Genomic DNA, 144,179 nt, shown 5'->3' with positions numbered 1-144,179 from the left:
AACTGTAGATGATGTGAGACCTGTCTTTGTTGTGTACTTAATATATGTGTACAAACGAGATTGCAAACAAAACTTACTTCTCCTGTTTGGTCTTTTATCTGTGTAACCTGTAATCATGGGAAACAGTATCTTTGCAAATTGCTGCAGACACGTCACTGATCTAATCTTCCAGACACACAGCTTTAATTCGTCTGAGAGGGCCCCTCTCTTACCCAAATCTCCCATTAGTTGCACTGCACCTCCTGATGTCTCCCTCCCTGTTCAAATGAAGTTAGATGTCTCGGAAGCTTGCAAATGCATGCCTCTGTATCCGGACATTATTCTCAGCAATGCATCGAATGAAAGTCTGCAGAAATGGCCAGAATATGTTCAAGGCTTACCCAAGGAGAAGGGCAGCGAAGAAACGATGAAGGCCTCTGAAAACAGCTGCTCGAAATTCAGTGTTGCTGTTGCTAGCTTAATAAAGCAGGCAGAGGCATCTTCTGCTCTGGCCGTCCTTCCTGTCGACCTTGAGAAAGGATCAGCTACACAGTTAAATTATTCTCAGTCACTTGAGGCCTGCCAGAATTGCGGGAAACTTGAGGCCAATGGCCTAGACTCTAAATCGTGCAACCAGGAAGAGCCTGTTGTTCCAGCTGACAAAAGAGCTGCAGCCCACAGAATGCCTGTTGTTGATTGGCAGCAAAACCAAGACCTCTCTAAAAGGGGAAAAGCCTCCAATTTGGAACCATCGTTAGCCGCTCCAGGTGTCCAATTAAAACACAGAACTAACGTTTCTAACTTGGGGAGCTGTGAAACGGTTGAAATGCCTGAATCTAATCTCTCTGGAAAGGCAGAGAAAAGCCAGAATATCCAAGAGACAGTCTTGTCTGTTGTTACAGATGAGAATACACATATGATCCAGGATAAAAGCACTTGTTACTTACCGACCAATCCTGCAATTGGCCTAGATGATGGGTTAAACCTTGATCCTGATCTTGAAGTGAGCACACTGCCATCAAAGCAGAAGAAGAGGAGGAGGAAAAGGAAGCTTTGTTTTTTAGGTGCTTGGGGAGTGACTTTTTATTCTTCCGGGTGTGGGTGTGTTTTTATATATAATATATATATATATATATATAAAATGTCCTTATGAGGGGAGAGGTATGCTGGGAAGAAGTAAAGTTCCATTCAGACTCTGTATTCACTCCCTTAACGATCTCAGAACTTTTTTTCCTTTTGGGCTGAAATATCCCATGTTTGCTCTGTCACAAGGTGACTTTATTTATTTTATTTATTTATTTATTAAGTTTGCACAAAAGCTTTTTCCTTTTTCCATTTTATGAAAGCAAACTTTCCTCAGGCACAGAACTCAATCACTGCAATCTAAACGTCTGACTTCACAAGTGACTAGGGCTCAGTAAGGAATAGTTGCGGTATGAAATTGCAAGGTTGTGATCTTTTAAAGAGATGTTATGTGTTCAGTGGGTCTCTTTCCTACGTGCAGCTCTATGGTAACGTGCAAAAATTGCAGGTTTGTGTAGAACTATACTTAGACACAAGATATTTTAGGGTGGCTAATTTTTAAAATCCAAGTGTGCATTTGCACTTGTGCAACCAACTGGGGTTATTTTTTGCATCCAGCTCCCTCCCCTGGCTCTTTACAAGAGTAAGCTATTGCAGTGTTACATTTATGCATTTATACACAGATTAGGAACTGCACAAGAAACACTAACGGTCTGCATATAGAACCAGTTGGTCCTATTTATTTTATATATTGAGGCACGATGCGTACTTATGGGCAGTATGGATGAGTGAATATGAAAATTTTGTTCCGCATGTGTAAATATAACATGAAGTTTACAAGCTAACTTTTAATTTCTTCTTTTGCAGAGAGGTAGCATGATCTGATGACTAAAGCCTAGTAAGAGAATGGAACCCTAACCGTGGGCCAATGTCGCTCTCAGGGTGAAGTTCCGTGGTTAAGGCGGGGAAGAGAATAAACACTTCTGTGGCCATTTTCCCCCTTTATTTTTATTTTTCAAGGTCTAGAATGTTCAAAGTGGTGGGTGGTAGGATGTTGTCTTTGAGGTTGTGAAAGATACCTGCTAAATATGGTCTTCCATGTGATTCTGCCAACTATATGTGGCTATCGCCTGTGCATACATAGTGTCATAAGGTGTGTGGTTAGACCAGAGTGTGTGCAAACTTCTGCATGAAGAATTAAGGTATTTAGTCTGATATTCCTTTTATTTTTAGGCAAATCCAGCCCCAGTTTATGCAACTCCCGATATGATTCTGCTGTTCAAAGGCCAGAGCTGGATTACAAGGGGCTCTTCACATTATTGCACTGAAGGCAGGCCTGGGGAAGGGAGGGATCAGAAGTACAGCTCTGTAAGTCTTTGGCTCCGTTTCCCTCTGGATGGGCAGGGTTATCTGGGCCATTGTGGATGAAACGGCCTCTAAGCAGCTCTGCACTTGCTCTGTAGAATGGGGCAGGATCCTGCTCCTCCTCCTCCATCTTCCCTGTGCTTAAACTGGGAGCTGTGCAAAGGATTAGCCCCTAGGTCCGGGCAACATGGCAAAAGAGTCACAGCTGGTACTGTTGGATAGCTGCACAGTTTAGTTCTCTTTCAGTAGATCCCGTCTGGTAGGTAAAATAAGTGAGTGAGGTCAGTGAAGGCAAGCAAGGTAGCTTAGTGGAGGGTTCTGGTGTGATGTCATAAAACACACAGGAGCCGAGCTACTTGGAACTCCGTGCGGGATCGGATTTGCGTTTCAGGTTGGTACTGTCCACAGGAGGCAGTATCCGTAGCAATAAACCAGAGTGATATGTTGCAGGAGCACTCGTGTGTGAGCCGTTACAATGCCAGTCTTTAGAACTAACGTGTTTATTTAAAACTCGGGCCAGCTGTGATCAGCTTGTTGCTGAATTCTACTGAAAAGGTGCTTAGGAGTTTAGCAGACATGCTGGCCTCTGTTCTTAGTGGAAATGCTTTGGAGAACAGGTTTATGTTCCCCCCTGCTCACACCCCCCCTTCCCCCCCCCATTTTGCTTCTTTCTGAAAACTGAAAAGGAGTACTTGTGGCACCTTAGAGACTAACCAATTTATTTGAGCATAAGCTTTTGTGAGCTACAGCTCACTTCATCGGATGCATACTGTGGAAACCGCAGAAGACATTATATACACAGAGACCATAAAACAATACCTCCTCCCACCCCACTCTCCTGCTGGTAATAGCTTATCCAAAGCGACCACTCTCTTTACAATGTGTATGATAATCAAGTTGGGCCATTTCCAGCACAAATCCAGGTTTTCTCACACACACCCCCACACACACACACACAAACTCACTCTCCTGCTGGCAATAGCTCATCCAAACTGACCACTCTCCTTACAATGTGCATGATAATCAAGGTGGGCCATTTCCAGCATAAATCCAAGTTTAACCAGAACGTTGTGGGGGGGTTAGGAAAAAACAAGGGGAAATAGGCTACCTTGCATAATGACTTAGCCACTCCCAGTCTCTATTTAAGCCTAAATTAATAGTATCCAATTTGCAAATGAATTCCAATTCAGCAGTTTCTCGCTGGAGTCTGGATTTGAAGTTTTTTTTGTTGTAAGATAGCGACCTTCATGTCTGTAATTGCGTGACCAGAGAGATTGAAGTGTTCTCCAACTGGTTTATGAATGTTATAATTCTTGACATCTGATTTGTGTCCATTTATTCTTTTACGTAGAGACTGTCCAGTTTGACCAATGTACATGGCAGAGGGGCATTGCTGGCACATGATGGCATATTGTCTTAAATCTAAATATTAGTCACTTAAACCTGGGATCAAAGTGATAATCCTGTCAGGCTTCTGTTTCCACCCAGATTATTGGAAGCAGAGTATAAAATTCCTGGGGTCAAAGATTCTGCTCTTCTCTGCCCCTGTGAATCTGCAATAGCCACATTTTCTGCTCCATTACTGCTGCTCCATGGTGTTGCACTGCTGTAAATATGAAATTTTTGGTCCTGAATCCTATCTTGGATTCAGCTAGGAAGATGGTGGGAATGCTTTTAGCATGCTGGGGTTCTTATTTGTTTTTATCATTGTGCCAAGTGTGCATTTCCAGTTTGCAGACATGCTTAAAAGCAAGACAAGTGTTTGGAGTTTGGACACCTATTTCAGACTGTGAAGACATGTTTGTACCCTCAGAATGAACCTGCAATCACAGTGGTGGTGACAGGTTCATGCTTAAGATGAGTAAGGACAAAGTAGGTTTTTGATTCCTTCATCTTTAACAGTCTGCTGATAGTGTTGCTAAATGCAGGTAAGGGGATACTAAAAACCTTACTTTATTTTGACAGTGTCGCCTATTTCTTAAGTTTGGGATGTAACTTGTTAGCAGGTTAATTTGGGACTGCATTTATACTGCTGTGTCTTAGGCCTGAGGATGAAATCTGCAGTAAAGTGTTTCTATTAAAAGGCATCATTGTTGTCTCTTGAAGTAACAGAATAACTTCAGCTCAGTGGTTTTCAACCTTTTTTCATTTGTGGATCCCTAAAAAATTTCAAATGGAGGTGCGGACCCCTTTGGCAATCTTAGACAGAGTCTGTGAACCTCCAAGGGTCTGTGGATCATAGATTGAAAACCACTGACTTAGCTATTGGATACTTCCCTGGCTTGTTTGAACATTATGGATGTAAATTTCTGATGTTCCATTACCTCTCTTTCTTACAGGAAGTAGATTCAAATTCAGATATGAAAATGGCACCTTGGCAGGGACCTTGATCTAATTGTTTTTGAGAGGTGCCTACATCATGTGCGGGTTCAGTACAAATAGAGATAATCACAATATGGTGTCTTGTCTCGATATTTTTTTGGTCTGTCCATGTGAGTAGATAGAAACTAATTCTTCTACTTAAACTGTTACATCAGGTGTGATGTAATTTGATCAAGCACTACAGGGTTCTCTATTCCCTCTAAAGAGTTGGTTTTCACCATAATATTTTGGTTTGCTTGTTTTTTCAACATAGTGATCAGCAGAACCTGAACACAGGTGAAGATTGTGATGTGAACCAATGGCCCAGAATATTTAGTTACTGCTGAAGTGTCTGCCCAAAGAAAACGTGGTTCAGTCACTTTAGTAGAGCCTGTGAGGATGGGCTTTGACCCAGAGGATTCTTACTGTAAGTGTGTATTGTCACTTTAAATAATAGTTTTAACCTCCAGGTTCTTCTAACAGTTGTGACCACAAAGCAGTTTGGTTAGAGGTTTAATGTAGAAGTAGAATGAATGTCCATATTTCTGTTTATAGTGATAAGATCAGGATAAGAAAGGAGGGGCTTCTGGCCTAAGGCTTCTGAAAAGAACACAACCCGTTCTCAGTTGTGATTCAGTAAATTACCCTACCGTATTTTTAAAATATTTTGTGTTGCACTTTCTTGTACAGAGTAGGGGCTCAGTTTTACAAACACATTCATTTGTAAATTAAAACCTAAAAAACACAGGAGAGATGCCCAGAAATGTTTTGTAATTTGAAGAAATGAGTAACTTTACTCATGTGATATATCCATTGCTAGAATAGCACAACACACTGGTTCCAGGTTTGGACTGAGAGTAATAAAATAAAACTGCATTGCCTCTAAGAAAAAAGCCTAGCTTTTCTTTCTTTTTTTTAAATCACTTTCTTACTAACCATCTTAAATTTTATTGAAGGTGCACTTGTAAAATTTATTTTCCTTTCCCTCTTTGTGCTGTTTGATTACCTCAGGCATTTCTCTGTGGGAAAACGCTGGCATAGCTGGCGTTGTTTCTGTGTGTCATTTCCCTTTCTATCTGCTTCTACAGAGCAGCCATGAAAGTTGGTGACTCCTTTTAAAAGTGGGTAGGCGAAACTTCCATGCAAAGCTCTTCTAGGCTTTGTGAGTCACTGTAGAGGATGCGATGCTTACCCTGAGGAGACACCCCTGCAGCGCTCCAAGTTGCGGTTGCAAAGAAAGAGACTGCTTGTGTGGAAACGGCAATGTCCTGAAAACCCTTCCTGATTTGTAAAACCGTCTTTCTTTTCCCGAAGGCGACCTAAACTATTGGGTTAATCTACTGCTCTCTTTTGGTGCAGGATTAATTTCTTGCTCCTCAACGTGAGACCATGCTGGCTAGAGCTGGATCATGTGGTGCAAGTAAGCCTTAAACTGCCACCTCTTTGCTGCCCCTCCCTGTCCCATAGCTTTACCAATTCGTATCCTTTCGTGATGGCCAGTGGATTGCATATATATATTGCACCATATTGCATGATGGCAGCTCCTTGATGTGGCGAGGTCTTCTAGGAAGCAGTCCACCAAAACGGTGCTCACACAATTATTTTGTAACTTTTATAGCCCTGGAAAGTCATAAACAGAAGCTGAATTATTTAGAAATTTAGAATTTATTTAATAGAAATAGCCCTGAATTTATGTAGGAAAGCTCATATGCAGCCTCTCCTTTGATTGGGTAGATGGAGTTAATAGCACTTATCTATGACCAGTTGGTGTTGCTCAGTTCACACTTGGAGCCGGGGTAGTCCTGGCTTGCAGCATTTTTTAGCCCATGATGCCTCAGCAAAAAAAAAAAACCACCACACACTAGCAGGAAAATGAGTGGCATGCCTGTCTCTAGAACTGCCCACCTCTGAGCAAGTCAGTTAATTTCCCCTTGCTTTTTAGGAAACTTCACTTACTTGCTGGGAACTTAGAAGTGTTTCCAGATGACGTGTTTCCTGCCTCTGTAGCTATAGAAAAAGGTAGTAATCTTGGAGAATGTCAATTGGCCATGTTCCTCTCTACAGGCTATGATGCCGGAATGGCTGTTGTGTCCAAACTAGGTATCTCTGGTGGGTCTGTTTGGGTGGGATACCTCCTCAGTGAGGCTAATGGGAGATAGACACGCCTGTGCAGAGCAGCAAATGTTGGCTTGATTATAGCATCAGTGGGATCCTGGTGTGAGGCCTGCTGTACTAAGCCCATACGGTTTGCCAGGGCTGCAGGCAAGAGTTTCAGGGTGGCTGCTGGGTGGAAGAGCATAAAGACTGGCCTTTGCGGGTCTGGTGACACCAAGTGAAAGCTCCCCTAAGTCTAAAATGGCTTGTTGTACATGGGGCCTGCTGTAGCACCCTTGGGGCTAAACCCTGTCTCCCCACCTACACGTCCGCTAGAGTACAACAAGGGAGAACTTCCCCCTCCGATTGCAGGATCCAGCCTTGTCCTAGGCTCCAGAAGTCAGGTTATGTGGGAGGGGAGGGATAGTGCTGTCATCGACGCTAGTAACCCAAGAGGTAGCATTTCAGGGGCATCCTGTGGCCTCATCCCCCTGTGCACCAGGTTGTCTGAAGGGAGCTCTGCTCTATAGGTGTAACAAGGAGTGCCTCTCCCCAGGCTCTGGGGATGTGCATTTCAAAGACCCAGCTTCTCGGGTCACTGTTGCTCGGGCAGTGTGTCCGTTCCTCTTTCCCAGGATGGCTTGGGCATGTCAGAATCCTAGTGGAGCCTTTAGTCAGCTCTGCTCGTAGGTTTCTGTCAAAGCACAGCATGTGTGGGAGACACATGTAGAGGGATACTAAACATTAGCATCTGGGCAGTCACTGCCGATGGCACCAGAGGCTGTTAAAACAGCTCTGCTGTTTACCCCGTCCCATTGGATAGGGAGAAATTGTTTCCTGTCCCATTTCTTGCACCTGCTCCCTGTTGTAATTTGGCCTTGACAGTCATCTGCAGGTAGGAGGCCAATAAATTAGGAGTGATCTTAATCTGAAGCCATAATACCAGAATAATAATCCGATGGGAGAGAACGCTTAGCGCTTTGCTGGCATTAATTACTTAAGTCTCGTGGCCCCTACAAGAGGCAGGCAAGTAAATATGTTTATCCCCATTTTCCAGATGGTAAAAGTGAGAGACTGAGTGGTTACTTGACCATCTTGGGGCTGCAGAAGGAGCTGATGCTTTGCGGCTAGGGTGGCTGATGCTCACTGATGTATATTGAAGCGTCACAATGCTTGGTTTCACCTGAATCATCTACAACAATGAAGTGGCATGTTAAAGGAGTTTAGGCAAATGCTATGAAATACCCAGAAGTGCAGCTGGGGATGAGACAGTAACTGCCTAGAAGCAGTAGAAATGTAAAAAACCTATCGAGTAAGAGGATGATAATTTCATTTCACAGCAGTTTTTGAGGTTTTGACATTTGTTTTAGTTCTGTATTGGAACAAAGAAAAAAACCTTTTTAAACCGCCCCTCCCCCCGCCCCCTCCCCCGCCTCCCAAAAGAAAGTATCTTTCGATGTGGGAAGGGGGCTGTCTCCTGGTAAGGAGGGCACCAGAACAGGAGTTTTTCACCCCAGATCACTCTGAATCAGGCAGAGCGGGGACTTGTACCTGGGTCTCCCGCATCCCCGGTCATTGTGCTTAACCACCAGGCTACAAGGTGACACTGTCTCTCCTTAAACCATCCTGATGAAAACTTCACTGAGACTGATGTGCCGCTGGCAAAAGCTTTCAGCTTTTAGGAAACAGCATATTTTAATTAAATAAAATTTTGTGTAGCTCTTTTATTAGATCATCCAGGCCAGCCCCTTCCTTCATGACCAGTACAGTAATAGTCTCTCTACCGCACATTCCCCAGTGTTCTGCCCAGTCTCATTTAAATTATTGAGCTGTAGGGATTTCACATGACTCTCTAGGAGCATTATGGATTTTGAACAGATCACTGCTGTTATCACGCTGCCAATGGCCAGTTGTCCTTGAGTAAGAATCTGTCTGTGTCCAGGCAGCCGCACCAGGGTGGGCATGGAGGAACTGCAAAAAAACCAAGTTATTTCGTTTTGCATGTGTCAGGTGAAGTGGTATTCTTCACGCAAAGTCTCTCCCATTGTACTGCAAGACATCTGCAAAGTAATTTTAAAATGTAAAGAGTTATGTGACGCACACAGGGGCGTGGGAGCTGTTTGTGTTTCTGTGAAGTAGCTTGGGTCCCACGTGACATGTGGGTTAGGAATGCAACTGCCCTCTTTTAGCTGAACAGGAGAGCAAGGGAAGGTATTTAAGAACCCACGTAACTTGTTGGTGCACAGGTTACAGCTGCCCTTGGGCTGCAAAGCACCACACACCCATCTTTTCATCAAGAAGGTTCTTAAAATTGAACTGAATTTTTCTAGGCTGAGCCATTCTCCCTGTTTCTCTTTTTTTTTTCCCCCCTACCTCTTCCCTGCTGATTCGGCTCTCTTTGGGAGATGTGTACCCCTTGGGCAAGGGAAAGGGTGTTATGTATGCAAGTGGTAAGGTATGGCACACCTATTTCTATTAAACATTAATTGTATGGGGGCGGGGGGAATCTAATGACTTGGGCTTTTTTTAAACCACAGATTGTTGAAATGGAGGGCCCCAGCTTTTGGTAGCCTGGTATGTTAAGCATCCTGAGGCGACTGGCTTTATTGTTTTGGGGCCTTGCTAAATCTTTCTTTCCCCTCTCCCGCATTGTGACTAGAACACCCATCTGGCATGGCTCTAATGAACGGTGACGGCTCTTACGAGCACCTCAAGGAGGAGAGCAGGCAGAATGGCCACGAGGAGGCTGACCCAGGGGATGATGCGAACGACCAGGAAGTTATCGTCATACAGGACACCGGCTTCACTGTCAAGATCTACGCTCCGGGGATAGAACCCTTTTCCCTACAGGTGAGCGTCTGTTGAGGAGATGCAGCAATGGCAGCTGGTTTAGAACTAATTGAGGTGAGAGTGGGGGAGAACAAGGCGGTTATAAGGGCAAGACCCGGACTGGAAAAGGGGCTTGTGCCCAGATTGGCTGACCCTTGCTGGCTTGCGTGTTAATCATTTATGCCGGCATATAGTATGACACTTGCAAAGCTAATCAAACACTAACTAATTAATCCTCTCAACGCATCTGTGTGAGGGAGGAAGGTAGGTCCGGCATTATCCCGAGAGGTGAGGGGAGCGGGAAGAAGAGAGATGTTAAATCACTTGCTCCAGGTGTTGGGGGAAGGCGGGAAAGCAGTGTCAGGGCTGGGGTTAGAACTCTGTTTCCGTGAGATCTCCCTATTTCGGAATACACTGCATGGCAAAAGCTAACCAGAAGCCTCTGAGGTTGGTGCTCGCACATCCGACCTTCTCTCCCAATGAGTGAAGGGGAAAGAACAGGTGACTGGCAGCTGTGTTTTGGCAGAGCAACACTTGCAGGAAGTCCGTTTAATTTAATAATGACCCTTAGCCAGCATCTCATGGTCACAAAGAGGCCTTTCCTCCATGGCTGGCTGTTTTTCCCTCTCCCTTTCCAAATCTTGCCCGAGGACAATGACCCAGAGCTAGGTAGCGGTGCTGAGACAATGCAGAGGGAAAGAAAGGAGGCTGTATGAGCAAAGGGAAATGTAGTGTTGGAGGCTGCCTGGGGCAAACTTGTGGAAGCTTAATTGACAACAAGGAGGGCGTCGTGCCCTGGATCCTGAAACAAACGGGGAGTCAATGGCACTTGGAAGACGTGGCTGCATTTCTCAGCGCGCCTGCAGCAGTGTGCTTTTCCCTCTAGTACCTGGTGCGTGGTACTAGAGGGAAAAGCACCTGTTGTTAGCCTTCCTACGACCACACCTTCCAACCCTGTCCGTGTGGGCAGTGGCTTTGCTTCGTATGATGAGGCCGCTCCAAGAGTTCTTTCCCCTCTCCGTTCACGCACCACCAGGCTAATTCTCTCCTCTTCATTCTAGTCCAGTGGCATTGTGTTTCCAGGTGTGCACAGCAGGATCCAAGGTTAAAAATCATTCGGGATCCAAAGTCCGGAGCTTGGAGAGGCAACGTGAGCTCATGGGAGGCAAAGTCAGGCTGAGCATGTTGGGTCAAACAGCCGGCCCTTCTAGCTGCTCAGAGAAGGGCTGCCTTGCCTGGCAGGATGATCAAGGGAGAGATCTGCTCACCTGCCTTCCTCTGGGGCATTGACAGCTGCTGTGAGATGGGGCAGGTTCCTCAGCCTTGCTGCAGCGAAGTGCCAAGGAGGCTGTGAAAAGTGGGCCAGTCCCTAGTGGCAGGGGTGGCCTCTGTAAAGGCAGTGTCACGCCCTCTCTCCCACCTCACCCCCCAAAAAAGGGATGATAATCCATAGTCTCTTTGGCTTTGGGTCGCTAGGATTCCTGGCAGGTGCTTCTGGGACGGTGCTAGGCTGTGTGCAAAAATGTGCTGTGATGGAGAGTTAAGATGAGTTCCTGCTTGTGGCTCGAAGCTCCTTTTTGTCACCGGAGTTGGGGTGAATCTACTAGCATGTGACTCATTGGCAAACATCTGCTCCCGCGGATCGGGATGGGCTTGGCGGCTGTTGTACTTTGGCACTGAGAACAGCCTAGGGAAAGTGTTTTCCCAGAGGCGTGTGAGTCTCTAAATGAAGGGGAAACCGTATCTACCTGTGGCCAGCAGAAAATACAGTTAAATGATCTCCCCAGCGCAACCAGATGAATCTGAACTTGGCTCCTTTTTCCTTTAATTCCTTTTGCCTGTTAGTTTTAATAGGCTAATAATAGCAGGGTATGCTGTTTACAGCAGCTTATGTAAACCATCCTGGGTCTGCATAGCTTGAGAATGGCCTAAATGATGTTTGAAGGGTTAGACAGGAGCCTCGGTAGGCCAGTCACGTAAGTCAAGACAACTTTGTCTGTTGCTGAAGCTGCATGCTTGAAGGCTGAATTTTCCCCCCAAGATGCAGTGTGGCTGTACGTGCATCACGTTGTGTGTGCAAAGCAAATTAGATAGGGGAAATAGCCATGTCGGTTCCTAATTATCCATTTTGCCACTGGCATCCTTAACAATCTGGCCCCAAATACTTAATATTGGTGTAATCTTCCCTTGTTCACTCTTTTCTAGCTAGAAATGCCCAGGACCCTATGTGCACGGTGGCAGCAAGCCATGACATGCCCGTGCTGCATGGTTCCATGCCTCAGAACCACAATGGCTGATACTTTTTGAGGGGTGCGACGGGAAGCAGAGCAATGTGGGAATGTTTCTCCCCCCCACCAAATCCAAGAGAGCATTGAGGGAGGGTTAAATCCGACCTTCCCAAACTCATGAGAATGCAGTGGGCCACAAATGCGCTAAAGCCATCATCTTCTGCACCACAAAGGGACAGGCCATGGAGAGACCATGCTTGGGAATTAGGAATCCCATGCATGCTACAGAGCAGTGCTCCTTGCCAGCACTCCCCACGGAGATATCGCTGGAAACACAAAAACCTAGTAACTTGCTGGCATGCTGCACTGGTAACTTGGGTGGCAGAGAGATGGCTAACCTCCTCCATCACAGAGACAGGAAGGAGGTGGACCTGAGTGTGTAACTCGTTTGATTTATTTGTTTGTTTTTTTGTTTGTTTGTTTGTTTGTTTTTTAAGGTCTCTCCCCAAGAGATGGTGCAGGAGATCCACCAGGTGCTGATGGACAGAGAGGACACCTGCCACCGAACTTGCTTCTCTCTGCAGCTGGATGGGAACGTCCTGGATAACTTTGCTGAGCTGAAAACCATTGAAGGGCTGCAGGAGGGGTCGGTGCTGAAAGTGGTTGAAGGCACGTTCTATAAACTAGGGGGGCAGGGGAACAGTCTGAGTGATAGAAAATGAAACCCCTGGATTGTCTTTCTACAGATTTAGTGCCAGTGAGGACAAGGTACTTGATTGACGTCTCTGGAGATGGGGAGGGGCCTTCTCCATCCCCACTGCCACTTCCTCGCCTTAGCCCTCACTTGTCAGGACCAACCCCATGGCCCATTCAGTCCTAGGCCCCTCTGGTGACAGGCCACAAGAAAATCTCTTGTGGAGGTGGTTCTTGCAATGTGACCCCTTTCCGTGGCTGGGGACTGGACTGAGATCAAACTCCTTTCATGCAGGCCACTGAGCTTCTGTCGGGTGGGGGATAACTTCCTGTTGCCACTAGTCTTTGCACCATTAGCCTACAGGTGAATGGCTAGGTAACCAGCAAACTACTCCTTCCCAGGTAGTATCCACAAAAGGTGAAGTTAATAATATAAAGCAAGTAAGGCCCTGGGAGGGCAGCCATTGCACAGTGCGGGGTGCTCCTGTATCCAGTGAGCTTTACCCATGCCAACTATACCAGGGGAAAATGCCATTTCATGGCTGCCCCCATACCTAGAGCAGAACACACCAGCAGAACAGTGAAGCGTCCAACGCCATGCTGGGTCATCTTTTAAGGAACCTGGTTATTGGAGTTTGGGCTTACGGGCTTTACTTGCTCCCCAAGAAAGCCCCGAAAGCTTACAGATTAGCTCAGGCGGCGTGCAAGACCTTCACGCCAGCAGAGGTGCCTTGTCATGCTGCAGCAACGAGCAAGTGGATGGTGATGTAAAATTGCCAGTTGCCGTTCGTGCTTGTAACGAGTCCCTCACTAAGGACAAGCAAGTGAGGCACAAGAACGGCTGTAAAATGAGGTGGGCGAAATTAATCCCTGGCTGAACTCCCTTGATATTAGCCGAGTGTATGTGTGTGTGGAGACCTTTGAGAGCCACAATGAGAGTAAACTGTTGTGACCCTGAGACTCTCTCTCCTTCTGATGATCAGAGCCCTACACGGTACGGGAAGCCAGGATACACGTGCGTCACATTCGGGACCTTCTGAAGAGCCTTGACCCATCAGATGCTTTCAATGGTGTGGACTGCAACTCGCTCTCGTTCCTGAGCGTCTTCACGGAAGGAGACCTAGGAGGTATGGGACAGAAGGCATCTCGGGTGTGACGAACCCGTCGGCTGTGGTAGAAAATGCAGCCGTTCCGCCATGCTGACTGTTTAATCGGTTAAAGCGCTTGGTTTAATTGATGGATGCCCCATATCAGTGGGGCCTAGGGTAAAACTCTCAACACTCCTTTCCTAATATAAATTATATATTGTTAGGTGGTAGAGAGAGATACTGTGGAGTCAGGAGTCCTGACTGCTCTTCCTGGCTCTGTCACTGGCTGCAGGCCACTTAATGTGTACTCTGCCTGTCTATATTAGGTGCTTATGTGGCTTAAATGACTGCAGTATGTGGGTGCCTCGTGCTTTAATGTGTTTATCCTCACGGGACATAGTTAGGTAGAGCAGTGCTATTCTCCCCATGGGGCAGGTGGGAACTGAAGCACAGAGAGATTAAGTGACTAGCCCAGCCTCACACAGGACGTTTGTGGTGGAGCGGGAATTGAACCCGGGTCTCCCAGAGCCCAGGCTAGTACTCTAACCCTTGGACTATCTTTCCTCTCTGGGATGGGTCTGTTTGCCCATCTGTAACGTGAAGGCCTGTTAACCCCTCAGGGCATAGTTGGACACTCTTTCCCAGGCTCTTACTTAAAGGTGTGCAGTGGGGAGAGTCCAAGGTGGGGGACTGCTTCTCTATTCAAACAGCGGCCAAGACTTTCAAAACCTGGTGCCCAAAGTTAGGATCCCAAGTCTGTATCTGGGTATCTGCATAAGCGACCTGAGTTTCAGAAGCGTGAAGCACCCAGCCACTCTCACTGAGTTGGGAAGCGTCTTAACGCAGGGACGTTGAGCTGCAGTTATATATGGGTGTGGCAGAATTTTTGATTTTTTTTAAAATAATTTTGACAGATAATATCAGTGTTAATTTTTTAAGCTTTTTTTATTATTTTATCAATCTTAAATGTTGACAGTTGCAAGAAATTACGGGGTGGTCAGACAATTTATTTAATGACAGTCGATGTTGAGATTCAAGAAGGTAAAGTTTTATAAGGGTTCAAACACAAATTTCACCATTATTATTGACGGAAACTTTGTTCCATTGGCTAGTGTGCGTACAGTGAAATGGATGTTCACTAATTAAAAATCTAATCCTTCCAAGGCTAGTTATATTCATACTGGGATGTTTTCACTCTTGAGAAGCGTACCGGAAAAGTGGATATTATTTCTGGATACACTAACGTACAAGACAGAGGTAACCTTTCAAAGGAGTGTAAAGGGGTTAGGTGCCAAAATCCTTTCAACAGTGCCCAGGATGACTTTCAGCAGAAGTTATAAATGTCTCCTTTAGGACGCTTTGCAAACTCCAGCCTCGGTGCTTAATAAAAAACACTTATTGCTATAATGCTAATGTCAGGCTGGGAGAAGGGAGTAGCTGTCAGTTGTTTGCACGGTGGTCCTAGCTAAAGTGCAGTTCTGACAGACCAAATAGATGGGGTCAATTCTGGAGGGGGAATTCAAGCGATCGAATCCCACATGGAAATATTCTGCACTGCATACAGCCAGGCAGTCACTGTTCAGCATTGCTTTCCTGTCTGTTCATTTGTTTAGACAGTGGAAAACGGAAGAAGAAAGGTACTGAAATGGAACAAATTGACTGCACCCCTCCTGAACATATCCTGCCTGGTGGCAAAGAGAGACCCCTCTGTGCCCTCCAGCCCCAGAACAGAGAGTGGAAGGTAGAGTTCTCTTGCATCTTTGAAGATGGCCATCTGGGCCACTCTTGAAGGGACACATTCCGGGATTGAAAGTTACATTGAAATGACCTTTGGGACTTGCTCTGTTGAGTCCTGGACTGGTGGCTGAATCATTAGCACTGCTAGGCCACAGGCATAAAGTTCAAGGTCCAGTATTCTGCACACAGACTACACGGGATAGGTGGATCGCTTTATAACAGTGACCCATTGTCTTGAAAGGGTGGGGGGAGGAGGGGAGAGCTTCTGTTTCTAGCCCTTGCAAATTCTAGGATACTGGGGCTTCAAATTGCTTTAGTCTAGTTACACTGGTGCTTCCCATACCTTCCCATTTGGATTCCAACACCGCTTTAGCAGCTGCTGTTTTGAGAACCACTGCGTCAAGAAATCCATGCCTTCTACTGTCTAAAGCCATTGGGGATCTGCTCTTCAACTATGGACAAAGAGCAGTGCTCTGATGCTTGGGTGTGAGATGTAAAATATCACATGGGAAAGACTTGCAAAGTGTTTAGTTGGTGTATACTTTCAGGACCACTAACTTGGCAAGCAGTATTCCTGGGACCGGTGGGGGTGGGGGGTGTGAGAGAGGGAGAGAGAGAGCTTGGACATGGAAGTGTGTGCATTCTAGCCATGTGAAGTGTGTTCTGAAACGGGGGATCCACACTGATGGAAGCGCTTGTGTTGTGTGCTTCACAGCCTTTGCAGTGCCTAAAAGTCTTGACCATGAGTGGCTGGAACCCCCCACCTGGCAACCGGAAAATGCACGGAGACCTCATGTATCTGTACGTCATCACTGTGGAGGATCGACACGTTAGTATCACTGCGTCCACCCGAGGATTTTACCTGAATCAGTGAGTAAATATGACTCTTATCCTCTCCCCAAGCTAGCGAGTTTGCCTTAACTGGCTTAAAATGAAGTGTGTCTTTGTCTCAGTAGTGAGTAGCCTAATATAATCCTGCATTTATGCAAGATCCTAGGTGTTGCCATTCTGGATCGAGCTATTTGGTCAAGTCTGGTATCCTTCCTCAGCAGTAGATAAGTGCCTGATGCTTTAGAAGAAGGTAACACTTTCTGTTATGCTCCAAGCGAATTTTGCAGTGCTGTTTGAAATGGGAGGCAATTCCTTCCTGACCCCTGTGGTGACCATCTTATGCCTTGAAGCATATGTCTACCCCAGCCTTGCAAAATCTGGCAGTTGGCCAACCCAGGCATAGATTCTACTTGCCCACCCTTTACCACGACTGTAGATGGTGTTAAATAATGAGGTCTGTGACTAGAGCTTCTAGGTGCTACGTTAATGCAAATAATAACTAAACTGATCGTGTTGCACTTGCTGTAGGTGAGTAGAATTTTGCAAGGCTAGCTAATCTCCTTGGCAAATATGATTGATGGGCTGGAAGATTGTAAGGTCCTAATTCATGGAAGAAACCATTGTCAAAAATAGAACCAAACCCCTTCGCTTAGGAAGAGAACATACATGTTGAGCCTGTCTGTGTCCTGCTCTCCTTCAGAGGGAGAGTGAGCCACTGAGACTAGTGAAAAGCCAGCTCACAGGAGAAATAATTGAAAAGAAGCTTTCATTGGTGCTCTGTAGCCAAAATCTGTCAAAATCTGTCAATCTGCAGGGTTGAGGCTAGGAAAGTAAAGGTTTAAGCATGTGCATAACTTAACTCTCGTGAGTAAAGTGTCTGATTTTAGGCCATGAGAATGCAGGTTTGGTTGCCCACAGTCAAAATGGACTACTCCTTATAAGGGTTTCCCAAAATGTGGCCCGCAGACCAATTGCTGGTGAATTGTGGCAAGATCTGGTTCACGTGGTCCTCGTGACTCCACCGTTTCAATTCTAACATTCCATTTCTTGTCTGGATATTCCATGAAAGAGCTATTTAAAAAGAGCAACTGCTGCTTGACCATGAGTGGATCTGGGAGGCAGGTCGTCCCGATTGAGAAGGGAGATGACTCTTAAGAGGTGGTCCATGTGCTCACAACACTGGAGAAGCCCCGCTCCGTGAAATCCACCCTTCAAGCTGGGAAGGGAAAAACATAACTCTGGTAGTGGCTAGACTGATTCTAGGCACATTTGCTGCCCCAGCTATCAGGATGCAGGCTCAAGGATGCTGATTGTGGTTTACGTGGAGGGAGTAGATAGCCCTCAAAGGAGCCTCTTACAGCCTATCTGACCAGTAGAGAACATGTCACAAAGGTCTCTGTTTTGCAAATCTTGTGGGGTTTTTTTTTTTCATCTTGAGCCATTTCATATGATGTGTAAATTAAAAGCTGCCGAAATGCTGCCACTTTATCTTGACAAGAGAGTGGTATTTTTATTTCTGCCATAACAGGAGCTTCTTTCTCTTTGCAGGTCGACTGCCTATAATTTTAATCCTAAACCTGCCAATCCCAGTTTTCTCAGTCATTCCCTGGTGGAACTCCTTAACCAGATCAGCCCGACCTTCAAAAGAAATTTCTCAGCTCTGCAGAAGAAACGGTAGCAGCAGTGTTTCCATGTTGAGCTGCCTTGGCTTTTCTGATTGGTTAAATTGTTTGGTGTGAGGCTCAGATATTTGGCTTGCTGTCTAGGGGATTGGATGGTGCTGTCTGTCTCATAAAGCCAGGTGTTGACTGTAACACTCCCTGCTTCATTCAGAGCTGGGGGATGCTTACTGGAAGTTAGATGAAACTTTGCATTTTTGTAGCAAGGATCTCCAAGCTTTTTACGAATCATTACAAATGGGATCTCTGTGAGGTAGGTAGTGAAATCCTCATTTCAGATGGGGAAGCTAAGGTGCAGAGCTGAAGTGATTTGCCCAGGGTTACTCAGCAAGTCAGTGAGAGAGGAACCCAGGAGTCCTGACACCTAATCCCATTGGCAGTTTTTTCAGAAACCATTAGACCACCTTACATGAGCGCATGTAAACATATTAGCATGCATGTGATGTAACATTAGCTTCAGTATCTTCTCAGAGGCCTGCATTATGGCTGGAACTTATGGAGTTAAGTTCCTTGTCACTGCACTGATCAGGAATCTAATGTCTATGCCTGTGTACAAGGTTGGGATCCCGGGAATAAGTGGGAAAGGGACACCCCTTTTTCTCTTGGGGCCTTAACCTCCAGGAAAGGTGGGACTGGAGGAACAAATGCCCTCAGGAATCTGAGTGTTTGCATAACCTGGAGCAGATATCTTGTTATGATTGGTGTGCCTAGCCAGGCACCAAAGAGTTAATGTAAAGCTTTACTGAGCTCTGTAACAGTCCTTGATAGCCCTTATCAGTGGGCATTCTTGCATGGGCATAAAGAAATAAGACTAAAACCAGTGTAATATGAGGAAAAGTATCACAGGGTGATTTTGTTTAAAATAAGTACTCTCCTGTTCATTACAAACCTGCAAACACACATGCATGTGAATTTCCTGTAATTCTGTAAAAAGGAAAGGAGTACTTGTGGCATCTTAGAGACTAACCAATTTATTTGAGCATAAGCTTTCGCGAGCTACAGCTCACTTCATCGAATGCATTCAGTGGAAAATACAGTGGGGAGATTTATATACATAGAGAACATGAAAAATGGGTGTTACCATACACACTGTATTTTCCACTGAATGCATCCGATGAAGTGAGCTGTAGCTCACGAAAGCTTATGCTCAAATAAATTGGTTAGTCTCTAAGGTGCCACAAGTCCTCCTTTTCTTTTTGCGAATACAGACTAACACAGCTGCTACTCAAACCTGTAATTCTATGTAACTTTTATTTTGTATTATTACATGCGCTAATTGTTTTATAACTTTGTCCTTGCAACAGGGACCCCCCTTACCTGGCTCCCAAACAAAACCTGTTGTTCTTTGCAGAGTCCACTTAATTAACTGCCTGGGCTCTGCAGGATAGCAATTGACAGGCACGTTATATGGCTTTCAAAAGTCTTGCATCTGGTCTCATTAGGGAGATAAGTGACCCTCTACAAAAGCTAGAAATTAGCCGTGGCCTGAAACCCACCACTGTGACTGTCTGGCCATTTAAAAAAAGTGATTAGTCTGTTGCCTGTTGAGCCAGAAATGAGTACAGATGGGATTCGGACACCTACTGAGAGCAGAGAAGCTACCCAACAGACCATTAGGTGATGCTTGCTTTTTCGCTTCACTGGTGGATACGCTGTGTTTTTGTAACAGTCCACGTGGGCCAGGGCTTAGCACAGGCATGATCCTAGCTCCAGTGTACAGAGCTAGAGTGAACTAACACAGCTGTAAGATTGGCATGGGGGGAGGTGTGACTGTAGAGCTTTCTCCAGACAAAGCTAGCTTGGTTCCAAGAACAAGACCTGAATAAAATGTACCAAGCCCAGTTTATTCTCCACGTTGCTGTTTGAGTTTTAAGTTCTAAAGATATGGCCAATTCCAGATCCGACGACACTTGTTGAGCTGGCTGTGGTCCCTTTATAGGGCTGATGTTGGCTCTTGTGGATGAGCTTTTGTTGGGGAGGAGGAGAATTCTTGTAGTGTTCGCCAAATCTAAAGTCCCCTTCAGTGGAAATAATCTGATAGCTGTGAACTCCTGCCTAGGGTTCAGAGGCATCCCTTTGAAAGGATAGCCACCCCCTTCCAGGTATATAGTTGGACGGCACCCCAGGCAGAGCACGCCATGGACTGCGTGAGGGCGGAAGATGCTTATACTTCAAGGCTGGGCTATGAAGAGCACATACCTGGACAGGTATATCTAGCTGCGCTCTGTACTGCTGTTGATGATGGTGATGATCCTCTTAGTGCCTGTCATAAAGAGAACTGAAAATTGCTTACCAAGGGATAACAACCTCCCAGTATCCATGTGAAGCAGGGGGAGAATTAACCTCCTCATCTTGCAGGTGGAGGGACTGAGGCACAAAGCAGCAAGTGTCCTGTGCAAGGTGTCTGTCAGAGCCAGGACTCCTGACAATCTAGCTGCCTTCTCCAACCACTAAATTTGCCTCCTGTCCTTCTACCTGGTAGAATTATCTTGCGGCTCAGATCATAATGTTGCTCTGCACATGGACCTCTCTTGAGAAGTATCTTTTGCAGCATGAGTGGGTTTTTTTGTTTTTGTTTTTTTGTTTAAGCCTGATCCTGCAAAGGCTTATATACCCATGTTCAACTTCACTCGCTGTGAGTAGTCCCACTGAAGTCAGTGAAACTACAAAATTAAGCTTCGGCAGAACTCCTTGCAGGATCAGGACCTAAATGACTGGCTAGTTCTCCTTCAAAAAATGGCTCTGAGCACTTCGCTTGAAACAGCCCTTAGGGGTTAGATCCTCAGAGCGTGATGGCGCTGGCCCTTAGAATGTTGAAAGTTCCTTGGGGTTGCAAAATATTGGTTCTCTGCCCATTTGTAATGTAATTAAATCTCCAATACGCTGGCTAATTAGTTCAGCATCGCATCGCATTAAACCCTTTGTTGATATTCCAGCTAAGCTGCACTGGGTAACTGGGACAATGCAAGATCCATCACAGCTTGCTGTTTAAATGAACTTTAGTTGTGAGCATGCTGCGGGTGAGGAATTTCCTTTTAAATGCCATGCAACTCTGACTTCATTTGTCTTTCTGATCTGGAGGGGGGGAATAGATACCCGCAAACTAGCGCGCGCAAACGCCCCTGTTTCACCTGAGGCTTGCCCCTTTCAGACCAGAGACTGGAATGAGGAGTTGCAAACCACACGAGAGCTACCCCGCAAGAATCTGCCAGAGAGGCTGCTGAGAGAACGAGCCATTTTCAAGGTAATCTTGGGGCGGGGGATTAGACAAAATTTGTAGGTAATCCATTCCCAGTCCAATTAGAGACCCACCCTGGGCTGAGTGAGCACTTCACTCGAGCTTTGTGGTTTAATCTTTATAAGCACATATGCTTTGCCTGAGGCTTCTAAGATGCAGGCCAGGAGCTTTGTCTTCATCTCTCCCCATCTCCCAAGCTGATGGGAGAGACTCATTCTCCTGATCTCCCTGCTCTGCTCGTGTTGCCAGCAATGATGCAGGCTCCTCCCAGCCCAGTGCTGCTGTTTTCTGCCACGCAACCTTGCTTTGACAGGGTTGGGGCAGGGGAGGCCTTCAGCAAATGGGGCCGGTCAGGGATTAGCTCCCGTCAGTCAGGTACCTTCCCACAGGAGCAGCCCAAGTGGCCAAGCTGAAGAAACTGGGGCCAGTCCAGAAGGTATTCAGTATCTAAGTATCGGCCAGACTCGCAAGGGTGAAAACCGCTATCCTGACCCCGTTGGCCCTAGATAATCGTGAGGTGGCGGCCGAGGGGATTTCGGGCGGAATAGAGGGCAGGTGCTGGGAAGTACATAGTCAGTGGGCAGCCTGCTCTCTTTACGCAGCTCTCTCCTGCCTTCACACTTCCCTTCCCCTACCAACGCACAGGTCCACAGTGACTTCACGGCGGCCGCTACCAGAGGAGCCATGGCCGTCATCGACGGCAACGTCATGGCCATCAATCCCAGCGAGGAGACCAAGATGCAGATGTTCATCTGGAACAACATTTTCTTCAGCCTGGGCTTCGACGTCCGCGACCACTACAAGGACTTCGGGGGGGACGTTGCCGCCTACGTGGCGCCCACCAACGACCTCAACGGGGTGCGGACCTATAACGCGGTGGACGTTGAGGGGTTGTACACGCTGGGGACCGTGGTGGTGGATTACCGGGGTTACCGGGTCACGGCCCAGTCCATCATTCCAGGGATTTTGGAGCGAGAGCAGGAGCAGAGCGTCATTTACGGGTCGATAGACTTCGGCAAGACAGTCGTCTCTCACCCCAAGTACCTGGAGCTGCTGGAGAAGACCAGCCGGCCCCTCAAGATCCAGAAGCACAAAGTGCTGAACGACAAGAACGAGGAGGTGGCGCTGTGCTCGTCCGTGGAGTGCAAAGGCATCCTTGGCAACGACGGGCGCCACTATATCCTCGACCTGCTCCGCACCTTCCCCCCCGACCTGAACTTTCTGCCGGTCGAAGGGGAGGAGATGCCGGAAGAATGTAAGAAAATGGGATTCCCCAAACAGCACAGGCACAAGCTTTGCTGTCTCAGGCAGGAGCTGGTGGACGCCTTTGTAGAGCACAGGTGAGCTGAGCAGGGTTTCTGCCCCCCCCTCCCCCCCCCAAATCTTTCCCTGCTGGAGAACATCAGCCTCGGCCGGGGTGCGTGCGGCATCGTTCCAGAGATGCTGCAGGCGGCTGCGTCTCACAAAACTTCCGTTCGTGTGCAGCTAATATTTCCCCCTTCAGACGCTCACTGAGCCCTTTGGAGGCAGGAAAGGGTTATTATGTACATACAGGGATCACGGCAACCACCCTCTAGGGCGGACCGTAGCAGCCGCGCGATGCTGCATGCTGGTTACATGGGGGAACGAACGAAAGCACCGTATCCCGTGGCCGCTGCAAGAGGCTGGGAACTACCTGAGCTGCCACGTGACACGAAGGTTAACTCTCTGCCTTCTGCCCGGCCGCCGTAGGCTGGTCAGGATCTAGATTTCCCTCGCCGTCTCTAACCGGGCGGCCTCTTGCTGCGGTGAGACGCTGCTTCAGTGCTGACTCCAGGAGCAACATCACCAGCCCCACTTCCTGCTGCAGCGAGGTGTTCCCTTGCGGGCTGCCCCGTCCTTACGTGCTCGGCTGCAGCCCTGCCAGGCCAGCAGCCCGGGGCTGGCCTGATTGCAGGGTCCTGCCACTCGTTGACCCATGTACAGTAGGTAAAACCCCATCTGTTAAGGTCTTGGATACGGGCTACTGCTGTTCTTTTAGCAACCCTGTGCTCCTGGACCTTCTGATCTCAGAAGTGGGAGATAAAGAGGGTCCCCATGGCTATATCCTGTGGCGAGTGGCAGAAAGCAATGTACCGACTGCGGGGAGTTAATTTCTCAGCATGATGGGCTAATGAACAGTGCAGCGGCCCTATCCCCAGTAGCAAATGCGCCTGACCAGTGGGCCAATGTCCTGTCAGGGGTCAAGTGTCGTACTGCTCCGCTGGACTATGACATGCCCTTGCAGGGTTCAGATGGGCCATCTTTAGCCCCTGTGATCTTATGCCTCGTAGGGAAAGAACAAGCCTTTTGGAGTATCCTCTAGTCTGGTTGTCTCACTCATTGGGGTTATTTTGCTGAATGCTGCATTCTGTTCGATCTCTCCGTTCCTGTCCTGTAGATATCTCTTATTCATGAAACTGGCTGCTCTGCAGCTGATGCAGCAGAAGGCCAACAAGCAGGAGAACTCGGGCGTGCTGGAAAACGGGGCTTCCGTAGAGAACGGAACAGGGGGAAGCGAGAAATCGGAATCGGATGATGGTAAAATAGAGGATAACGTGACTGGATTAGATCAGGTTAAAGAGCTGGCAGAGACCATTGCATCTGACGATGGAACAGGTACCCACTCCTCACGCACCAACAATGGCCCACGCTTTTCCCGGTAGCTTTTGGATTGGGTCACTGATCAGAACGGCTCCAAGTTGGTGGGTCACAATAAATGACTGTGTGCCGTCGCTCAGACCGGAGCGCCCTGCCTTCCCCCATACTAGCACTTGAGTATTTACCTGGCACTGTTCGCACACTAGCAAATTAACCCTCATGGCATGCCTGGGCAGGGATTAGAAACCCTGAAACACAATGGGACTCTGTCAGTGCTGGGATTGGAATGTGGGAATCTCTGGTCTTTGCCCTGTTCAGTCCACTAGACTGCCTCATGCCCTTTCCCGGCCACTCAACATACGAGAGAGACCAGGTGGGGAGGTAATATCTTTTGTTGGACCAACTTCTGTTGGTGAGAGAGAGAAGCTTTCGAGCTCGAGCTTTTCTTCAGGTCTGGGAAAGGTACTCACAAGTGTCACAGCTAAATACAAGAGTGAACAGAGAGCTCGGCATAAGTAGGCTCCCAACATGCTGAAAACACCGTCGCTCTCGTTCGGAAGCTCTTTGCCATGGCTGTTGTGCATGTGGGTGGGTATTTTCAAAGGGGCTTTGGGGGAGGGGCTCCTGAATCCCATCCAAAATTAATAGGAATTGTGCCCCCAACTGAAAGTCCCAGAATTACTATTTCTTTGCATGGAGAGATGCCCTCTCCCTACTGTACTCTATGCCCTTGTCTGAGTTTTGTGGTCTGTAGCTGTACCCCAAACAGTATTGCACTGCCAAATGCTTTACAGTGGCCTCTTGCAGAGCAATGCAGCAACATCACTCCTCCATAATAAAACTGGCCTCTTGCTTTAATGTCTGCTGTTGGCTGTCTTTAGAATCTGCATGACTTTTTTCTAACTCTTTACCAAGTCTGTTTGTCTCCTCTCTTACTCAGTGGATCCCAAAAGCAGAGAGGTGATTCAAAATGCCTGCAAAGCCGTGGGCTCCATCAGCGACACGTCCTTTGACATTCGGTTTAACCCGGATATCTTCTCACCAGGTAGGGGCTCGAAGAGATGGCCTTGAAACTGTTCGGCATATAGCGTGGACTCCCTTTCTGCTCTTGCTAATAGTCACAGGGCCTGGGGCAGAGCTCTCCACGCTGCGCAGAAAGATGTGACGTAATTGTCTGTAATGCTTGAGCTACCATGTGTAGGCACTGAGCTGCCTCCCCTGAGTAGTCCATAAACACTTGCTAGTGGTCTGGAGAGTGCTGGCCTGGCACATGGAGCTGGCTCTCCATCATCCCAGCTGCTAGACCACATTAATAGAGGTGGAAAAACACATTAAACGCTATCCTGATATTGTCCATGTAAACAACTGCTGTGGCTGGCATTAGATTTGCTGCAGCCCGGGGCTGAAGCCGGAACCAGAGGGCTTCAGCCCTGGGCAGCAGGACTCTGGTTACAGCCACACGCACCATCACCCCTGTGACCGGAGCTTTAGTCCCCCTTCCTGGGGTCGTGCAGTAACTTTTGTTGTCGGAAGCAAGTTGCAGTGCAGTGAAGTTTGAGAGCCTCTGCTCTGGCAGATCACAAACCAAACCTGCCTGACCCGCTGTAAGCTGATCACAGCTTGTCTGTATGAGTCAGGATCCTCGGGTATGTCTGTTGGTGACTAAATTAGAGGTTAGATGCTGGAAACGTTTCCTCCATGCGGTATTTTCTCTTTGGGGGTGAGTGTCCTATCCCCATGGCCTGACACGGGCTGCGCACGCACGGTCAGAAGCAGCAGGATTTGACCCTGTATCTTGGCCTGGATATAAATGCAGTAGAAGCCATGTTCAGCGGAAATCCACAAGCACATTTTTAATGCTGATGGTGAAGACAGGGCTGGTGCTGACTCTGCATGGGACGGCCGCTTAAAGGAGGTTATTTTAACCCAAGTCCATCTGATGGAAGGACTTAAGGAGCTTCTAGTGCTTGCAGAATTTGTCGATCTTTCTGACAAAACATGCCCTCTCTCATTTCATTGGCTGTAAGCGTGCACGGCACTTTGGAATGTGGTAGACAAAGACAAGAGTGAGCGGGTGCAGAACGGAGCAAAGCAGCCTGTAACAGACCCCGCCTGGGTCATGGTTATGCCAGCTGGCATGCTCTGCAGAATTGATAGGTCTTAAAGAGCATCTTTATAGCGGGAAAGGGCAAAGCACCCTCTGTTTACTGCCCCCTGCTCTTGTATGTATATTTTGTGAATTAAGGTTTTAGTCTGTCCTTCCGTTTCTCAGCTCTTCAATTTCCCTCCTAGGTGTTCGTTTCCCTGAGTCCAGCAAAGAGGAAATGCAGGATCAGAAGCAGTTGTTAAAGGATGCTGCTGCTTTCTTACTGTCATGCCAAATCCCAGGCTTGGTAAGGCACTGGGAGTTGTGCTGATCTCCTCCATCAAATCTGGCCAGTCAGTGCAGCTATTTCTCATCTTAAACAATGGTTGGATTCTGGTGCTGGCAAATGGAAGTTGTGAAGTACAAAGAACAATATAAACATCTCTGGTGGTGTAAGGAGAAGAGGGGTTTCCTCTTTCACGTCCCCTAGTTTAGAAGGGAAAATGTGCCACGGAACAAAGAACTTGATCAACAGTATTATAAACCTTTAGTAAGAGATGGAGCCAATAAATGCCATAAGGCTGACAGAGCCCTGCAAGTCACTCAGTCTGACCCTTAGCATCCTGGATATATTACTGTTTAATCTAGCCCACTTTGAATCTGCTGGTGACTAGATTCCCTTGGGAAGTCCATCAGTTGCCCTTAACTGTTAAATATTTTCCTTATGTGTAGCTTAAATTCCTCGCATCATAAATTTCACCCTACTACCATTTTCTGAAGCTGTAAAATAATCTTTCTTCAGTTATAGTATCCTGGAAATTGCAAATGAAACAGACCTATTGGATCACCCCAATCACTGTTCCAGCCAGTGCAGGGGATTGTTTCCTTGGCGTGGCACTGACCACATCATGTCTGCAGACAGGAACTTCTGAATATGAACTCAATGTGGTAGAGAAAAAGCTATGTAAATGCAATGCTAAGATGCACTACAAAATACACAGTAATCTCAAAATGCAACAGTGAAAATATTCTCTGCATGCTCCCCCGCACGCTGACCCTGCATGTATTGATGGTGACTTAAAAAACAACAATCCCACAACCCAACAACAACCAACCGGATTTGTCCCCTATTTCTTTTTGCTAGAAATGAAAGGCCTATGGAGAGGGTTCTTGATTTTTTTTTTTTAAGAAGTCTTTCTAATTTTTAGTGTAAGAAATATCTGAAATGACAAGTCTGCTGTTTCCTGAAGGCTTTGTGGGGGGCAGATACTTGTGTGGGTGGTGTGCAATCATGTGCTATAACTGAAGGGTAGAGCTGGTGAATCTTCAAAGCTCTCTTTTCTCCAAAGTGCTAGTCAGTGACTGGAGTTGACTAAGGCGAATGAAAATCTCTTCCTGTATCAATTGCTTGGCTTTCACATGCTTCTGATGTCCTCATTTCACTGATTCAGTATTCGTCAGAACTCTCAACGCCCAAAACTCAAATCTTAAAAATGAAAAAGAAAAAACCCTGACAAAAATCAACCCTTTGCCCTTATACCAGAGTAAAATAATAAAAAAAGGGCACGAGCTCAATTTTTTTTCTTTGTCGAATAGTTAGTCTACAATGAGCAGCATAACTAGGGATCAAAAATACTATACAACTCTGTGCGTGCGCGTGACCTAGGTGACAGACCTGTGTAGAGCTGCTATGTAGACACCTCCCACCCATTCTCAATATGTGACGGTAACTTGCATAAATGTATTTAAAACTCAAGGGGACACATTTACATTTGCTCATTGTTCATTGTACTTCACAACTTCCATTTGCCAGCGCTAGAAACCCGTATCTCTGCCCCCGCCCGGGGCCAACCGTACTTCATTTTTTTGTCCAGTCCCTTGTGATTTGTAGCGCGCATGGGAAATGTGGTGGTCTCCCTTCCTGGCTACTGAAGGAAAACTCTCTCTCGTTTCTCCCTGTTCCTCAGTTGGTAGGTTCACACTTGCAGGAGGCTGGTTAAACAGCTCCTGGCCAGGTGCTTTTGCACAGCATTCCCTGATACAGCCATGCTCCTCCAGCCATGGGCAGGCATGGTCTGTGTCTGGATTCCAGGCAGAGGAAGGGAGGACGCTTATCAGATGTGTGGAGCTCCTGAGAATCCTGTTTGGGGCAAGAGTTCCTAGGAGCCCCAGTCAAGAATCGGGGTCCTACACGCTACACCCCCCACCCCAAAAAGATCATTGCTCTGTCTGAAACATAGAGCCCAGTCTGAGAAAGGGACCAGATTTTCAGAGGGGCTCAGCCCCCATTGAGGACCACGAGAGCTAGCGGGTGCTGGGCACTTTTGAACACCTGGCTCTGAGTGTCCCCTTTCTGGCCAGTGGCTCCTTTCCCCTAAGCTCCATGTGCTCTGCAGGTGAAAGACTGCCTGGACCACACCGTGCTCCCGATGGACGGCGCTACGTTAGCAGAGGCCATGCACCAGAGGGGCATCAACATGCGCTACCTAGGCAAAGTCGTCAACTTCATCGCCAAGACCCCCGCCTGCCCACAGCTGGATCACATCTACGTAAGCGTCGGGTTTCGTTTCTGATTGTGCCACTGGGATAATGGGGGCCTGGCCACATTCCAACTCGGCTAATTGCATGCTGTCAACCTCTGTGTAAAAACAAACAGCCAGGCTTTGACACCGTGTGAAAAAGCCTTTGATTGCAGGGGGTGGAAGGTATTACTCCCGTATTCCTGTTTTCATTATGGTTAGGGAGGATAGGTGCCCTGAGGGACTGTAAAACACTTTGGGGTAAAAGGCATTGCCGATTGGTCCAGGAGAGCCTGTGTTTTTCGGGCCATGCAATGTCCCCCAGGGGCCCTGGATCGAATAGGAAGGATGTTGCTTGTGATTGGTCAGGAGGTTACGCTGGGGCCTGATTCTGCCACCCTGGCTCACATTGAGTAGTGAGTATATTGCTCCAGGAATGTCCATTGGATTGGGGCCCTACATACTACCCTCCCGTCCTGAACAAAGAGTTCCCTGCCTCCAAGAGTTTACAGTGTAATTTGCAAAGTGGGGTACAACTCTGCAGTAGTAACAATCACAGAATTGGGCCCTTTGTCAATATGGATCAAAATACATCTAAAAGCAAAGTGTGTGTGTGTGTGTTTTCCCTCTATTGACTAATTTTCTTAGTCCCTGCTCTTTATTCCTTTGGGTAGAAAATTGGAATCAGCGAATTGATCACTCGATCAGCCAAACACATCTTCAAGACATACCTTCAGGTACGAGCGGCTGTCTAAACTCTTGCCATGTGATGTTCTCGTTAATGGTTTTTCAGAAATAGAAGCTGTTTAAATCTGTTTTCTCATTAGCTAGTTCGTGGATGTTGCTTAGCAACTGGAAGTAAAATCTCATTAGGCCTAATATAGGTAGAGACCTGGTACAAGAGAAAACAAGTTCCCACTTGAAGGAAGCACTCCCAGAGGATTATCATTCCACGCTTTTCTGCCCCAGAATTTCACTGATTACACTGAAGGTTTTTAAGAGTGAAATCACAGCTTGTCTTGCTTGTAAAACACTTACTCTGCTTAAGCAAACTGTAGTGCTTTTGACCTCCAAAGATGCTTGTTTATTACATGAATGCATTGTTCCAGAAGCAAAGAAATCTATGCTATAAGAATTCCACATTATAATCTCCAGATCCGCAGTAATTGTTCATTCTCGCCAGCCCCACCCCTTTCAAAGTTTTATAGAAACTGTGCATGACTTTTTGTGTGGCACTTCACGCATGTTTGTTCTGTTGCTCTGAGACGCACCATCCTGGCAGACCTTCCCTCTGTCTCTGTCGGGCGAGGATATTTGCCACACAGATGGGATTGGATTTCCGTTAGAGTTGGATCAGATTGATGCATGTGTAACACAAAAGGTTCCACAACTGACGTCAGTATCTTGCTGCAGGGCGTGGAACTGTCTGGCTTATCGGCAGCCATCAGTCACTTCCTCAATTGCTTCCTAAGCTCCTTCCTAAATCCAGTTGCCCATCTCCCTGCTGATGAGCTGGTCTCCAAAAAGAAGAATAAGAAAAGGAAAAACAGGAACCTTGGGAATGCTGATAACACTGCCTGGGCCAGCATGACCCCTCAGGAGCTTTGGAAGAATATTTGTTCCGAGGCAAAGAACTACTTTGATTTTCATCTTGAATGGTAAGTAGAATGATTTATCTTTACTTCCCCTTCCTTTTGCCAGATTTCTCTTCCTCCAAATGGCAGTAGCTTTATTGTGAAGGGTGCCTGTATTGTTTATAATATCCCTTAAGCTTTGGAATCAGCTTTTAAAAAGGTTTAAGTAGCAGATGGGGAGAAACCGAGGCCGGGTGGGTGTTTGAATTAGGATTACAGGTGAAATTTTAAATGAGATCAAATTCACGAGGCAGCGATATCTCAGAAGGTTGATTCAGATAGGCACAAGCTGCAGAGGAGATAGCGTGAAGGATAGAGGCAGGGACAAAGAATCCAGCCTGAGACGAGCAGAGGGAGAGAGGGGAGTAGAGATTTCATAGTCATGAGTTAGGCAGGTGTGAAATCTGTGGATGTTCCTAAAACAAAGACAGATCTTAGCCAGACTCTGAAATGAAGAGGTTGCTGGTGATATAAGATGAGTAAAACACTTAACGGACATTTTTCAGAGTAGCAGCCGGGTTAGTCTGTATTCGCAAAAAGAAAAGGAGGACTTGTGGCACCTTAGAGACTAACCAGTTTATTTGAGCATAAGCTTTCGTGAGCTACCGCTCACTTCATCGGACGCCATCCGATGAAGTGAGCTGTAGCTCACGAAAGCTTATGCTCAAATAAATTGGTTAGTCTCTAAGGTGCCACAAGTCCTCCTTTTCTTTTAACGGACATTATGAATCAATAAAAGCTGTTTTCAAAACAAAATCCCCACACACAAGATTTAAGTCCTAATTAGATGGTTGAATTCACGGTTATCTCTCGGGCATCAGAGAAACTGAAGATTTTACTGCAAATAAGGAAAAGGCTGAATCAAGCAGCCCTATTGCTAAAGCTTAAGGCAGGGGAAGGGAAGAGATGCACGTAGGACTGACGTAAACGAGCTCCTTGCTTGCTGATGTTTGGCTGCACCTTCTTTGTTGCTTAGCTCCTAACTATACCGGGAGGAGTACTTCAGGCACGCCCTAGGTGGATACTCTTGAGTATAAACTTACCCTAAGATCTTGCCTCGCTTTTTTTGCAGTGAGAATGTTGACCAAGCAGCAGAGGTGTGCAACCTCCAGAAAATCACCCTCCTACGTGAGATCTCCCTCAAAACTGGAATCCAGGTAAGAGCCAAGTCCTCCGGCTTTCTTTCATCACTTTCTCCAATGGGGAAATTCACTAAGAGGGGGGATTTGTTGATTCAGATCACAAGGTCTTTCAAAAGAGGATTCCCACCCCTGGCCCTTCACTCCTCCCCACAGATTTAGTGCTGAAATGCCAGTTCTAACCCCACAAAGGGATTTTATTTAGTTGCGTTAAGGGTAAACCTGCTATATGTAAGAAGATTGGTCTGCTCCAGTCTGATAAGTCCTTAGGCCTGTCTGTGGTGCTGGCCAAATGGCCCTGCACAGTATGAAGTGAAACTGCTGCTGTTAGGGGGAATAGGGTCAACTGCTGTCTTACAAAGCAGGACGATGCTGTCCTCCTTACCGAAAACAAATGGCTCCCGTTTTTAGATTTTGTGCCAAGATTCAGCTCGGATGGCACCTGACTGTAGGCTATAAATCCCTGCACATCAGGGTTCATAATGCAAGTGCTGGCACAACCCAGAGCTCAGCCTCTCCGGGGTGCCGCGACAACAAAACAGGGATCTGTTTGCTGCAGGGGTTTAATACAGGCAAATGTTGAGTCGTCCTTCCATGACAGACCTCCACCGTGGCCCTCTTTCAAGACACTGCCCCACATCTTCATACATAAACCAACGTAAAAACAAAATCCAAAGGGCAGCTAGCAGTGTGTGCATTCACACTTCCCCTGATTCTTCTGTCTGTCTGTGACCTGGCAGCCAAAGCTGCTGGGCTGTCCTGGGAGGCCTGATTCTCTCCTCAATTACACCTAGGTAGCCCCTTTTGGACTTCAGCGGGGGTCACACAAGTGCCACTGAGGGTAACGTTGGCCCCAGGTGTCCACGAAGGGCGTTGGGAGGGCCGCACAAAAGGAGGAAAGGAGCTGAAAGATGTTGGCTTTGGTTTTTGGTTCCTTCAGATCCTGTTGAAAGAGTATAACTTCGATAACCGGCACAAACCCACCTTCACAGAGGAGGATATTCTCAACATCTTCCCGGTCGTGAAGCACGTAAACCCCAAAGCTTCGGATGCTTTCCACTTCTTCCAGAGCGGGCAAGCGAAGGTCCAGCAAGGTACGTGCTGCCTCTTCCCTTTGGGTTAGTGCTGATGAACACTGCTTTGTACCCTGGCCTTGCCTAGCCATAGTGCAGACGCTGCACAGCATGGTAGGCTACCCTGTGTCGATCACTGCACCTAAACTCTGTTCTAGGGGGCCCCCTCTATGGCAGGGGTGGGTAAACTCTTTGGCCCGAGGGCAACGTCGGGGTTCCAAAACTGTATATGGAGGGCCGGGTAGGGAGGGTTGTGCCTCCCCTGACTGCCCCCCTCAGAACCCGTGACCCATCCAACACCTCCTGCTCCTTGTCCCCTGACTGCCCCCTCCCAGGACCCGCTGCCCCTGTCCACACCCCCGCCCCCTGTCAGGCCCCCCAGGACTCCCACGCCTATCAACTCCCCCCTGCTCCCTGTCCCCTGACCACCCCCCTCCTGGGATCCCCCCGCCCCTGACAGGCCCCTCGGTACTCCCATGCCTATCCAACCCCCCCCCCCCCCTTCACAGACTATGCTTATTCTTCCTGTGGTATTAGGAGTTATGATTTCCCATTGCTTGTGGGTAATACGGTAACTCAGGGGATTCAGCAAAGGAAGTTCCCCAGCCTTCTCTCTGCTCTATAGTTACAGGAAAAGGAAATCAAGGTCCTAGGTTAACACTTAATAAGAACTAATTTCCTCTGGGTTTTTGTAGGTTTCTTGAAGGAGGGCTGTGAACTCATCAATGAAGCCTTAAACTTGTTTAACAACGTGTACGGTGCGATGCACGTGGAAATCTGTGCCTGCCTTCGGCTGCTGGCTCGCCTCAACTATATCATGGGAGACTACTCAGAGGTACTCGGAGCCCCCCTGCCGCTTCCCTAAGAAATCTCCTGGTTGGTCAGCAGTTACTGTCTTCTCCCCCTCCCGCTCTGCCCTTTGTGCCTTCAGATTAACGACTCCTGTGATAACTGCAGAATGAGCAGTATAGTTGAGCTGAGAAGTGGATGTGAGAACAGGCCTGGGGCCAGGTCTCCTGGGTTCTCATTCCAGTCTCCTCTCTGGCCACTTACACCTGTCTGTTTTCCTGTGTCTGGAACGGGTAGAACACCCGTTTCCCTACTGCATATGGGTGCCTTATGAGTTTTTTAGCCTCTCTTGGAAAAGCAGTTACCTAAGCATTAAATTTGATTTAAGGAAACAAAATCATTTGCTTCAGTGGGTTTCCCCTTTCTCCATTTATGGCTATCTTAGCTGGCTAGCCCAAGGGCCATGTGGCCAGCACTCTGTAGCTTTCACCACTGTACAGGTGGGCATCCTGATGAGAATTCCACTTGGATTCTGTTACCTTGCCCATAGTCCTCGCTGGAGGTCATTGGTTTCTCCTTGTCTCCTATTGAAGGCTCTCTTATCTGGTACCCAGAACATGTGTCCTCCTCTCCAGCAGTGACCTGCTTGCTGGCTCATTTGGGCTGAGGGGTGCTGGGATTACCAGCCCTTCAGGCTTTGGCTATCAGAGTGCACCCCAGGAACAGAGAATAGCATATCCTCTGACTCCCAATGGAAATGAAATCTGGGTCTCCCACTTGCCCAGGCAGAAGAGTTGCCAAGAGGCAAACCTACCTGTGCCCTGGTACAACTCACCCAGACTTCTCACTGAGTCGCTAGAAGGCATTTCTCTTGCTGAAGTCCAAAAATGAATGGAAATTGTCGCTGAGTGTCCTCCGTTTTTTGAGAGAGAGAGGCTGGAAACCAAGATACCTTCCTCTCGCCAGTTCCCACCCAAGTATCTCTTGAAACATATGCCTCAGAATTTGCTACATCCTCCTGTTTGTCATTCTTTCGTAGGCCTTAAGTAATCAACAGAAAGCAGTGTTAATGAGTGAGAGGGTCCTGGGCATTGAGCATCCCAACACAATCCAAGAATATGTGAGTATAAAGAGAAAACAGTGAATGTCGTGTTCGCATCTGGTGTCTGTGCGACTTCAGTTTATGCCCACATTTGCAAGACAGCTGCAGCCTCCTTAACTTTGTAAAACAGTCTCTTGGTAAACCTGTTCTTCCCATGCTGCACGCTTTCTTGGGGGCGTTTCTTTTCTTTAGGCCTCTTATTACTAGGAACAAGATGTGTGGAAAAGTGGGTCTCTGTTTGCTCAGGGGCGTCATTGAATCGTAAGAGTTAAAAGTGAAAAGCAGGCCCTTAAGCTAATACTTTATATACACCAAAAAAACCCCACTTATAGCCATCACGGGAAGAGAGAGATTGAAATGGATTCTCCCAGCTAACCTCACGCTGTCAGTTTGGCCTTGTCGTTCTGTAGAAGGCGGTATTCAAAGTTTCTCTCCAAAAATCTGATCCTGCAGTTGCTCACGTTGAAATGTTGCCAAGTCTTACGGTGATGTAAATTAATAGCTCAACCATAAGATAATACAAAAGTCTTGTTTTTTCTGATTTGTATTTGTCTTGCGGTGTGAGACACTTTTTTGTTCTGGTTTGCCAGATATTTTTGTGTGTGTGTGTGTGTATAGAGTTTTGTGGAGTTTTTTGCAGCCCCCCAGGCCCCTTCTCATGATCCCAATTTTGAAAATTCTGTGTAACGGCTGGGATAGTATACATGCAGGTCAACTTTGAAGTATCTTCTGAAGCTACTAGGAGATACTGACAGCTATATATTAACACAACCATGTCTTGCCACTATATTTCACACGGCACATCAGGCTTCTTTAGGTTGACTAGTGGATGAGTAACTTTCCAATGGTTATAACCTGAATTATTTTTATTCTTCAAGGCAGTGCTTTTCTCAGTGCCCCAGACAAGGGGGGGCAGGTGGGAGGGAGATGAGTTTCTGTACTGAGGATGTGATGCCCCATTTTTAACCTTTGAATGTTTCTTATGCTGTAGATGCACCTTGCTTTGTATTGCTTTGCCAACAGCCAACTCTCCACAGCATTAAACCTTCTGTACCGCGCACGCTACCTCATGCTGTTGGTATTTGGAGAGGACCACCCAGAAATGGCACTCTTAGACGTAAGTGATCCTTCTGAGTAAACTCCTTGTCCAGGCTCTGTGAAGCTTGTTCGCTTATTTTAATCCCGTCAATAGGCAATGTCTCTCCATCCCTTCCCACGGTGGTTATTGCCCCTCCTGTCCCATGACTCCTCCTTTCCCATGATCTTTGCATCTGCAAGCTTGCAGATGCATAGATAGTAGCTCTGTAAAGAGGAAGGGTGGTCTTGTGGCTAAGGCACTGGACCGGGACTCGGGAGATGTGGGGTCAGTTCCCAGTTCTGCCCTAGACTTCCTGTGTTACCTTGGGTAAGTCACTTAACCTGCCTGTACCTCAGTTCCATGTACGTAAAATGAGGATACTTCCTTTCTCATCCCCTCTGTTTGCCTTGCTCAGAGCTCTTTGGAGGAAAGTTTGTCTCTAGTTATGTGCGCACAGTGCCTAGTGCAATGGGCCCCTGATCTCTGTGGGGTCCTCTACAAAGAGCTAATAAAAATAACAGGCCCACAAACTTCTCTGTGTCTTCAGCTCGAAAGGCTTGGTTGGGAGTCACCTCTTGTTCTCTGACCTGTGAACTCCCTCTTGATCTCTGACCTGTGTGTGGTGATTGCCCTTAGAACAACATTGGTTTGGTGCTTCACGGAGTTATGGAATACGACCTGTCCCTCAGATTCCTGGAGAATGCTCTGGCGATCAACTCCAAGTATCACGGCTCCAAGTCTCTGAAGGTTGCACTGAGGTACGGTGCCTCGGTCTGGGGAAATGGGTTGAAGTTTGTTTGGGGGTATGACACTGTATAGGAAAGTTGGACTGTGAATCTACCCTCATCGTATCTGGGATTGGGCCTCGCTCTGGCTTATGAGTGCTGTCCCTGGTCAGCTGTGTGCAAGCCTCCATTCTTTCATGTTCCTTCCCCCAACCATTTATATGAGCTTGACCACCCAGTTCAGTTGGAAGGTAGCGATGCTTGATTCGGCTGAGTCTGGCATAGCTGCTTCGAAAGGTTGAGAATCGGGGTCTAGAATTATTTACATGTAGGATCTACCACAATACAATGTGCTAGGTGTTGTCCACAAACACCGTAAGATGATCCCTGCTTCCTGTGTAAGAATAGAAAGAGTAAGTGAAGGCTGGGAGGAGAGGGATAAATATCATCAGTACATCTGGGGACTGAGATGATGGAAAGCACCTGGTTGTTGGTTCTTGCTGAAATAGCCTGGAGACACAGGGATCATTTGCATTTTTCTTTCACTGTTAAGGGCTTGATCTTTGACGTGGCTCTTTGTGACTCCACTGGGAGTTGAGAGCACTCGGCACCTCTTAGGATCAGATCTTAAACTCCTTGGGTAAATACCCATTGCTACAGACCTCTCCCTTGGAAAAACTGGCCGGTGTGCATTGTCCCACTCGGAATTGCCACCCCCACGCTGCAGCCATCTGTGCTTCGTCAGGGTAAAGAGAAATCTTCTGAAGCACCCCCACGAGTCTGATTTTGTTTTCCAACTGATGGATACAAATTCTACAGAGAACATTTTCCTGCATGCCTCCATAGGGCTAGGATGTGTGTTGAGATCCAGAACCTCCCTTAGAATAACGAAGCCAAACATAGAAAGCTTTTTCCATTCCAAGAACATTCGAGCTGCTGAGACCAAGCCAGGGTGACTCTTCCCAACTGGAGAACAACCAGGTGATTTGGATCGGCGGCTCTCGCTGTTGCTGCCAGTGGTGTCTTTATTTTAAGATTCTGACTCCGGGCTGGCTAATCAAGAGATTCACATGTTCGCTTTCCAAGAAAACAAAATACCCTTTTAGAAAGGGAAGGCCCCTGGGTTGCTTCGTCTCACTGTAATTACCTGCCTGGGAGAGAAGCCTAGCCAATTAGATATTCTCATGGCCTTCAGCATTATCTGGAAGTGCTGAGCACATAACATACAGCTGGCATTTTAAAATGTCCTGGACAGAAAATAAACTTCTTGTTCCCAAGCAGTAGAAAGTGACCAAAAAATTAACATCTCAAGTCCAGTCTGAGGTGACTTTTCTTCTCTGGCTGGAGTGATGAGGAGATGGTCTATTTTTGCTAGGTTTTAGGTGTAATTTCCTAATCTAGGATGGCATAAGTCTGAAGAGTTAACCAGAGAGAAGGTAACTACTAACACCCTGTACTGAGAGTCAAATATCTGGCTGCAGCCTCCTTTGACCCTGGTCATCCCTTGAGCTGAGATGGTGAGGTGGCAGCAGGTTTAAAACAAACAAAAGGAAGTACTTGTTCACACAATGCACAGTCAACCTGTGGAACTCCTTGCCAGGGGATGATGTGAAGGTGAAAACTTAAAAAAAATATATATATATAGTCATGGTGGATAGATCCATTAATGGCTATTAGCCAAGATGGTCAGGGATGCAACCCCATGCTCTAGGTGTCCTTAAGCTTTACTGCCAGATGCTGGGACTGGATGACAGGATGGATCACTTGACGATTGCCTTGTTCTGTTAATTCCTTGCAGCATCTGGCATTGGTCACAGGGTTGGGCTAGATGGACCATTGATCTGACCAGTATGACCGTTCTTATGTTCTTAGCACTGAGCATTGCCTGCACCTCTTTGCAGCACAGAAGAACTCTTTCTCCCTTGATTTGACCATGTGTTCATTAAATCTAGCTCCGCGTTTCTTCTTTTCCATTGCAGCCATCACTTGGTAGCCCGAGTGTACGAGAGTAAAGCAGAATTCCGATCAGCTCTACAGCACGAAAAGGAAGGCTACACAATCTACAAAAATCAGGTCAGTGGCATATGCTTGCTTTGCTTGCCCCATTTGGCTTTCCGGTGCGAAGCCCCTAGTTCTGTGCTGAAACCGTCCTGCATCTTACAATGTGGGGGAGGCTTGTTCGTACGAACAGCTGGTGGAGAACTCCTCCTAGACTGTTAGGAGGCGATTGTCTTGCCACGTGCCTTTAGAAAGCTAGTGTTGCCACAAGGTCTCCCGTTTGACTTGTAGCCTTAGTGTCGCAGTCACTGGACAGATTTTCAGTCTGTGTGAAACACCTGCAGGCTTCATCGCTGCTGCAGAATGCTAAGCTCTGAGAAAGCAGTGACAAGATGCAGAGGGCATGTCTCGCTCCCGATAATGCCCTTTCAGATCTAAGACACAAACCAGTCCTGGGGGCAGGTGGATCCTGTCTTGTTTGCAGAGCTCACGGAGACGCAGCAAACCTGCCAACGTGTTCAGGCAAACCTGTTCGACAAAGAAGCCAGGCAATCGATTGAGCTCGCTCTCATGGACAAAATGCTCAGCCTGGTGGAGGACGCATCTCTTAACCGGAGAGAGAACATGCATCTTCTTGATGCAAGCGCACCGTTTTGATAAGCAGCTGCCTGCAGGCAGTGTTGCATGTTAGACGAGGTCATCCGCACTCACTCTACAGAGAGACAAAATCCAGTCCCAGTGGGTTGCAGTAGGTGAGATCTTACACTGTCTCAAATAACCATGTAGATGCTTTTCAGAGTAGCAGCCGTGTTAGTCTGTATTCGCAAAAAGAAAAGGAGGACTCGTGGCACCTTAGAGACTAACCAATTTATTGGAGCATGAGCTGTTGTGAGCTACAGCTCACTTCGTCGGCTGCATGTAAATGCTGTGAGTCAGGCAGAGTTCGGGGTTTGTTCTGATACAGGGTGTTTGTTTGTTTGTTTTGTTTCTGGCCAGCTTGGAGAACACCACGAAAAGACCAAAGAAAGCTCTGAGTACTTGAAATACCTGACTCAGCAAGCAGTGGCTCTTCAACGCACAATGAATGAGATCTACAAGAATGGATCCAATGCAAACATTATGCCACTTAAGGTAACTTGCCTGCGTCTGGGTATTTGCCGCAAAGACGTGTATTTGCTGCAATAACAGTTGCAATGGGTAAACTTTTTGTTTCTCCTGGTTTGGGAGATAGTACTCGCTCTACTGGTATTCCCTATTTTACTTGCACAGGGTTTCTTGGGCAGGTAGGATCTTCCAAAACAGAAGTGACCAAGTGCAACCCTGGATTTCTAAACCCCACCTGCTCAGCAATGTTCTTCTGGATTCCTTACCCATAACCTCGTAGTTAAGACTTTCTTTTGCCCCCAAGAGAAACTGAGCTGTCTTGGTCTATAGGTTTGCAGAAATGGGCTAGACAGAGAGTACCTGATACTGCAGGGTGCCTTTTTCAAATCTGACTCTTTGAAACCTTCATTTGTAACACTAGCTCATGCACCAGTGTGACACGTGCTGTTGGCTTTGAATTTTTCAGGCGGTTTCATGGTCAGATAACTGCAAGAAAGGCCTAGGAACTTGCTGGGTTCTGATTTCTTCCCACTCCCCCCCCTCCCCAAACTGAGGAGGTTGGGTGATTGCTCTGCACCATGGTCAGTCCCAGCTGGAAAAATCGGTACAAAAGCATCAGGCAGTCCCTGAGTCTGAGTTTGGGAGCCTGGAACGCCTTAGTTCTGACTCCACTACTGATTAACTGTGACTGTCTCCGAGTCCGTTAACTTCTGTCTCCGTTTCCTCTGTAAAATGGCCCCTGTTCTTTGCAAAGCATTTTGAAATACATGGAAAGCAAGCACCAGGTGAATAAACGTTCAGCCGAACTGTCGGCAGAGCTAGCCTGACAGGAGGCTGGACGGCAAATCCTATCCAAGCAGGGCCATGCCCACCCGCCAGCACTGCAGCAATTCGCGTGTGAAGCGTCTGGTTCCAAAACCAGCTGCTCTTATCTGCGTGCGCACCTTGCGGGAGCAAAGTTCTCCTTGCTGTGCTTGGGGAAGAGCCCAAACGCCCACACACGGTGAGTGCCCTTGGGACTTGCTGTGCGGGAGCTGCTGTACTGCTGGGTTGCCCCCCCTTTTCAGCTACAGAACTGGAGAGATTAAAACGAAACGTCTTGAGCAAGATTATGGATGCAACTCGAATTAGGTGACACACTCAGGCCAGGGACTAAGGCAGATGCTTAAATGTGCCAAGGCTAATCCTTCCCCCATCCCCACCCTCCTGTCAATTTCTGAGGGAATGGCTCAAATCCACGAGACCATAAAGTTTAATCTCTCCTTATTCCCTGAAATTAAAAAGCCCAAATCCATTCAAATTTGGCCCATTTAATTGGTTCCAAAATTGGGATAGTTATGCAGTCCTATTGCCCTGCCCTGTCTCCCATCTCTCCTGTCTACATAGGCACTTCTGAGGCCTCCAGCATTGAACTAGTAATCAGGTTTAATACAGTAGTGCCTGGGGACCAACTAAGATGGGCCCCATTGCACTCGGTGCTGTACAAATGTACAGGGGTGCGCCTGATTTATCCTTCAGCCTCCTTTAGGAGGTGAGGAAGTATTATCAAGTGTGAGTCAATGCTGAGGGGTCTCTGCTTTTTAGGATAGCTTACAAATGGCTGACTGACTGATTTATTTTTAACCCTAGTTCACCGCTCCCAGTATGGCGAGTGTGCTGGAGCAGCTCAATATTATCAATGGAATTCTCTTCATTCCGCTCAGGTAGTGTGGGGCACCTGGTGGCGTGCTTTTTCTCCGGTCTCGTCCCGGAGCCCCGCTGCATGGCTGTTTCTGGGAAAATCCGTTTGCCCCTGTAAATCCCTGTTCCCCCGGGATTATTTTAATCTGACACTTCCATTTGTATCGAGCTCTGATTCAGTGTGGGCTCTTTGGTTGGTGGGAGGGAGACCCCGATAAATGGCAAAGAATTGTGGGGAAGTTGGTGATTTTTCTGACGGCATTTAGCAAAAGGCACCAAGTCAATGCGAAGTGCTTCTCTTCGGTAAACAAATCATTTCTGAGCCTGGTGCAGTGGCCTCAAGGTATTGCTGAATTCACAGACGCCAGGCCTACAAACTTCTGAGTCTGCCCCTTGGGTATGGCAGAGGCAGCTAGTGCTGACCACCAGCCAGAATTAGGATGGGCCACGGGCCCAGGGGAGCAGTCAGCAGCTTCACTAAGGAGGGTGGTAAAGGTGTCGGGCGCAGTTTAAAATGTGTAAGCCGTGCTGATCTCGTGACCTCTGCCTGGTGCAGGGGGAATGCAGGCCTGGTCTCCTTTGGGACCATGTATAGTTGGGAGAGGGGAGTCCAGCAAAAAGCCCCTTGGAGCCAGATGGCAGTTCAGTAGGGAGAGGGCTGACATTGGGAAAGGAAACTGTTCTCACCTTCTGCACCCTGAACCCCTTATTTCTGGCCCCACCCTGGACCCTGTGCCCAGAGGCCCTCCCTACTCCAAACCCCTCTGTTCCACCCGCAGCCCCCTCCTGAACCCCAAACACCTCATCCCTGGCCCCACTCCAGAGCCCGCACCCCAGCCCCCAATTTCGTGAGCATTCATGGCCCACCATACAATTTCCACACCCAGATGTGGCCCTCGGGTCGGCAAATGTTTTGGCCTCTCCTCTAGGAGCACAATAGTGCTTGTCCTTGTTCCCAGGGTCATACCTGGGACAAATGAAGGAACGGTCCCATCCTGGCCTTACTGAATAACTCGAGTTTTACAGTGACAAGACTGGTGAGGTAGCGGGGAGCAGCCTGTAAGTGTGGGTTATCCCACCACTGTTAAACAGGCCAGCTGCATTTGGCAGGTGGTGTGCAGGGCCCTACTTCACCAGAGGGCTGGCATTGTAAAGAGACGCTGGAGGAGGCTGGAAATCCCCCAGGATTTCCTACCTTCCCCCACAATGCTCACCCTCCTCGTCTCACGTTCCCGAAGTAGCTGTAATACGGGCCCCCCCCCTTTCTGCTTTCCTCCCTAGCCAAAAGGACTTGGAGAACCTTAAAGCGGAGGTGCAGCGACGGCAGCAGCTCCAGGAGGCCGTGAAGAGCAGCGAACAGCTGGAAGCAGAAGACACAGGCTCCGAGGAGAGGGAGGCTGAGCCGAGCATGGCTTCTGCAGAGGTCCCCCCAGCACAGAGCTCTGCTTAAAGTGTACCTCCCTTTAAAAAAAAAAAAAAAAAAAGTTTAAACCCTCCCCCTCTTTCTGAGTCTGAACCAGGGTCTCGGGCTCCCCTGGGGCAGCTTCTCTCTTTTTTTTGACAATGTTATTGCACTGGTACAATTAATACACAATGCAAAGAGCTAAGTTGAGAACTAGAACCGGACTGTGCTCGGGTCCGCCACACGAAGGGGGAAAGGTGGCCAGGGTGCAGCAGCGTATGAAAGAACAACTTAGATGAGGACAGCCGGTGGCTGTCAAGGCCGGGGGGGGGGGGTGTGTGCGTGCCACGCGTGTGTGTGTGTGTGTGTGTGTGTGTCATCAGTCCATTTCGACTTTGTACATATATCTGAATTCCAAATGAATGGGCTGGAGGTAGGACATTTCTCAGGTCATTTTACGTTGACTAAAGGACACTGTTTTGCAAGAACACCCATCCCAGGGCACAGTTCTAGCTCAAAACCTGGATTCCAAGCCAAATGATACTGGGTTTTTTTGTTGTTGTTTTTAGTTGCTGCCCTAAGGGGGGAAAAAGCAGCTATACTGGTTTGTCTAACTGATTGCAACCTGTGAAGAGTGAGGGGAAACATACTGCTTTTTGCTACATTAGGATATAGCCATTTGGGTCCTCTAGCCTTTCTTTTGTTGTTCAGTTCCGAGTGTCCATGGGATTTTCATACCGTTTACATTCTGATTTCATGATCTGTAGGTCATGGTGCAGCCCTTGTGCTCTCTGCTTGAGCCTGAGTAACTGAGGAAATTGCATCCAAAGAGTAAGGGTTTAAAATAAAATTTTTAAAAAGTACCTATTAATCCATTTACAATGGAAAATCCCAGTGCCTACCCTAGATCAGTGTTGGCATTAAAGTGGACTGTACAAATGAAATTCACATAAGGGGAAAACCTGGCCTCTGTTGCAGTAGCTTGCAGGAGGGGAGTTTGTCCTTCTTACAGCAGCTACTTTAATACAAAGCTGAATGAGCATCAGAAGTTAATCATCTTTTAATTGTAAGGTAATCAGCAAACTTCTACAGGTTTGAATCATGTGTGTCTTTACACAACCTAAAATTGCTAGGCATTTTTCCCTCTGGCTGAAAGAATACTAAAAATCCCATAGCACTTAATGCTAGGGATAATGTCTTGTTTTGGGGTTTTTGTTGGGGTTGTGTGTTTTTGTTTTGTTTTTTGTTTTTTTTGCAGGCTGGGTTGAGATCGCTCCCAGCAGAATTTCCATTGCAGGCAATGGATGTTACTGACATGGCAGATGCCAATGACTGAACAATATTGACTTTTTCTCTTCTCGCTTCTGCCTGCCCCCCCTTAAATACAGCATGCTTCCTGGTGTGCAGTCACAAGGCAAATAGGTGAGATCCACTGCAGGTCATGGGATGCCGACAGAGTTGAATGTCCTTTTCCAAGTAAATGAAGACATACAGTGAGATGTTTGCTAGTCCAAAACCATATCATGCTGCCCAAGGAGTCCAGTCTTTGTCAGCACTGGTACTATGCTAATTTGCATTGCTTTTTTGATGACCTTCTGGGAAAACAAGTGCTATCACTGTGCTCTTTATCCTTGGTTTCCTGTACTGCATTACTGGGTATTTGTAACTTTTTGAGGGGAGGGGTGGGGTGGGGTGGGGTGGGGTGGGGGGGTGAATGTACAAAGCAGAAGGCATCCCTGATCCAAAAGAACTTGCTCCCCTGTGGAAAACCATTCAATAAATGACAAGGCATCTTTCACAAAAGGGTTTTTGGTAATGTCTTCCAGTTCTAGTCCATTAATTAAACCTCTTTTAAATAAAATAAAATGTGCAAAGTAGTTTACTAAGAAGTTTGCTTTCATTCAACACAATAAAATTAGAGTTCAGGGATTTGTTTAACAGATTATGTTGCCACTTCTTCTACTTCACACTAGTGCAAAGAAGGGGAAATACCCATGGTGTAAACCAGGTCTAAAGAGGACTGAGCCCAGAGTCATAGGTGGGTTAAGATACACTCAAGCTCTTGTGAAAACCCCAGCATTAATCAGCACATAGGCATTAATCATCCAGGTGCCACTGAACTTTAATGGGATGTGAGTGTCTTACTCAGTTGAGCTAATACTTCCCTTAAAGTGCTTAAAATGTCATCTTTTCCCCAGTGGCTCTGTATTTCTAATGAAGCTCAAAACAAACCAACCACCTGCATTGTGGATTTTTGCACCAGTGTCCTGTTAAGATTGCTCTGATCCTAGGCAAATTTGTTTTGCAACACAGGCAGCTTGAATCTCTCTCCTTTGAAAAAGGTAATACCAACAGCTGTGGCCATTAACACAAATCAAGCATGGGTGCTCAGCCATCTCCAAGGTCTGCTGCTCTTATCCTGTCTAAAACCACATGCAAATTGTATAGAAGGTAACTGACCTGCCGCTACTCTTGCTCTGATGAAATGACAAACATTCTGCCTCTGTAAAAGTGGCAACTGCTATAAAGTGAGTAACTTTTCATTTCTTTAAAATACTTAATGTAGTTTGGTAGGATCCTCATGAGTTTTGACGGTGTATCTGATGTTGAGGGCACTCAATACTTTTGTGTAACTATAGAACAACTCATGGGGTTGTCTCTCAAGGTCCCTGGAGGTAGGTAAATCACTGCTTTTCTCACCCCTTTGCAATTTTGTCCTTTTTATAGTGCGGTCTAATGATTTCACAGTAAGGGAACTTCAGCAATGTAATTTATACTGCACCTGGATGTACATGTAGGACATGAACAGCAAGGAAGAGACCTAAACAGTTGGGATGAAGTGTCAGTTGTTTGGATTCTATCCACCCCCTCTCTTTGGAAAGAGGTAAAGTAGCATAGGAGTTAGACAGTGAGTTGAATATTGGAGCTAGGCCAAGCATGAACTCCTCTGGGTTCCTTTTAACCAGATGCATAACGCCCAAGACTTCAGTTCTTGGCACAGCAGGAGGCATAGGTGGCCTAGATACTGAGGAAATAATGGAGACCATCTGTTCCTGTTTAGTGAAGTATCCACAATTGTGTAACAGTCTCTATTTCCAAATTAGGCCTGGTCTATACACATTGTGTCAAGATATGATTTTTTTTTAAACTGTGCCATGGTGTTTAGACAAGCCCTTAAACAGTCTCACGTTATGCTTTGCTTGGGGGAATGCAATACAAATGGACTGTAGGCAGTTCTCCTTCCCCTGTAGCCTATGAAAATGGATAGTCTGTCTGCTGCAACATCCACAAAGGCTGGGGTTTGGAGCAGTAGGTTCTGTGCTCCTTAGCCACACAACAGTGGCACAGGTCTTTCGGTAAGCTACACACCACTTCAGGAGTGATACTTCCCTGCAGAGATGAATTCTTCACAGGCAGAGTCACAACCCAGGCAGTGGGGGAAATGAATTGGACAGTCACAGAAGCAGAGGAGTAGTCTAAACTGATTTCCTACCACACCCAGTAAGGGGGGAGGGCAGATGAGACTTAGATACAGAAGCTGAATCACCACCTGCCTCCTGCATGTTTTGTTCTCTAGCCTGATTTCTGCATTTTAGTAAGTTTTTTTAAGTTAATAAAAATAGCACCAAGTAACCAACTCCACCCCTGCCCCCTCATGCAGTGCTGGGGAGGTACCTGTCTGTCTCAACACTAAAGAAAATGAATGCTCGAGCCCTGCTCCTAACCCCTGGGAGTAGTTAATTTTCCTTCCTGCTTGGTATAATTATGCTCTACCCAGCTTCAGGAGTAGCTTATACTAGAGCAGTTTATAGGGAAGAGAGGGGCTTAGAACTGATCAGTTTTTCAAAATAATCTTGTTCTGATTCTCCAGGAGGGTGTTGGCTTTTCCTCCCCATCACTTCCAAAAAGGGACTCCTCCAGCTTTTTCCCTGTCAGTGGAAAGGCTCCACTTCTTAATACAAATTTGCTGTAGCTCACAAAAGCTTATGCTCAAATAAATTTGTTAGTCTCTAAGGTGCCACAAGTTTTTTGTTTTTGTTTTTTGGAAACCCTTCAGACTCGATCCCTTGTTTTGAGTCGTTTCAGGCCACATGAGCCTAAAAGCCAGCTTCCCACCTCTGGCCTCCCACACTGGAGTGGGAACAGGACACCTGCCTGCTAAGTGTGAAAAAGCAGTGTGTGAGAGAGGTACCTGCTGGAGCAAGGCAGAAAACAAAATGCACATTACCAATATTGCATCACATGCTGGCTCAACTCCGCCTGGGTTTGTTTTTTAAACTCAATTCATCAGCCTTACAACCACCTACTCAATATTTTCTTTCAAAATAAATGCCCTGGCCAAGGAGTGGTACCCCCTTCAGCCATTTCCTCAGGACAGTGCAAAGTATTTCAACTAGACCTTGGGAAAGAATGGGTGTAAACTTAAAAGTATCTGTTACAGCATCTGAGTCTAGCCTTGTTTCAAGAAACAATCAGGAGCAACCAGCCTTATGAGGTGGTTTCCTCATAAGGCACAGACAAGAATGTAGGTTTGGAAAGTACAGTAACAAGATACCGTATTCAACACCAAATCAATTCTAATGACTAATCGCAGTGCTGCCTAGGGTTAAACAAAGTTGCTCATTTGGGGGGCTATTGGAGAGAGGAGGAAGAAATGAGCAAAAAAAATACAGAACTCCACAGAGAATTGTAGCTATAACAGCAGAGAATCTCACTCCTTTTATACCTGCACTGTAGGAAAGAGAGCTGCAGACACTGATCCATAAATTAAACTACCAGGATCAAAGTTCTTCTACCCCTCAACAGTTAAAGAGGTTTTTCAATTCCAAATTCCGCACACAAAGTAAGCCACGCATTGATCGTGGTAGCAAGTGGTTTGTTTGTTCTTGGGAGTGAGGGGACATGCACAGAAGGAACCACCTTTGCAATCACTGTCTGATGTGAAACTTAACTGCTCAAGACTGAATAGGCTAGAGCAAAATGAACAGCTCACTCTTGGGGAATTTAAATGAACTCTGGGCCTCCATCACAAAGACATCAGAAGATGAATTCATCTGTTTAAGTTATCGATGGAACCTCGCACTCAAGCGGAACCATGGATCTGTCAAAAGGTGAGGATGAGCTGCTGCTGCTTTTCAGGATTGTCCCCAGCACCTTGACTGAAATACAACCGCCCTTGTTATGATGCTTTAATTGCAGTTTGTGTACTGCCAACCTCTCCCTTTGCCTCCCTAGAGGTAGTTGAGGTTTTAGGAGGTCTGAATTTCCTATTTTCCTTCCTGCAATCATTGAACTGGAAGGGATCTCCAGAGGTCATCTAGTCCAGTCCCCTACACTCCCAGCAGGACCAATTATCTAGACCCTCCCTGACAGGTGTTTGTCCAACCTGCTCTTAAAAATCTCCAGTGATGGAGATTCCACAACCTCCCTGGGCAATTTATTCCAGTGCTTCACCACTGGCAGTTAGGAAGTTTTTCCTAATGTCCAACCTAAACCACCCTTATTGCTTCTTGTCCTAGCCTCAGGTTAGGAAAAACAATTTTTCTTCCTCCTCTTTGTAACAATCTTAAACATACTTAAACTGTTGTGTCCTCTCAGTCTTCTCTTCTCCAGACTAAACAAACCCAGTTTTTTCAATCTCCCCTCATAGGTCATGTTTTCTAGACCTTTCATCATTTTTGTTGCTCTTCTCTGGATACTCTATTTGTCCACATCTTTCCTGAAATGTGGGCAGTCATTTCCCATTTTGTATGTGTGTAACTGATTGTTCCTTCCTAAATTCCATTTGCTCTTATTGAATTTCATCCTGTTTACTTCACACCATTTCTCCAGTTTGTCCAGACCATTTTGAATTTTAATCCGATCCTCCAAAGCACTTGCAACCCCTCCCAGCTTGGTATCGTCCGCAACGTCTAGCAAGGAAAAGCTCCTTTTAACGAACATGATCTTGTCTCCACCACGTCATCTCAGCACCTCCCATGCATGCTTCCCCCCCTCACCAACCCTGCATGCTGGGAAATTACTATTACCCCCATTTTACAGATTGGGGACCAAAGCCCAGAGAACTCCACTGCTCAAACATTCTGCAATAAAACTGCTCGACTAACACACAGTCAACACTGCAGGGAAGACCAGCCCAGGGGTCCAAACGCCCAGGCTAACACCCTAATCAGGACCATCCTTCCTCTCCATTTATGTCAACTGCTTTTAGTGGTGCAAGTTAAAGAATGAGCAGCCTATCCCTGAGAATGTTGCTCTAATCACAGTTCTATCAATTCTGATTAACCCAAATCCACAGTCACGTCACCCACTTCAGGCCCGTATGGCAGGCAGTGGTACATACACTGGTTATTAGTGGGACCATAAAAGATACAAACTTCATCCACTCACTGATCAGGCTGGCAAGAGGACAACTGAATGTCACTTTTCATATAGTCAGTGGGAGGAGGGGGGGGAATATAACAGAGAAAGCCAGTAAAAGCAGCAGGAGGAGGAAATTATTCATGATGAGTATGAAAAAATAGATACCTATTTTTATCACTGCTTCCTTTCCCAAAGGAATTTCCAGGATTTGAGTTCATGTCAAATATTCTGCAAGGATACATAATTAGCTGCAACTTTACCTTTTAGTAGAGCAGAAAGGCCAACATTTTAACCCCTTCTGTGTTGAGTGGAATCCAGCCACCCTCCCATTCAACTGACTGAAGAATGGGCTACTCGGACTCCAACACTAAATCCCACAGCAGAGAATTACTCCTCCACCCACTACATATGAAACCAAATTCTGAAACCCTCCCAAACACACCGATCAGTTGCCTCTCAGCTTTCACAGAAAAGTGCCCTGGGAATTAGTCTTCGTTATTTGTCAAGCTTCTCTCAGTAAGGCACTCAAAGTAGGGCTAAGCTATCCACCAAGAATGCAGGACATGGAAAGTCAAATATGTTGATTTCAAACTTGAGCATGTGCGCACAGGGGAGGTGTGTGTGGGGGGGGGGGGTTTGAAACTTTCTGCTGCCTTGTCTTCCACACCATGAATGGAATTACTGACATGTTTAAAATTACAGGCCTTTTCTTATTTGACCTGCTGCCCAAGATGGCTGATAGTCAGGCGACCTCAGCAGAATGAATTTTCACATCTACCTGTATCTCAGCTAAAAATCTCTGTTCCGGCCCTGGCTCAGTCCACAGTCTTAGTACAGCCAGACAAGGAGAGCATCAATGAAACATGAAAAAACTGACACTGCTGAATTTTGTCAAAGGCGGCTAAAGATCCAGAAGTTACAGCATGCTGCACATTGCTGGACAATTTGGACAACCCCTTCCAAACCGGGCTGGCAAGTCATCTTTTTCTAATACCATCCAGGCTGTACTTGTTTATTCTGAGAACTAAAAAAAATAGAAATGCCTTTCATCAGTGTCAAATTCACTCCCTTGCTATCTACCACTAGGACATTAGACAGCAAGGGATGGGGAGAGAGACTTCCCACTGAACAGATAAGGGTGTTTTAGAGCAATGGGGACACAAACGTAGGGCTCAAGAGGTCACCTAATCCATCCCCTTGCACTGAGGCAGGCTTAAGTATGCCTAGACCATCCCTGACAGGTGTTTGTCTAATCTGTTCTTACAAAAGCATGACTGGCATTCCAGATCTCCCTAGGTAACCTGTTCCCATGCTTAACTATCATTAGAGTTAGGAAAAATGTTGTGATATCTAACCTAAATCATTAGTCAGACCAGCAAAAGATTTCTAAAAATAAAGTTTGAGTTCTTTTTCTTGGCCTTCTGTTTGAGCCTTTCCCACAAGGGCTAGAAACTTCTAACATCAAAGCTCAAAGTTTCTCATGCAATACATGATTCCAGGAGCTGTGCCTTCAAGAAAAAACACCAAATGTCATGATAGCTGGCAACTCTAGTATGGCAATTGCTAAGTTCTATAAGCCTTTAAGAGTGATCATTCACTGTAGTACAGTATCCACTAAATGATTATGTGGATGGACCTTTCAGTAGGTTGCCAAAGTCCAATTGCATCTTCCCACTCCCTCTGCTAAACTGAAGCTTTTCCTTTCATTATAGCATTTACTCTTAAGTTCAGCAGTTGCTGTTAAGGTACAAATACTGTGGCCTTCTGTATGGCTCTCATTTCATTCTAGCACAAAGACAAAGCCCATTTCTTTTACGTACACAATAGTCAACTAGAACCACCGATAGGTCCTCTTCATGCAGTCACAAGATAATCTCCATTACAGAAAACATACAGTTGCTACTGTATTCAATAAAATGGTTACTTCTGAGTTCTAGGGAGTCACACAAGTTACAGTTTAACCTGTATAAACCACCACCTGTTCTTTGTCCAGTAAGAGATTGGAAAATCCCCACTCATAACTCTGCTTGTCTAACAAAAGCAATCCAAAATAAGCAACACCAAGCTAGCTTTACCTGATGTGCAATTTAGTACAAGCAAAAAGCTTCCTTTCTAGCCACAGGAAACAATACATTTGTAGTTTATCCTCAACCTCAAACGCATTCAAAACAGTAGCGGCGTGATTTAAGTTATCAAGCAAAGCCTCTTCCCAACGCAGAAGACTGGACTTGGTACAAGCAGCCTTTGGCGTTTGCCAGGTAGCACATATTGAGCCTGAAAAGGTTCATAGTTGCTTCTCCTTCACTGATGGGGTCTTACTCATTTCCCATATGTCAAACCACCATTGTAGTTTTCCTGCTCTTGTGCAAGAAGCCCTTCACACTGGGTCCCCTCTACCACAACTGTTTCTCAAGTAGAGCTTTCTAACTCAGGTTGAGTGCTGCATATTAAGTAGCTTATGCTCAAAATTTTCTACTCTTGAAGCTGACAGCTGTGGAAGGGAACCATCCTCTAGATAAGGTAAGTCTTAGACAAAAATTGACCTCAAACAAGCAAGCATTGCAGAGAGATGCCACTGCAATCTCTCTGTACTATTGCTACAAAGCATCATGAAGGCCATTTCAATAAACCTAAATCCCCATGCTGTGCTGATACCATCAAAAAGGCTGAAGACAAATAAGTGTTCCATTAAAAGTGTTACATCAACTGATGCTTGTTTAATAGGAAAGGACAAAATTAGGAGGTAAAGAAACTAAAAATAATGGGAAATAAAGAGTTAGGCAGCTTCCTTTGAACTTTGCAGTGTTGTACCTGTGTCAGTCCCAGGATATTAAAGAGACAAGGTGAGTTAAGTAACATTTCATGGGACCAGCTTCTGCTGTTGAGAGTACTTCTCTCTCACCAACAGAAGTTGGTCCAGTGAAACATTACCTCACAGACCTTGTCTCCTTGAACTAGTCTGTCAAATTTTCAATTTGCATCACTTAAACCCAAGATTCTCATTTATGTAATTAAGTTAATACTCTTATAATATTAGAGCTAACTAATCAACTTGATTTACACACTTCCTGGTTGCAATGGGTTTTGGAGTTAAAGTGTGGAGTAAAATCTGAAGGGTGAACCTACAGAAGCTTTTGTCAGAATAGTTTTACTTCCTGCATCCAAGGAAACAAAAACCACATCTAGTTTTATATGCATTTAATAGTTTACCAATTGGTACAATAAGATTTTTTTAATATGCAGAAAACATGAATAAATTTTGTTTTACACAGTCTGAGAGCAACAAATCTTACTGTAAAACACAGAGCAGTATTATATACATTCCTTTACTGATTTTTTTTATTATTATTGTGTCATATCTTCAGTTAACTCCTACAGTTTGGGAACGGTTTTCTCCAACTGCCACCTCTACATCGTTCTTATGAAAAAAGTTGATGTTTGCCTTCATGTCAATGTCAGGATCAAATTCTAAACTTGAAGATTTCACTAACTTATCTTCAGAATGAACTGGGGGAAGCCTGAAGGATAGGTAGGACAAGAAAGCAGCTACTTACATGACACAGTGGAAAGATAAAAAGGCCAGTTAAATCCAGTCGTGACTTGTAAATCCAGCTCACTTCCCCCATCCCCCCAAGTGTTCTTCCCTACCATTTTTTACAAGTACTTTTCCCTCCACTCTTGGAGATTATTCTTTGTAGTAACTAGGTTTCTTTGTAATACACTGGACTTTATGTACAGCTGGACAGAGAATGAGCGGTCTAAGTGCCTTTTTCCTTCATTCAGTTCAGCAATTTTTAATCTTCAAATTGTTAAAGGATTATCAAGCCACCACGGTCAACAAAAAAAGGTCTATATTTTTTCTTTTAAATAGCTTTTATGGGGAACAGAAGCTATTTAAGAGTGATATTAGCAGGCAGTTCACAAAAACAGGAGGAGGCAAACAGAAGAAGCAGGGTACTGACAGTATAAGTAGACGGCTTGGTGAGTCTATAGCCAAAGCTTTCAAACCACTACAGTGCTCCACAGCCCTTGGAGAACTTGCTAGCAACTAGTTTTGCTTTGTTTTTTTTCCTTTTTAATTAGTGCCCTGGGCACATCATTGGTCACACCATACACAAAAGCAGGACGGCTTTTTAATCTTCTAAAGTGCAAGATGCTATAAAACATCAACTTTCAGATTATGTCTAAACCACAATAAATTTTGCACTTTCAAGAATGCATCTAGGATTTCCTGGGCACATGAAGTTAGCGTGGCACTGGAATGTCTGTCTGTGCTCATTTGTTTGAGCAAATAATTCATATTTGTCTATTTGGGAATGTAGTACTACATGTTTTCTTTTAAAAACGCCAATTTTAGTAAGGAAAGTGACAAAGCAGCAGTGAACCTCTAAACCCTCCAATAAATTCCTTTTCCAATCCAAACCAGTAACCTCGTCATTGTACTTATCACAGGAAAGGCACAGGATTAGACAGCTGACAGAAAACATTGAAAAGAGTGAAAAAAGATCAACACAGTGTAATATCAAGGGGCTACGCTGCAGGAAATCCTCAGAAACCCAACTCCTGTGTTGTAGCTTTCACTTTTTGTCTAAAAACAGGGCTTTAACTTTTGATCCATTTTAGGACCATCCCTGAGATTATTCACTGCTTATTAAAGGAGAAGATTGCAAATTAAGTGGTTGCAAGTTAAAATACTCAGCAGGGTGTTTCACTTTCTCAATCAAATAAAATGCTGCTAACAAAACTTTAGCTCCTCTTTGTCCCTGTAAATCATTGCATGCTACGGGGGAAAAAATGCAGCGCACAATTTCCACATAATCGGTACCTTGAAGTTTCTCATTCATGTTTATGAATTATGTACACGTGTGGGGTTTACTTTACCCTTAAATAACTGAAGTTGCTAGATCTTATCAGGAATTAAAATGCAGTACTACTTTACAGTTGCAGATGTATAAAGAAATTTTAAAATGCACTCTCTCAGTGTATTTGGAATTCTCAAAATAGGACAAATAAATAGCAGCAAGTTTTTTCCAGTTGAAACAGCTTAAGCAAAAACAAAGACTTCAAATTTGTGTATGTTTTACTGTGGAAAACATTATCATGAATGATATAAACCACTAGATTTAAGGAATTAGCCTCCATCTTCATCTGCTTTCAAAATATATTAACACTCAGTTTCCTCCCCTACACCAGAGGCATGTTTATGCAAGGAACCAATAGCAGAATCCAGGTCTTTCTGGTGGTTTTATGGACCCTTTTTGTATGTGACTGTAGGAAATTAACAAATCTTACCACTCACCATTTTCTCCTTAGTGTGTGTACACCCTCCAATCCAATGCTTTCCATTGAATCATTTCTTTAAAAAGGGACAGTTTTAAAAGCCATGTAAACAAAATGAATAAAACAATGCACAGAATAAATTCACCTATTAAAATGTCAGACTGGTAACTTCATTATATTGCAAATTTTAAAGTGGATTTTTAAAAAGACCTGGTTAGATAAGCAATGGATTTCTTTATTATCTACAATGGAATTTGTCACAAAAATGCTGATTAAAATATTCATTTGATATTTTCGTTCACTTCGGATCAAAATATGTAATTTTAGGGATATGCAAATTAAAACTTCTACCAGATATGGGTTACTAATTACCAAATCAGACTAAGATTTTGTTTGGTTTTTAACATTTACCTGATAGTTTCATTCCCACACTTGGGCGGCTCATTATAAGGCTATAAATGTGAAAATTATTTTTAGAAGCTTGTATCAAAATCTGTAATGGAGTCAGCCCATCACTCTACAATCAGATCCATTTTAGTGCTTTATTGAAAGAATTTGAATACTGTACCCTAAGATCTTTCTTACACAGACCACAGTAAATTTTGATGCAAGCTATGTTAAAACTTGTTATGTTTTATATTACCTCACATTTCAGAAGGGTTTGAGGGGGCACTGACGAACCCCTGTATTCCCCTGCTTCCCACATAGAATACAGGGAGAGTGTCCTTTGATATTGGGTAATGGGCATTGCACACAAACCATGTCAAAACCAAACAGTAAACTGCTACCACAACGTAGTCACTGCAGAGATTAAGCTCTAGTTGGAAATTAGATCATTAAGTTCTACTAGGAAGGACGCCGCCTCTTGGAAGTATGTCTAACAAGAAAAGCATTAAGCTTAAAAGTTTTACATATAGCTTAACCACTGAATGACCAAATAAAATAAATATATCACATCAGCTGCTACTAAGATGTGTTCTCTTATTTCAGATTTACAAGTTAATTTGTTTATATAAATACACCACCCTTCGCGCAACAGGAGGCCAAAACAAATGTATTCTATTGATTTGGCAAATGGGTCATGACAAAAATCCCAAAGTTTAATTAATTCCCATTAATTACATATAAGGTTCAGAAGATTCTGAATTGCAGCCTTATTATCTAGTATCCTTAGAGAAGATTTATTAAGCACACTTAAGTGATGTTCTATAGATACACATTTCTGAAAGAGCCCTACAAAACTTTTCCCAAATGAGGTCACCAATTCAGGCACCAACAGACAGCAGAAAGAAAAACAGGTATAATTATACAACATAGAACGACACCGTCAGCTATTCAGTTAAGTGCCCTATTTCAGTTATCCAACTTCTGCCTTCATAGGTCTGATGTGACCAATGCCAGCCCATGTTCTTAAACCTATGGTACTTCTAGACAACGTATGTAAATTTACAGTATACAATTTGGATTCACCATGCATGAATACTTTGTGTGTAACATTTAATAAGCTCAATCTACATCCAGAATAATTTACATGAAAGGACAATATTTATTTAAACAGAGCTCAATGGATAACCATGGTATTTGAGTGCATCCAGAGGAAAAGGGGGTCAAATGTGACTTCAATCAACGGCACTCCCACACTTTTACTGTTTGATCTACGCTGCCAGTAACCACATATGGTGCTGTCTTGTGGAAATCTGTGAGAAAGAGAAACTCTTATTAAATGAATGCAACAATTTATAGTGTTCCCCCTCCCCTTCAAAAATATCTTTTCCCCCCCTGAAAAGACACAACAATGCTATAAAGATCAAGGAGAGACTCAGCATGTAAAGTCTTTGAGGCAGGGACCATCTTTTGTTGTGCCAGGCACTGTACAAACACAACCGAGTCAGGGCCCATGACAAAACACTATTGCAACAGAAAACCATAACAAGCCTAAGAAGCATTCCCTAGAGTGTTGATGGTAGTGAGAATTAACCAATGCAAGTGTTAAAACTCCCCAGCCCAGGATGTTACTGGAAGGGCGAAGTTAAAAGATCTTGCAACATAATTTCAACAAAAAGCATACTCCAAATATTCTAAAAAAAGGGTGCAGATCTCGGTTTCCTCTGGAGTTCTGCTCAGGGAACTATGTTCTGAATCTGAGCCACAAAGGTCCCAAATAAGATAAGCGCTCCCTCCCCAGTGATTGTTCAGCTAGAAGAACGCCGGTGTTCTCAGTTCCCTCAAGGAAAAACTCTCCCCTTTCATACTGGAATGTTTGGATCTTATTAACATTTAAATCATAAGCTCTGTGGGGCAGGAAAAAAAGTCTTACTCTTTTTTTTTTTTTTTTTTTTAAAGAAAGTGTTGTGTAAATATATGGCTGTATCAAGTTTGTAGCATAACTTAAGGTGTACTAGGTAGTCAGATTGCTATCAGTTGGAAGTAGGCTCAGGTCTTGCATCCTTTGGCTACAAATTCAAGACACCGTTAAGTAACTTCATGCAGATCAAAGTGTTTGACTTTGGACATCAGCATATACCATGTTTTTATTCCTGGAGTAGACAGATTTAGTACTGATCAGGAATGGATGCGTGTGTATTTCACAGGCTTTAAAAGGGGACTGCTTTTCAGGGGAATCTGAGAGGCATTATAAATCCTGTAATCAACTTCTGATCAGGTCAATTGGTGGACAATATGTATTGGGAGGGCTAAGTGAAGACTTCATCACTGAAAAATTAAGAAACATTAATAATCCTTAAAAAGCGGGTGCTATAAGATTTCAAATGTATATAACATTAACAACTTGATGTTATCTAACCCTCATCTTTTCTTTACTTCCCTATTGACTTTACTCCTTTTAGCAGTGAAACCCCTGGGCATGCAGAAAGCCTGACTCAAGTGCTAATTGTGATAAACACACAAATACTTAGTGGCCTAAGTTTCAGGCCTATCACTATCTTGACACAGAGGGTTTAAAAGAACCAAAAAAATTCTAAAGACTACAGAAAAACCACCACAGCTAGAGATAAGAGATTCTATGATAAATCCAGCGTTTTTCGTGTCTGGGTAGTATTTTAAACTTGGGGGGGGGGGGGGAAGAAGACTGAAAAGCTAATAAAGCAAATTAGCACAAAACAAGAGCGCACACGCACACAAAGTAAAGTATTTAAAGGGACAGCTATTTTTAATACACTGTACACACAATCCCCTTCCACACATACTGGTAAAATGTTTCAGACCAACAACATTGCAAGTTAAAGCTTTTTATCCACAGCACTTCACCAAACCTGCTTCAACCCTATTCGAAGGGAATCTAAGTGGCTTGGAGGCTAGAATATGTACATGTCTCTGGCTTGTTTGCTGAAACTCAATCAATGCATGTGGAGGTTTTTGATGGAATCATTATCCACTAAAAACTGGTTTGATAATACATAAGCTAATGGCCATCAAATAGTAACTTTTAGTCAACCACCAGCCTAAGAGGAATGTGAACCACTGAGCATACATTAGGGTTTGTTTTAAATATAAGTGGTTGACTAACCTTACAAAAATCTTGAATAGCAAAAGTATTTTCTACCAGATTTTCTCCCTGTAATACTGTATTGCTGATGTACCTTAAAATTAAACAGTCTTTTGGAACAGATTTTGTGCATTACTGATGGCAGCACTGCTTAGTGAACAGTGCATGAACTGCAAGTACAGAAGCAGTTCAGATGGGTGCCAAAAGGCCTTACATTTAAGCAGACTATTACTGTTATTTCTCTCAGTACTGTATTTAAGTCTTTGGGGTGGATATTTCTGGCCTAGAATGCAAGGAGTGGAAGTGCAGAAAGTTGGTAGTTTTGGTTTGGTGTTCTGCAGTAAGCACTGTAGAACAATACATACCCAAAGAGGTAACAAAGTGTTCGTGCGCATTAAGGGTTTTCATACATCGTTTGTTCTTGTAGTCCCAGACACGGAGAGTCTTGTCATCAGCACAGCTCAAAATAAATTTACCTCCAGAATGGAACAGAACGCCACGTACCCAGTTATCATGGCCCACCTTATGAACAAGCAGACATAAGAAAGTTCTTACATTCTCTCTAGACCTGCTTAAAAGCATTTCAACTGTGTCTCATTAGCAAGAAGATGTCAATATGGAATAAAGCTATTCCTTCATCACAGGATGCTAGTCTATTTTCTTAAAACCCATCCAACATTCCTTTACTGTCCTACAAAACAACAGCCCGTGTGTCTTCAGTGTTGGATATTTACACCAAATTTTCATCCCAGCCTTGATAAGTGTTGCAACCGCAGCCCAAACACCACAACACACTTGATTTCACTTTTGAATTTGCTGGGTCTCACAAGACACATTTATGTAGGGCAAAATTTAGACAAAACTAAGCTTAGTTTCAGAAGGTGAATCAAGATACCCAACCACACAATAGTACTCCAGAACCTATGCTTCTTTCACCAAGAAGAGCATTGTATTTTATTTCTTAATGATCCTAACAAAAACCAAATACTGATGCTATTATATTGTACATTTTGCATTAATGTGCTTTATTTTGTTGTATCTAGCATTGCAGAAGCTTTCTAAAGGAAGAGAGGTGGCCTATAAGTTTCAGATTCACATTTAAGATCATTCATTCGGTTACTGACTAAAGTAATATGTCTGCAGTACAGAAAAAACCTTACAAGTGTCATAAGGCACATGCCAGTGCTAATATCCCACATCTTAATGGTCTTGTCTCTGGATCCAGACAGTAGGAAAGGCCCAGGCTTACCACTCTTCTTAGTCTATGGAAACAAGCAGACTTAGATTATGGTATTTTTCCATAAAAGAAAAATATGTAGAGACCTCTCAAATGACACCCGTAATTTGAGTGATATTTCTAATTAAGTGGAAACTGGATTGTTGTCTGACAAGGTTAAGGCTACTAAGCACATTCTACCAAACTAAAATAAAAGTTCATCAGGATTTTATTAACATTAACAAAGAAAAGCACAAGCATTGAACTATTATATGAAAGCTGCAGCAAGAAATATAACTGAAAGTTGTCCCCCATTCCTCCCCCAGCGACCCAAACCAAGTTTTCATTTAGAAGACTTAATAATGGTGCCCCCTTCTTCTTAACTTAGTAAGACTGAGTCTTCTCATTTAACATGCTGATGGATATAGCCTGTGGCTTCCTCGGATCAAGTTCCAGTAGCAGTCCAATAATTAGACTAACAAGACATACCTGTTCTGTATTCTGAATCTTCATATAAATCAATTAATTGAGAGAGTAATACTATTTGGAAACCCTTACTCTGTGTGAATTTCCATTAGCCCCAATCCCAAATATCAATGCAATATTCGGTTGTTAGCTGCACAGCTGAAATACACTGCAGTCCTAATACATCTGCTTGCTTCTTTTTCAAAGTAGACTGTCAGACTGTATGTAGTTAATGAATCCAGAAGAGGGCAGGAGTGAGTACTCCTTTAGGTAACTAATTTCTTCTTGCCATGGTAGTTAACATTTGGAAATTACCTCAAAAATTGTTAGTACATTACGTGTTTTTAAAAAAAGTGAATAAAATCATCTTGACTGACATTTGTCCAAACCTGTCATTCTCACAAGTTACTATATAGCTGACATTGGTCTACTGCTTCTTTTATTTCACCTAAATAAAAAGGAACTTCCAACAGCTGCAGAACTGTCCACACAGCAGAACAGTCACATTTTATGTCACCCTTAAAAGGGATTTGTACAAATTCTGAACAAACCTTTCTTACTTTGGGCATGGGGGGGAGGGGGAGGGAGGAGAGAGGAGGGAAAGAAGAGTGAAGAAAAAAAGCAAATGGGATGTGAGGAATCATTAAAAAGGGATAGAGAATAAGATGGAGAATATCTTATTGCCCTTATATAATCCATGGTATGCCCACATCTTCAATACTGTATACAGATGTGGTCCCCTCATCTCAAAAAAAGGATACTGGGATTAGAAAAAGGCTCAGAAAAGGGCAACCAAAATGATTAGGTGTTTGGAATGGGTCCCATATGAGGAGAGATTAAAGAGGCTAGGACTTTTCATCTTGGAAAAGAGGAGACTAAGGGGGGATGTGATAGAGGTAAATAAAATCATGAGTGGTGTGGAGAAAGTGAATAAGGAAAAGTTATTTACTTGTTCCCATAATATAAGAACTAGGGGCCACGAAATGAAGTTAATGGGTATCAGGTTTAAAACAAATAAAAGGAAGTTCTTCTTCACTCAGCGCACAGTCAACCTGTGGAACTCCTTGCCTGAGGAGGTTGTGAAGGCTAGGACTATAACAGGGTTTAAAAGAGAACTGGATAAAATCATGGAGGTTAAGTCCATTGATGGCTATTAGCCAGGATGGGTAAGGAATGGTGTCTCTAGCCTCTGTTTGTCAGAGGATGGAGATGGATGGCAGGAAAGAGAGAGATCACTAGATCATCACCTGTTAGGGTCACTCCCTCTGGGGCATCTGGCATTGGCCACTGTCAGTAGACAGGATACTGGGCTGGATCGACCTTTGGTCTGACCCAATATGGCCATTCTTATGTTTAATCTCTTGTGTACTAGGACATTCAAATCAAAGCTCAACTCAGATGAAGTCCGCACAAATCCTTCAATAGGCAGCCGGTCTCTTCATTCCAGATTAGTTTTCCCTACCACTTCTCAAATGCCCTTTAGGTGATTAAAGGAACTGCCCTAACAAAAATGTACTCTCTCTTTTCATGTTCCTTGCAGGTTGGGAAATGGGGCTTCTTAAAAATCAGAGCATCTCCCCCTTCTCCCCAAAAGCAGAAGAAACTTGTCACACACACCCCCACACCCCCCCGACCTCCTGATAGTAAGTTCACAGGTAGCTCCTGAATTTACACAAAAAAAGTCAATGGCAAGGGCACTAGAACCTGGGAACTCAGGAAGTGACACTGATAGGAACAATACCATAAATGTGTTGTCATATATCCCTTGCACCCAATTATAAAAAAATGTTTAACAGATTAGGCATTTACTTTTAATACTCCAAAACCTTTACAGTTGTCTTTGTACTGTATTTGCATTGAACAGGAAGGAAAGAGCTTTTGTACTGTATTTAAGCTTACCTCAGATCCTGTAGCTTCCGATATGGTGGAGTATGAGCTCTCAGGAGCCCAAGAAATGCATTCTACCACATGCTCATGTTCTCGGAGCTCAGCTTTGCATTCCTTTGTTGCTACCACCCAAACACGCACTGTCTGGTCATTAGAACAGCTGGCAATCAGGGTGCCATCCTGATTAGGTCGCACCATGCGCACCCATTCTCTGTGCCCCGTGAAAGTCTTCACACAATAACTATCAAACATAAAAGCAAGTTATGAATCAGTCTAAGTATGTTGCTATAAAAACATCTGGTGTATGCAGTTTTGTGGTTTAGGGACACGGGGGCTGTTGTTGAAGCGGCTATGACTATAAGGTGGGCTACTGATGAACTGAAGTATCAATATGCTGGCTAAGCAAGATGGAAAAAGCTCTAGAAGAGTTAAAATTCACGGACAGAAAGGTCACTAGATTAGAAAGAAAAGGCAGCTAAAATAAGCAGACAAGGAAGGAAGGAAATATGAAAGTAGCAAAACAACAGGCCTAGAGAAAAACTAGTGCTGAGAAAGTTAATCCGGGTAAAATACTAGGCTTTTTTAAAAGACATCCGGGGAGATCTGGAGAGAATCCAGAAATACTTCACTGTGTGTTCAGAGCATATCGTTGGGAGTGAGGGAGAGAGAAGCGAAGATTTGTGGGATGATGTTACATATGGAGGAATGTAGACGCTGACAGTACAAAGATGGGAAGAGGCTTTTGTCCACACCAAGAATGGCACACCTCTCAGGTAGCTATAAAAGGTATAGTCGTTGTGGCTCAAAACTATATAGTAATCTATTGATTATATTCCTATAGTAGACTACAAGCTCACAAGGAGCAAGAGGGGAAAAATCAATGTGGTTACTGGATCTTTGGGGCCCAGTCACTTTAGCAACCAGTCTCAAGGGACACAATCCAAAGGGTATGTTGTGATGACATTCAAGCTATATATAGTACACTTCTTATAAAGGGTACACAGTGTTTCCTTTTGGTATGGCTGCTTTTTAAACAGAACTATACTTACCCTGTTTGAACTTCCCACATTTTGATAGTTTTATCCCTTGAGGCAGAGACTATGTGATCTCCGTTGGGCATGATAGCTACTGAAGAAACATTATGATCATGACCTAAAAACAAATCAAGCTTGTATTAAGTAGTGCTCTGACACATAGCATTACAATGCATAAGCAATCCAATATTCAATTCTCTTGAAAAATTAAACTACGATGTACTACAACTTTTATGGGAGAATATTAATACAGAAGCTTATGGGGGTATTTAATGAGCCAAGGAATATTTCAACGCATCTGCTCTAGCACGTCAAGTGTTTCTGTATGGCAGTGTTCGGGCATTAAAATATTAGCCACACTCCCTTTCGTAATTACTTTTACATACATGGTGCGCGTTACAGGGTAACCACTTTTTACAATAAATTCTGCAAATATGATACAGCAACACCATGTTTCTTGGAAAGAAAACTCTGAAGGAAAATAACTCAAGTTTTCACCAAGTGGCAAGCACAAGACCTGAATGACAATCCTCATTCAGGGGCTTAACACAATTTTAAAGATTAAACATTTCAAGAGTGCCTCATTTTAGGCATAAGTTACAGTACAACTGCATTATTGAGACCAACATAACTGATGGTCTCTCCCCTTATTATCTAGTAACTTAAGGAATGGGATCAGGATTGAGTCAGAAAAAAGTCAGTTCTAGTCCAGGCTCTTCCAGATTCACGGTGACCTTGGATATTTAGTTTCACCACTTGGCTTCATTTCTCCCATCTAGAAGAGAGGATACTATCGTCCATCCAAGGGTGTTGAGGATTATTGAATGGGTTTTGGGAAGGCAACGTTTTCCATGTAACAAGAGATAATATTTCAAACATCTGAATAAAAGTGTTAATGAATGGAAAGTATTAGTAAATTTTGCTGAAATAATTTTAACACAAATCTCATCCAGAAAAAGTGTGAATTGTTTTGACATGTCCAATTAAACAAACAAACAAAAACTTTAACCATATCAACAATTGATATTTGTTCATTCATGCAGAGGTACTTAAACATTTAAGATAAATGCAAAATAACTTAAAAAAATACTGCTTCCAGTTAAGATGTTGCGGCAGAAGTTAATATTTCTAAAGCTTTGGGTACAGTGATTTGAATATCAGGGCAGCAGTTTAAGAGTTAATTTAAGCAATCTCCTGTGTAAATATGAAATTCTAGTATTCCCCAAAAATTAGGTTACTAACAAGGAGGTTTTAGTGGCAAATGCATAATGTCTTGCCTACCAGATATCTATGAATAAAACAGGAACTCACTGAAACAAGTTTAAATTCTGCAAGATTTACTTTTTAAACTCCCACTAAAAAAATTAACCATTTTAGTGGATATTAATCATGCACATCAAGAGTCAGAGGAATGCTAGCTTTTGGTAGATTTTTTGTACTTCATACTGCTCCATCAAAGTGATATCCATTTCAATGGTCATTTGGAAAAAGAAAAAGGAAAAGTTTAAACAATGAAATTATGCTGGACATATGTACACTGGTTCTGAAATACTGCAGTAATCAAGAATCATTAGCATAGCAAGGGGAAAAAAAAATAGAGGAAACACCACAGATTACATGTACTTTCTGTGGCCCACTTAAGGTGAATATAGCCCCCATTCACCTACTGCTGAATGATTCAGAGATGCTTAAAGAGGAGCAGATGCTTCACTGAAGACTCTGGACACAAGAACAGCCACACTGGGTCAGACCAAAGGTCCATCTAGCCCAGTATCCTGTCTTCAGACAGTGGCCAATGCCAGGTGACCCAGAGGGAATGAACAGAACAGGAGATCGTCAAGTGATCCATTCCTTGTCACCCATTCCCAGCTTCTGGCAAACCCCTGCCTAATAGCCAAATGATGAATCTATCCTCAATGAACTTATCTGGTTCTTTTTTGAATCCTGTTATAGTCTTGGCCTTCACAACACCTCTGGCAAGGCTTTCCACAGGTTGACTGTGCATTGTGTGAAAAAATACTTCTGTTTTAAACTTGCTGCCTATTAATTTCATTTGGTGACCCCTAGTTCTTGTGTTATGAGGAGTAAATGACACTTCCTTATTTACTTTCTCCACACCAGTCATGATTTTATAGACCTCTATCGTATGCCCCCTCAAACATCTTTTTTCCAAGCTGAAAAGTCCCAGTCTTATTTCTCTCTCATCACATGGCAGCCATTCCATACCCCTAATCATTTTTGTTGCCTTTTTCTGAACCTTTTCCAATTCCAATATATCTTTTTTGAGATGGGGTGACCACATCTGCACGCAGTATTTGAGATGCGGGCCTACCATGGATTTATATAGCGGCAATACGATATTTTCTGTCTCGTTATCTATCCCTTTCTTAATAATGCCAAACATTCTATTCACTTTGACTGCTGCTACACAGTCAGTGAGTGTTTTCAGAGAACTATCCACAATGACTCCAAGATCTCTTTGAGTGGTAACAGCTAATTTAGACCCCATCATTTTATATGTATAGTTAGGATAATGTTTTCCAATGTGCATTACTTTGCATTTATCAACATTGAATTTCATCTACCATTTTGTTGCCTAGTCACCCAGATTTGAGAGATCCTTTTGTAAGCTCTTCGCAATCGCCTGGGACTTAACTATCTTGAGTACATCTGTATCTGCAAATTTTGCCACCTCACCGTTTACCCCTATTTCCAAATCATTTATGAATATGTTAAATAGAACTGGGCCCAGTACAGACCTCTGGGGGACACCACTATTTACCTCTCTAGTCTGAAAACTGACCATTTATTCCCTATCTTTTAACCAGTTACCAATCCATAAGAGGACTTCCCTCTTATCCCATGACTGTTTACTTAAGAGGCTTTGGTGACGGACCTTGTCAAAGGCTTTCTGAAAATCTAAATACGTTATATCCACTGGATCCCCCTTGTCCACATGCCTGTTGACCCCCTCAAAGAATTCTAGTAGATTAATGAGGAATTTCTCCTCTTTACAAAAACCATGTTGCCTCTTCCCCCCGATTATGTTCGTTTGAGTATCTGACAATTTTGTTCTTTACTATAGTTTCAACCAGTTTGCTCTGTACTGAAGTCAGGCTTACAGGCCTGTAATTGCCAGGATCACCTCTGGAGCCATTTTTAAAAAACATCAGATAGGCAGTTGATTGTTTCTCTTCTCTTGTTCTTCGTAGACTTTTCAATACAAACTGTTTCTTTAAAAAAAGATTATCTATTCCTGCTGATCATTCATTTTTAATATAACAACAACATCACAAAACAGAGAATTATCTTGAGATGATGCAGCAGCATATGAATACTTTTGTTCAGAACTTTCTGAAGATTGCAGGGGTGGCCTTCATATTCTCCACCCCACACCCACAACCCATCACCTCCACCATGTGTCTCTGTAACCTTGAATTGGGTGAGCCTGGAGGCTTTTCACTTTCCTCTGCACCATGGGGCACAGATCACTTGGAGGTTTAAACTATGTCAAGAGTGAATTCTCCGTAACTTGAAGTCTTTAAATCATGATTTGAGGACTTCAATAACTTAGCGTAGGGGTCTATTACAGGAGTGGGTGGGTGAGGTTCTGTGGCCTGCAGAGTGCAGGAGGATCATGATGGCCCCTTCTGAGCCATGCTATGGCTCCTGAAATTCTGACAGATTGGGAAAGTGTTCATCCATCACCGTACAAGGAACCCACAATTTACATACACAATTTATAGATCAAGAGCAGGAAGCATGTTAATTCAAAACAAGAAAATGTGGAACAAGAGACTCCCATAAAAGGTAGATTCAGTATACCAAGCAAAATAGCAAAAACCACTTTTATTCTTCCCACATGTACCAAGCTATGTTTTATACCCCATTCTCTTGTGGGATGGTCCCATTTTCTATTGAGCTCTGGACATAGCAAGTACTAAAGCCATCCATCTGCTGTTTCACTGAAACCACCACACAGATATTTTATTTCCAGTACCATCTCATACACAGCAGATTAGAGATGCATTTTCAATAATGATGGGACAGAATACAGTTATGAACAAAGCACTCCAAAGGTTAAAGATAACTCTTTTTGGTATTCCAATTACATATCTGTTCTCACATCAGCAGTTTTCTGGATCAAAAAAATTTAAAAAAAAAAATTGATTTCTCTTCATTTTATAGATCACTAAGTCAGTCTCCTTACCATGCATGGTTCTGATGCAATCAAAGCCCTGGAAATCCCATAGCTTAATGGTCATATCAGCAGAACAGGAGGCCAAGAGTTTGCCACTGTGGTCAAAAGAAATATCCTGCACAGAGTCTGTATGTCCCTTAAGGGTTCGTTCAAAATCGCCTGTCTCATAATCCCACACCTGACAAGTGAACAGAAAATTCATTAACACCAGCTTATCACTCTTCATGTTCTCCAGCTTTACATTTGCACCCCACAGGCCAGTCTGGCACCTTGTTCAATAATTAACGTGAGCAGGAGACAAAGGAAGACTGTCCTAGAAAAGCCAAGCAGTGGAGGAAAATAAGGCTGTGCTATATTTATATGGTTTAATTACATTTAAGTTAATTATATTTAAAGAATAGGTGCACTTCCCAGATTTCGAAATAAATTAATGTAAATGGTCTCCTCTACAATGTGACTAGGAAAAGAGTTTGCTGCGTCCCTGAAAAGTCTTGATACAAATTACAAGAAGGAAGAAAGGAAGGAAGGTCATGCGAGCAAATAAAATTCCAATTAGGTAGAAGAGTCCATATAGATATATGCAGAGTCCTTTTCTCTTTCCCACCCACTTCCACAAACCCTTGTCAGTGTTCTTCCCTTACACCCTACCCCTTTCTAAGCATTATTGTGCCGTTATTAATTAGGTGATGCTAAAGAGCCACATGATCAACACTCCCGACTGGAGAGCAGTATACGAACTCTGCAATATGCAGCATTTCGGTCAGGTTAGGGAAAAAGATGTGAGGTCACTCCAAAATTTAATATTAAGTAAATAGAATCTTGTGTCAGCCAGGACACTAGTCAAGAGAAATATGAAACACATTTGCAGTAAATACTTATCTAATTAAGAGGTGAAAATGAAGTATTCACACTATTACTTGTCAATACTCTATTAAACAAACCACGATGAACATAAACCTACTTCACTCAGAAAGAAAAGCTACTACAGATGTTAATTTCTTTAATGCCATTGGCCTCATCACAATCCAATTGAGGATTAACTAAATTAAGAATTTCACTTAACTTAACATTTAGAAGCATGAAAACATCTGTGATTCTAAAATCATTAGCCTTATTTAATACCACAAATAAAATGAGAGGTGATTCTAGTCACAGCTATTATAAGGCTTAATTTCTGATGTGACCTGGTTTCTGAGGCTGCAAAGCATAATTAAGAGTAGTCATGGTTTATGCTGGACCTACAAAATATACGGTTTGTAATCTGTCTAGCTCTTCATCACTTCAGCATTACTTGGTGTTAACAAGTGAATGCCAGTTTAGAAAAATGACAGATGGTACTATATAGTTTGAATTAAAGAACAGCACTCACCAGATAAATTTCTTCTAATGGAAGAGAGTGAAGGATACACAGAGCTTATGGAAAAAAAAGTTTCCAGTAACATTTAACAATGCCACTACACAGTTTTAGCTGACCTTGTTAGAGAATAATTCCCTCCCCCTGCAGGAATGGCATGCCTTGGAGCCTGGAAATGTAGGCTCTGCTAGAAGACAGGACCTTGCTCTCTCTCTTTTTTTTTTTTGGGGGGGGGGGAGGCTCACTGATATACTGGTAATAAGCTAAATGAAACAGTAACAAGTATACCTACAACTACCTACCTACCAGACTAGGTAATTACTACACTATGAGGGACACTATGCCGTTCAGACTCTCTGCCTAAGGTGGTTCAAAGGAACTGAGTGGCAGTTGGGAGTCGTTGTGCACTTTATGCCCGGGGGGAGGAGTGTCATGAGGGCATGCAGAGTGCATATACAACCCCTGCAGACACTGCTGGTGAAAATGTTCTAAACTCCTATGCTGGGGCATATGCACGTGTAGATTCTACTTAGTGTCCAGTAACTCGAAGAATGACATTATAACTGGTTAAAACTTGATGCAAAATTATTTCAATTTAATCTTTGTTGTATCCTCCATCACGACAGGTTGCTCAATATTTCCTTACAATATTTGTTACCCAAACTCTTTAGGTCAGTTTGACACTTTCAACCATTTCCAAAGCAGCATCAGCTCCCTGGTAGTTTTCATGCAAGCATATATTAAATTAATCCCCAAGCAAATGCTCAAGGAGAAGGTCCTCAAGGATTGTAGCCAAGTAGAAGTACTCATTTTCATTCCATGAATAAATCAGTTACACAAATATTTCTTTATAATTAGGACACTAAATGGGCAAAGCACATGCCTACCACAAAAGAGAGGTATGGGTGCATTAACATCTGCAACAGGGGCTAGAAAGATCTTAATAAAAATCATATTAGAAGTTCTGGAAGACTAAAAGTGTTTCTATACACACTATCTTCCATTTCCCACAAATGTTTTTAGGTGAATATATGTTGAAAACCAGCATCAACTGGTGGCTGGGTATTACATAAGAAGAAGAAGAAATCAATCCTTTACATTAAAAAGTAGTGGGGGGAGGAAGGAACATTAAAGTTCGGTGTTTGTTTAAAATTTTAGCCTGCAAAGTCGTCGTTCTTCGATGAATCTTCTGAGAGAGTCTTTTCTCTATCTTTCTTAACATCTCTTTACTCTTAACCCAACCAAACACTTCTATATTCCACATCATCTGCCTTAATCTTTGGCTATTCTCCTTCCACAAGAGTGTTTATCCCTTAATCTTCTGCCCAGTCCCTAAATGCATACTTGCATCTCAACAGCTTTCAAATATTATTCTGACCCAAGAGAAACCCCCAAAGACAACTTGAAGGCATCAGACTAAAACCTGCTGAATACTACCACACAGACTACGATCAAAGTTATAAGGACTATGAAAGTATGTAAAACTTGGCTCAGGATTGCATGTGTGTAGGTGGCCTATATTCCTCATTACCTCAAACTGATTTGCTCAGCCCATCATATAACTGTCTATAGCAAGCATTTACCTTTATTGTAGCATCCTCTGAAGCAGAGACCATAACACTGAAAACTGGGTGGAAAATTACTCTTGTGACAGGACTCCTATGTCCACTCAACGCATACTTCTCTGGAGGACGAGGGATCCATTCTTTAGGGTCTCGTTTCTGACCAAGAGGTCCACCTGATGTGAATTCTTCTTTTGCTTCATTTAGCTTAGATTCTAGTTCCATCACCTGAGATTTATGGGGTTTAAAAAAAAAAGAGCAATTGTTTCTACAATCTTCTACAGCAAGATCTAGCTAATCTGCACTGGTCGTTAAGAAAGCTAAACTTTCTGAATGGCTTTGGATCTATAGTATTTTGTTTCTCTCTTAGATGGAGAGCAAGTTACTGACCTCCAGTAGCTCTGGACCATCTACTAGTAGACACTCCTAAAATACAATGGGTCTGAGTAATACTTGATTTGAACCCAAATATTTTCCTCAGTCCCCTTCCCACATAAAAACTAACATGCAAAGTCATTTAGCTCTACTATACTGGGAAGGTAACTACTTCAAACTGATTGACAGTAGCTTTTCAAGTTGCATTTTGTGAACAGTCTTTTGGCAAACGATTGTCAAAGGTAATTTTACTACTAAAAATGCTCAGACACAGCCCAAGGACCACTTATCAAGCATGCATACAGGATACCCAAGGGCAAAAAATATTAAAAGCTCAGTAAAATCCTACAATGTTAACTACTACATTTGGTAGCCTGTGCTGTTAACATGTTATGATTTTTGATGCATTAATACAATATATACCTATGAAGGCTCTATTAAGCACGTACAGTTTTGTATTGTGTTTGCACTAGAACCACTTACTCTAATGTATCAGAACTAAAGGCTTCACTGCAAAGGAAGAGCCAAAGAGGACTAGCAGCAGAGCTTTTGCCTTCTTCCCTGCTAAGGAAGCTTTTTGGGGACAACTACTCAGCCTTTGCATTTCCAAAAAGCCTTGGGGTGCTCTTTCCTTCCCACCATCTTCACAAAGTGCATCAGAAATCCATGAGATGAAGCAAAGAGTCAGATATCCGAGAAACCACTAGAGGAAAAGCGTGAATATTTTTGCTGGAGATGAAGTGGATAGTAGAACACACATTTCAAGGCTAAATATTCTGCATGTTGGATACTGTTACCTTCCCTGCTCTGCCCTCCAAAAATACTTTTAGGAGAACATTTAATAAGCCCACACTTCCTTTGAATGCATATGATCGTTCCTCTTCAATTTCAGTCCACCGAATACTGTTAATTTGCTTTAAAAACTGATTACTCATTGTACAATATGAAATATTCAAGTCCCCTCCCTATTTACCTTCTTTTGTAATCTTATAACAGATGTCCATTTTTTCTCCAAAAGTCCAGCATACTTCTTATCTAGCTCTTCATTCTGAAAGAGTAATTCAAGAAGTTGTTATAATGCAGTTGTTAAGAGAAGCCAAAGCATGCCATAATGTTTTCAAGAACGTTTAAACATTCAAATTAAGTAATTTGTGGGAGGAAAGAAGAGGAATCAGTTGATTTTTAAATCAGCTTACTTCAGTCACCAGATGGACATCTTGATTTTTATTTATTTATTTTGAAGACTAATACCATAAATACTTTGGCGATCTACTTTGGTTACAAAGTAATAGTGATGTTTAGCCAAAGATTTTCTGTGAATCAAATCCACAAAACCAAAGGCTCAGATCATCCACATTATTGTATTCTGGCTATTAAGCCCCCCAACCCCCCTTTTCTAGAACTCATGAGAGCCTCTCAAATGAGTATTACTACTGGGGAATTCTGTACCATGGCGTGTGCACAGAATTCATGTCTCTTGCAGATTTTTTTGCTTCCCTGCAGATGATAGGGAAGCAAAAGGAAGCTGCAAGAACAGTCACGCATCGTTTTGGGTGCATGGAGCAGCTGGCGGAGAGGAAAATCACTGTGGGGTGAGGGGGGAGCCTGGCTCTTACCCTACATTGAACCCTGCTAGTCCCAGCAGGGCTGGGGGAAGACAAGACTTCCTATTCCCCTGCAAGGGAGCAGCAAAGCCTGATCAGACCCACGCCCAGAAACCCCCCCCAGTTGCACAAATATTTACACCACACTCCGTGCCCCATTGCTCCACAGCTAGAGGTGGAAAGGTCACTATAAGTGTATTTGCTCCCCCGTCCACCGAACAACCGTGAGTCCAGTTCTCCCCACACCTGGACCCCTCACCGAGCCACCCGCACCCAGACCGCCCAACACAAGCCTCTCCTCCCATACCAGAATCCCCCCACCACTAAACCACTTCACACTTGGATCCTGCCAGCCTGAGCCTGCTTGCCCCACACCTTGGATCGGGGCAATGGTTGAGCATACATGAGGCACTCCGTCCATCTCGCTTACTATCTTGGTACGCCTAGCGAGGAGGCAAAGGGCCCCAGGGTGTTTCTGGGGCAGGCCCGGCCCTTGCGTTGTGTGCGGGCTCTAAGCCAAGTCTGTGCCGGGGAACGGTGGGAGCACTGCAGGATCTCGCACCTCCATGAAGCCAGTGGCCAGTGCTCCCCACTGCATCAAGATCACCCACTGCCACGCTAGAGCCGCCGCATTTATCTATTGACAAAATATTCAAAATTTTTATTTTTTTGGCACAGAATTTTTAGGTGCAGAATTCCCTCAGGAGTAGAGTATACAATGAATAGCTAAGAAAACCCTAGTTATGGCTTGTCTAATTATCTTTCCCACCAACCCCCATCAACTAGAAAAAGGAAAGATAGGAAGGGATGTGTTGACTGTGTGGACGGGAGAGTAAGTGTGACCTGGTGATAATTAGGTTTTTTTGTTACCTAATCTTTTAATCAATCAAAAGCTGATTGACCTGCATGTACAACAGCCAAGGAAATATGCTACCACTATGTTTGCACGCATAATCAGCTAACTTGAGACATCTGCTGCACTGCTTAAAATTTTACAACAAGCTGCCAAAAGACAGGCTTGCATATATATAGGCTATGGTGGTTTCTTCTTATTTTTAGCTGATGAATACAACCCCATCCTTGTTGAAAGGCCTTCACATCATACCAATCATGGGGTTCGACCCAAATAGTGATGGGAATAATTTTAGGCATTTCAATGATCTCTCAAACTATATGGCTAAAACAGAAAAAGATTTAAATCCTCTCTATTTCACTTGGTCTAAAAAGGTATTTCAAGGCCCTTTAAAAAAAGTCTTTGTAGTGTGCACAGTGGCGCTTAAGTGTTCCTTCTCTCAAAACAGAAATACACTGGTAACACTGATGTAAAGGTTTCTAAAGATCGTAGTAGTGTAAGAAGAAAAGGAGTACTTGTGGCACCTTAGAGACTAACCAATTTATTTGAGCATGAGCTTAAGCTCATGCTCAAATAAATTGGTTAGTCTCTAAGGTGCCACAAGTACTCCTTTTCTTTTTGCGAATACAGACTAACACGGCTGTTACTCTGAAACCTGTCATTAGTAGTGTAAGAGCACTGCTACATCTGAGGCCTTCTTGAGATTCATCCCAAGGACTGGAGGTGCTCATAGAAATGTAGGTCAGGAAGGGACTGACAGGTCATCCAGTTCAGTCCTCTGTATTGAGGCAGGACTAAGCGTTATCTAGAGTTTAGACCATCTCTGACAGATGGTTTGTCTCACCTATTCTTAAAGCCTCCAATGGCAGATTCCACAATATCTCTAAGTAATTTGTTCCAGTTCTTAACCACCTTTACAGTCAGTAAGTTCTCTATTGTCTAACCTAAAACTCCCTTGCTGCAATTTAAGCAGATTACTTCTTGTCCTGTCCATTTGGGGGATTCTACTTTACTCTTTCAAAAAATAAAAATAAAAAAAAATCAAAACTAAACCCCACAGATGATCACTACTGGGCTCAGAAATGGACCTTTCCTCTTCCCATTTCTCGGCTTTCTTCAACCTCTCCTCAGAGAAAAGAATCTGAAATTGAAATGTGAAGTTTCATTAGGTCTGCTACTCCTAGATGAAAAGCCCTCACATTTCCTGCAGTATCCCAGATGTTGAGTTTTCTAAATCCTTGGCCTTACCCAATACGCTCAGAAAGGATAACGGCCTCCTGTCTCAAATCATGCTTCCAGATGCCACTACAGTTTGATCCCTGAAAGCTTTGCCCAGGATGAGAAATCCAGCTTTTGGCAAGACACACACTCCTTGTTCCTTTCTTTTGGAAATACAAATACACAATTGCCAGACCGTCCATCCTAATTGGGAAGGGTTTGTCTCACTTGCTGATGAACTCGTCTTAAGGCTCTATTTCATTTGGATGTCTCTAGGAAGACAGGTATCACACTCCATCACACAGCCTGACATCTATGGTGATGGTTTGACTTTGGGGAGTTTGCAAAGGCTAACCCTAAAAGATGACTACTAGAGACTCCTATCATCTCTGGAACAATCTTATGAAGGTTGAGGACGACACTCAAACCCTTGGAATTTCAATAGCTTTTGCGTTTGAGGTCTAGAGTGCGTTCTTGCCCAGTGCATTAGTTGTGTATAGTCAAAAACTGTAGGCGCTGAAGGGCTAACCTCAACTTGAGTATTCTGAGACAGTGACTTGACAGGCCATAAAAATGGTTTTATCGATAGAGACAGAACTGGGTGTTGAACAAACGGTCAGTGATGGAGTTCTTGCTGAGCTGAAGTTAGCTTGCTGTAACTAATTAAGAATCTCTAATTAGGTACAGCAGATTCCTATATTGCTTTTCTAGATGCAAGAGATGGGGGTCAGACAAGCCAGCTGTTCAAACAGAAGAGGGAAAACTTATGACAGGCTACCTACTAATACAAGACCTTTGGAAGACAGCAGATATCAGCCTGAAGGGGGAAGGATGGGAACTGGAAATGTCTAGGGAACAAAAGTAAACTAGGGAGAAACTTGACAGAAAACAGGAGTGTGGAGGTATGTACTTTAACTATGCAGACATTCATAGAAGTTTCTAGGTTCCACTGCTCCAATTATGGACTTGATGCTTGCCATCTTGTAGTTTGTAAGTGGTGAAAGTTCAAATCTAAATACATGTCCCCTAACGTATTAGGAAAATGCAGCAGCAAATATGCTGCAGAATCTGGGAGATTTTTGTGGACTGCTCGGATACTGATGAACTGATCAGTTGCTATCAGATAAGTCTTCTTTAATGGACAAAACGTTCCAGGAGATGTGGGGATAAGGAGTCTAATTACACACAATAACTAGTTGAAGGCAGAAAACTCCGATTGTTACTGATGAAAGCTAACAAGCCTTCCCCCTTTAAAAAAAACTCTAATGGAGACTAGGTACCAGGTCAAAATCTCATCTGTTCAGTTTGCCACGGGATGAGTTTTAACTTGATCCCTTAGAGATGTAGGACCTACAGATGGAAACCTGGAATCAGCCATATGTTCCATATCCTTGCTGGTCTCTACATCAGGAAGAAGGAAAGAAGGAGTAAAGTCTGCTGTATACAGGGGAGGTACTGTGCCTCCAAAGTCTTGGTCTCCTCACAGGAGCTTATTCCTGTTAAAGGAAGCTACAGTAAGACACTATTTGATTCAGAAATCAAGATTTCCATGCCAGAAGCCAAGGCATCCTGTGACTTGCAAAGATAGTGGTCAGGAGACAAAAAAGTTACATGAAACAGAAGTCATTTGATGAATCAAGCCAATGGATTTAAAAAAAAAAACAAATGCAGTTTAGACTTGGAGGATTCTCTGCAAATATTCCATTCTAGCTCCTGAAGGTGCATCAGAGAAGTACATTTTGACAAACCTGACTTCTTCATCATTCGGTACTAGGTTATAGTTCTTTTTGAAATTATCACAAGTCTTAGATACTAGGGCATTGCCTTGATGGCAAAGGTCTTAAGCGGAGTGATACACAGGATCAATCCTAAGAGCATCTCCCATAAATCATGATGGTCCTTGAAGAGCTTTTTTCATCTGGACATGCCTTTAGGGTTGAGCAGTTCTGGAGTCCTGACATTTCCAAAAACTTGTATTTTATTCAATATCAAGATGAAGACATTACAAATTAATATCCTGGGTTCAGTCTTATTCTAAAACCCTGGGATTCTTTGCTATTAGATTAAGAGAAAATAAGGGTAACCAAAGTTTAAAGGAATCTGCGTGGAATTGTTGGTTTTCTGGGTGCAGAAGGGCCATGCCATCAGATAATTCCTTTCCCTCTTCTCACAAATTGGATAACTCTGACCTGTTAGCTCTCTGAAGCCTCAATAGCAGCCAGGAGTACCAAGAAACCTTTTTTTCCCTGCTAAGTTTTCAGAGACAGATTCCATGAGGTTGTTCACTTAATGAGCTTAAGATGAAGGTGGGGAATATGTACAAGGTCTGGTGCATGGGAGGGGAAGAGAAGGTTGAAGCTCTAGAAGCAATAACCAACAAAGCTTGGATGGTTGAGGATTTTTCCCCCAAGCACTTTCCCCCCTTTTAAGGCTCAAGGGCTCAGTCAAGGAGCTCCAACAATGAGCAACTGATCCCATCACTACAGTGGGATAACTATCTTCCCTACTAAACACCAAGAATACAAGGAAAGGAGGCAAACACACTGAATCCTAATCCTCCCTCTGTGTGTGAGGAGAAGAGCAAGAGAAAGAACCCAGATTCAGGAGGGGCAAAAAAGGCAAGGAGACAAGGGCATCTTGCCTACATTACAGGTTATGTAGCTTCTGTCTCTGGGTCTTGAGACAACCTGAGCTGGAGGAAGGATACAGACTGGACAGAGGCGGGGGAGAAAGAAGACTACTTCAGAGTGTGACACCTTGACATCCCAATATTCACCCCTGTTAAGTAATTAGCATATGTTTTGTACAAAGTATGCCTTGTGAGGTGGTATTCTAAAAGTCTTGATCTGCTAGACATTAATATCTTGTTGGATTGTATGTGCTATTATCATATGTGAAGTTATGAAGTTTGGCTATGTATGCGTTACTGAAACACGTGTGAGGTTGAAAACACCCACAAGCAGCCTTTCAGATACAACAGTGAAGGCCAAACAATGTTAATGGCTTATTGAGGAAATGCACACAAGCACAAGGAACTGTGTACAATAGAAACCTCTCAGAGACAGCACTACACAGTGGGAACTGTTTGACCCAGGTCACAGCAAAAGAGCTTTCCAGCAAGTGGGGAGAAGATCTAAAAGGGGAATAATGACATCATGAGGGGACCTCATTGTCCCTGCAACAACACCACCAGGAAACACCTGAGGGGCAAGGACTGGACTGTGGAAAGTGATGGTCCCAGGCTGCCAGCCTGTTTATCACTCAGGATGAGCATTGGCCAATTTATATCCTACCTACCTAGAGTATTAAACTCAGTTTGAGGGTTTTGTTTTTTTACTAAGGTAACCTGCTTTGATCTTTTTGCTATCCCTTATAATCACTTAAAATCCATCTTGTGTAGTTAAATCAACTTGTTTTTGCTTATTCTGAAACCAGTTTGTGGAATTCATAACAGGGTGGAGGTCAAAAAACTGTGCATATCTTCCTCCACATTGAGGGAGGGGGCAGATTTCATGAGCTTACACTGTACAGATTTCTGTACAGCGCAAGACAATTTTGGGTTTACACTCCAGAGGAGGTGCGCATTTCAGTGCTGGGCAATTCCCGACCTGAGTCTTCCTACACAGAGCTGTTCTCAGTGTCTGTCTTTCTGCACCTGGGTGTGGCCCTATCTATGTGTGTGCTGGAGGACCTAGCTCAGCAGGGCAGTGTACGGGAACCCAGACTGGTGGAACCAGTGGGCTCAGTGGTACCCCAGTACATCAGGTGGCACCCCAGAGGGGGACAACCCGTCACACAAAGTTTCTAGACAAATATGCTATCTGGGTCAGACTCCATGGTGGAGCAGCCTATTACTCCAGCAATGTTTCTGAGAACTGGATTTATTTGCAGAATTAATCAATACTGGAACCAGAATCGATCCCCAGACAGGGTTCTGCTTAACTCCTCACCATTCACTGAACCCATTACTGTGTCAGATATTGTTAGTCTTTTTTAGCTGTTTTAAAGTAGTCCCATCTAATTCTCATTTTCCTGTGAGAAAGTTAAAATTGCACACAGGAACTAACTTGATTTTCTTGTACCTCCCTTAAGACTATCAAATAACCAGACTGCCTAGCATATTTAGGTCTTAACCTTTTGGGGAGGGGGGGGGGACCACACCAAATTTAATTAGGTTGATGGATAAGTTTGATAAGTGAATGTTATTATGGTTTTCAATTATAAAACGTATGATATCCCAACTAGTCGTTTCTACTTATTTGTTAGATTATGGAGTAAAAAAGCAAGGTATGTGGATAACATGAGAATAATATGATTGCAGATTTGTCATTTTATAGAAATAGTACTTTTAATAAAAGTTTAAATAGACCTTCAAAAAAGATAGATAGATGATTTCTTGGAAAGACATTAAATACACTCTGACCCAAATAGTTCAACTCTTGGAAAAATTTTAAAAAGCTATTTTTAAACAAATTGTGTATGTTCAACTGTTCAAGAGATGCTTTCACTTAAGTTTTAAATGACTCATTTATCAAAAATAAGTCTTTGCTACCATCAAGTTCAAGGTGTCAAATATTAGTAATTTTACTGACACGCAAGAGAATCTCAATCTGTAATAACTGACTAGATTTTAGAGGCTAGTATTTGACAGGATTAAAGGTGACATGAGCACTTTCAGTCAACACACTCCAGTACTTCTTACACATACCTCTATCCCCTGCCTCCCATGACTACACGGAATACAAATCAACGATCGAGTGTGAGAGGCACCAAAACTGTTTCAGCCACATCTGGAAGGTACGTACAGCTGGAGCAGACACCTGATTTCTTCACTTTAGTTCAGCAATTCCTATATCTACTACACGGAACATGTTGCATTAGCACATTAATCCTGTGGAAGTGGTGCTGACTAAGGTTTCAAAACAGGAGGCCCAGAATTCGTAAGTCACTTAATAAGAGTTGGTTAGATAAATGCTCTAGACTATAAAAGCCTCGTTTAGCTCTCTGCTTCTGTATAATTCCCAGTAAAAAATTAAATTTGGGGGTAAGAGATGGGACCATCTAGCAGTTAAACAAACATTAGAAAGCCGGGAAATTTTAGAAAGTTTAAATATATGCATATAAGTACATGTAGCAGGGTTGTCTGTTCAGTCAGCAGGCCTAGTGGTCTTCTGCCTCCAGTCCCTCTTTCTACCCAATGTGTCCTGGACCGAGTCCCAGCTGGGTCAGCTTCCTTGTCGGTAACCCATTGTCCTGTTCATCCCAGAGTTAGGAACAGGGAAATCTGGGCTGGGTAGGAAAAGCGTGGAATAGCCAGGATTAGGCCCACCTCCTGCTCACCTTCCCCTGGGCCACTTCCTACCACACGTGATGCCTCCGTTTGAGGTGTGGCTGCTACTGGGTTAGAGTCCCTTGTTTCAAACCCCCCACAGCCTGGGGCTGATACAGGAGACCCTCCGGTGCTACTGTACGTGGTTCTCCCTCCCTCTTGAGTGATGGCTGTGGATGGGGAGGCATGGGGTGGGACTCATACATAGACCTCCTTAGTATGGGCTTCTACTACTACTGAAGAATGCTCCTCCTGGAAATGCCTTCTCTCCCCCACTCCCCTGACCTGCTGGAGATCTCTTTATACTGGTCTTTTCCCCAGGAGCATGCTCAGCAGTGCCTAAGGGGCAGAGCTTTCCTGGCCCAGTACTGCTCCAGCTCTCTTCCTGTCTCTGCCTTAGTTGTGGGGTCCATAAACCCCTTCCCAGTACAGAAGAGTAGAGGCCAAAAGATTACAGCATTTTTAAAATGAATACAAAAGGATATTTCTGGAAGTATGACAATCCCCTCATTTTCCCCTTATGACACAAACAACTCATCCTATTTACTCCATGCATTCCAAAAGGTTTCCCCTCCAGCTTAAAACTTCCTGCCAAACTTGATATGGACAGGGTTAGTTGTGACAAAGCTAGATGGGTCAAAAGTGAATCAGTCTTACCACTGTTAAGGTTGAAACTAAGTCTGTTTCCATAACAATAAACTGGAAAACTGAAGAATTTGAACTCCTTTCTCCAGCTGGGACCCTTAAGCATTTTAGGAGGGGTTCTGATTCATCCTATATCTGGCGAAAGTTCAGTATAAGAATTGAGTAACCAAGGAAATGGATTAATTTTCCAGCAGAGTTAAACTAGTACAGCCAGGTTCAGATGATCACCATCATCAGAATATTCAAGGAATAATATTATGCGTCTCAGAAAATGAAATGCATTCTCCTGAACATTTAGGTTTTTGATATCAAGAAAAAGTTTATTTTATATTGCTATAGCACCTTTCATCCTGGAGGAACTCAGAGCCCTTTAGGAACTGGATCCCTACAATACCACAGAAAAGCAGGCTGCTCTGGAGTGATGGGTGACAGGCAGGTGGACAACAGGCCTAAAGAACAATACACCAGTGTCAGGAATAGGGGAGTAAAGTGGTGGGACGAACTTTGCCCAAGAAACTTCACGTTACAGAGTTGAGACCATCACAATATAGAGAGAACATTTACTGAGTCTTAAAGTGATTACTGCATTAAGCTTGCGTATGATGCATCAATTTCTACATTGTAAGAGCTAATAGGACTGTTTTAGCAGATGTTCAGAAGTAGTGCACTCCACAGAACTTATATAACGTTTTACAGAACAAACGAGCTTTATGAAGAATCTTGTGTTTCAACTCACCACATCTAGCTCAGCTTCCTTTTTAAAAACTGAATAAGCCTCTTCGTAGCCATTGGATCGAAGGTAATCCGCTATTGCTCGATTTCTAGACAAAGAAAAAAAGATTTAACAGTAAGACATTCTTATCTTAGCCACAGTTCTGAACAGTACTGAAAAACAAAATACAGAACGCATGCGTACAGGTTTTCAAATTGTAACCAATAAGGTAAACCTTGTTCTTCATTGTATTAAGACAGCATCTGCTAACACGACTAAAACCTTCAAACCAACTTTAAAAGCAAACATGGCATACGAAGTTATGTCAAAACATGACCAGTAAAACAAAAATGCACATTTAGTATGTAGTTTTAAATTCTAGCAAACTTGCTGTGATTGAAAAATTCAGTATTTAACAGACAAGTTATTATGATAAAGGCTGGTCTTGCTCACTATTTTAATACTCATTATCCCTTTAAGTAAGGATGAAAACGCAGGCCTTAAATACATAAAAGCCACAATGGTTTAAGAGCGGTTTTTGGTTTAGCTCAAGTAGATTTTAGGGAACAATTTTAAGACAAAACCTAAATAAGTGTACACACAGGGATTTGCACTGGTTTAAATTCATATCTTAGGTTAAACAGTGCAATTCTCTCAAGTGAACATGTCCCAAGTTTTAGAATACATTGTATTATTCTGTAAAACTATGTTTTTAATTGGTAAGTATCCCTACATATATTTCTGCCACCAGTATATATCATCTTCAGATTACAGGTAAGTTAACATCCTTAAGTAGATAAAGTTTCAGACTTAGAATCTTCATAAGAAAGAACCGAAAGTGACTTAGTAGTAACTAAAAAGGTTTATCATTATGTACAAGATAATTAAAAAATGAATTTCTAACATGAAAGGATGCCCTCATGTTCCTCCTTAACACAGTAAGTTTAATTCATGCTTCATTATAGATTTGGGGGGAGGGGGGAGGAATGTTATTCTTACATGGTATAACAAACAGAAACCTAGACTATTCTGCAGTATGTGTGTCTAACTGGGGACACTTCCAAATGAAACAGTCTTCCTCATGGTCTTTGCCTATATTTTTAGTTTGGTAAAGGACAAGTTTGTCAAGAGTCAAATAACCTAGTCAAAAGGGCAACTCTTACAGGTGGTTTCATGAAGTTCGCTGGTGTTGATTTAGTTGGTCAACCAGGGCTAACTTCCTAAAGAGGTTTAGATAGCAAACACTCTGCATCTGTTACAGAGTCTCACTCTATTCTAACTAAAACAGTTAAAATTACCAGGAAGGCTGAAACTCAGTCCTGAATTTGTTTACTTTGCCCTTGAAAGAGTCTCTGAATCAAACTATCTGCTACAGTAGCTATAACTGCAGAATGAAAATTGTAAATTAAAATACATTTCACTGGGCTTTAATATATTTGCAAAATTTAGAACTTTGAATCTGAAGCAGAGGAGCCAGGGCTTGAAATATCCATTTGCCATGAGTGAGCAAAATTTCCCAGGTAAGCATCAAGGCAAGCCAGCAATTTTGCAACATTCAAGCTCTGATATACCACTAACATCTTTTATCTGCAAAACCAAGCTAGAATCTTTAGTGCCTTGCTACTAAGAGACATGTTTAAAAACACGTGATTCCATGTTTTGAATGTATTTAGTCAGACCACCTCAAGGAAATACTAACTTAAGAATGACAAACTTTACCTTACTACACATCAGATAACAATACAGCATATATGCACAAGTGTTTAATGAATAAACAGAAATGTTTTTTTAATAAATAAATACAAAGACTAAAAACAGATTACTTTATTTCCAAACATTGCAATGCACTTAATTTTAACAAAAATGGCTAACACCTCAGAAACTGGTTTTATCTTGGGTGTGGCAACTTTTATTTTAAATTCAATTCTATTTATGAGTGATTTAATTTTCCAAGCTATCCTGCTCAGATCTGTTCTAAACTAAGGGCTACAGGAGGACATAGTGTCTAGATTAGATCATTTTAGAACATAAAAAGCTTATGACATTTATTCACAAGAGGCAGAGACTTTTTGCTGTTAGAAAAGAAACCCAAAAGGCAACAATTTCACTTTTTTTCTTGGTATTACTGCTCTTTCCCCACTATAATTTCTGAAGGAAATGACCCTATGTTACACTGCCTGTGGGGTAGTTGGGTGTACAAACTTCAAGATCCACTTACCACTGTGTGCTGTATTCCCCCTCACCCACAGGAATGAATGTGTTATGGTTGTTTGTGTTTGTTTGAAAAACAAGGTTCTCTTTATGCAAAAACATCTAGGACAATAAAAAGGGCCAATACCATCAGAAGCTCAGTGAAGCTCAACAGAGCAAGTAACTTAGTGGCTGTGAGGTTGTTTAACTCAAATGACCTCAAACTCAGTGTACCCAGTTTACAAATAAAAAGGGTTAGTTTTCCACAGTACCAGCCTTGAAAACTCTACCTGGGATCTGAGAGTCAAGCTGGATTCATACGGTCTCATATATGACAATTGGAACTTAAGTAAATCACTCTCAATAAAAGAGTCTAAATAGAACACAACTTCACTCTAACTCTCTTGGATCAGCAGCATTAGGAGCAAACAGTGTAAAAAAAAAAAACCCACACCACCACCACTTTTTAATCACTAAAAGAAGCAGATATACACAGGGACCAGATCTACATAGTAAAGCAGTTCCATTTTTACATAGACACTCTTCTGAGTAGACCCACACTTTAAATAAATAAATATTAAATTTAAAAAGTGTGGGTCTACTCAGAAGAGTGAGTATGTAAAAAAATATATATAAGATGATGGATGGATAGTCCTTTCCCAGGTATGGGCTAATATTCAAAAGGTCTAATCCAGTACTTGTAAGGTGCTCAAGATGTCATTTACATGTGTGCAGTAACTCAAGCAACAATAGAATGTCCAAGTCCTTAATTTGTCTCCCATTATTAGGAACTCAGTTTCCTTGAGTGCATACCAATGTGTTACTGCACTGTTACAGTGTTACTGTTACTTTACCAATGTGTAAAGCTGCTTATACTTAAGATGGCATCTTTTTGTTCACTGAAGAACTAAAAGGCACTTAAAATATTCCAAGGCTTTAGACCAATTCCAGGTTTTTTTAAAATGATAAAACCACAAATCTCACCTTACATTTAACTTTAAAAATATTGAATAAGAAATCACTTGCAATCTCAACCTCTCCTCTACTGTCTTCATCCTACCACTTCTTGCCAAAGAAGTTCAGGGCCAGAGATAAACCTGGCAATTCTATGGCTAACCCAAAATATATACCGAATAGGTTTCTCCACTGAAAAAAGTGTGAAAGCCAATTCCTTTTAAAATCCAAAAACCTGTTGCCAGAATCTTTTCATAGAGAAAAATTCATTTAAACTAAATGGTTCAAACTAAAACCAGGTCAGAGGTTCTCTCATAGCATACTGCTTTACAGCCAGGGCTTTGTCAAGCCTGACCTTAAAAACCTCTAAGGAAGGAGATTCCACCACCTCCCTAGGTAACCCATTCCAGGGCTTCATCACCCGCCTAGTGAAAAAGTTTTTCCTAATATCCAACCCAAACCAGTGGAAGTTTTACTCCTTTCAACTAGCACTACTTTACAAAATAGCTTATTTGTCAAGAGGGTAATTAAAAATGTTGAGCAGCCATAATAAATTGTGCAATTTACAAAAAGATTTCTGCTAACTGCCAGCACTACTACAGAGCTCACCCTTGTATTATCAGACAACCAGGCTGTGTTTTCCAGTCACCTGAGCAGTGAAAACCTGAGCAAATACACATCTGAAGACTCAAATCATAGAAGAACAGGGTTGGAAGAGACCTCAGGAGGTCATCTAGTCCAACCCCCTGCTCAAAGCAGGACCGATCCCCAATTAAATCATCCCAGCCAGGGCTTTGTCAAGCCTGACCTTCAAAACTTCTAAGGAAGGAGATTCCACCACCTCCCTAGGTAATGCATTCCAGTGTTTCACCACCCTCCTAGTGAAAAAGTTTTTCCTAATATCCAACCTAAACCTCTCCCACTGCAACTTGAGACCATTACTCCTTGTTCTGTCATCCGCTACCACTGAGAATAGTCTAGATCCATCCTCTTTGGAACCACCTTTCAGCTGCTTCAGCTACCTATCAAATCTCCCCTCATTCTTCTCTTCCACAGACTAAACAATCCCAGTTCCCTCAGCCTCTCCTCATAAGTCATTTGTTCCAGTCCCCTAATCATTTTTGTTGCCCTCCGCTGGACTCTTTCCAATTTTTCCACATCCTTCTTGTAGTGTGGGGCCCAAAACTGGACACAGTACTCCAGATAAGGCCTCACCAATGTTGAATAGAGGGGAACGATCACGTCCCTCGATCTGCTGGCAATGCCCCTACTTATACATCCCAAAATGCCACTGGCCTTCTTGGCAACAAGGGCACACTGTTGACTCCTATCCAGCTTCTCATCCACTGTAACCCCTAGGTCCTTTTCTGCAGAACTGCTGCCTAGCCATTCGGTCCCTAGTCTGTAGCGGTGCATGGGATTCTTCCGTCCTAAGTGCAGGACTCTGCACTTGTCCTTGTTGAACCTCATCAGATTTCTTTTGGCCCAATCCTCCAATTTGTCTAGGTCCCTCTCTATCCTATCCCCACCCTCCAGCATATCTACCACTCCTCCCAGTTTAGTGCCATCTGCAAGCTTGCTGAGGGTGCAATCCACACCATCCTCCAGATCATTTATGAAGTTATTGAACAAAACCGGCCCCAGGACCGACCCTAGGGGCACTCCGCTTGATACCAGCTGCCAACTAGACATGGAGCCATTGATCACTACCCGTTGAGCCTGACAATCTAGCCAACTTTCTACCCACCTTATAGTGCATTCATCCAGCCCATACGTCTTTAACTTGCTGACAAGAATACTGTGGGAGACAGTGTCAAAAGCTTTGCTAAAGTCAAGGAACAACATGTCCACTGCTTTCCCTTCATCCACAGAACCAGTTATCTCGTCATAGAAGGCAATTAGATTAGTCAGGCATGACTTGCCCTTGGTGAATCCATGCTGACTGTTCCTGATCACTTTCCTCTCATCTTAGTGCTTCAGAATTGATTCCTTGAGGACCTGCTCCATGATTTTTCTGGGGACTGAGGTGAGGCTGACTGGCCTGTAGTTCCCAGGATCCTCCCCCTTCCCTTTTTTAAAGATGGGCACTACATTAGCCTTTTTCCAGTCATCCGGGACTTCCCCGGATCGCCATGAGTTTTCAAAGATAATGGACAATGGCTCCGCAATCACATCCGCCAACTCCTTTAGCACTCTCGGATGCAACGCATCCGGCCCCATGGACGTGTGCACGTCCAGCTTTTCTAAATAGTCCCGAACCACTTCTTTCTCCGCAGAGGGCTGGTCACCTCCTCCCCATGCTGTGCTGCCCAGTGCAGTAGTCTGGGAGCTGACCTTGTTCATGAAGACAGAGGCAAAAAAAGTATTGAGTACATTAGCTTTTTCCACATCCTCTGTCACTAGGTTGCCTCTCGCATTCAGTAAGGGGCCCACACTTTCCTTGACTTTCTTCTTGTTGCCAACATACCTGAAGAAACCCTTCTTGTTACTCTTAACATCTCTTGCTCGCTGCAACTCCAGATGTGATTTGGCCTTCCTGATTTCACTCCTGCATGCCCGAGCAATATTCTTATAATGAAACAAATGTGTCCAGTAATAAGGTGCCAACTTCAGGATTATTTGAATACAGGACTGTTTGGTTATGTTTAGAAGAGTCAGACAGTTAAGACTTTACCAAAAAATGATCAGTAGTTTGGATGGTAAATCAGAAGCCCCACACTGACCAACGGAAGGCAGTCATTGTTTCCGTGAAGGTTAAGATCTCCTCCTTTTGCCCAGTGTTTATATACTGGCTCTTGACTCTCAACTAAGGCAAGTTACTGACATCATCAATATGGTCTCATTGGGGGAGGCTAATAACAGAGAACCTGCAACAGTCGAACGCTATAGGGTGGTGTACTGAACGAACTGGGAGTGGAATGCCCTACACTCCACAGTGCATTACTAAGTACCACCAACAGTAGCAAGCTCAATTCATTTTGGGAATATAAGAATCTTTGTAACTACATTTTACTATCATTATGCTGTGTACCAACATTTATTTCTCATAAAAATCATAAAAAATTGGAGGACTGCACTTGTCCAGTAGCAAGTCTTTACAAAAACTTTCGAAAGAGGAGTGTATGGTACTACTTCCTGTAGCTGAATTAAAGAACTTTCAAAAAACATTTCACATCATTAAGTCTTCTTTAATATGTGGATAATAGTTAATATTTAGTGCTTAAAAGAGCACTTTGAAATACTTGCCTTAACTGAAGCAGCAACCTCTAAAAATATAAATGTTTTACCCCTCACACCTATTAACAGGCCTAAACAAGATTCTTCCCCCCAAAAAAAAAAAAAAATGGAGGGGCCCCCAAAATACTTCTTACAAGGTTTTCACCTAAAATAGCACCATGGAAGACAAGCTTTTTAAAAAGAATCATTGGGATCCTCTCTCTTTCTGTCTCTCGCACACACATTTGTTCCCAACACGATAAGGCATGTACCAAAATCTCTTTTAACTACCTTCCCTTATAAGCTACTGGGCTGGCAGACATCTCCAAGTTCCTCCCCAAACTCTACACAGTCAGCTTTCCCCAGTTCCTCTGAATTCCTCATCCCTGCTCATTCTCTAGGATCTTCATCACATCCCCATCTTCCTGTTACACATACCTCTTCCCTTAGGCATTTATTCTAGACATCAACCCACTGTCTGTATTCAGAGAGAACCGTCAACCCCCTCCCAATATTTCCTACTCCCCATATGCAAAACTCATGGATCCCTGATCTCCCTACCATCTTCTCAGGCCATCCCTCCGTAAAGAAGCCCCAAGTGCCTTGTCAACTCCTAATTATCCACATAGAATGTCTCGTTATCCCCACCTTCCTGTTCATGTATTTGTTCCTTGAAGTTCTGGCTTCTAGCAACCAAAAGACAATATTTTAATTCTAGATGTGTTCAGGAAGCCTTTCCTGCCTCACTTATCCCTAGCCCTTTCATCAACAGTGCTATAAATACCTGCATAACCCTTCATAAAAAAAAAATTAATAGTTCACATGCCGTTTTAGCACATCAGGGTTTTGCCTCACTTAAAATTACTTTAGTGCAATAAAACAGGAAGAAATGGCATGTGAATATTACTTATTATTATATTAAGGGGATGTACTGACACTGAGGAGCTATCTAAAAGGGTAAAATGGAAGCAGAGAGGTGAAGTGACTTGTCCAAGATAAAACAGTAAGACACCAAAAGAGCCAGGATAAGAATGCTAGGGTTCCTGACTCCCAAACCGTTTTCATTCTTTTACCAAGCTTTATTTTATTTTTAACAAGGCAAAATTCCTCCAACTTCTCCCTTCCCTTTTTATAACAGGGGAATAGTTCAGTCCATGCATTCATGAGCCATTTAAACACTTTAGGCTGCTGTCCATCAACAACTGGGGCATTGTGCTAAACCAAACCAACTCCTGTATGCAAGCACCATTTAAAACATCCCATCGTAGTTTACTGCAAAAGCACACATGCAGAAGAGAGTATGCACAGAAGACCAGTCACAGTTTATCATGTGACAATTGCCTGTCCCCCAAATTGACCTGATACCATATTTGTCTCATCTTTTTAAGCAGAACTTTCATTTTAAAAGAGGATGTAGGGAGGCAGGAGTAAGCTGCTCCAGTATTCCCAGGGCCATGTGCCGCGGGGCCAACAGGAACCCTGCTGACTAGATCCATACCAGGCCAGAATGGTGGTAGAGCGGCAGGAGATGCACCAGCATCTGCTCAAGACACCTTCCTTTCCTTTTATTCCCCCCATTAAAACAAGGAACTTGGAGAGACTTCTGATGGACTAATTTTGTATTAATTTCTTCATGACTAACTCCCCCTCTCTTTCATTGACAGGAGACAGAGGCTAAGGGTGACAGTGGAAACTGGAAAGTAGGTTATTTATTGTTAACTCCAATGATGAAGCAGATTGGGTCAGGGACAGATTGTAAGAAGGGTATCATTTATTTTATGTCTGGAAACTAAAGAGACTTAACACTATACGTTTATCATCATTTTACTTGCATTGTACATGTATTTCTCATTCCACACACCTGCATATTGTTTTTACTCTATTTACATTGGTCCTGCAGAAGTTAACGTGTGCTTGCTAGACATCACAAACAGAATACAGAGCAAATATTTTAAAGCTCTAAACTTCAATATTTTATTCCTATGTACTTTGAACAGATTACATCTAATTTTCAACAAGTCATTCCTGTGCCAAAAACCAAAGCTTCCAGTTTCAGCCTCACTATAAAAGTTTTAAGAGACTGTTTCAAATAATTTGTTACGTTTTCCCTCCTCCAGCCTACCATTCCTGAACTCCTATCCTTAAACACCCAAGTTTATACTAGCAAGTTCTTTGCTAGTATAACCAAAGTACAGATGTACAGACAGATCATAAAAAGGTAATTCACAGAAACTTAACTGAAGTAGAACAAATACGTGAAGAGCCATTTCATGGAATCAAACTGGAAAAGAAAGATCAGTGTTTCTTTGGAAGGCTGATGGAATAAGAACCAAGTGTAAGCAAAGGTTACTTTTGCTATTTTAAATAAATACTGTAAAAAAATACTTACAGTTCATCTCGTTGCCTCTGTGACAGCACCATGGTGGCTGTGATGGCAGGCTAACGTGATTCAGCTGTGGCTGCCTCCTCAAGATTAAAAAAACCTTTGTGAATCCTGGATCCAAAATTCAGTCTGCCACAGAGCAGCTTCAACCAAAAGGAAAAATGTTTCTCCACACGTGAAATCCAACAGGAAATCTGGAGGCATTCAACAGGGAAGGTTCATTCCATCTAGAAGGGGAAAAAATACATTTTGCTTTTGAAAAGGTTTATGAAGCCATTTGACGCCATTTTGGAGTCACATGAACATCTACATACCCAGGCTGGAATACTGAAAATGGATAAGTGTGTGTGCAAACTACTGCATTCTTCCCACATTAATTTTTCTGACTTGCACCCTTGCAAATTTTCTCCACCTCTCAGAAGAGAGGTCTGGATAGGCTATAGCAGTCTCCTTCAATCTTTAGTTGCTTTCCTCACAGCAGTCTCCATAACTAATGATGTACATCTCCACACCACATTGTGAAGTGAAGATTTCCCAATTATTTTAGTCCATTTCAGTTTGTAACACCCGGCACAGAGGACTAATGATCTGAACCATTTTGGTACTGCCTGTTTCTCCCAAATTCAAGGATGGACTTTAAGGCAGAGTGCCTCTGAATTAAAGTTACAAAGCTATTGACTGCACTCAATAAGCATTTAGGCCAAAGCCTACAACATGAAAAAGCACTACTAAATATGAGATTTTAAGCCTGTCATGGCACTTATACACCATCCAAAAAAAGTTCACTAGAATTTCCACTGTAACGTGGACTAATCATCTGCTAAACATACCTTTAAAAAGGTAAATATTAGTACTAAGTCTTCACCCAGCCATTAAGTTTTAAAATAGATTTTTAAAATCTGACCAGGTAGTATAATTCTTGGTGTTCTGGATTACCATAATTAAAGATTGTTGCTTTAACTGTACTAAGGTGCATCTTGCAAACAGTATGCAGTCACTTATGACAGTATTTTCAAATTCATTCTCAACATTATCTTCAAAATCTAAATCTTTACAGTGGTAGGATGAGTCATGGCATAAGTTTTGCTTTTTACCACTTAAACTTATCCTATGCAGTACTGGAATTTTAATATCCTTAGTGCGCAGAATACTTTTACTGGATGGTTATGATCAGATTTGGACCAGGAGTTGTCATTTGAATCACTTTAACACAGCTTCCCCTGCAGTTCCAGTGATCTTCCATGCTCCAGGTTCTGTTGTGCAAACAGCAATATCATTATGAGCAAGCCAGGATCCTGCATCACTGCCTATTTTTCGCATGCACTTGACAAGTGTCTCTCTCTGTATCACACCATTTACTCAGTCCTCTGAAGAGCAAAGCAGACTGACCAAACAAGGGAGTGATTTTTAGGAATAGAGTAAAATGTGAAAATAAAAATGTTACAGTACTTCTGTGCTCACTTGACCTTGCATTTGGAATATATATATTTAATAAACACAGTTTAATCCAGAATTTTGTTAAGAAGCCTGTTCAAAGCAGACAGTGTTCTTTTAAAAAAAAGAAAAGGAGTACTTGTGGCACCTTAGAGACTAACCAATTTATTTGAGCATAAGCTTCCGTGAGCTACAGCTGCTTATGCTCAAATAAACTGGTTAGTCTCTAAGGTGCTACAAGTACTCCTTTTCTTTTTGCGAATACAGACTAACACGGCTGTTACTCTGAACAGTGTTCTTTTATACACTAAACTCAACTCTTTCGTACACATACTTTAGTCCACATCCTCAAAAGCTAGATTTAGGAATAGTGCTTAAAAAAAAATGTTCAGCTGTTATCACATGCTTAACACCATTTGGCTATCCATTGTGGACACAGGGAAGATGTGCTTTGAAGTCTAGGCTATAAGTTATTTGTATTATGGTGGAGCCTAGGTGCTCTGCTCTCGGCTCCTCTGTGCTAGGCATTGTACACACAGTATTACACTGTCCCTGTCCCCAAAAGCTTACAATCTCAACAAACAAGACTGACAATTTAATTTGCTTGACCCCATCCACAGTGCCAGTCAAACATGTTTTTCATGAACTAACTGAAACAGTGCTGTAGGAGCTGACAGTATGGACTCCATGCCACCAGCAACAGGCAACAAAGATGACTGCCTCTTCACTTAGTTCTGTGCCTATGCCTTGCTTCATGGTATGGGTTGTTACAAAAGGTTACAAGGAGGAGGGAGAAAAATCATAGAATCGTAGAATCATAGAATATCAGGGTTGGAAGGGACCTCAGGAGGTCATCTAGTCCAACCCCCTGCTCAAAGCAGGACCAATCCCCAATTTTTGCCCCAGATCCCTAAATGGCCGCCTCAAGGATTGAACTCACAACCCTGGGTTTAGCCGGCCAATGCTCAAACCACTGAGCTATCCCAAAAATTGTTGTTCTTAACCTCTGAGGACAGGACAAGAAGCAATGGGCTTACATTGCAGCAAGGGCGGTTTAGGTTAGATATTAGGAAAAAGTTCCTAACTGTCAGAGTGGTTAAGCACTGGACTAAATTGCCTAGGCAGGTTGTGGAATCTCCATCATTGGGGATTTTTAAGAGCAGGTTGGACAAACACCTGTCAGGGATGGTCTAGATCAGGGGTAGGCAACCTATGGCAAGCGAGCCAAAGGTGGTACGCAAGCTGATTTTCAGTTGCACTCACACTGCCCGGGTCCTGGCCACCAGTCCAGGGGGCTCTGCATTTTAATTTAATTTTAAATGAAGCTTCTTAAACATTTTAAAAACCTCATTTACTTTACATACAATAGGTTAGTTATATATTATAGACTTACTGAAAGAGACCTTCTAAAAACGTTAAAATGTATTCGTGGCACACGAAACCTTAAATTAGAGCGAATAAATGAAGACTCTGCACACCACCTCTGAAAGGTTGCCGACCTCTGGTCTAGAGAATACTTAGTCCTGCCTTGAGTGCAGGGGACTGGACTAGATGACCTCTTGAGGTCTCTTCCAGTTCTATGAAGGGACAATGTAGCCCTTGAAGACTGACCTTTCACAGTACAGGGAAGAAGTGGTATTCAAGGTTTTTGGGTTTGTGGTTTTTTTTGGGGGGGGGGGGGGGGGGAGAAGAATAAGTAATACAAAACCATTGTCCCTTGAATTGACTAGAAAAGGTGCCCTCTAGTGGGAAATGCTGCCAGACCTTTGGGCATTCCAAACCACCACTTAAGCCTTGCAATGGCTCTTTGGGTTTAAGAGTAAAGGTCTAGACACTTATCTAGTTTATAGCACTCTAGCTGAAAACTGAAAAACAAAGTATTCTAAATACAAATACAATCATTGTCACAATGAAAGAATCCACTTGTTTCTGAAATACACTATTCATGCTCTAATGTGTAGTACTAAAGGCAGACAGAACTATTACTGACAAGCTGATGATATACCCATTCAACCGGCTACAGAAATCAGGCTCCACATGCAACTCTAACAGCTGGCTGCGAAGAAGCTCAACCACCTAAACTTCAAATAATGGGATACCAACAGTGCATTAAACTTTAGATGCTAGATCATATATTAAGAAAATATAAGCTTTAACACTCATTCAACCTAGCAAAAAGATTAAAGCTACCTGATGCAGACTTATTTAAATTCAGCATTCCAGATACATGCAGAGTCTATACTACAAAAGGTTTTCTCCATCTACACCTACAATTTAAGTGTAAACCCTAGATTCTGGATTAATATAAATAAAATGCAATAAGTAGTCCCTATATTCATACCAGGTATTTCAGTATATTGCACAAATACTACTAACTCCTTGAACAATAAAGTCATGACCCAGTATTTTGTCAGACATAATTTTACATCTAGGAACTACAACCCTGTTTTTCTGTCACACTAGTTGATGTGATTCACTGTTTAGGGAGGAACCAGTTAGCAGGCCATCATTCTCAATTTTTCAGAAGGGAGCTGCACAGCAAAGAAGAAGGGTGTCCCTCAAAGTCAGCATTTGATTTGCTTATAAAACTCAGTAATAGCAAGTCAAAAAAAAGATGTAAATGGAAAGCAAACAAATTGGAGCTAGTCTCATTAAATACCAAAACTAAAGAATTAGGTTACTTTTAAACAAAAATCTAGTGAAATATGCTATAATATATATATATATATATATATATATATATATATATATATATACACACACACACACACACTTTATTGAAACAGTAATGATTATGAAATTTACTGTTTTAGGAAGCTTCTTTTGATGTAGTTCTACCATACACATTTAATGTAATATCAAAGGTGTGATTTTTGTAGCTCTGATAACACTGCCTCTCCTCCTTTCCTCCTGCACACACCTCCCACCAGTGTGTGGTGGTAAAAGCTATGGAACATCATGCGGCGATGATGTAATCATTCTGCCCATGTCACGGACTCCAAATGCCCTATGCAACTCTAGACCAACTAGCTGACTATTAAGATAGGTCCTCTCTGTGCTAAAAGAGACAGTGTCTAGGTTTACCTGGGCAACAGCATGGATATGAATCCAGTTGCAAAACCTTGTATTTCCACAAAGGCTGAGCCATATTACATTAAAATGTGATTGAACTGAAATATATAGACAGGGCTTTAGATCAGTAGGCTGTCTGGCCAAAACGGTCCTGTGGGGTGCATACACATCCTGAAAAATTCATAAAGAGATTCTGTTGTTTCTAAACTGGAAGTTACTTCACATATAAGGAACAAGCATTACTCACATATCTAAGAACGCTAATCCCTTGATATCAGCTTTGAAACCTACCAGTACTTCCACTGAATATATTCATTTACATATAGATCTTGAACCATCATACTAAATTTTCATGTAGTTTGGAAAGAACAAGCTATGTTTCATCTCTGAAAATTTAGTAAAAAACTGAATGAAGAGTCAAGTGAAACAGCCTTCATATTATCAAAAAAACAAAAACAAAAACCACTAACTAGAACCAGGAGCCTGATTTTCTGAAATGTTGATTCCTTCTCTCTCAAGAGAGAATGTGAGCTATAGGTGCTCTACAACTGTGAGCGCTAAGGGGGAAGAACCACCACAATAAGGCCCGAAGTTCTATTTCTTCTAATGGTCCCATTAATGACTTGTGCATCATAGATAGCAGTATAGTTTTCCACACAGTGACCCATCACTTGCCTTGAAGGGACCATCTACAGGAGCAGCATAGTCTGATCTCCATACCTAGTGTACAAAGCTGGCAAGGGAGATTAGGACCGTGGTTTTTGTAACATGACAACAGTCCACTAAGAACCAGATCTGATTAGATGACAACTGTTTTCAGTCACTACAAACAAGCTAGATCTGAACTGTGACCTAGAAGTGGAAAGCTGTTATTAACTGACCAGAACTATCAGTTTCTGTCAACACCACTGCTTTAACTGTTTGTATGCATGTCTTGGTGAAGGTTTATAGTAAATTATATTAGTTCTCCTTGATTTGTCTTCTGATTCAGACAATCCCAGTCCTTTCAGCAGATGGCTAGTTTTGTTCTGTCTGAGATTAAGTCTTATTTAGATGGGTTGAACAGAGTTAAAAGACTCAAATATCTTCATACTGCAGTTAAATAGAATTCAGCCGAGTGGCATTTATACCAAGTTGTTTAATTTTAAGTAAGATGTGCAAAAACCTGTCTTAGTTGTGAAAGTCAATTTCAAAGACATTACACTACACAAGAAATATGGTAATGTTCCAGCCACAAGTTACAGTCAATGTCAGCATTAAGGAGTCAAACTGGAGACAGCTCAGCCCTACAGCATGCTTAACAGTGAGGTGCTGCTGATATAATGCAGTAGGCCAGAGTAAGGTCATATGTTGCTTCCACCAAAATGAGTTTCACAGCTGGCCGGGGTAAAAGTGTGTTTAATGACATAATTCACTCCAACAGGTTTTACACACACATTCATTTTATGAATAATTCCTACTTAATCTGTTAAGACATCTTGCAGGATTTAAGAATCCAGAACTCTGTTTTAATAACTCAGTCTAGGCAAATGGAAGTATCAATAAGCCAAAACTCCTCTTCTCGCTGGGACCAAGATACTGTCAGAGCTCAGTAATCATACTTCAAGACATTGGGACTTCTAAACCCATTTTTAATCTATGCCAAATAGCATCATGGTGCCAATGCTTTTCCAACAGTGTCAGATTTTCCAGTAATCCTATCACCCAACCCAGACACCTAAAATCCCTAGTGCATTAGAAAGAAACAATGTTCCGTCAGCAAGGATAGTGCAAACTGGCTTTTTCACTACGGTACCGCCTGCAAGCGCCACTGAGTCCTCACATCTTTGGTATAGGCCTTTGCTAGTAGATTCTGGGGTTCTTTATGTAAAGAAACTGGAGCCAATGCCAGATTACATATGCAAATACAAGATATACACAGACAGTGAAACCACATATGCAAGAGGTAAAGCTGAATTTACCGAGTAGTAAGATAAGCTCCTGGTAAAAGAGTGGTTTTGACTTCCTCTTATTTCTGTTTTAGGCATTATTACAGAAAGCGTGGATATTAAGTGCTCTGGTGTGCAAACAGTGCCATTTCTCGCAAATGAAGGAAGGCTTTATCAGATTTGACATTCAAACAGCTGAGGAAACTCCAGCAAGGCTAACACATTAAGAACATAAGAACTGCCATACTGGATCAGACCAAAGGTCCATCTAGGCCATTATCCTGTCTTCTGACAATGGCCAATGCTGGGTTCCCCAGAGGGAATGAACAGAACAGGTAATCAAGTGATCCATGCCCTGTCACCCATTCCCAGCTTCTGGCAAACAGAGGCTAGGGACACTGTCCCGGTCCATCCTGGCTAATAGCCAATTCTTCCCACTTCACTAAAGGGCTGCAAGCACCTTATGAAAACTGAAATATGTTCCTCTTCCCTCATTACTAAGATCATGCTCATGAACAGAATCTTATAAAATTCACCTGTTTATTCCTTATCCTGTTAAGGTCAACAGCTTACTCAGATAACATCTTGCTGTCACTGAGTCACCCACTGATGCTCTGGAGCTACTCTATATGAAGCCAGTCCGGACTCTGGGGGAGCCTCCTCTCTGTGAGCAGACTCCAGGGCACTTGTTTTCAGGGCAAGACGCTTACACAGCTTCGACCTTCCTGGGTCTGACCTCTGAGCATTCCCTTCCACACTGCGCACTTCCCACAGCGAGTCCACACAGGCGGGGCTCCTGGGGAAGCCAGTGGGTCCTGCACCCCAATTCTGCAGTCAGACATGACTCTCAGCCAGCCAGTAAAACAGAAGGTTTATTAGATGACAGGAACACAGTCCAAAACAGAGCTTGTAGGTACAGAAACCGGACCCCTAAGTCAGGTCCATCTTGGGGCCAGGGAGGCTAGTTCCCCGGTGTCTGGGCCTCACTCTCTTTCCTCAGCCAGCTCCAAACTGAAACTCTCCAGCTCTCTCTCTCACCTTTGTCTCTTTCCCAGGCCAGGAGGCCACCTGATCTCTTTGTTCTCCAACACTTTCAGTTGGCACCTTTGCAGAGGAGGGGCCCAGGCCATCAGTTGCCAGGAGACAGGGTGTCATCCATTCTCTGTGCAGACACCATCACACTGGCCCTCTAGGGCTCTGCAACAATCACACACCCTTATCCCTCCACTTAAGAACTGCACAGGGGAAACTGAAGCACCCACACAGTATTCAGAGAAAACATTAAGAGCATTTCCACTTCGTCACACTTGCAAACAGAAGTAAACTGCAATAGACTAAGGAGAAGATCCTTTTTCATGCAAATGTACGTTTTTCTTCATTTACTATAAATAACAATATAAACAAGCAGGATATTAAAACTGAGACAGTCCTAGCCACTCATGGAGCTGTCTATGCTATAGAATATTTTAGTTTCAAACCTAATTAAAGAAATGGTTGACTTCATACTGATGATGTCCACATGCAAGTCATTTACTCCTATCCATGTGGAACCCAACTCATGAACAGAGCTACATTATGAGGCTGCACATGCTTCCAACATTTCTTCACTGCTTAGATAAGACCAATTAACTATTTGTGTAATTATGCTAACAAGTTCTACCTCCCAGGTCTTGTGCATCTCAGTACAGCACAGATGTGAAACAAATTCACAGTCCTTTCCTTTACTTCTGGTACAAGCAGCTGAAGCAATGGAATAGCTGCCCAGAATTTTCCTGAATATACATATATGAATGGCTGTAAGTGTGTGAGCAGGTCAACATGGTCATGCACGGCTGGCATGGCTTAAAACAGATGCTTTTCCTCTGGAAATAGCATATCACAAACCAGTCAAAACTAATGATTTATTTATTGTAACAGTATTTCACCAAGAGGTCAACTGTGTAGCTAATTAAGGCCTTATCTACATGCCACTTTAGAGCACTGCAACTGTCTCGCTTGGAGGTGTGAAAAAACACCTACCCAAGTGCTGCAAGTTTCAGCTACTCCCCTCGTGGGGGTGGGTTTTTTACAGCACCGGGAGAGCTCTCCCAGCGCTGGTGCCGTGACTACACAGCCACGTTAAAGCACTGCAGCACTTTAACGTTGCTAGTGAAGACATACCCTGAGGTACTCACTTTTCACTAGTCAGTCTGAGCGCTACCATTGGTTCAGCAGGATACTTACTTGCTGGAAAATTCTATGGTATTTTGGAGATAGGAAGAAGTTAGTTTTGCAAAATACCCTCAACTCAGTTTATAAGTAAGCTATATGCCTGTACACACCAGCATGAGGTGGATTGTACTCCCTTTACAAATGTTTAAGCTGAGACCAGGACTAACCGACAAGTTAAAGCTCACACAGCAAGTCAACTGTAGGCCTAGAACCCAGTATTTTCAATTCATGGACTAATTTAAGACTATACTGCCTCCCCTGTAAGGATTTTTTTTTAATTCAGCTAACAAGTAAATTCCTGGTCAGACAGTTTATTATAAGCAGTCTTATTTTCCTACAGGTTAAAAAAACAGACGTGTCTTTTTCCATTGCATCTCCCAGAGCACAAACAGCTATCCTTTCAACAGTTTGGCTCTTGCTTTTGCCCAAAAGTTTAAAATTAAGATTACAAGCAAATAAGTTATCATGCCAATAGCACTACTGTATCCATCAAAGTTAGGTGGCCTTTTGTTGACTAAAAAAATAGTTAAATTATTTTCCTCTTCGTCTAGCTAACAAAAGGTTAAGCAAGGTCATCATTTAAAATGACATACTTTGGAGTCGTAACATTTTTTGGGTAGCCATCTGCTAGTGTCTTGCCTATGACCAGACCATTCCATATCAGTAAAGCTAATCAGACAAGTTCACAGGCAGACAAACTTTTACACTTGTCATCTTACAATACAAAGATGTAAGCAAAACAAAGATTTTAGGTTTGAAAACACACAAGGAAGAGTATTAATGTACCATGTGGTATGGAGTTTCTCTTTTTCGCTAAAGTCAGTAATACAGACAGCTCAGAATAGTTCACAATACTGACCCTATAAATCCCTTGAGGTTTTTAGGAGAAATCTATAACAGATCCAATTCAGTGTTACTAGAAAAATATGTAGCTAAATTAGTTTGGACGCTGGTATGATGAAGTATACCTGTTATTTTCCTCACTTTGTCATGACTGAAGCCACGTATAGAGGTGACCATGTTCAGATATTACAAGTTAAATTCCTGTGAACCTGTTCCACAAGAGAGAAAGTCTGGCTTTGAAATAAATATAATTAACTTACAAAAGTAGGAACTACTGGAACTTATTTCTTTCTATCTAGTGATACTCATGTTTTAAGAGTTTTACATTTCAATTGTAAAAATTGAAAATACAGGCTAAATATTACTCATTCCTTAAATTTTTCTGGGTAAGAAGTTGTTGGATTGTTAAATCAGGGTTTAGTGTACCAACTACTGATCCAAGACTCAAATTTAAAGAAAAAACATTTTTCCTGTAAACCCCACCCCTCCCCACACCAGCTCAGAGCACTAACAAGTTTACAAAAAACTTTCTACTACTCTGGTGTGGAATACTGTAGAACACACATACCAAAGGCAGCAGAAAGTGCTGTCACATACAGTCCATCTGGCCACGTGATACAATTTATAGCAAATATCCTAAAGGATACTTGCTTTAAGAGCCAAAGGTATTTTCCATCTCCTTGACCAAATAGGACTGGTCTCATCCCAGTGTAACTAAAAAAAAACCCATGTTTTAATAGATGTTCCTGGAGATGATTCTAGAATGATGGGGGTTTTGGTTATGTTTAGGTTCTTTATTGGTTTTGTGGGGGAAGGTGGGGCGTGTGTTTTTTTTAAATGAAGGAATACGATTTTTGGTGTTAGCGGGAAAATCCTATGAACAAATTTTCCTACAGAGATAAGGGTTATAATACTGTACCTGCTGATCAATTTAAGAGTTAATGGATCAAACAAGCCTCCTAAAAAAAGACCAACTGAAAGACACTTTAGCCTACTGCAGGAGATATTCCTTCCCTCGCCCCAAAATGAGACATTGTTTCTCCTATTGTCTGTCCTTTATCACAGTATCACTTTCTCAGCTTAAGATGGCAATTCTGTGAAAAGTAAATAGATGTACTTATTACTTCAAAAACAGATTTTAATTTCCAGATATCAAATGGTTAACAATAAATCATACGATTCCCACAGACTGACAGGGCACAGATGCAATAGCGTGAAGCTTCTCTACTTCCTACTCCATAAAACTGAATGGAAACCAAAGAATAAAATGTGACAGACTTGCTCTTAACTGCTTCCCTGCCAAGCATGCCTTGCTCTGAAGATATGAGCAATGTTCAGTCTTCTGAAGGAAGAGATCTCCAGTAAGCAGCACAAAAACTTCTCCAAATGCTCCTACAGCAGCTCAACTAGAAGGCCCATCAAGAGAATGAGACTGAGGCCACGTCTACACTATCGGGACTGTAGTTATGATGCCCTAGCAATGCCAGCATAATCCCATAGTACAGAAGCAACCCAAAGCAACGGAAGGGGTATTTCAGTCTCTGTAGGAACCACCGCCCCAAGCTATGGCAGCTAGGCTGAAGGATGCATTCTTCCATCAACCTACACCAGGAGTTAGGTTGCCATATATGTTAAGCATAGGCTAGACCTGAGTGAGAACGAGCAGGCGGCACAAAATTTAAATATCCTGCTTTTTGCCCTCAGAAGGATCTCTTTAACATGAGATTCCTCTGACACATCTACTCTTCATATTACCAGAGGGTGCATCTTACATTAAAAAATTTAAAGACTGTTGTCCAACTATTTCTGCAAGAAGATAAATAACGAACAAACAATACAACATTGTCAGCCCTCTACAAATACAGGATTGAAGAGTGGTATACATGCTGAAGTACAACCTTTCAAAAGCAGTGTCAAGAAACAGACAAGTGAGGTTCTCATTACAGCAGACTCCGGGTGCATTTAGACAGGTTAAATATGGAGGATAGTCAACCAGGCAGTGGAAAGGTGAAGACCTGCTGGATCCTTTCCTGTAGGGAAAAGGATGAAGCAGAATGGCCCTGGAGCCTCTTGTTCTTTTTCTAGGAGATGATGGGAAGGAAGAGAGTTATTTTCCAGTAGGAAGTAAGCAAGCAGAGAAAGAATAGTACATGCATCCTTTAAGAGAAGTGGAGGGAGGAGCAAAGTTGAAGCCCTTGTTCTTCCAACAGAGAAAAACAGCAGCAGAATAGCATATGTTGAGAAGGAGTTATTGGGTGGCAGAGGGCCTCCTGTGTATCTTGGAGCCCTGCAACAGGAAGGTAGCAGGGCAGGTCCTGTTTTTATATTAGAGAGAAGAGCCAAGAATTCAATAGGAAGAAAAGAAGAACAGAGGCCTCACTAATTTATGGGGCACTATAAGAACCCAAAATTTGTATATTTGGGTCAGGAACCCATAATTTACTGAAGACAGAGAGCCCAACTTAAATTAACTGAGTATGCCCAGCATCTTCCACTCTAGCTTAAGCCCCTAAGTATGCTACAACTTAAAGTTGTAATTAGCTCCTAGCACAATTGGATCCAAGTATAGGTTATGTACACATACCACACAGTTAGACGCTGTTACTACCTGTGATAGTTAACAGCATTTCATTCCTGCTAGCCGGTGGCTGCCTTCCTATAACCAGTTCAACACTTTCCTACAGCATGGACAGGATCCTCTAACCAAGTATGTGTAACCAATTTAACTGGCCTTCCTTCTTCACAACAGGCTACATACTGCAACACCCCAGAGCACATTACCATAGGTATCAGCAATACAAGTGTGTGTGCACGCCCTGCTTGTAACATTTTTCCTAGCTAAGGCTGCCTACATTTTCCTAAAATGCATTGCTCCAAACAGTAAGTGCTGACACACAGGCACAGTTGAGATAACAGAAGCTGCTGTGTGGACAACCTATATTACTTATAACCAATTAAGGTGACCTAACTGGATATAAAAATGACAGTAAAAAGCTGTAATGAAGACAAGGCCAAAGTGCATATGTGTAGTGTAATAAACAGACATTTTTGGAGTGTCACAGGGAAGCATCCCACTGCAAAAAAGGCAGAAGTACATTAGCATTCTTTTACAATTATTAAAAACTAAATCTTACCAGCTTCTCCTGCAGTGGCAAACACCTACTAGTCAAAAGAACAAGCTCGGTGGTCCAAAGTTGTTATAAGAGGAGGAGTCCCCATCAACATCGAGGAAGTCCCCAACAGCATCATGGTAGAAGCCAGTAACATTTGCTAGAATTCCATTCCAAGATCTAGCTAAGGGGTGACATCTTTGTCACCCTGACAAACAAGAAATCTCCTAATTCATTCCATCTTCTGGAAGCAGCAGCTTACTGCCTACTATGCGAAGCCAACCCCCATTCCTCTATCACTCTTCTCAACTCTTTGTAAACCCCAAAACAGCATTTTTGCTCGTCCTCTCTTATGAGCCTCCCCAACAATCCTAGGTATCCTAGATTTCCTGGCACAGTTAAACTAACAAGTTTGATCAACTTCACTGCAGCCAAAGGTGTTATGAAGGAAGAAGTGAAATCGAAAATTAAGAGCCTGTGAAACTGACCTGAATCTTAATTTTACTCTACAGCTGCTTGGGAAATCTAAAAGCAGCTGCTAATTGTGGATAGATCCATCGACTCTGGAGAACACTATTAACATCTGTTTATATTCAGCATACTCTTTGCAATCACAGGGCTAGGGTTTTGGGGGAGGTTTTTTTGTTTGTTTCTTTTAAAGTTGAGTTCTGTAGTCTCTGATGGCTTAGGCTCCCCAAACAAGTTTCCCCCACTCAGAATTGGAAGGTGGTTTTATGAGTTCCCTGCTGTGATAATTGACATTAAGAACAAAAAAAAAAAAAAAAGTCTGTTAAGTTTTTCTGTACATTTACAAGTATGTATGATCTAGAGTCTATTAGACCCTAGTCATTCACAACTTTGGTAATTTAAGGAGACAGTAACAAGTTTTACATGCAGTGCACTAAAATATCCTTGCTGTCACTTTTTTTTTAAGCCTTTATTAAAACCTTTAGCATACTACTACTTTAAAGCTAAGGTAAATGAAGTTCTGATGTGATTTTGTACTTACATGTTTTTAAATAAAGAGTTTCTCAGTTTTCAATACAGTGGAAAGAAATTATCCAATAAGTTGTACAGCAATACAGTAAAAAGTAAGTCTGAAGGCAACAACTGTAAAAGGCATCAGTAAAAATTCAGGACCTGTTTTTAAAAGTGAAACAAGCTCAGGAATATTCCATGAAGGTACAGGTTTAGCTGTGAAGGAGCACAGTTATAGCCTTAAAAAAGCATTGAAATCCAGATTTTAAAGTAATTTGTCCTAAAATATTTAAGAAAAAGATATACAGTTCTCAAAACTTCTGTTTCATCTTAATGATTAGTCTAACACAAGTTACACATTTGAAGAATACAACCGCTTCCAAAACATTCAACCGCAGTTCTCAATATAGTGGCATACAAGCTGAAGGGTTAATCCCTATTTAATATTCATAGACTATATATAAACCTGGCCTAGAGGATTAATTTGTTACTAGATCTATTATGCCACATCATCTTCTTGCAATATTTTAACATTAAAAATCAGAGGGGGGTGAAAAGGCAAAACTAAAATAGACAGAGGATTTCAGTAGTCCAAAACCCAGGGTTACTTTAAAGGGTATCAAAGATTTGTCCACTGTCACGTAAAAAAAAACAAACAAACCCACCCATGTACCAGACATTCCATATCTGCCCTGGAAACTGAGGGACCAGCAACTACCAGTAGAGAGGATTTTTTTCAGAAACAGGGTTATACAAATCTGTGTGACATTATGAAGAACATAGTATGGGTAGAAAAGAGTTGCACTGAAGAATCAAAAGAAAATTAGACATGGGGATTGCTTAAAAGTAATTTTGAATTTACATTGCAACTAGCAACCAATTTAGGATCCAATGACCAGTGTTTAATTATGTAAGACTGAGTTGTCTTTCAAAATTAAAAAGACAGACAGATGAATATATCAAAGGGACATAATTTAAAAGTCATTTCTGTTTGAAGACTTATTTACAAGTACACCCAAGGCTAGAAGAATTCTCCAATTTTATTATTTTTTCTGTTTATACATTTGACAGAGCTATGTGTCTAGTCAGCCTTCTCTCTTCATACAAGTTTTCAAACTCACCGAGAGCAACTGACTTAAAAAATGGTGTTAAGCCACAAGCCCTGGCACAGAGATTGAGTAGACGTAACTTGAAATAGATTAGCTAATAGCAGTCCTTTAAGCACTACCAAAGGCTAAACTACTGTTATATGTAGAGCTGCACTGCTGGTGACATACAGGGTACTCGGGGCCTTAATACGACTCTTTCAAAATACATTAAGAGAATGGTCATTCCCTGGCAGCTTCAAAGATATAATTCTGAAAAGTATTATGGGAGAAGTGTGTCAAAGGCATTTCCTTGGATCTAGCCTTATTTCAACGGCTTAATTTTGTTCTAACACATATGAACAAAAAGCTGCTCTGAACCAGTGAACTCTAAGGGTGTAACCCACAAAATAGGTCGAGTCTCTCTAGAACGAATGGAGGGGAGGGGGAAGGAGGAGAGAAGGGGAAGACTATGAAGAGAGCATACCATTTAAAGGAGGGGGGAGGACCAGCTAGCCATGGATCTGGTCCAAAAACAAAAGACAGTGAATAAACTTCTTTTTGAGATATAGATGTTAAAGAGATCTGTCTCCATCTGCTGGGAAGAAACTGCATGGTAAATTATAAGGGGGATAAAATATAAACCTCCTATCCTTTTACCACCATATATGTCATAAAATAAGTCAGTGAACAAAGAAGTCACCATACTAAGGTTTTATCCATCCTGAAAAAGTGATCATGCCAGGAAATTTGGTTAAAATACCATTGAATCTTCAAGTAAAGACAGAAACTGAGCTATATTTTAATAGTACTCCTATATCATACTACAGTCCTGCAAGTCCATAGCTGTAGTACAGTTCAAGAACATGATTAAGAACATTTTTAGTTCCCTCCCCTCTACTTTGCTACATCAGTATTTTGATCATTGAATTATCTACAAATTAGACATGACCCAGTACATAGGTCCTATCCTGGAAGATATTTTAGGATTAGTACCTGCTAAGTATGCAGGGATGAAACTAACAGTGCAAAATGGGAACTCACTTTGAGGTGGACTAATCTTTCTTCTGTTCAACCTATGCAGATACACAACTGGTTAAGAAGTTAGAGAAAAAACACTTACAAATCCTTCCACATTAACTATTTTTTTCAAAGAGGTGTCCATACTAACCTCAGATGACTAGGCTGAAACATAAGTCCGACTCACCTTTAAATTATGGCCCACATGAACAATTTAAAAGCAAAATATCAATATAACCTATTACACATAGGGTTTGATCATAAGAAACACTTAATTGATCAAACAAAAGGACAAAGATACCGAATTTTGTTTTCAGAACATATTTAATACAAAATACAATTTAACATTACACTCGTGCATGTTTTATTGGCCCAAGATAAAGAAAAATTGGTTGACATTAGACCACTGCCACCATTCATACAAGGAATTAGAACTCCCACCCCGCGACACACCCCCCAAGGCCGGAGATAAACAGTTTTTAGAAAGCAAGCAATAGCCTACTGAAGTTTTAGAAAATGAAAAAAACATGTCGTACCATTCATTTTGTAAGGCATGTTCTTCAAACAATAAAGAGGTGCACAATGTTCAAAATTTAAAAACTTACAATTCCATAACAGTCTACTTTAGAAAAAGCAGACTGGGAAATTCAGATTTATAACCAACATTCAGGTGCCCTTCACATACTATCAAGGCCTCGACACCAATGCAATACTGCGAAAATATTTGCCTTTTCAGCACCAAGCCTATTATGAAGTTTTGACCAAACCAAACATGCTACAAAAAGGATTTGCTGGCGCAAAAATGAGTCAAATTTTGACAAGACTCTGAATTCACTTCTGTATTCCATCATTTTTGTTCCTCAGCTTTCCAGTGATTTTGATGGAACAAAGTTTGACAGCTTCCTTCAGAAACAGAAACCATTTGAAATCAGAAACTGGATCTGTTCCTTTTCAAGTATTTAAAATTAAAATCTCCTAATTATATTCCATTAAATATATTTTGGCTTCTTCCTGCTCTAGACCGAGTGTATAACCTTGCAATTTAGGATTAGTTTTGTTGGACGTTGATGGAAAGGAGACAGCTTTTCTGTAGAGTTTTCCAGGTTTGCCCATGTGGTTCTCTGTTTTTTAGACCAAGAGAGGTTTCTCCAACTGCAAACATAGCATCAGCCTGCAGCCTGTCAAGCCCCTCTAATATCTAAAACAATTTTAAGCTTAATACCTTTCTGTAGAGTCCTTTGTATAAAGCATGTGCTATGTTTCCATCAAACTCCTCCTGGCAATAGTTACAAGTTTAAACTAACATTTTTGATTGTCTTTATATCTCCTTATATATTTTACGAATTTGTATCTCCTTATATCTTTACGAATTCCATTGAGTGTTGTTGGGAAACTGAGGCACCAATCCTTTTTTGGTCAACCATGTGGTTGTGGAAGAGTTTCCATCTTCCACAATCAGCTCTGAGATTGTTTAAAGTAGAGTCCCTCAACTACTCAGACATTTAAGATGACTGCACTCAAGAATTGCTCGTCTTTTTATACTTAGTTTTTGTTGTCCGACCAAATGGCAAAGGCTTCCTTATCATACTGCATCTTCAGGAGCTTGACCACATTTCAGTTTTCTTTTCAAAGAGTTAACAGCATCAACACACACCCTTTTCCTCTGTGGAGCCATTACAGGATCACACCTTATGTTTGGCCGGGCATCTTGCATTGGATTTCTATGTTGATTTTTTTTTACTCTAAGTTTTTCTCCATTTCTCTTCCAGCATCGAGTAGTGGACCTGTAACTTTAAATTTGTCTGTAGGACTACATCCAGAGTGAAGTACTTCAATCGTTTCCTTAAACTGACTGTTGTGTGTTACACTGAAGGTGATGTGGCCATGAAAAACGCTAATACAATCCTATGATGAGTCAGATGAGGTATTTCTAGTAGACACAGAGAAGTGTTATTACCATTATACAAGGCACTCATGAGACCTCATCTGGAATACTGCATTTAATTCTGATCTTCCATGTTTAAGAAAAACTAATTCAAACTGAAACTGGTTCAGGTATGGTCTATAGGGATGATCAGAGGAATAGAGAACCTACTTTATGAAAGGAAACTTAAGGAGCTTGATTTCTTTAGCCTAACAAAATGAAGAAGGAGAAGAGATAAGATTGCTCCCAATAAATATGTCAGAGGCAGCAGACGAATTATTTAAGTTAAAGGCCAATGCTGGCACAAGACCATATGGCTATAAACTGGCCATCAATAAGTTTAGGCTTGAAATTAGTCAAAGGAGTCTAATCACCAAAGAAGAGAAGTTCTGGAACAGCCTTCCAAAGGGAGCAGAAGGATCAAGAAACCTAACTTGTTTTAAGACAGAGCTTGATATGTTTACAATGGGGATGGTATGATGACATTGCCTACAGTGGCATATGGTCATCCCCAACTGTTATTAGCAAAAATATCCAACAGCTGGAGATGGGACACTACAGAGGGAGGACTCCGAGTTACTACAGAGAATTCTTTCTAAGGTGTCCAACTGGTGAACCTTACCCACATGTTCAGGGTCTGATTGCCATATTTGGGTCAGAATGGAATTTTTCCCCAGGTCTCACTGCCAGAGACCTTGGGGGTTTTCACCTTCTTCTACTGTATCAGGTACGGGTCACTTGCTGGTTTCAACTAGAGTAAATGGTGGATTCTCTATAACTTAATGTCCGTAAATTAAGATTTGAGAACCTCAGGCTGAGTTACTGAAGTCATGGATCTATTACAGGAGTGGGTGGGTGAAGTTCTATGGCTTGCGATATGCAGGAGGTGAGACATGATCATGGATGGTCCCTTTGGCTTTACGTCTATGAATCTACATTAGCATAAAATTAAGTTGCAACTTGATAAAGTTCAGTTTGGCATCTTCTGGATCTTTTAAATGTTCTTTGCCATTCAGAGTGAAGTCATAGCCTATTTCCAGCATAAACAAATTTCAATATATGAGTATCTATCTTAATGCATCAAAAACAATAGAAGTCAAAACATGAAAAACCCTAGGTAACACTTCACAGGGCCAGTTTTTTTTGTTTTGTTTTTTTAAAAAAGGGGGGAGAACTTGTTTTCCCCTGCTGCTCTGATTAGACCATAGTAACCTCCCCAGCCTTGCCCTGGTTTCAAGTATATGAAACACATTTAATATCACTAAAATGGGTGGGAAAGATAAAGGAGAGAATAAAAAGAAAACAATCAAAGATGTATTTCCCAGTCTTTGGGCAAGAGACGTGTCTCTAATTACTATTAATGTAAGAAACATTATACATCAGGACAGATGTCAAATTTTGAAAGGAATAGTGCCAGCCAACACTACAGTACTCTGTTCATTACAAAGGTCAGTATACAACTGCTCTCCCATTTTCATTCTGCCATCTTCATTTTTCTAAGGAGATGGCAGACTGGATCAAAATATGCAGTTCATTTCTGATAGTCATCCTTTCCCCGCCCCCCGCCCCCCCGCTCTATACAGCATTATGCCTCTAATCTAGGTCAAATAGGAAAAATTATTATTCCACTGTTAATAAGTGTACCTTCTGCTTTTAGAAAATCATGCATAAATTAATGAAACCTTACTATCCCTAACCGTATGCAAGCATTCAGGCATCTAAAGAAACAAGTCAATTAAAAAGAATTGATTATTTCTCTTCCACTTAAAAGGCAGGTGGACCAAGTGTAACAGATAAGTAGGGCAAGTTCAACCACCACCTATTTACTTTAAAAAGAGTGGTATATCGCCAGATGAAAGCTTCAATCTATGGTAAGATGTGTAAATTAACTGATTTTGTTTACTGTGTTAAACTTCCCTACCATACTATCTTACATTTATTTAATGCCTAAAATTGAGCTCCCTTTGAGGAGAAGAGAAGTCAGCCTTGGGGAGTAAAAAAAAAGTGACTTATCCAGTTAAATTGAGTCAATTTAGTTTTGCCTAGCATAATAGGAGCAAATATCCTTCCTCTCATAAGCCTCATCAGTCGGGTCCTACCAAATTTACAGTCCATTTTGGTCAATTTCACGGCTATAGAATTTTAAAAATTGTAAATTTAATGATTGCAGCTATTTAAATCTGAAATTTTTTTTTTAAATTGTGGGGGTCCTGACCCAAAAAGGAGTTGTGGGGAGATTGCAAGGTAATTATTGTAGGGGAGGTTGTGGTACTGCTACCCATACTTCTGTTCTGCTGCTGGTGGCGGTGCTGCCTTCAGAGCTGGGCAGCTGGAGAGCGGTGGCTGCTGGCAGGGAGCCCAGCTCTGAAGTCAGATCCACCGCCAGCAGCAGTGCAGAAGTAAGGATGGCATGGCATGGTATTGTATTGTCACCCTTACTTCTGCGCTGCTGCCTGCAGAACTGCTGCCACTCTCCAGCCGCCCAGCTCTGGAGGCAGTGGATAAGGGTGGCAATACTGCGATCCCCTTAAAATAACCTTGTGACTCCCCAGCAACTCCCTTTTGGGTCAGAACCCCCAATTTGAGAAACGCTGGTCTCCCCTGTGAAATCTGTGTAGTCTAGGGTAAAAGCACACAAAAGACCAGATTTCACAGTCCGTGATGTGTTTTTCATGGCCGAGAATTTGATAGGGCCCTAGTCTTCGGTATTAAAAACTGAATGTGGCAAAGGTCTTTGTTTTATGTCCCAGAGAAAGCACTATGTCCCATGCTACTATAAAAAAACATTACCTTTAACCAATGACTCAAAAGAAGACATGCCATCTCAGTCACCAACAACCCTTTCTACAACATCTTTTTATTCCTGAAGGTCTATCCAAGAACTGATCAGGCACAGTGATATTTTGCATAGAAAACCTGATGAAACTGCAGCTGAAGATTGATGTGACTGCAGACGCATCGATAGGAAGCCTCAGAGATCTGGACATGTAAAACAATTGGGTCTAACTCCATTCCAGAAACAAAAGACTTAAAAAAAAAAATCAATTAAGATGGTAACAGACTAGTAATTATAGTCATTCACCAAGTCCAAGAACTTAAAAGCAAGGAAGACAATAGCCATTCAAGAATCAAATACATACTTAATCACAATAACCCTTAACTGAGCCAATAATTGTTTTTTGGTTATCATGATCTTTGTATATGAACAATTTCTTAGAAGCAATTCTATTAAGTGGGAAACTTAAAATATTTGTTAACTGACAATTTGCAGTGAAGTACTTGGAATTCTTTAAATGAATGCATAATATGGATTTTTAGTAAAATTACATGTGAGGTATTGCCCTTGACACTGCTTAGTGTGACAATGTACATATGTAATTATTTTTCAAGACTGTGTTATGTTTATATTTTGAGTGCTGTTGAAATAGCATTTTTGCTTGGGTCAGAACTAAAGTTTCTTGTGATGAAATATGCTCTTTATAGTTTAAAATGAAGTGTTTACGACTCCATTAGCGCAAGATTATATATCCCTTACTAATCCTTTCTTTGCTTTTATACACTTGGGTTTTGTAAGTGATGGAATAGGTGAACTACATCATTGTTAACTAGTAACTTAAACAGTTTAAAGGACAAGACACCGAAAAGCCCACACCACCATTCATTTTCCCCCCCCCATATAAAATGGGGGTTTTTGGTTTGTTTGTTTTTAAACTACAAAGGATGGACAATTCACTAGGTTAAGTTACAGTGGTACCGTGGTCCATGCAGCAACAGTTCCAACAAAATCCTTCCTGCATTTGATAAGTGTTGATAAATCCCTTTCTAACTACACAGCTAAATTAGACACTCATGGCACATGCAGTACAGATTACAGCAAGTTGTATGCCAGACTGAAGCCTAGATCCCAAATCTGTTCCACATCCAACGTATAACTTGCTATACTACATCATCTCTTAGATAAATCATTGAATCACTGCCTCCTACTGGCCCCAGGTGAAAAATGTGGCCACTAAAAGTACTTTGCATTTTACAGTAGTCATCAGCAGGCCCAAACACTTTATCAAAGGCATTATCCTCATTACACTTGACTTTAGCACAGAAATTGGACTCATCCTGGTCAGAGAGGCTGTGTGGTCTAGTGGATGTGTTACGTGTCTACCACTTTAAAAAAAATTCAAGGTTCTGTTCTGAACTATAAACACATACTTCCATCTGGAAGATGACCCTGTACATATTCCCTTTAAGTCAAGGGAACATTTTGGTGTAGAATGTAGGAGTAGTAGTATTTCTCTTTGAAAAATAGCCTTGGTCAACTCAGTCTTAAAGTGTTCTGACACCATGTTTTTCCTCTGTCAATTTCAATGACATGGCTCCTTCAGATCATGTCTAATTTACACATAGCAGCAGATTCTTGAACATTTTACTGAACTCCTGTGCCCTCCAAGAGTCCGTGTCAAAGTTTACCTGTTTCAAATTTGAGATGTAATATGATTGTTGGGCAGACAGAAGAACTTAAAGCAACATTAGATACTGGTAAATATTTATATTATCATAACACCCAAAGGCCCCAATCGGGACTAGGATCCCCACTGTGCTGGGAACTACTTTTAATTACTATTCCAAGAGTTACTTTATAGTATTTTAGTCACAAGAAGTATTGTCTTCTGAAAATTATGTTATCATACTTCATTCTAAAACAAGGTGGGGAATGGGAGTTACAATGGAGCTCAAAGTTAGCCTTTTAATAAAACTGTGATTGTAGACTTAACTACATAGAGGCCAATGCTTCACCCTAACACTTAATGCCAGAACCAGAACCCGTTCTTCCAACACACAGGCCTCTAACATTTGAGAAAGGAGGATCTCTTAACTGGAACCTATGGAAATATCAATATATTCTAAGATACAATGCAATAAGCCAATAAAGCACACCTGTTAGGAGCAAGAGTGGACCTCAAAACAACAACAATAATTAATAGATTAAGGAAATTTAACTACATGGAAAGTTCGAACAGGCAATAACAAGCTGTTTTTAATTTAAGAGAACCAAACTTTCAAATCAGGATATGATTGTGTTTCCCCTGATCCAAACAGTTTAAAGGTGGATGAGTTTTCTACATTTTCCCTTTGCCTTTGGGCCAAACCAGTTTTCCAAATGGAAGTTAAGTTCATCAGTTAAATTTGCAACCAGCTTCTCCTGTGCAAAAGCTATTACTTCTCCTAACACAATAATTCAGACCACTGCAGTTCATGGCTAATAATAACTTCTCAAATATCAAACTTTTTGCTATTAACTCACATAAATGTATTCAAGGACCATTGACATGCATAACATTTTACAATAGTAAAAATAACCATTGACAAACAAGACAAGGCCCTGAGTTTAAAAAATGCATATGTATAGTACAGCTAGATGCAAGTTAGATTGCATAGGCCTTAAGGAAAAGATAGTTTTGAAAGTAAGGCAAGGCACTCAGCAAATATTGATTGAATGGCTGTCCTAGGTGTAAAAGATAACATGGAAGAAGGCACAGAGTTGAGAGTAGACGATAAAGACTGAAAATTTTCAAAAGAAGATTGGGTGGAGCATAGGAAGCAGTGTAGGAAGAAATGATGTCAGATTTGTAGGCAGGAGAGACCTCACATAGAGCTATACAAGTGAGTATTAGCTGCTACTTCCTTCAGAGACTAGAAAATGAACAGGTTATTCCTGTACTAAAGGCACTTAAGATGATGCATTTCATCTTTCCAAGGAGGAAAGTATTCTGCTCGATTTAGCTTTCTTCCTATTCTGGAGACATCTTACAGGACAGATGTTTTGTTAGTAAGCATAAACCTTTCCTGATCCGTAACACCAGTTTCGCTAGTAAATCAAAATTTATCTTTTAAAAACAACTGCTCTGTAATAGATATTTAATTTTATGTTAATTTGGCAAATAAGTTTAGTCTATACTCACCTAATACCAGAGACTAAACCCCAAAACGAAAAAGATACAAGCACCACACAAAAAATGATTCAGACAACTTATCAGAGAATCACCCTCAGTTCAATGACAGGTTTCAGAGTAACAGCCGTGTTAGTCTGTATTCGCAAAAAGAAAAGGAGGACTTGTGGCACCTTAGAGACTAACCAATTTGAGCATAAGCTTTCGTGAGCTACAGCTCACTTCATCCGATGAAGCTCATTTCATCCTCACGAAAGCTTATGCTCAAATAAATTGGTTAGTCTCTAAGGTGCCACAAGTACTCCTTTCCTCAGTTCAGTGTTATACTTTCTATGGTCAAGACTGGATTTGGGTGGGAATACTGCTTCTCCTCATTAGAAGAGGAGAGTACTTCTAGAGAGAAGAAGTAGTCCTTCCTAGACATCTACTAGTTGATCCCTATGGTGTTCCTCAAACGTCTTTGTTCTGAAGCTTTTTCTGTTCATCTTTAAACCTAAGCACCAATATTACCCATGATGCTGAAGGTTTTAGTTGTATGAGAATGCTACACAAAGCAACACCTTTGTACAAGAGCTTTAAAAATCCTTACACATCACTTCACATAACTGCACCACCCACTTTCAAGTCCTGCATTCCCTACACCTTATAAAATTACCCTGCTAGGGCACTGGAGTGTGTAGGGAATACATCAAGTTATATGAATGAACAGAGCACCAAGCCACAATATAGGAATTCAGAATGTTTACACAGAAGATGAATTGAAAAAATGCAATCTCCCTTAAAAATGATAATAATCCTTAATTTCATTTAAATAAAGTCAACAACTAAAAAATCAAAGTCAACATATGAAAAGCATAATCAGACAACATAATCCTTGCTTTGCAACAGTGACTGGTCACTTTTTACTGCCAGACAAATCGATATCCACCCTGCAGAAAAATAAACCACAAAACAGAATGCTAGATTCGTTTCATTTCAAAAGGTTCCTGCACCACTAGACTCTCCCCTAAAGAAGAGACTTCATTGTTACAGCAATTAGCATTCCCACACCCCAGCAAAATGCAAGCAAAGAAAAAAAAATGCTATGAAAGGGTAATCTAGCCATTTCGCAGCTTCTCCTCCTTACTCCACCCAGTCTCTTCTCTGCTCAATGGCTGCACCCAGCATCCATAAACATGGTCAAATCAAACGAAAACACAAAAACAATAGCCCTGCAAACAAACTAGATAGCGGCAACAAAACCTTTTGTTAAATACATATTTTCTTTGTTTAGCTCCTTAGCATATTTTCCTGTTTTTCAGAGCCACTTTAAAGGCAAATTATATATTTTGGTAGGAGACCCTCCCTCTTCTGAAAGCCAGTTGAATGCTGCACAATTGTTTCATAAATGACAAATCATTGTGAACAGATTCTTCTCCCCATCTCATAAAACTAAAATGTATATGTACCATTTTGCCATAATATACACCCTGAACCCTCCACACACACACAGATGATTCAATCAGGTTAATAAATCTAAACATATCATCACTTACGATTATTTTGCAGTCATACAGTTCAATGAAGGCTTTTAATATAGCTTCAGTAACCTACCACCACCCTGGCTAGGTAATTCATTATGAATTGATTTGACCTGCAACAACCAAGCCCTGCTGCAGCATTATCAGCAGAGAAATTTTACCACAGCTAGTATGGCAAAGGAGGAGGGGGTGTCACATTATTGTTGTATCAAAGGCCAAGCACACTATCTCCTTCACCCTACACACAAAATTTACACCCACAAAACTGAGTCACCCCAACTTTTTATGACTGTAAAAAAGACGACACCACTCTCAACCCCTCACCCCCCCAAAAAAACTGCCTGCATATAAACTCCATCCTGCACAAAAGCCAATAGCAGCAGGAAAGATTCCTACTTAGATTTCCATCCTTTCTCCCATCCACCTATTTTTGTCCTAAAAGCCATTTTAATGCCAGGTACTAGGCAGGGGTTTGACCCGCCCAAAAATGAGAGACTTAGATCTCCCTCCCCCATTTCTGCTGCAGCTGGTTCTGAAGGTCTGACCCGCCTCCTAGCAATGTTTTTTTCCTTACTAAATCACTGCAAGGAGCTGGGGGCGGGTGGGAAACTGACTCAAAATAAAGGCTAGACCTGTCCTCTCTAGTAGCAATCCTGGTTTTGTTGCTAGTGCTGCGGCTGGTTCCGAAGGTCTGGGCCACCTCCTAACAAATCTCAAAGGGAACAAGAGAAGGAAGAAACAAAACTAGACCCTCTAAGGGACTTTTTTTGGGGGGTGGGGTGGGGGGGAGTTTACATGACACACACACCCCACCCTCCTCACCCCCAACATACATATATATATATATATATTTTACACTACCAGTCTCCAGTCCGGCCCATCAGCCCTATCTTCTCCTTGCTGGTTTCTTGTTAAGTCATTAGGGGAAGGGGAGAACTAAAGGCCTGAAGGGGGGGGGAGAGACCCCAGAGAGAGGGGGCTGGAGCCAACCCAGAAGGGGCACATCTCTCCCTCACCCCCTTGTCTGGCCCACCCCCGCCCTGTTTTCCTGTTAAATCACCGGGGGGGGGCTGAGACCCAGTGATGGGGGGGGGCTGCCTCCCCTCACACCCCCAGTGCAGCGGAGAAGGGGATGGGAGCTCCCCCCTTGTCCTCCCACTTCGCCCTGCCCCCCCCTTCCCTCCCTCCTCACCACCAACGGGCGCGGCAGCCATTTTGAGAGCCGAGCTGGAGAGAAGGAGGGAGGGGGCACGGGAGGAGGGAGGCGCACGGACCGCAGGGCCTGGCTCGCACCGCCGCTCCCGGATTCGGGGGGGGACGGACCCTGCTGGGGGCGGAGAGGGGCGCTCCCCCGGACGCGGCCTTACCCGCGCCGCCGCCGCTTCTCCTCGGTCCCGGAGGCCGGTGCCGCCCGTCGCTCCCATTCACCAGCGCTGAGCCCTATGGAGCGGGTGGGGGTGGCGCTACGGGGGCCGGTGGGGGTGCGGGGGAGGAAAGGGAGGGGGGTCTCGGCAGGCTCCGACCCGCTCTCGCCGCCGCCGCCGCTCCGGCTCCTCGGTCTGTCAGTAGCGCCCCGGCCGCCAGGAGGGAGGGAGGGAGGGAGCAGCTCGGCCCGCCGCGCTCACTGCGCATGTGCAGGAGGGAGGGCGGGGACAGGAGCCTAGAGACCATCTTGGGAAGCTAAAGCTGAGGCTCGCGTCCCGGCGTGCACCGCGCCCTGCCTCCTCTCCCGGCATGCACCGGGGGTAGCCCCTTCTTCAAACATCTCCCAGCCCAAGTGCCAATATCTCCCGCATCCCCCACTTCCAGGCCGTAGCCGACCCTCCACATCCTATCCTCCAGCAGCCCTCCCCACCCTTTCCCCCCAGTATGCCCTCTCTGCCAGCCCCACACACCCCATCCTCCAGTATCTCCCAGCCCCACACACCCAGCCTACCCATTCCTGCACACCCCATCCTCCAGCATCCCACACACCCCATCCTCCAGCATCTACCAGCCACACACACCCAGCCCCCAGCAAACCCATTCCCAACCCCAGGCCTGCACACCCCATCCTCCAGCATTCCCCACGCCCAGCCCCACACACCCCGTCCTCCAGCATCTACCAGCCCCAAACACCTTCATTCTCAAGCCCACAAACTTCCTCCCTATCGTTCTCCATTCCCATCTCCACACCACACACTCCATTTCTCAGCATATCCGACTCTCAGCCCCACAGAACGCCTGTCCCCTGCGCAAAAGAGATAGGGTTGTCAGTTTGAGAGGACTGTCTTGTGACATTCCATACAACTCTTCCCTGACATGCCCACTCTCAACACCCATCTCCCACATATCAGAAAGTGACTTCTCTCCAGTCTCTAGTTAAGTGCATATTTTCAAGTAGACTGCCAGAGATGCATGTGCAAAATCCCAGTTTGTGTTCACATGTAACTATAGATTTGCATCCAGCCATGGGCCCATGCATTTATTTATGTTTACTTACTTATTTGGATTGAAATTCAACATAAAAGAATGCCTAGCTGAAACTCTAGGCACCCTTGACAGTAATTATAAATACAACATGAAAATAATTATGAAGGTGAAACAGGAGCATGGGGCATAACAATTATTAGTCTGCATACATATTACAGATCAGAACCTTCCATTTCTCACATTACCATTAAGTCAGCCTCAGCTCTGCCAAAGGCCCACTCAGAGAAATGGGCTTTGCAGCATGCCTGGAAGAGCAACAGAGTTGAGCTATTTTGGACCAAAAAAGGGGAGCAGCTCCCTCCTTTTTGTATTGAGGAGCTCCAGCTCAGATGCCTCTACTGATCTCAACTGCAGCACTATGGCACGTAAAAAGCAGCAGTATCTCAGGTAGGAAAATCCTAGATCACTTAGGACTTTATAGGTCAAAATCAATACCTTATATTTCACTTTGAATCCAAGAGGCAGCTAGTGCAGATCCCAGAGCAGCGGTGTCATGGAGGTTGTATGGTGCATGTCGAATAATGTGCTCATAAAGTAGTCACACATTTTTGTGCGCTCATGGATACTTCCCAAGGGACAAAAAATCAGGTAGACTCACAAAATCTTATTAGAAAAATGTATTCAAATTGGATTGACTATGAACCCTGTAGACTGAATATTGGTTCAAGGACAATATACACAAGGTAATGATAAATAGCATTGTATTAAGTTGTCGGAGGGTTCCAGTGCAGGTATTCCAGGGATCAGTTTGAGGTTCAATGTTATTTTTTATTAACCTTTTAATTAATTATCTGGAATACGTAGTTTAAATCATTTTAATATTTGCAAATGATGCTAAACTGAGAAGAGTTGCAAATACTTGTGAAGAGAACAAATATTAAAAAGGGACATGAAGAAGGTAGCAATATAGGAAGAGGGTAACATAATTAAAACCACCATGGAAAATGTATCTTAAATAGTACAAATTGCTAATACCTATGGAGAAAAATAATTTGAAACATACACTAAATGGGAAGAAATCTGGGAAACAGTAGTACTTGAAGAAAGTAAGGGTGGTAGTAGCAGTCAGCTAGATGTGAGTTTGCAATGCGGTGTGGCAACATCTTCACGGGTTAGGAACATCAGGTTCATTGGAACATCAGGTTCAGCTGCTGTGCGGAAAAAATCCCCAGAGCTAAGTTGTCACTGTTCCTTTCTGGTTGGTGTTGCATTTGGTCTCACCACAAGGAGATGGATGGCATGGTATGTTAATTCTGGCTTGTGTGAAATCTGTTGCTGAATCAGCAGTATATTTAACAAGTGAGCTTGCCCTCAGGACCTAAGGTCACTAGATCTGAAAGAAGCATGCACATCATTCATGACCCTTACCTCCTTTTGATTTGAGATCTAGGGACTCAGCAAGTCTCAGCACATCCTGCTGAGATACACTCATACCACCCTAGAGCAATATGAGAGAGTAATAATACTTGTCTGCGGTATTATTATAGCTATGTTGGTCCCAGGATATGAGAGAAACAAGATAGGTGAGGTAATATCTTTTATTAAACCAACTTCTGTGGGTAGACAATCTGTCTGATCTTGTATTTAGCTTGGCCATTCTGGTTACCTTCTCCAGACCTGAGGAAGAGCTCTGTGAAGCTAAAAAGCTTGTCCCTTCCACCCACAGAAGTTGGTTCAATAAAAGATATTTTCACCTAGCTTGTCTCTCTGTAATAAAACTTGGCACTTAAATAGCATCTTTAAGCCAGACATCTCAAAGTCCTTTACAAAAACTTGTTAATTAAGTTGCAGTATTTAATTGTGAAGTTGGTAAGTGTTGATAGCTATGTTTTGTGGAAGTAAACTGAGGCACAGATTTCAGAGCAGCAGCCGTGTTAGTCTGTATCCACAAAAAGAAAAGGAGGACTTGTGGCACCTTAGACACTAACCAATTTATTTGAGCATAAGCTTTTGTGAGCAACAGCTCACTTCATCAGATGCAACGGAGAGGCACAGAGAGATTGTGTGCCTTGTCCACTAGTTTCCTGCAAGTAAGTAGCAGAAGTGGGCATAAAATCCAGAAAAGTTAAGACCCAGTTTCCTGCTCTGCCCATTTACAACACTCCTTTCTCAGGATTTATACCCCAACAGCCAAATTCTGTGCTCAGTTACACCCATGCAATCACCATTGACTTCACTGGCTTACCTGAGTGTCAGTGACAGCAGACTCTAGCCTAGGTGCTTAACAACATATCTTGTGTGGGGTAAATGACAAAGAGCTGAGCTGGTAATAAACAGAATCAGTGCAACCGCTTGATTATAATATGTCAAGCTGAAAAACAGAAAGAACCTTGTTATTACAAGAAATGTTATAGAGAGCTAAAGTCACCCCTTGTGTTGGCCGGCATAACTCCATAGTCCCACCCATTTTACACCATGCCTGAATTTGGTCCATTCTTTTACATAGAGACTGTCCAGTTTGACCAATGTACATGGCAGAGGGGCATTGCTGGCACATGATGGCATATATCACATTGGTGGGTGTGCAGGTGAACGAGCCTCTGATAGTGTGGCTGATGTTATTAGGCCCTGTGATGATGTCCCCTGAATAGATATGTGGGCACAGTTGGCAACGGGCTTTGTTGCAAGGATAGGTTCCTGAGTTAGTGGTTCTGTTGTGTGGTATGTGGTTGTTGGTGAGTATTTGCTTCAGGTTGGGGGGCTGTCTGTAGGCAAGGACTGGCCTGTCTCCCAAGATCCACCAATGTGATATATGCCATCATGTGCCAGCAATGCCCCTCTGCCATGTACATTGGTCAAACTGGACAGTCTCTACGTAAAAGAATAAATGGACACAAATCAGATGTCAAGAATTATAACATTCATAAACCAGTCGGAGAACACTTCAATCTCTCTGGTCACGCAATTACAGACATGAAGGTCGCTATCTTAAAACAAAAAAACTTCAAATCCAGACTCCAGCGAGAAACTGCTGAATTGGAATTCATTTGCAAATTGGATACTTTTAATTTAGGCTTAAATAGAGACTCAGAGTGGCTAAGTCATTATGCAAGGTAGCCTATTTCCCCTTGTTTTTTCCTACCCCCCCCCCCCCCAGATGTTCTGGTTTAACTTGGATTTAAACTTGGAGAGTGGTCAGTTTAGATGAGCTATTACCAGCAGGAGAGTGAGTTTGTGTGTGTATGGGGGTGGGGGGGATGTGAGAAAACCTGGATTTATGCAGGAAATAGCCCGACTTGATTATGTAAAGAGTTGTCACTTTGGATGGGCTAGCACCAGCAGGAGAGTGAATTTGTGTGGGGGGGTGGAGGGTGAGAAAACCTGGATTTGTGCTGGAAATGGCCCACCTGATGATCACTTTAGATAAGCTATTACCAGCAGGACAGTGGGGTGGGAGGAGGTATTGTTTCATGATCTCTGTGTGTATATAAAGTCTGCTGCAGTTTCCACGGTATACATCTGATGAAGTGAGCTGTAGCTCACGAAAGCTCATGCTCAAATAAATTGGTTAGTCTCTAAGGTGCTACAAGTACTCCTTTTCTTTTTGCGAATACAGACTAACACGGCTGTTACTCTGAAATCCCCCTCCCCCGACGTTCTGGTTAAACTTGGATTTGTGCTGGAAATGGCCTACCTTGATTATCATGCACATTGTAGGGAGAGTGGTCACTTTGGATGAACTATTACCAGCAGGAGAGTGCGTTTGTGTGTGTGGTTTTTGGAAAAAAAAAAGGGGGGGTGAGAAAACCTAGATTTGTGCTGGAAATGGCCCACCTTGATTATCATACACATTGTAAAGAGAGTGGTCGCTTTGGATGGGCTATTACCAGCAGGAGAGTGCGTTTGTGTGTGTGGTTTTTGGAAAAAAAAAAGGGGGGGGGGGTGAGAAAACCTGGATTTGTGCTGGAAATGGCCTACCTTGATTATCATACACATTGTAAGGAGAGTGATCACTTTAGATAAGCTATTACCAGCAGGAGAGTGGGGTGGGAGGAGGTATTGTTTCATGGTCTCTGTGTATATAATGTCTTCTGCAGTTTCCACAGTATGCATCCAATGAAGTGAGCTGTAGCTCACGAAAACTTATGCTCAAATAAATTGGTTAGTCTCTAAGGTGCCACAAGTCCTCCTTTTCTTTTGAGTATCATCAGTTAGTCACTTTCCCCTTTCACTTATTTGGTCTTTCACATAGCAATAGGAAAGATAAAACAATATACAAACAAAAAACAGATTATGAAATGTGATTGTAAAAGTGCTAAAACACCAGGGTCACTTGGTGTAAGTGTAGAATACAAAGCTTCTTTTGACTTATTTTTTTAATTGAGTAGATTGCAAATTGAGAGTCCCTTTTAAGTTCTAAAGGCTCCTTGTACTTTATACCCAGAGCAGCTGATATGACAACTATTTCCAAAGGCAATTCTAGGGATCCACAATGTACCAAAAGCATAAAAGTCATTCACTATTACAGCTATGAATACTAGAACTAACAGTGAGGTAGATGGTATGATGGTTAGTATACCGGCTTTGAACTGAGGAGACAAGAGTTCAAATCCTAACTTAAAGGGAAAGCAGTTTTGTGGGTCTTATCCTGTGCTCTATTTCTGGTTTCAGAGTACAAGCCATGTTAGTCTGTATCTGCAAAAAGAACAGGAGTACTTGTGGCACCTTAGAGACTAACCAATTTATTTGAGCATAAGCTTTCGTGGGCTACAGCCCACTTCATCGGATGCATAGAATGTAACATATAGTAGGATATATATATATATATACAGATAAGTTGGAAGTTACCATACAAACTGTGAGAGGTTAATTAGCTAAGATGAGCTATTATCAGCAGGAGAAAAAAAACTTTTGTAGTGATAATCAAGATGGCCCATTTAGACAGTGGACAAGAAGGTGTGAGGATACTTAACATGGGGAAATAGATTCAATATGCGTAATGACCCAGCCACTCCCAGTCTCTATTCAAACCCAAGTTAATGGTATCTAGTTTGCATATTAATTCAAGCTCAGCAGTTTCTCTTTGGAGTCTGTTTTTGAAGCTTTTCTATTGCAAAAAGGCCACCCATAAATCTTTTACTGAGTGGCCAGAGAGGTTGAAGTGTTCATCACAAGGGTGTATTGTTATTATTGTACAGTTTTGCATAACTGACTATTCTTGCATTCAGGAGAGCTAGGCTAGCAGGCATATTACAGGTCCGGTTTGAGATGCAAAAGCCAAGCTGGGTTTAATTAGTACTTGCTTTTGCTGTATTTAGCTCAGGTCTCTAGTATGAGTCACTCATTTGCTCAAAACTAAATGCACTCATGTGCTAAAACAAAAATTTAAAAACTACAATGAAGGCCCCAACCATTCGAAGAGCTCCTTGCAGGTGTATTCCTGCTGCCACGTGGAATCTCACTGACTACCATGGAGCTCTGTGTGGATCTAATCGCAGGATTGGGGCTTATTGTTAAAGTATATTGATTTCAATGTTGAAAAGGGCAGTGTCCGTTCAAAATAATGTATCAGAACAAATTTCCTTACTTCTGTTAGTTATAACACCTGAGATTATTAACACTAAAATGCTTTTAGACCAACTTAATTAGTCTAAATTTCCCGACATGCATTTTTCGTTTAATTTTCACTATTTACACTGTTGACTTTTTTTATTTCACTCATCTTGAGCAGTGAAAACAGATCAGTCATTTTTTGACTTGATTTTGATTTATACTAAGGTCCCCTTACACTGCATTGGAATTGCAGTAAAGTCTTGAAGTGGGTGCAAATGTAATTTACACCTGTTTTAAGGAACCTTTGTACTGCTAGATGAGTGTAAAAAAGAATGTTTCTTTTGCTTCTAGTCACTTCCACTTTCATGTTCTCATGTACTAGCAAGATGCTGCAAAGCTTGGGTTTCAAACAGTGAAGGGAATGTTGATACCCAGAAAGAAAATATCTACATTGTTTGTTTGTATTTGTTTTTAATTTATGAAAATATTCAGTGTATATTTGTTTTTATAAAACATTTTCACTGTAACTAAACTTAAATTTTCAGCCTAAGCTACATGACATTGCTCTTCTACATCCAGGATTTCCACTGCAGCTACATGATAGCAGGTAAATTGTGTCAGCATCTGTGAAGTACTGTGCATTAACTCTAGGCATCCTGTATTTTAAGGAAAACATTTGCCAACAAATCTAGACTATGTGGGTCCAGTTCAGGCCTGATATAAACTGATGCAACTCCACGACTGACTACAGTAAGTTACACCTACTAATATCAGGCCTGAATTTGACTCTACATCTATACTCCCACTTCTTCTTCTCTCTTTTTACTACCCCATTACCATAGTATCTGAGCACCATGCAAAGAAAACAATATTTATTTCAGGGAAATCTTGAACATGGTATCTTCCAGTCAAAACATACCTCCCTCCTTCTCCTTCCAAAGTAGTTCTCTCTAAGGTACAGGGTGAGTGATATTCCAGAAACTAGCCAACCAAGAGAACTTGTTATGGGGCAAAATTTTCCAACCTTTTTTCATGCCCAATGAAAAAGTCACTCTGCAAACTCTGAGTGTTAGTAGACATGGAGCATTATCTCATTTTAACCTCTGAAAATACTAACTATTATCTGATATCATGTTTTTCATATTTAGATATTCGAAGTAAATCTTACTGTCTGTTTTATATTATGAGTCCAAGGGTCATTGGCTCAGATTCTTCAGAGTGCTGACTAGTGGTATAAGGACAGGCTCTTAGAAGTTGCATAGGCCAAGATCCTCAAAAGTTTCATTGAAGTAAGGAGCCAAAATGCCTTTGAGGATCTGGGCCTAAGAGACTTGTTCATGGTCATAAGAGAGTCAGCACAAGAGCCAAGGAATGGACCGGGGAATTCTAAGCATTCCTGTCCCCTAGATTTGTCTTTCATATCTCTCTAAAAGTGACATTGTTTGTGACACTCGTAATATCATCAGATAGTGGGAACCAGTTTTTTTCATCCTATGTGAACTTCTGGAAATGGCCCATCTTGATTATCACTACAAAAGGTCCCCCCACCCCCGCTCTCCTGCTGGTAATAGCTCACCTTAAGTGATCACTCTCCTTACAGTGTGTATGGTAACACCCATTGTTTCATGTTCTCTATGTATATAAATCTCCCCACTGTATTTTCCACTGAATGCATCCGATGAAGTGAGCTGTAGCTCACGAAAGCTTAAGCTCAAATAAATTTGTTAGTTTCTAAGGTGCCACAAGTCCTCCTTTTCTTTTTGTGATCTTTTAGAATGTCAGGAGAAGAAACTGGAGTTAGCTTTCTTGAAAGCACCGTCTACATTTATATTCCTATGGAAACCCTTAACAGATAGACTCCACACCGGTATTAAAGTAGAAACTCAAGTGTATCCAGTGAAGCGGGTGTGGTCACAATTAGCTAAACACCTGACTTTCTGTGACAAGCTCCTACTCCTTTATATTGGATGATAATCCATTAATGGCCCCTCAGTAACAAACCAGGTCTCCCTGCTGTCCAGAAAGTGATACAATCATGTTAATAATACAAAGACCTGATATAATCAGGCTTGCCTAGAAGGATTGTTTGTCCCAGCAAGTGTATTCAGTAAGAAAGACTAGTAACGGGAACATTCTAGGAGCAAATAATTGGAACTTCACTTTAAGGTTAACCTTACACAGTGAAAAAATTAATGACTTTTGAAATACAGAGTAAGACACTAAATAGAATTTAAACCACGAGCCTGCAAGAGAAGGGATTCTCTGGAGATGCTGCGTGCACATATAAAAGTCATATATATACTTGGCATGATAAAAACTGCTTGGGTATCTTTAAATAAGATTTTTCAAATAAAATACTGTAAACAACTATTTTTTAGGAAAATAATAGCCTTTCCTTATTTAAAATTTAGCTACTCTGTAAGGATGCATTACTTTAAAAACTGCCATGAGGCCCAGGTGCCTATAGAGTACAAAGTTAGTTCCATTTTACAAACCATAAAGACTTTTTCTGACAGTGTTTTAAGGATCAAACAAGGATCTCTTTGGGCTGAACTTCAGAATGTCGCCAACAAAATGAAGGGTTTTTTCCAGTGACAATATCCTATTTCCTATGGCCATCACTTGATCTCATTGTTAAATCGGATCTGTCCATTACATTAATTGCAACCTGTGTTCAGGCACTTTGAAGAAAGAGAGATTGAAATTTAGGATTAGAACTAATACTGTAAATCAAAAGCATATATATATATATTATATATTATATTAATATATAATATTGAAATTAAAATGTTGAACCTCGTTTGGAATTTTTGAGAATTATAACTCTATATCAAATATTGTTTGAGGTACACATCCAATAATATTTTACACTTTAAGAATCTCAAGGCACTTCACAAACATGGATTAAGCCTCTTGGAGCCCTTATGAGATAGATATTGTTATCCCCACTTTACAGATGGGGAATCTGAGACACAGAAAGACTGTGACGTTTGCAAGGTAAAAGTAGGCAGCAGAGTTGGACATGTTCTGACTTCCAGTCATGTGTTCTAATAATAAATCACACTTCTCTGTAAATAATGTGGTACTACACTACTAACTCAGCTTTACCTTCCTTGTAATTTTCATTATTTAATCTTGGGGTGAAACAAACTCCCAAATCAAAACACCACCTAACTTTGGACTAGATTCAAACTTTTCATTTGGTCCCTAAAATGTATTTTAATAATGGGCCAAAACATGATCTCAGATTAGAATACCCTCAAATTCTGAGCCGGTATCAAGATCCCAATGTTGTGACTAGGCCCCCTCTGTTGTAATTTGTCTTCATACTATTCCTAAAGTAAATGTTTACAGATTACACAGCCATACTTCAGAATGATCTCTTCCTCATTGTATTTTATACCTTTCCAGACATGCGTAGCCTTATCTGTTACATTGTAGGTGTGTTTTTATATGTTTTTAAATTATTATAGCAAACTAATTTGTGGTTGAAGATCTAGCTTTAGATTTGCAATAAAATTGAAGATACACAATACGAAGATTTACAATAAGATCTATATAGATAGATAATTTATGTATTCCCTTCAATGTTGTTATAAATCTAAATTGTAATCTATATATAGAATCTATTGTAATTGATATATATATGTAGGTACTCATTTGGCTAAATAACAAAAGTAACCTTGCACATTGAAAATGCCTTCCACTGGACCTTTGTGTATATTTACTAACTGTTGTGTATGAACAAAAGTTGTGGTGGTTATTGTACTAGCTTATGTATGTGCATGACAAAGCAGCTGTATTGGGGTATGCAACAAAATATAATAGCTAAAATATTTGTTGCTGTAGAAGATGTTGACTTTGAATGGTCACTTTACCTACTCAGGTCCCTAAGTGAGTGTTATCCACATTTTGCCTTTATTGACCTTGGTCTCCATAAATTTGGTGCCCTCTTTTATCTTTGTAAATTATCTACATTAGAAATGCTGAATCAGTAGATGCAGGTTTGGGGAAATTCTGTTCTTGCTAAAGAAATCGATTCTGCATCATATGAAGCCTCCTGCACTAGTCACTTTTGGTCTTTCCCCACATTTCTGTTTGGGCAGAGTTCGGAGGTATTCACAGGTCTCTGATAAATACCCTGGGTTTGGCTCATAGAAACTTATAGGAAACTCAGAGGTTATTTTTATTGGAAATATTGTTTAGGATTAGGGTAGGATTGCATCTAGTGATTAAAAATGTGGGCTGGAACTCAAGACTCCTGGGCTTTTCTTTTCTGGCTTCTGTCACTGATTTTGTTTTCATTTGGGGAAATTTCTTAAACTCTCTGTGCTTCAGTTTACACATCTTTAAAATGAGTATTAAAAATCTAGTAAGGACCATTATTACACATAATGTCATAGGGTGATTGGCCCTTTGAGGGGAGCTGGGCCAGCTTCATCTGTAACAGATCAAAAGCTACCTCTCAGTTGAGACTGATCAACTAAGGATCAGGTGATTATAAAAGCCAGCAAGTGGGTTAGTTGGGATAAAGTGCTGCTGGGAGCATGGAGGCTCTGGTAGGAAGCTGCTGAGTCAAAGGAAAGGGCTGGGTTTAGCTCTTGGATTTATGTTGCACTGTTTATTCTAAGGTTTTGTTGGAGATTGTTGATGTCACCAATTTATGAAGCTCTGAGAAAAAGAATCAGCATGGCTTCAGGCATGGCACCAATCCTTCATGGGCTGGGGAGACAGGCCAGCGGCCTAATGTGGTGGAGAATGCAGGCAGGCACTTGGCCCCTGGAACTGAAAGGAAATTGAGGTAGTAAAAGAGAAAACAAAAGCAGCTATAGAAACAGTGACAGAAGTGATAGCTGGCAAGGTTTATCTGATGGAACCCTCTCTTGCCTTTTTTACTATGAAGAAACCAGATGGAGGAGATTGCCTACCTGTTGGTGACACAACAGTAACTGACCCCTGTACTTCTCCTGGGTGGACAAAATCAGCTGGAGGCCCAATGCCAGCAACAAAAGCGGTTCCTGAAGTACCTTGAAAAGTGGGCTCCAGGGAGTCTTGCTGGTCCTGGTGAGGGTAGCTTAGGTAGGCCTGACCCTGCGTTGGTGAAGTTGGACCTAGAAGATGACCTGTGAGGCCTTCCTCCACACCTTTGAGCAAGTGGCCTGTGCTCCTACTTGGCAGGACTCAACTTGGATGGTCAGAGTGGCATAATTTCTGTCTGGAGAGGCAGAGGCAACATAACAAGCCTTGAACAACAAGTGGTCTAGCAGCTCATATCGTGAGGTAACAGCTGCCAGACTGAGACTGACTCTGAAGGCATGTTGTCACTGGTTTTCGGTTAAACTGTTTCCACAGGGAGTACACCCATGTGTAAATGGTGTAGCAGTTGTGGCTTTCAAGATAAATTCCAAGGGTTATGAATTCCTGCAAAACACACTGCAAGAACCTTTTACATTAAATTCTATGGGAGAAAACCAGTTAAATGGGACATTTTGCTTAGCTCTAGGAGTAAGCCCTGTTTTAAACCCACAAGAGAAGCCACTAATTACTGGTGAGTGAGAAGATGAGGAAATCCTCACTTTATGTGATATATGTTGGTGACAGAGGTAATGACACAGGTAGACATGCCCATTGACTCATTAAATTGAATGGTGAGACATTGCTAGACCTTAATTTTCCCTGTGTCTGTACATGGACATCTAGTTACGACAATATTTGTGTCACAAGAATTTATTTCCTATCTAGAGCTAGGTGAGTATTAATCTTATAGATCAGATCCATGTAGGCATCTCTGAGCAGACTCTTGGACGTCTCTGTATTATTTCACCATACCGAGATGAATACACCACCACAGTGGGTGGGGTGACATTTACGTCTCACGCCAACGCCCATTTCTGCGGTGCGTCAGCCAGAGGAGGCATGCATTTGCCATTCTCTATTCTGCTGTTGAGTCTCCTCCAGTAAGGGGCATCATCAGCAGGAAGTAATACATGCTTTCAAGCAGGACACAATGCAGGACACAATGTAGAGAGACAGAGGCTTTCCAAGAGATAACATTTATGAATATTTTAAAGATACCAAGAGTGGCCTTCTTGAAAACAAGAGCATCGCTTTACAACAAAACCATTATTACCACCTATTGATGAAGAGATGTTATTAGGTAACAATTGTTGGCCATAATTAAAAAGCATGGGAAAATTAAATGCAAAAGATGGATGATGGTCTTGTTGCTAAGCCACAGTACTCAGTGAGCTCTGTAGCACCATGGAGGATTGGCAAATCCGGATTCTAGCAGACTAAGAAGGGGAATGAGTTCCAAGATTAAGGACCTGTAAATGGACCCAGTCTTGTGCAGTCTTCACCCAGCCTAGTGGAATTTTTGACTGAAGTGAGCTCATTTTCAATTTCATAAAGAATGCACAATTACATTACTTTCAAGATGTTTTGCATTTTGGTACAAATATTTCATAGCCCTCTATTCCACAGTGGTTATAGCCAAGGCTAGTGATCCCTTGCTGTGTCATAAATGGCTTGTGCAAACAAGAGTGTATTTCTTTCTTTCTTTGCCTTGATTGAACAGCTTGTATTTTGTGGCTAGGATCTTCTGGTTATTTTTTTTTTTAAATCACATGGTGATTCAGAATCTGCAAATTGTCTTTAAAGCTAAAAGCACAAAGGTCCAGCTACAAATAGTGTTTCATTAGCTTATCAGTCCTTTTTACTGTTCTTGCACTTGCAAAGGACTTTATATAAACTTCCCTGCTCACCTTTGAAGTACAGCTTTATCTAGCATCTGTAAATCTGGCTCATATGGTGAGTCACCATTCATCTGCTGTCTCCTTTGTACTTTGGTGATGTTGTAAGCTCTTTTCTGCTACATTGCAAAGTTCAACCTCCTTTGGCACCAGTACTGTGGAATGTCACTCCTACAAATGTTGGAAGTATGTATGTATGTATTTATTTATTTATTGGTGACACCGTGAGATCTGGAAGCAAACATAGTGTCTTTGACGAAGCTTTTCATGTTTAGTATAAACTGTGGACATTTATTTCCATACATTAAGAAATTCACTTAATACATTCAGACATCTATCTACAGTTCTTATAAGGAACTAGAATCCCAGCATGAGATGATATATACTATTTAAATAAGTTGCTGGTGGAAGTTCTCTTTCAATTATGCTTAAAAGAGCACTATCAATTAATTTTAGGCCAAAACATAAACTTGTCAAAAAAGGAGGGGGCATAGAAGACTTAACTTGAATAAAAGTGTTCATTTAACATTTCTACTAGCTGTGGGTGTGACCTATGATGAGGTATACTTGTGCCAGTTGTGATTATTTTGCATGTTACATCATAGTACATGTTAGTACCCAGACTTTATATAATTTTTGTATGTTGTACCTTTCTGCTTCCTAATTTAAGAGCCCATGTACTTACCTCAGAGCAATAGCCTCAGTAAAATCAAGTTTCAGAGTAGCAGCCGTGTTAGTCTGTATTCGCAAAAAGAAAAGGAGTACTTGTGGCCCCTTAGAGACTAACAAATTTATTTGACCATAAGCTTTCGTGAGCTACAGCTCACTTCTGTTTCAGCCATACAATTTTGCTGCCATCTCTGGCTTTACTGAGGAAATTGGTGGTGTTCAATTTAGTTGCAAGAAGCAAATATCATATCACAGAATATCAGGGTTGGAAGGGACCTCAGGAGGTCATCTAGTCCAACCCCCTGCTCAAAGCAGGACCAATCCCCAATTTTTGCCCCAGATCCCTAAAATGGCCCCCTCAAGGATTGAGCTCACAACCCTGGGTTTAGCTGGCCAATGTTCAAACCACTGAGCTATCCCTCCCCGACATCCACCATCAAAGCATTTCTGCATTGTCTTGGTATGTTATAATAGACCCCCTTCTGTGTATGTGTTCGGATAGACCGGAGTCCTGGGAAGCCACCACAGTAGCTACCCTCTGTGTAACTGTGTTGCACAGTGATGGTGTAGCTGGGTGAAATCTCCAACAGCTTTGTAGTTGCCAGCCATGATCTACTCAGCGCCACAGCCTCCAGCTGAAATGACACTTGTTGCCAGAGATCCGTACAGAGTGTGAGCATATCTTCTACCAGTGGGCCAGTGTAACCAGCAGTTAGCACTTCCCTGGACCAACCAGGGGCTATGGTAACATATGGGAAACTTTCAACTGACATTTGGGACGACTAGATCAGTTAAGTAGGTAAAGTATTTTTCAGTGGACTACCAGACCAATCAAAAAACTATGTATCTTATATTTAGCCATTCCCTGCAATAGCTTACCTGCCAATATCCTCCAACAGAAAAAAAAGTAGATTTCAGTTACCTGCACTTTCATTTATTTCCATACATTAAGGCACTATGCATTAGAAGCACTGGTCTTCCCATTTTAAAGCAATGCTGTAACCACCCCCAGCTTAGGGAGATAACTGCACGTGTTTGTGAGGAGACTGCAGTGTTCGATAGGTGCTAACCAGCCTGTAATTCTAGTACATAAGTAAAAATGAAAATCTTCCATTGCATATTTCCAAAATTATTCCTACTGCCTTTACACCTTTTAGTTTTATAAAATAAAGTTAACGCTATTAGTGACATGCAAAGCTCTGTTAATAAAAAGTACAGTAAAACCATGTACATGCAGACACATATCCTGGTTTTTAAACTAGTTAGATATTCAGATCTACTTGTAAAATATATGTGCAATTATGCTGGTAATTTGGGCATGCAAATACTACGGATGTACATGTAAATTAGGTAATCGTAGCCTCAAATGGCTAAGTAAGGTCATTTGTGGGCACAGGTACCTGATTTGCATAATAAAATCACTCAGTTGTGGAGCTAACGTGTTTAAAAAACAGACACCCAGTGTCTGGATAGATAATTCCGTAATCCTAGCATTATATCTCTGATCGCATGACAAGTGAAGTTCAACGTAATCTGAGCTTTCTGAATAAAAATTAGAAAACAGGAGTACAAATCTTCCTTGTATTTCAGTGACTTTTTTTTTTCCAATCAAACGTACACATTTAACAAACACATGAATTATAAATCATTTTAGCCAGAAAGAGGTGAAACACAGCAGCTTGGCCAGATTGTTATAAACAGTGATGTAAGGATGCACCATTAATTGTTTGTCATAAGAAAGAAGGTACTGTAATGCTTACTAGTATGGGAGGAAAAAGTTCTGGAGGCAAAGCATGTGAGTGTGAGGTAGTTGTATAAAAGGAGGGGAAAGCACAGGCTAATATCACAGCATTTTTAATCCATAGTTATCCCAGATTTGGATTTTCGTGCCTTCTGGGTTGTTTCTCACCCACCGCCATCCTTTTTTTTTTTTTTTTTTTTTTAAGATCCTTTTCATATTCTACTGTTTACCTTTGGTCACAGTGGTTTTCCTTTTAGTAGGTCCAGGTTTAAAAGGAAACAGATACATTTTTCTGTTGAATGAGTCTGAGACATCATTGAAAATACAGTGGATGTGTTGCATATTTTTTCATTCTTTAACTCACGCTGCTAATTATGGTAACTTGTAATGTGTGTGTATTTCTGCTGCGGCTGCCATCCAGAGTCCCTTGTAAATTAATTTCAGTGGGTCCCTTTCCTAGAAATAATAGAACAATGCAGGTGGAATTAAATTAAAATGCTTCTGTTTTATGGAATTATTATTCAGAAAAGGATAGTTTCGCTTTAAAACATATTTGCTTTTCAATTCCAACACATTGCATTCACTCTGATATTAAAAGTTGTTGTCATGTTGTTTTTCATAATTTTTATTATCTTTTATTTTATTGCTCATGGGCCTTAGGAAATCTGCTGTCAAACTGAAATTTTATTTCCTCCAATAGACTTTCAGCGTACACACTGATTTGTTATTGCAGGGTTGCCAAGACCTGGCTATTAGCAATTATGTTTTAAAGTCGGGGACTGCTACGCTAGGCACTCTACTAACACAGAGGTAGACATGGTCCCTGCCCTGAAGAGATTACAATCTTCCAGTCATTCCCTGTGGTGTTGTGAACCCAGAGAGAACAACATAATGCTGGTGCAGGAGAACCAGAAAGATAAATTGACTGGGAGTAAAACGGATTAACTTAGTTCCAATGCTCTAGCTGAGTGAAATGAGAAAACTAAAAAAATAAATAAATACAATTCAATAATCGGAAGTGTTGTGAGTAAAACGGGCAAGGATATCTTATTTATGTAGAAATACATTTTATTTATGGAACAATGTTGCATAAAGTTTAAAATGTATCCACTGTTGCAGTATAGTAGACCTGTAGACAATAATCAACTTTTCAAAATTGCTATATATATCCTTGCAGTAACTGTCTTTCTTACTCTTCTCAGAAGCAGCACAGGGCTTAGCTGAAATAAAGACTGAATTGCTTCTTACCCCAGAGAAAGGTGTTCTTTGCAGTTGAAGTAATTAATAATGTAACAGGAAATTCATGTTGCAGATACTAAGATCTTCATGTAGCCTGGTGAGTAGCCCACCTGAGTGGCAATTTCTAACCTTTCTTATCTCCTAATTTTCTCAAATACAAATATTTATTGCTTGAGAATGAAGAGAAAACTAATGCCCTTTTCCTGATCTTGAATGTAATCTATTGTTATTTAGCAAATGCACCCACTCCTAATTGTAAAAGATTGATAGTCAATTACAATATTAAGTATCTGCAAAATTTTGTAGAAAATAAAGGATAGCATTTTCAAAGCTATTTCACTGAAAAACACTGTTGTAAATATGTTGATTTATCACTTTAAGAAAGATTTTGGGTACTTTTCAAAAGAAATGGACCTGAACTAAAGTTTTACAGATCTGAATACCCCTAAATATAGTCCCCCTAAAAATTTGTATACTTCTCTTCTACTTCTGACATGAGTGTTATGGGCCTGACTAGCAGCTGTTACACCTGTTTAAAATATGCAGTAAGTGTTCACTTCTCTTCTATCTGGTGGTTGTCAACTTTTTAAAAAATGGTTCAGATTAGGCTATTTTTCCTTCTAATCAAGATGTAGCATCTATGGGAATAGTGACGGTTGCTGTCTTGTCTGCCAAGAGCTAGGCGATTCACAGTATGTTATGATTCACAAACATAGGACATACCAAGCACAACCCTTGCACAAATACACACACACACACACACCCCTAATGAAATTATACATTTGGCACCGCCTTAAAATGAAGTTTCCTGAAAATTAAAATGTTAATTAGCTATGCTGCTATTTGAATATCATACTCCCTACAAATTACATGCTTTGGTGGAATTTGGCCATTCTGTGAATGTATCCAATGGACAAACAGTAGTAAGCTTAGGTAGCCTTTTTCACTCGGGTTTGAATCTCTGGAGAACGGTTCTAATTAATATGACATTCCCAAAAACATGTGCCGAAGAAAGGCCTCTCTGAGACACCAGCTGTGATTGTAGGCACTTTTTAATCAAATGAATTGAAAGTTGTAAAGAAAGAAAAAAATCTGAGTGCTTTAAGCCATTGTTTTTGCAGAAAATCTATGGAGTAAAAAGTCCAGTGGGGAAGAGAAAATCGCTGGTCTCAGTAATTTACCGTCAGAATGATAACAGCAATGGGAATGGGGGCTTATTACAAATAAAACGATATGGAGGAAACTAAGTTGGCTGCCTGAGAGAGACAGAGATAGAGATAGAAAAATCTTAGACTATTACAGAAATGTTTCTCCTAAGGCAACTGGGGGAATTATTGGCTTATGTTTATTGTAATTCTCTCATCCTCCAGATACATTTTCCCAGCATTAGATTTAACATATAAAAAAAAGTCTTAGAGAAGAGCAAATTGGGGGAGAAAAAACAAACAAAGAAGTCTTTCTGTTACATCCTTTTGAATGTGAGAATCTAGATAAAGGTGTGTTTTCCTAGCTACATAAATCATCTGAGACTGTACTGAAAATGGGCTCATAACTTGAGTGGCATTGTGAAGAAAGAGAGAAGTTGACTCCCCTGATACGTTGCTTTATGGTCTAGCACTTTAAATGGATAGAAAAGGCACTTTAGACCTTCTCTAGTGAGTGACGTGATTTTACTAGACTTTCTAGTTTTACTTTTATATTTACAGAGGTGGCAAAAGCCACTGTACCTCATGGATTCAATAGTTCAAGGGCAGAGATTATAAATGATTGTGGCAATAAAAGAACCTCATTCTAATTCCTTCTAATTCAAACCAAAATTTCTGTTACTCAAATAAATAACAATAGGAAAAGGGAGCAACCCTGTTGAATACCACCAGAAAACAGGAATGCAGGATCAGATATTCAGGTTTGGGAGTTTTGTCTAGCAATTAAAATGTGAACTAGTATGATAAATGTGATCATGGGTTCCATGAGGTTCCTTTGGAGGATAGGATTAAAATTCAGAATGATCTGGACAAACTGGAGAAAGGGTCTGAAGTAAATAGGATGAAATTCAATAAGGACAAATGCAAAGTACTCCACTTAGGAAGGAACAATCAATTGCACACATACCAAATGGGAAATGACTGCCTAGGAAGGAGTAATGCGGAAAGGGATCTGGGGGTCCTAGTGGATCACAAGCTAAATATGAGCCAACTGTATAACGCTGTTGCAAAAAAAGCAAACATCATTCTGGGATGGGGTGACCAGATGTCCTGATTTTATAGGTACAGTCCTGATTTTTGGGTCTTTTTCTTATATAGGCTCCTATTACCTCCCACCCCCTGTCCCGATTTTTCACATATGCTCTCTGGTCACCCTATTCTGGGATGTATTAGCAGGAGTATTGTAAGCAAGACACGAGAAGTGATTCTTCCGCTTTACTCCATGCTGATTAGGCCTCAGCTGGAGTATTGTGTCCAGTTCTGGGCGCCACATTTAAGGAAAGATGTGGACAAATTGGAGAAAGTCCAGAGAAGATCAACAAAAATTATTAAAGTTCTAGAAAACATGACCTATGAGGGAAGGTTGAAAAAATTGGGTTTGTTTAGTCTGGAGAAGAGAAGACTGAGAGGGGACATAACAGTTTTCGAGTACATAAAAGGTTGTTACAAGGAGGAGGCAGAAAAATTGTTGTTCTTAACCTCTGAGGATGGGACAAGAAGCAATGGACTTAAATTGCAGCAAGGGCAGTTTAGGTTGGACATTAGGAAAAACTTCCTGACTGTCAGAGTGGTTAAGCACTGGAATAAATTGCCTAGGGAGGTTGTGGAATCTCCATCATTGGGGATTTTTAAGAGCAGGTTGGACACACACCTGTCAGGGATGGTCTAGATCAGTGGTTCTCAAAGCCAGTCCACCGCTTGTTCAGAGAAAGCCCCTGGCAGGCCGGACCGGTTTGTTTACCTGCCGCGTCCGCAGGTTCAGCCGATCGCGGCTCCCACTGGCCTGGAGTGGCGAACGTGCTGGCCGCCCTTCCCGCAGGCCCCATTGGCCTGGAGCGGTGAACCGCGGCCAGTGGGAGCCGCAATCGGCCGAACCTGCGGACACAGCAGGTAAACAAACCGGTCCGGCCCGCCAGGGGCTTTCCCTGAACAAGCGGCGGACCGGCTTTGAGAACCACTGGTCTAGATAATACTTAGTCCTGCCTTGAGCGCAGGGGACTGGACTAGATGACCTCTTGAGGTCTCTTCCAGTTCTATGATTCTATGCCTTGATCTGCTAATGACTGTGTTACTTTGGGCAAGTCTTTTCACCTCTTTGTACCTCACTTTCCTCACCTGTAAAAAAGCTTAAATTATTAGTTCATGTTTATAAAAGCAAGTTTGTTTCCATGCTTTGATAGACAGCACCATAGAAAAATATATTTATTAACAAAGTGTTGAAAAGTTCTTTTAGAAATCAGTGACAAAACTCCAATTGACATCTGCTATGATAGACTAAGCCATTAACTAATTGATTTCTGCTTCAATTTTTTTATAGTAAGACTTCAACATGAATACACGTTCTGCCGGCTCAAATGCTTTTTCAGCATCAAGTCCTACAATGTCATTGTTTGTGGTAGGATTTACCACAATCAATAACCTTACTATCTCAATATATATCATTATAAAGAGATGCATTGAAATATGCAAAATTTTTGGCCATGATAAAATAACTGTTTTTCATCAGAACTCTTTGGACTGATTCTAAGGATGAAAATCTCCTTGTTTCTCTGTTGTATCCTCTGTACTTTGGTAGAGCTACAATCAGTGGAAGGCAGTAGTTAGAATGTTTTATTACATAGTTTGAATTTATAAGTATTAAAGATGTTATTAAGTGGGTATTAGTGAGAATGTCTCAGATAGTTCCAATATATATGTGTTCAGTACAGTACCAAATAAATTGAGAGAGACATGGTGTGGTGGTCTCAGCAGCAGAATGAACACTATGACCACCAGAATTCTAACCTCATTCTTAACACTGATCCTCCTTGTGGTTTGTCTAGCTATAACTAGGAACAATATTTGACACTAAAATTATAAAAATTACAGAGGGGTATTGTGATTAGACCTAATTCACTACTGTTTGTAAAAGCGTATTCAGACCCTTGGTTGGAAATTGTTATAATACATAAAGAGAGTTCTTATTTAAAAATGTCTGATTGAGAGGTAGGTTTAATAATTCTTCAGAAATGGGAATCAGCTACTCTTGGGTTCCTTTTATAGAATCCCAGTGGGATTCCATTTGGCTTGGAGAATTTTCTCTGTCCCCATTTTCAGACTTCCTCATGTTATTCGTAGTCACTTCTTTATCTTGTATGGCAGGTTTTTCATTAAACAGACTCTGTGAAAGCTATATTAAATTAGATCATTTTTGACATTTTACAGCACAAGACAATACAAAATCTTTCCTGAGCTTTCTGATGGCTTACAAAGTATAGGATTTATTGATGTCATATGTATTGATTGAAGGCATCCAATATCGAGTACACTTCTAAAATGTATTTATTGACCTGCACTTTTCTTTCTTTGTTTTAAGAATTTGTTTCCATTTTAAGGAGGTGTTTAGAAAAACCAAAAACAACCAAAGAGGTAGAGCCTGACAAATCAGGGAATGAGAATTATGTGAATATGAAGAGTATGTATCATCTCTTCAGTTGCAAAATCATTTCTCCCAATATAGATATTGCTTAGGATTCTGGATATACGATTCAATTATTTTATGTATTTGTGACATTGAGAAGGGGAATGTAGAGAACTCATCAAACAGATGATGTGGAGCACAACTGAAAGATATGTCTTCCATTTTGGATAGGGTTGGAAACTCTGCTTTAAAGAGGTTATTGTTTTTATGAGAAGTGACTACTTGACAGAAGAAGTGCAAGAAACACTTCTAAGGGAAACTAGTTTGACAACAAGGCACCTAGTAAGAAATTTAATTATGACCAGCATGAGTAGCAGCACAAGTGGGGAGCAACTTGTGCGGGAAGCTAGGCACATAACTACTTGTGGCTGTAAGGGGTTCACAATCAGCTCTGTCCAGGAGGCCACCACAAGACTTACACATCTCTTAAATCCCATCCTGAGAGCTTGTCTCTGAAGCATGAATGTACATAATTGCCCTTGGCCATCTGCCCTAGAGTGATTCAGACAAGAAGCCAGACAGGCCAGAGAGTGCTGCTAGGATCTATTTAGATGAGTTAAAAAATCCCAACAACTATAAAAGTGAAATCTGTTTTTCTCTTACAACCTTGGCTTGCCATTTGTGAGAAATAATTTGACTTTCAAATAGCCCAACCCTGCACCATGGAAGACAATTTATATCAGGTTTTCCATTGACTTTCACGTGACCAGGATTGGGCTCTACGTGAGAAATCCTAATGTAATAGTCCAAATGCTGAGAAATGCCTTTAGACAATCCCAGTACGGCAAGATTTTTTTTTAACTGTCTTTATTTAGAAAGTTTTAGCAGGTGTACAAATCCTAGCTACGTAAACATCAGAGACAATACAATAATAATTACACCAGTGAGCTTTTGTTTAGAGAAACAGTATACTATCATACAATCAGAGCTCTCTATTTTAATAGGGTGTTAGTATAATACAGAGTGAGCATCCTTATACTACTCCTGACATGTCATGTGGTTTTATTACATTGAGTGAATTCTCTGATTACACATATTTAACAAACCAGGCATGTCTATGAAATGTTAATAGTCAAAAAATTGGATGGGTGAGCTGGATTTTTTGCAGGCAAATGTACTTTGAGCATTGAATAAATAGTAACTGAATGTCTAAGTATCTCTTTGTCCTCTGTCTATTTTGCTGGGTATGTAAATTGCTGCATTCATTTTTCCATAACAACCACCTCTCATATTTTTGAGCCAGTCATCTAGAGTAAGCTTAACAAGATTTTCATTTGAGAGAATGAGACTACACCCTCAAAACTGGATGGACCATTTTTTTCTTGTTGGACAACCAGATTTGAAGTCTTAGATGCCTGCAAACAAATTATCAAGAAAAAAACCTCCCTGCCTGATACTCAGGAGTTTCTGGCTGAAAGTCCTGCTCAGTCCATTAGAGCATTGTTACCCACTAGATTCTTACATGTGCCCCCTTAGGTATTTGATACAGATCACCTTTTTTCAAGGTTTCATGGAATCTTTCCCTATGAGTTAGTCCTTCCGCGCCCCAATTAATTATGTTTGTCTCCTCTGTGGTTTGTTTGGTACTCAGAAATCAAATCTAATCTATTTTAGATTTTTCAATGGTGTCTGCTGCTGTAATGTCTAAGCACTAGTCTAAAGGGATGACAAAAATCTGAATGTGGAGAAGAGGACATTCAGGGATTATCCTAGTTCTCACAGAGCATAATGTTTTCTGGCTATCTTAAATAGTTGTCCTGAAGTAATAATACTACGTTATGCTAGGTAGAATCCTGTACATTTAATGAGGTACTTTAATCCCTATATTCTAGGAAAAGACCTTGATAGCATTATCAGTCATTACTTACACATACTGTATCTATTAGAGTGTATAGATCTAGTCTTGTACCCCTAGGCCAGTTAAATGAAAACAACCTCTTAAAGTGATCTACAGCTTTGTGTGTGCATGCTCCTGGCTAAGTGACTGCCAGAGAACACCAGAGACAAGAAGCCACTACTGAGCTGGGCTGTGAAGAGACACAGTAATGAAGAGCAGAGGGGACAAAATGGAAATTGCAAGTGCTCAGCACTTCTCATGGTCAGTACTAGCAGCAGCTACATCAGATAACAGTCTGCACACGCTTCCCCTCTTTCCTGTGGGTGCTCGACCCCACCCTTTTGCCCCCGCCCCTTCCCACCCCTTCCTTGCCCCCATTCCAACCCCTTCCCCGAATCCCCGCCCTGGCCCCGCCGCTTCCCCGCCTCCTCCCCTGAGTGCACCACATTCCCACTCTTCCCCCGCCTCCCAGAGCGTGCCAACGCTGCCGAACAGCTGTTTGGCTGCGGCCGGGCAGGAAACACTTGGGAGGTAGGCAGAGAAGCGGGGATCCGGCGTGCTCTGGGGAGTCGGAGGTGGTGGGGCAGAGAGTGAGGGGAGCTTGGCTGCCGGTGGGTGCAAAGCACCCACTAATTTTTCCCCGTGGGTGCTACAGCCCCAGAACACCCACAGAGTCAGTGACTATGCATGCTACTGACATAGTCCTAAATGTTGATTGCGAGTTTCAGCCCCCCCTTTGCCCCACAGTTGCTGCCATCATTGTCCACAACAGCGAGCCTTCAAATCCTGTTAGATAAAAGCAACAAGAATCCTACTGACACCTAAGATGGAGGAAATAAACCACTCGTAGTGCTAAATGTCATGCTTGGAAATGAGTCTTGCACATGTTCAGCAGCCCTTTACCAGCTGAAGATTAAAAAATAATGTGAGGGGATGCATCACCAGTCAGAAAAATAGAAAGCAGGCCCCCCGCAAAAAGAGCTGAGCCAGCTGAAAGCACTGGAAGGATCTCTGGGGCCAGTGAGCTGTTACCTAGTAGCTTAGCAGTTCAGTCTCTGGGAGATACAGTCACAGAGCACAGGAGAGCAATAGATAGCGGTAGCTTGACATTTTGGCACCTGAAAGAGAGAATTAAATAAAATCACTAGCTTTAAAAAAAAATATTAAAATTCGTGTGCTCCCATCGGCAGTGAGGCGTAAAAGAGAGCAAAGTAAAGTCAAACAAGACTGTAAAGCCCCCAAGCCAGCCTTGTGGCATGGGATTTACAATACAGGCGTGGCTAGAGTGGCCCGTGGTAGCATGGCCGCTGGGGGAATCCTGCTGCCAGATAGGAAGGGGGCCCCTCTATATGGCTAGAATGTCCATTTCTATCAGATCCTTGAGATCTGTGTGGCTTGGGATTCCCGACTCATCGACAGATCCTTGAATCTCTCACCTATGAAGGGAACATTTGTAGCAAACTCTGCAAGGTGCATGTTGTGATGAGCTTGTAAGTTGCATTCATTCTGCCCACCCATTAAATGTCAAGGCCTAGATCTTCCAGTCTGTCCAAACTGCGTTAAGTGCAAGACCAGGGGATGGAGCTTTATGCACCTCGAACCCCAGAGCTGGCTGGGGATTGGGCCAGTTCCCAACAAAGTTAGAGCAGCGTCAGAGCTGCTCCTATTTATGACCAACTGATCATAGCTTCCAAGGGGCCATTTCAAAAGCTGGGGATTGCTGAAGCACAGGGACTATGGCTGCTATATGCTCTGAATTCTCGTAGACAAAGGCAATCTTATGTGGTTTGGATCCTCCGGCTCTATCATTCTTTTGTGATGCCAGAGGAGGCTCAGGATCTGGCCCATAATCAACGAAATTCAGTGCTAGTATAACTTTTTTACTTTAGTGGAGTTACAGCAGGCATTAATTTGGCCTGATAGGAGGATATTTAATCCGTGCATTTCTTCAGCAGGAAAGTCATCAAGAACAGAAAAAAGAGAGGTGAGAAGGTCTCTTGGTCACTTCTAAGAAATCATTTAAAGCTTGTATGAGAGCATTTTTTTCTAGTACAGGTTTTCATAGTAGAGATGCATTGCTCAAAGGTAGGCATTGAAACTAACTGCCCTGCCAGTACATGCTCTCTCAATGGCAATAAGTGATTCCTGATACCTTCTCAAGTATAGATCGAAGAAAATCAGACATTTGACTGAAATGAGGACATTTTTAACTGGGAAGGCACCCTACCTTTACTAATTTAATATGGATAGCTCTTTTTATGAAAGGCTACTTAAAATAGTTTCTCCTACCTTCGAACTCGAAAACGAATCTTTCCATAATTATGGCTGTATTAAGATAAGTGACAAAAAAGCTACAAAGGATAAGTAGGCTAATTCCAGGGAAGCACAGGGACTTGGAAGCTCACACAGCCACTGTACTTTGTAAAAAGGTGCTAGCACTTTATTTAATTGTCTGCTTGTGAAATTTAACATGAACTTAGGTATGTTATGGGTGAGTAAAAGCATGTTTCTCATCTCTGCTGTGCTATCCGTGACTTGGATACTGTGCCTATGACAAAAGAGTAAAAGAGATACAGTACTTAAAATGACAAATCAGCAAATCTTTCTGTATTTATTTTCTTTAAAATATATTAATATTTAACAATAATAATCTCTGTACTGCTTGGGACATTTTCCATTGAAAAGTCAGTGGAAAGTTTTCCATTGCCTTCAATGGGACGAGAAGCTACAAGAAACAAATTAATCTCTGGTTAATATTAATGAAGTTACACCAGAGATGAATTTGACCCTATATATTTCAATCAGCGATTTAATTTTTGTACAAAGATTGCAGTTAACAACGTACATTATTTTCAAACCCATGTTAATGAACATAAAAGCTTGATATTAGCTATTAATTATATTACTAGGCAGAATTTAAAATACCACAAAACCTCATCATAACATACTTATAATTGGAAAAAAAATCATTTGCAGTGTAAAGGATTAAAAAAAAAATCTAAACTGCAATGCATGGTGGGAAACTTATAGTGCATGTTAAATATTCCAGAAACAAGTTAATTCTTTCCAGTGCAAATTATGGGCCAGATCCTCAGATGAACTATAATAGCATAGCTCTATTGACTTCAGTGAAGCTATGCTGATTTACACCAGTTAAGGATCTAGTCCATTCGGGCCTGATTCTCATTTACTCTAAAACATCTGGTGTTGTAATGGTTGTAATTTACATGTACACTCACTTCAAGGCCCCTTTACAGTGGTATAAAGAGGCTTAGTGTAAATGAGAATAAAGGTCCATATATTTTGTGGTACTTACTTCAATATTAACCTTCCCTCTTTCTTTCTCATCTCACTCCACAATAAATATATGCATCTCTTGTGGAAAATTTTAGATTTTCTGCCTTTGATACTATGAGAAATCTTCTGCGTAGCATCATAAGGGCTAATCTTTTGGATCAATTAACCAACTTAAGGAAAATTTCCTTTTTTCTGGTGTAGCACATTATGTATATTCCATTCGTTAAGGAAACCTGAAATATGATATTAGGTAATAAATGATAATGTTAATATATGACCTTTGAAGTGTTTTATTAGAGTCACTGAGTTAGTGAACTTGGAATAAACATATTTCATACAGAATCATAATTCCAGGATTTATCTTTACATTATTCAGTCTCAGTTGAATAATTTGGAAAAGATATTTTAATAATTACCTTTGATCAATTAAAAAAATTGGATGTTAGGTCTCTATTTAAAAAAATAAGATATGGTGAATAGAGAGCTGTCCATCATTCATTCTTTAAGTTGTTCACTGTGCTGTGTTATAAGAGATGTGAGAATACCTAATTAAGCATGATAGGTAGAAAAATGAGCTGTAATGACTGAGGCTCCTGTATTGTTTTTATGTAAGCTATAGTTAACACTGGTGGGTCCTAATATACTTATGGAGGGCCTGATTTGGGCACTATCACTGACTTCAGTTAGCTTTGGCTCAGGCCCTGGAAGCCCCTAAATAGATTCCAACCTGGCAGTAGGCTGTTAAGAGCGGCATGGAGACAGGTGGGCTCCACACCTTGCCGTGCACCATGGAGAAGATCTCCATGACGGAATTCCCAGACAGGGAGGTGTAATTTATGCCTCTCTTTGCCAGCTAATCCTCCTGACTTACAATAGAAGATAGGCGGTGTTGCTCTTGTTGCCATTCCTCAGAGTTTTCTACAGTGGAGAGTAACTTTGGTTTCTGGCTCTGGATTCCTACAAACCCTACTAGTGGCTCATGGGATGTGCTGAATCGTAGCATCCTGTGGCTGCCCTGGCTGTGCCGTCTTCCCAGCCACTGCGGTCCACTTTTGGGGCTATGTCTGTTTGCTATGAGATGCCCCCACTGACCTTGCAGAAGGGAGAGTGCAGTAGTTTTGCGTTAGTGCCACCTCATCCTCCTAAGGGAAAACCCTTTGCCTGATTTACCCTTGTGAAAGTCAGAGCAAACCTGGGCTGACTCTGACCCATGGCGTTCTGCCACATAATAATTGCTGGTCACTTGTTGGAAATGACGTCTGGCTTGGGAGATGAGGTAGAGAACATTGCATTTGCCTATGTCACTCACTGGTAGAATACCAAGCATTTCCTAGAAATAATAATTATCATTGTACTCAGGACTTGTCTAGTATGTTTCGTCCAAGGATCCCAAAGCCATTTATAAACTTTAATTAACGGATTCTTACAACATTCCTTGTGAAGTATTAAAGTATTAGTATTCCCATTTACAGAAGAGGAAACTCAAGCAGAGAGATTTTAAGTGACTTGTACAAAAACATAAAGGGAGTCAATGGCAAAGTTGGCCAGCTCTCCTGATATTGCCAGTCTCTTGCTATTTGATGTAACCGAACTCCTCAAAAAGCCGAAGGTAAACAAAAACCCTCTACATTTATTATTTTATTTTATTAACTAAAAGAAAACTCAGGATTTATCAGACAATCTCATGACTCTGGGTCACCTAGGTTGGGTTAGCAATACACTGCTCAAGTCTTACTGACCCAGGCTTGCATGCTTTGAGTCTGATTCTCCACTGCATTGAATCTTATGGAGTCCTTTACATGTGTGCAAAATGAATGTAAAATGCTACTGAATCAGAATGCACCATTTTGCACTCCCATTTCACAGATGAGGGCATGACACCAGGTACAAGGCAGTGGAGGAAGATTCTCTCTGGGCCTGAATCTGATTTCACTTACACCAGTTTCATACTGTTCTAACTCCTCTGGCTTTGTTGGAGATTATACAGGCATGAGGACAGAATCAAGCCCCTTACATTCACAAGAAATGTTCAGTGAGCTGCTGCTACAGCATTCATGAACTGCTATCAACCACTCCAAGTGAAATAAATAGTAATCTGGAATGCTGAGGACCTTAGGTTAGAGACAGGAGGGGAGATGAGGGGGGAAGGGAGCTTGGAAGAAGCTAAGAAAATGGGAGGAGAAGGGAGAGAAGCTGATGTCAGTCTCATTTAGCAATTAAGGAAAGAATCTGCCTTTATCCTTGGTGGCAGACAGACAGAGGAAAGTAAGGAGGGGGAGGGGTTGGTCTGGGGTGTTTTCTGAGGAACACAGGCTAGGGTGAGACAGCTGAGTGAGAGCAAAAGAGAGTGTCTGCTGTCAGTATCAACAATAAAGAAATGTCTTATCAGGTTGACAGTCAGCTAGTCAAATATTCCATAGCCCGTTTATTAGCCAGGTGGCCAGTTCCCCACTTAGCCTGCCAAATGAGTTGATCCATCAGCTAAGAGCCAGACAGAATGCCAGG

The 144,179-nt window shown here is 42.3% G+C and overlaps 2 protein-coding genes and 1 long non-coding RNA gene across 7 annotated transcripts in view; 1 reads left to right on the top strand and 2 right to left on the bottom strand.

Moving 5' to 3' along the window:
- The window catches only part of LOC142069516 (uncharacterized), a 1,805-nt gene extending 1,296 nt beyond the window's left edge, over positions 1–509 (bottom strand). Inside the window, exon 1 of the long non-coding RNA XR_012665371.1 lies at positions 381–509. This is a non-coding gene — a long non-coding RNA (uncharacterized LOC142069516). The remainder of the gene's footprint in view (positions 1–380) is intronic.
- CLUH (CLUH binding protein of NUMT mRNA) overlaps positions 1–43,784 on the top strand; it is a 56,294-nt gene extending 12,510 nt beyond the window's left edge. For 2 of the 3 annotated variants that reach the window (XM_048823846.2, XM_048823848.2), the window contains exons 2-26: positions 9,482–9,672; positions 12,377–12,548; positions 13,556–13,699; positions 15,274–15,401; positions 16,113–16,267; positions 17,777–17,902; positions 19,967–20,114; positions 21,059–21,151; positions 21,791–22,485; positions 23,565–23,782; positions 24,705–24,809; positions 26,057–26,157; positions 28,247–28,399; positions 29,044–29,106; positions 29,783–30,027; positions 31,076–31,160; positions 32,083–32,236; positions 32,911–33,050; positions 34,044–34,124; positions 35,098–35,223; positions 35,821–35,942; positions 37,889–37,982; positions 38,904–39,038; positions 40,641–40,714; positions 41,973–43,784. In XM_048823846.2, coding sequence (XP_048679803.1) covers positions 9,482–9,672; positions 12,377–12,548; positions 13,556–13,699; positions 15,274–15,401; positions 16,113–16,267; positions 17,777–17,902; positions 19,967–20,114; positions 21,059–21,151; positions 21,791–22,485; positions 23,565–23,782; positions 24,705–24,809; positions 26,057–26,157; positions 28,247–28,399; positions 29,044–29,106; positions 29,783–30,027; positions 31,076–31,160; positions 32,083–32,236; positions 32,911–33,050; positions 34,044–34,124; positions 35,098–35,223; positions 35,821–35,942; positions 37,889–37,982; positions 38,904–39,038; positions 40,641–40,714; positions 41,973–42,141 — 3,917 coding nt within the window. In that variant the 3' untranslated portion in view covers positions 42,142–43,784. Of the gene's footprint in view, positions 1,044–9,481; positions 9,673–12,376; positions 12,549–13,555; positions 13,700–15,273; positions 15,402–16,112; positions 16,268–17,776; positions 17,903–19,966; positions 20,115–21,058; positions 21,152–21,790; positions 22,486–23,564; positions 23,783–24,704; positions 24,810–26,056; positions 26,158–28,246; positions 28,400–29,043; positions 29,107–29,782; positions 30,028–31,075; positions 31,161–32,082; positions 32,237–32,910; positions 33,051–34,043; positions 34,125–35,097; positions 35,224–35,820; positions 35,943–37,888; positions 37,983–38,903; positions 39,039–40,640; positions 40,715–41,972 lie in introns of all 3 variants that reach the window. The other variant, XM_048823844.2, reaches the window with a different exon arrangement.
- A 7,855-nt stretch (positions 43,785–51,639) lies between these two features.
- On the bottom strand, positions 51,640–115,097 carry PAFAH1B1 (platelet activating factor acetylhydrolase 1b regulatory subunit 1). 3 transcript variants are annotated; one of them, XM_048823782.2, is made up of 11 exons: positions 114,877–115,097; positions 88,446–88,666; positions 79,721–79,805; positions 70,309–70,383; positions 68,982–69,188; positions 66,054–66,222; positions 61,859–61,961; positions 60,822–61,050; positions 58,402–58,503; positions 57,607–57,763; positions 51,640–55,433 (listed from the first exon to the last, which is right to left on the bottom strand). In XM_048823782.2, exons 2-11 carry the CDS (start codon positions 88,475–88,477, stop codon positions 55,360–55,362), a joined length of 1,233 nt encoding a protein of 410 aa, XP_048679739.1. In that variant the 5' UTR covers positions 88,478–88,666; positions 114,877–115,097; the 3' UTR covers positions 51,640–55,359. The 3 variants fall into 3 exon arrangements, with proteins under 3 accessions (XP_048679739.1, XP_074977010.1, XP_074977009.1); XM_075120909.1 differs by lacking the exon at positions 114,877–115,097 and adding an exon at positions 114,371–114,389; XM_075120908.1 differs by lacking the exon at positions 114,877–115,097 and adding an exon at positions 113,525–113,546.
- Positions 115,098–144,179: the final 29,082 nt, after the last annotated feature.

This window comes from Caretta caretta, chromosome 17 (genome assembly GCF_965140235.1).
Source record: "Caretta caretta isolate rCarCar2 chromosome 17, rCarCar1.hap1, whole genome shotgun sequence".
NCBI lineage: Eukaryota > Metazoa > Chordata > Testudines > Cheloniidae > Caretta > Caretta caretta.
The sequence above is the reverse complement of the archived record's forward strand: the minus strand, read 5'-3'. Positions and strand labels throughout refer to the sequence as shown.

Excerpts from the sequence above, each read along its gene's own strand:
- PAFAH1B1 (XM_048823782.2), bottom strand. The coding sequence starts at position 88,477 with ATGGTGCTGTCACAGAGGCAACGAGATGAACT. Across the intron at positions 79,806-88,445 it reads CAGAGGCAACGAGATGAACT|AAATCGAGCAATAGCGGATT; the intron begins GTAAGTATTTTT and ends TTCTTTGTCTAG. Across the intron at positions 57,764-58,401 it reads GCATGTGCCTTATGACACTT|GTGGGCCATGATAACTGGGT; the intron begins GTAAGGTTTTTT and ends CTTGTTCATAAG.